Source organism: Aedes albopictus, chromosome 2, assembly GCF_035046485.1.
Source record: "Aedes albopictus strain Foshan chromosome 2, AalbF5, whole genome shotgun sequence".
NCBI classification, from domain to species: domain Eukaryota; kingdom Metazoa; phylum Arthropoda; class Insecta; order Diptera; family Culicidae; genus Aedes; species Aedes albopictus.
This window is the reverse complement of record NC_085137.1, coordinates 180929960-181074138: the sequence shown is the minus strand read 5'-3', so window position 1 is coordinate 181074138 and position 144179 is coordinate 180929960. Positions and strand designations below refer to the sequence as shown.

Sequence of the window (144179 nt, the reverse complement as noted above, 5' to 3'; positions counted from 1 at the left end):
GAAAACAGATGTACTCTCGGTATTTGTGTCTTACCCCTAGGTCTAGGGGCAAGACACTGTGCAATTCTGAGCAACTCTGAGAAATGCTGAGTAACTATTTTGATCGAAATCCATTCAGAAACGTTTCTAAGAAGTGGGAAATCAAGCAAGATTACTCGATTTATCAGCCAACACTTCGGGAACACCGGTGAGATTCAAAACAGTCCAAAGAAATGCTGAACAACACATAGATATAAAAAAATACTCTCGCTATATCTGTCTTATCCTAGGTTTTACAGTAGACGTTCGGTCGGTGCAAACGGTTTAACTACAATGCTTTTTAAGTGCAAGTCCGGTAAGTGCAACAAATTTGCAATTATCGCACCGCCAAACGTCAAAATGGTGCGCCATGTTAGCCCAAATGAACAGTTGGATCGCGTTCACGGTTATTTTACGTCGATTGACAATTTGTTGACATCTGTCAGTCGTTGCAGTTATCGAATTTTATTCACTAAGTTAAACGTAAACATGTTGCAGTTATCGAACGACTACTGTACTTTCAACCCGTAAAGTCAACTTTTTAGAGTCTATACATGATTTTCTAGCAATGACATATGGATTATTTTGATTATCCTGACAGGTTCACGTCATCCACATACAACTGGAGTGAAATGTGGTGCTGATTTGAATAGTCGGTTGCATTAAGCTGGGAACACAGTGATTTTTCTGTTGTAGAAGATACGACATTCACATTTCATAGTCTTCTGCGTTGTTTCAAATGAGTTAAATGTATTAACATGCGTGTTCGTCTTGTAAATCTTACAAAGAACACTAAACACATTGAATAATGTGTGGAAATTATCGTTTCTCAATTGCATGGATTTATCTTCGTGCGACAAAGTCCTCTTCCGCACGTAAATAACAAAGTGAGCAAAGCCTGAAATGTCCCGAAAGTGCGTAAACAAATAGGGTATGTGTTCCATCAGTAATCTTACGCTCCTATATTCATCCTATTCGAAAACAAGCGATTATGGCACCGATTGATTCCGTTCTTTTTGTTTTCATGGGTGCTCACTCCTAACAAAAAATACAAAAAATAAGAAACAAAACAAACAATGCTTCAATCTTTTGTTTTTCGTAGGATGAAAATGGGAGCCACATGCTTAATAAGGGAACCAGTACCCTACGATGGCGCTACACCGAAGGTTATGACTTCAAGAACTATTGTTTACTTCAGGGGGTTGGGTTCGATGTCGATTATCATGTCGAAATAGAGAACATAAGGCAATCCATGACGACATATCGCGATGGGGGTGACAGCTGAAATTGTAAACACAGTGTACGTGCCGCTTACCAAATTTTCGTCGAGTGTTCTCAGTTTCCTTTGTGTTCCACTGTCACCCCGATCGACGAATGTCAAAAATACATGGTAAACAAAGTAATCGCATCGCATCTGTCTCATGGATTGCCTTATTGGGTTGGGTTACATATAAGTAAGGTTATTCGTTATTTTGACAGTTAAACTACATGGGTTTCGCAAATGTTTCCGTTTTACATGCACGGTAAAAAAGAACAATCTAAAATAGGGGGGCTTTAAGCTAGGGGCAAGACACAAGGATAATGAACTAAAAATAACACATTTCAAACGATAACCAATGAAAACGTTGATAAATAAGTAAATTTGCTAACTTGATCCATTAGTCTTCGTTTGAATCCAGAAATGACATAATTTTATATTAAATGTATAATTTCTTGGGTGATCCCATTTCAAGTTAATATACACTGAGGCAAAAATTTCTTAAGAAATTCATTACAGCGGTCTTATGAAAAATCTCAAAAGAAAGTTCTTATGAAACGTTGATCCCGAAAAGCCAAGCTTTTTATTGCACTCCAACCGTTCCAACATTCAAAGCGTCGATGGGCGTGTGAGTAAAGCACGCGTTCTCCGATCTCGACGTCCCTGGTTCGATTCCAGGTTGCGATTTTGTTTTATATTGCGCATAAATATTTCATAACATGTCTTATGAAACGATATCATAAGAATTTCTTATGGAAATCAAAACATTTTCTTATGTCGAAATTTCATAAGACAAACTTATGCCCTTCATAAGATCAGTTTTCTCAGTGTATGACTTATAATCCCAAAAAAACATACTTGCGTTATTTCCATGTTTAAATCTACTTATTCGATGTTTTGATAAGCACAACATCAGTTATCACATCGCCTTTTGCATCCACTAGACAATGGAAATAATTATGTTATAAGTACCGAAGGTCTACATTGTTGTTCAATGTAGCAGATCGAAGTAAATCCGACACTAAACAAATCCTAAAACAATTAAATTTATTTTACGACGCCATTCCGTATAGCTCTCTAATCATCTTAAGTGCCCGCCAATAATTATGTTTATAGGCAGTACATATTGGTATTTAAAAACGCATAAATAATTTCTCAAGCTCCAAGCCTCGCACCCCTAACAATCCTGAACGAATCGATCCGAATCGGGTGCGTGATATTTCACGCTAATTGAAACTAACCGAAAAACGACAGATAAAATTTTTACAACGCCCATCAAATTAAAACCCGAAAAGGAAACGCCCCTCGCGACCGCAGCATGCTATGATCTATAATGGGCCACTTCCCTCTCGAATCCAAGAGCATGAATCACATCGTCGTACGGACCATATGAATGTGATGCTTTGGAATGCCTCTATCCGGGGGTCTAGCAGTAGTGTCGCGAAAAAGCCTCCAGCTGCGGTAGTTAAGCATACACACATTTTATAACACCAACTGACCCCCTCGACTAGCTGATAGCTGATGGCGCGACAAACTCCCAAAGCGATTTGACAGGTAACAACCTTTTAATCGCGAGCGCCCATCATCAAGTTGTCTCGCCGCGCCGTGTGTCTGTGGCGAGACCAGCGAGACGATCTCGCGGAACCAAGGCCTACTTGCATAAATGCCTCTATTTGGTAGTCCGTTGCCATGCTGGACTCAGTCCGATGCAAAAAAAAAACAAAACGCCTCCTTTTATGGATAAGCTTGCTTGGATTGAAACATTGTGTATGGCAGAGAAAAAAACTTGTACCCCTAAATGGAGATTCCATAAATAATGCTCTCATGGAAGAGGGACCTGATTTTTTTTTTCAAGCGAATTGAGAAGGAATGTTGATGCTCGATTTTGCATCGCATCGATGGAAGAACGCTTCACCCAGAGAGAGGACGCTTGCAATCAGGATCAGCTTAAACTATTATTATCACTGGCACATCAAACGGCGGCGATAAACAAGTTTATTTATAACGGCATCCTTTGCCAACATCAGATCTACTATGCGCCTACTGCGTATCATGTATCTGCAACAGTCTATTTTTACGAGAGAAATGGGATTGATATTTATAAAAAAAAACCTCTCGACCATGTTTATTTATAGGCCGACATTTGTTTTACGCAATATGGAGTGTCTATCACCGCATGATGCGTTGTCATAAATACCTTTCTTACTCTCTGTTATTCGTATACTATAATAATTGTGATTTTAACTTGACATTATTGAATTGGCAACACTTTCGAAAACTGTCAAACAAAGTTTGCCTTGAAAATCGGCAACCCTGCTCGAAATGACGCAACAATGCAAGTGCAGCCATTTTACGAGGTGCATAAATCATTGCTCAATAGTTTAAGCCAAGCTGCCACCAGGGAACGCCCAATTCTTGACAGAGCACATTCAAAGAAATGCTATGTTAACGAATCCGGCCAGGCCAGGCCATAATCCGCTCACAGAAAACCACAACCACTAGCCATGAAAGTGATTCATGCACCATTCACGCCGAAGAGTGCATAGTCGCGCGCACGCGGTGACTGCAGTTTTTAACGCCCTCCCTCACACCGAAATTTTTGAAATGCTTCCAGCACGCCAAAAATCAGCAAAAGAAATTGCTGAATTTCAGCAACATTTTTGCTGAATTTCAGCACAACTTTGCTGATCAACTGTCAAAATTGCTGGATGGTTCAGCAAGTTGAAAAATAATTGCTGATACTCAGTAATTTGTATTGCTGAATGCAATCAGCACGCCAAAAATCAGCAAAGTTTGCTGATTACCAGCAAAAATATTTTGCAGTGCTCCCTTCTAGAAGGGGGTACATATAAAAACTTCAATTGTCTTTAGGGGAGATCGGGGTAATGCGCGCCACTCTTAGGAATTTCTCGATTTTAGTCAAGAAACGTATGAAAATATCCGTACTAGTGGCCAGCACACCTATGTTCTATATATTTTCTTTCATTTACTAGAATTAGAAATGGTTCGATTTACCCTAACGACCCCCTATTAAACCGATTCCCCCATACAGACCTTGCACCACATACCGACCGCCCCCTAACCCGCGTCATCATCGCTCGGAGCCGTCTGAGGCGAAAAAGGCGCAGAAAGAGGAGCCACAATTCTAATGATTGCTTTTATAAGAAATTTACTTATTAATTATTAATGCATACGCTTCCGGTTTACATCATTCGTCACGGGTTTGCGGTTCGATACCTCTCCTCCATCATTGTTTGACAGCCGGCTGGCAGGGCAGGCAGGGCGCAGGGGTGGGCAATTGCTACACCACAGCTATAGAGCTGGCAACACCATTGCCGTCCGTTGTAATATTTTGAAACACTGTTCTCCATCGTCACCGCCTTCTGCGTCATCTGCCGGCCGAGCCGGCAGCCAAGCTGACTAATCGCTGAGTAATTTCAATTTCCAGGCAAGTGAGCCTCCCCTCGACCTCCGATGGAATGCCCGACTGACTGTGGCTGCGAGGTTCAGCGTACCCATCGGCCGGCGGCCGCCTCTGCAGCAGAGTGATCACATTATTTAGTTTAGTTTAGTTTAGTTTATTTCGCACATGATTCGGCCCATAACCCCGTGCGCGCACAAGGCAGTCGTAGTCGCGAGCGTAGGCGTTCGACGCGATTTACCCATTGCGACCGGAAGCGAAACTCGTTTGAACCCAGTCGTCGTCGCGGCGTCCCACCGCGCTCCAGTCGTTTAGGGTCTTTGACTGCGAACACGCGAAACCGGAAAAGTAGGCGTTGACAAGTGATTATTGTGTTTGTGTGTCTTAGAAGTGTCTCGAAACAGAAGCAGTTTGCCATGGAATTGTGAGAGGTACTGGACATAAACCTCAACCTTCGTTCAACACCTTGCGGACAAGCTGAGATCATCATCGACTTCTTCAACAGTTCAAATGTCACATGTCTATTGTACTTCATCAGGTGCTCTGGTTGTTTTCGATACCCGGCACATGTTGGAGTACACTTAATGTGCTGACAGTATTACCATCACAAAGCAGTGCGAAGATGAGCCAAGTCTGGGAACACTGGCGTAGTTAGTGGATATCTGGATTAGTTGAAAATTTGTATTATTTACGAAACTACTACATACAGTGCGCGAAATAAGTATAAAGACAGAGCCGTTTTCCATACAAAATAATCCTCTTTGTCTAGTGATTCGATTGTTATGGAATTTTGTCTGCAACCTTAAAATAACTAGAATTTTGGCTAAAAATATAAATCATCATCCATGAAAACGTTTTTATCGACTTTTCAGATTCAAATAAATATAAAGACACTTATTTCCATATAAAAATGTGTCTTTATATTTATTTGAATCTGAAAAGTCAATATAAACGTTTTCATGGATGATGATTTATATTTTTAGTCAAAATTCTAGTTGTTTTAAGGTTGCAGACAAAATTCCATAACCATCGAATCGCTAGAAAAAGAGATTTTGATCCCTAAACATGATTATTTTGTATGGAAAACGGCTCTGTCTTTATACTTATTTCTCGCACTGTGCTAATTGAATGATCAGTGGTAGTGAGGATTCTTGGTGGTGCAGAGGGCCGAATTGAAGATCTCCATCGTGGGAGATTGCCCGTCAGGATCAATGGGGCTACGTCAAGTTTCCGTCGACTTTCCTTATTTCTTTGTTGAGTAGGCTGCGGCTTATTTTTTAACCTTCCAGGACGCGCGCCATCAAGCAACCGAAACTGCACCGCGCTCGCGCTGTATACGGAAAGCGAGGTTTTTTGGTAGTGTTGTACTTTTTACAACAGCGCGCGCGCTGAAGGGTTAAAAGTTGTTGAAACCTGGAATTCGTAAGCTCTTTTGAATTCTTTTGAATTCAAATGGAAACCTCTGAGTTTGAGCCAAAAATATTGAGATTTAGAGGTGGCGCAGTCGCCTCAAAGTTGAATTTTAGAGTAATAAAAAGGTGTTTTCACTTCAAGTGTCACAACTTTTTCAATTTTCAACCGATTTTTAATCTTTTTTTTAATCTCTCACAAAATAAATTTTGAATAAACATGTAGAACATTAAATTTTTCAAAAGTCAGGCAAAATATGAGTTTTTAAAGATTTTATTTTTTTTTTCTTTTCACAAAAAAATAAACTTTAGAACCCGATAACTTTTGAACCGCTTGACCAATTTCAAATCTTTCAAATCTTTTGTAGATTTTCCAAAGTTTCCAGGTACAACTTTTCAAAAATAAGCAGTGCTGAAAATTTCATTTCGTCATATCTAAATTCATTCTCCTACAGCTAATTTTGGAAGCTGAACCTGAGAATATGGTATATGAAAAACTTGTGCGGCTAGACCAGTTCTGCAAGAAAGTCACGGAAAAACCACTATTTTTCGAATATTTAAGGTAAATGCCCTGATAAAAAATATCATAAAAATACGATAAATTTTATTGTTACAACACCATTTTTTCGAAAAATATTCACCATTAAACGTATTGTAATTTGCACGGCACACTCACCATCACACCTATTGTTCTATACCATTCGGCGAATGGTAAATGGCACTTTTACAATAAAAAATGATGGTCGTTATGTATCTTAACCATAAAATTTTAAGAAAATTTCCATATACTTTTTCGCGTTTTTATGAGACATTTTTAGGGCAATTTTCAAAAGAAAACAATATATCTTAATGTTTTTTTATTGTTCTTACAATACAAATACAATTAATTGAATGGAGTCAAATGAATCGTTGTTATTTAGTAACTTTAAATTATTATAGAACTATTGAAAAACAAACGAATCAATTAGTCACTAATAAAGCTAATGTTCACTTATTGTACGAACTATATGGGCTTGATTTCTATTGTAAAAAGTAACAATATATCTACATACTATGTGTTTTATTGTGAACAATAAAACCAGTCATATGTTAATAATATTTACCATGTAATGAATGGTAATTTTTTATCCGGGTGTGACGGACTACCTTCGAAAAATGCCAATGATATTTACGGTGAATATCATTTGGCATTTTTCAAAGGTAGTCCGTGACATTTACATTAAATATTCGAAAAATAGAGGTTTTTCCGTGACTTTCTTGCAGAATTGGTCTAGCCGCACAAGTTTTTCATATACCATATTCTCAGTTTCAGCTTCTAGAAGGAGCTGTAGGTGGTTGAATTTAGATATGACGAAATGAAATTTTCAGCACTGAAAATAAGCCGCAGCCTATTTTTGAGACTGGGTCCACAAGAACCTTTGGGCCTGCCTCTGCTGCGATTTTCTTCTGGATTCCAACCAAATGCGTACTTGTTGATTTCGTTCCCACATTTCTGTCACTGTATTCTGTCGGTACGTGACAAATTAGCGAGACCCGTGACCCAAGATTGGTGTGGCAACACCACTATATTGATGATAGGTACTGGTGCATGAGCATGAGCATGAGCATGAGCATGAGCATAGATGACCGCACAATTCGTAGTTGCTACTCCGTGATTGACCAGAGCAATCGAAATTGCACAAGGAACCAATGAATAGGGCTTGGGACTAGCTTACTATTCTCAATGTACACAGGTCGAGAGCTCTCAACTTTAATAAGGTCAATAACGGCGCCGGCCACGTCCTTACGGTCATCGAGGATGGAAGGGAATGTTAGTAAGACAAACGTTGTTATAAAGACCGCGAATCGCTGCATCCCCACGTTTGTCTCAGGAAGGATTTTTTTGTTAGTAGGGTAAGGTACATTGTCAGTCCGGGAGTCACCTATGGTTGGTGATATGATTTGACAATGGATCAATATACACAAACCGCCGTTAACAACCGACCACTTTTCGACGCAAGAACTAGCCAAAAAGAAAATTCTATCGCGCGTCTCCACTCCACTAGGGAGCAGAAACCTTTAGTCTATTCCACACAGAAATACACTGAACGCGACTCACTTGTCGGCGCCCGGATTTTTTCTCGACCGGCGATCCCGAAGTAACATTTTTCACTCTTTTGTGTAAATGCAAAAAATGAAAGAAAATATGTATTATCAACTAAAAGTGTATTGGAAACTAGCGCCGAAGGGAAGCGAAAAATTCGGAACCGACTCGAACCACGGCGCGCGCACACTCGTCCCGTCTTCGGAGCCCCGCAGAGGGAAGAGGAAAAAAAAATCGCAAAAATCTAGCAAAGCGAGCGCGCGAAACTTTGCTGCTGCCGAACTCTTGATGATAGGTACTGGTACAATAGACTAATTTCAAGACCTGAATGTACCGAAGAAAACCATTCAAATGTGTGTGTCTATCTGAATTAACGAGATTTTTAGCATTAGACTAGTTCATTCAATGCCGTGTATTTTTCCACGTAATTTGTCATTTGTGTAAGTCGCGACCATGACGCCGCTGCTGGTACTTGACATAGCCCATCCGAAAAACACTTGCACTTCTTCTTTGCACATTTAGTTCTTGGGAAATTCACGTGGTTCGTCATCACAGATTGGGAGCGAGTGAATTCTGCAAAACCACTATTCTGTTGATAGTGCTCCATGAGATGTCCGATCCAAAAAAAAAAGAAATCGCATGACTCAGCAGCGCCCAACTACTCCTGGGGAGAATTTGAGAATCACTTTCAAATAACTACGTTTGGGACGTTGCGTTACAAAGACGGCATAGAGGACACCAATATTATAGCAAGATTAGATAGCAGGTATCAGGTTTCAGCAGGTCGGCTCCAGAGGCACGTTCTCCTTCATTTGGGAAATTTGTGCCATCGCCATGAACACGACCTAAGGGGGAAGGAGGGAAAAACGGAGATGGAACTGGGAAAAGGACGGACTGGGAATAGGATCGTAAGACACATAAGCGTACTACAAGGGTCTCCAGTTAGCCTAGTGGTTAGGGCTGTGGATCGCCAATCCGGAGATGACGGGTTCGGTTCCCGTTCCAGTCAGGAAAATTTTCTCGACTCCCTGGGCATAGTGTATCATTGTACTTGCCACACAATGTACAATTTCATACAATGGCAGGCAAAGAAAGCCCTTCAATTAATAACTGTGGAAGTGCTCTAAGAACACTAAGTTGAAGAGAGGCAGGCCAAGTTCAAATGCGAACGTCGAGCCATAAAGAAGAAGGAGAAGAATGTGTTCACGCAGCGTCCTGAAAAGGGCACTGTAATAACGCATAAAGCGAAAAGAGAGCCTATAGCACTTTACTACAGCGGGTCAAGAACAACAGAACGTCCTGAAAATTCAGGTTTCTGAAGTTAGTTTCACTCAATAAATGTTTACCGAAAACTCGGAAACGCAGCTGCACTAAAACTGGACAATTACATATTAAATGATACGAAGTTCCATAATCGGATTCAAAGCTAATATATATACCATATATACAAATGAATCAGCTTGCTAAATATTCGTCATGTAATAACTGAGTCGGCAGTGGCCAGTCAATGCTTTGACCAGCATGCTGCAATTCGGCTTGGCCAGATTTGTTAGATACTGCGCCACTCCTGGATATGGCTCAGTACAATACGATTTTGTTTGGCGACATGACTCCAAACTAATTCAATATTGTTTGTGCTTAGTGGCAGCCCAGGTGTCAATCTGAAGCTTAACCCAACATTTCGATATCGGAACAGCTGGCTTAGGGCCAATGGAGTCATGTGATGCTCCAGTGCGAACTTACTCATCATCCATTTCATTTCCAGCGATGGAAGAATGGCCAGGTACCCATACAAATTGACAGCGTTTGCTGAATTCAGCTCCTCGATTTGAGCGCGACAAGCGATAACTATCTTCGACCTAGAGTTGGCCGAAACATGTGCTTTAATAGCAGCGTGGCTATCTGAACAAAAGTATATTACTTAGCCCATTACGTGCTGCTGAAGTGTCGATTGAATTCCGTATATAAGAGAAAAGATTTCGGCCTGAAAAACGGTGCAGTGTCTACCAAGTGAGTAAGACTGATACAGCCTTAGCTTACGAGAATAAACACCAGCACCTGCTCGACCTTCGAGAAGGGAGCCATAAGTGTAACATACGATGCCGTCTGAAGTGTTTCTCCCCAGCTATCCAGATGTCCACTCCTCCCGGGAAGGGAATTTCGTGGAAATTGATCTAAATGGAAAATTATAAACAATTGTAATATCACATGGAGCAAGGACAACTTTGTCATAATCCATCAAAAGTGGAAACAACGATGTATGTGTTGATCTGCGGTTCACAGGAGTTTCCTCTAGTAAACCGAGTACCGATAGGCGGAAAGTGCAAGAAAGTGCTGCTTGTTTGAGATAAATTTGTAGTGAGGTAACATCAAAGAGAACTTCGAGCGCTGCCGTGGGAGTTGAAGAGAACGATCCAGACATCGCCATTAAGGCGAAACTGGAAGCATTTTCTCATTATTTTGGTTTTTGATTTTTTTATTAAATAACGAAGCAATATCTTCAAAATCGGTTTTCGTACACATGTAGAGCATGGATCAAGGTATCTTCTGAATTTTTTGTGGTGGAAAAAGTTTTCCATTTTTGCAAAAACCATTTTTTTGTGAAATTTTATTCAAAAATAATTTCTGCAAAAACGAAAAACATTTTCCACTACGAAAAAAAAAATCAGGAGATACCTTGATCCATACTCTACGTGTGTACGAAAACCGATTATGAAAATATTGCTTCGTTATTTTATAAAAAATCAAAAACCAAAAAGTGAGGAAATGGATCCAGTTTCGCCTTAAGCACGTCCTTTGGAGATGGTCTAATTTTGATTGGATCCTTCTCACTTCGCCCTTTTGCCACCACATAAGACATCCATAGGCCAATATTGGACGAACAACAGTTGTTTAAATCCATTTGATATACTTGGGTTTAAGACCCCAAGTTGCACCGCCGGCATTGCCCGAAGTCCATACAAGTTTTCTTGATTCTGAACTCAACATGAGGTGTCCAGAAAAGCATGGAATCAAGAATAACTCCAACGTACTTTACCTGATCAGTCACATTGATTTCAGAATCTAAGAGACGCAACGGTCGAACGCCATTACGGTCTCGTCGTTCCGTAAAAAGAATCGCCTGTGCTGATGCACATACCGACTAACAATGATAGGTAGTCGTCGGAAAAACCAATAACAGGAAACCCGCTATTATTGAGTACCCTCAATAGAGTATCTGCTACAGAACAGCTGTACACAGCACAGCTGTAACAGCAGAATTAGCTGAATAACAGTTTCTTAAGCTAAAGTTTGCTCAAGAATGGTTTGTTCCACTTTTGTACAACAAAAATGTTTGTTGGGAAGACTCCCCCTTGGGGGCATCCACGAACACTCAATTACCCAATTTCCCAATCGCTGTCGAGAAGAGATGTCGGTTTTTGAGCATTTGGTAAATCCAAATGGAAATCCAAATTGGAGATATATTATGACTCCGTGCGGCTTCTAATATGCCATCGAAAGGCACGTTGTCAAAAGCATGGAGGGTGCAAGATTGCTTTCTCAATATCGTAAACAACTTTGTGTAAAAGAGTCACAGTGGACTTTCCAGATTGGTAAGCATGTTGGTTCACATGAAGAGGCACGTAGGCCAGATAAACATCACGGATGAGATGATCGATAATGCGTTCTAAGCATTTCAAAAGAAAAAATGGTCAAACTCTTTGCGTTTTCATACTACGCTCGACCCACTTTCGGAATAAACTTCACAGTATTATTCCGTCAGGATGTGGGAATATCCCTTTCGTGACGAACCAGCACAATTGTGCTGTTGAGCAATAAAAGTTTTGCGTAATTTTTTCAACTGTTTAGTCTTTGGTTTACTTGATGTAATTTGTTTTATATGTTGAGCCATTGCATATACTTGCACGTGTGCAAACAAACTTTTGTTTATGTTGTGTGTGAGATTTACCACAACAAGTTAAACAAAAAGTATACAAAAAATGTAAAACATGAAAAAGTTTTATCTGTCGTAAATTTATAATTTTTGATTTATCTAGGTGGACAAAGCTAGGAATCGAAAGTTAAAGAGTAGTTCTTGCAAATGTCAAAGAAAAAGTGTTGATATATTAAAAAAATCTGAGAGTTTTGAAGATCCAAATTTGGGCAATTTGTATGGAAATTTCAGTTTTTTGCTCTCCGTCCCGAAAGGGATATACCCTGTAGCAAAACTGCAATCAAGTAGTTTTTTCAAACATGTTTGAAATAAACAAATCCCTTCTGAAGCAAAATAGGATATACCCATCTGCCCCAGGAGATTTGAAAGAAGCAAAGCTATTCAGTGCCCACTCAATCGATTCTATAGCTATGATACTCCGAGCCGAAGCTAGTGAATCATAACTACCAGAAAAGACATCAGGTTCATGGAAGATGTTATATCCCCACATCCGGGGAAATATGGGCTATTATAATTCCAGAACTTCCTCATCAGAGGAAGTGAAGTCGCCATTTGGCATACGAAGTTTGTTCACTCGAAAATCCTTAGATTCTACAAGGATTTTGTTCACCGGCTGACTTCACTAAAACTGGAAACATTTGTACAAAGGTTTTTCCAGTCTGATCGTACCAGATCGGAGAGCTTTCTGGTAAGCCTTACGAGCTGACCTGGAAGTCACCGATCCAGCCGAACGTCGCCTGTTGCTTCCTGAGCTTGGCCAGATCAGATTTCAACCTCGTAGGCTACACACACCGTAGAGGGCAAGCTTCTTCAAAATCTTCCACAATGAAAAACGTTGTAGTATCAACGGCATCATCTAAAGCACTTGGAGTTCAATCAGATCTAAATCTTTCTGATCCGAATTCGAGCTGCTCAGTAGATCTTAGACATTGGCCATTTAGAATCCGGCACGGACAAAATCACGTGTATCTCAGGGATGGAATAACAAACATAAAAGGTGATATTATTAAATTAAATTTATTTCTATTTTTCATACATTTTCTCACTTTTTTAGTGCTAACCTACTTAAAAATCTGCACAACGGTGGAACATTTCAGCGTCAACCCCTTCGGCATGTTAGTCCAACAATAACCTATATGTAATAGGATTCCGAGGATTGCGAAATAGGGGCAATTCAGTGAATTGAGAAGACGCAAATTTTGAGTGTATTCTCGTTGGTACTAGCCTATGATCAGTCTGCTGTAAAAAAAATGATGATTGTGAGCATTGAGAGCGCCACAAGAAAATATGACATGCGTCCGGATTCTGAGTGAACACTGCTTTAGAAGCAGCAGCTGTACCTACGGTAGTTACAGCAGTTAACAAAATGTGTTGGTAATGTGTAAAATTTATGTTTGTTTTAGTAAAGAAAAGTACGGAGGCCGTTATATGATTGTAACCGCGAGTGCAAAGCAGAGTAATAAGCAACGTAATTGCAAAACAACTTTTTCAGTACCCGTTTCTGGTTCTAGCGATGAGGATATTTTACATGAGTTATCTAATTGTATAATGTAGAGATGCGAGAGAAAGTACATACACGGTCAGAAAGTTCACTCATTCCTGAAATAAAGTGCGACTAAAGCCTGTATCCGCAATAATCGGGACACAAAAATATGACTGTAGCTCTGCAATGAATCAGTGAAATTGGCCAAATAATTGACTGAGAACTCTTTGGTGTATGTTTATTATTTGTGCGAAATTTCATCAAAATCGATGCATTACTTTTAACTATAGATGAAAAACAAACAGACGTGGTTTTAAGCATTTTGTACAAACATGACCAATTTTCATTCGCATAATAGATGATTCTTTTAAGCTACAGTTTCAAGTTCTATGATGATAATTAGGAAATTTCGTTAGCAGTTATGATACTTATTGATACACTTTCTTGCAAAATTTCATTAACTTTGATCAATTGGTTTGAAAGCTACTGCTGTTGATAAGTGTGAGTGTTAGGGAAAATTTTTCGTGTTTTTCATGTGCGATGTTTGCCTATTCATAACTTTTGAATTTCTCTGCTAATTTTCATGAAATTTTGACAGAAGATACCTGAATATGTGTATATTTTGCCTGCAAAATTTTAAAATTATTGGTATAGTACTTTCAATAGTACAATCAAAACAATGAAGGGTGCTGACTAATTGCTTTCGGAGGGACTAAAATCATGTTCAGTCCCAATACATGTTTCGACTACAAAATTGTTGATAGTGCATCGATTTTTTTTGAAATTTTGCCTATGCAACAAATGTATATTGAGACGTTTGTGTTCAAAATTTCAGCCATTTCCATTGCAAAATTCAAAAGTTACAGCGCTAACATGCAAAACTAGGGGCTGTACAAAATTCATTGGCGCACATTCTACTCTTTCATTGCTACAACAAAAAGTACAACTCCGATTCACATGAAATTTTGTAGGTGAAATGAACACATCTTAAGATGTTATTAGGCCAAATTTGAGCAATTTTAATGTATATATTGCAGAGTTATAGCTGTATTTCTGTGTCCCGATTATTGCGGATACAGGCTTTACTCAAAAAATGAATAATTTTAATTTCCAGCACTAGCGCTGGCCTAAGTGTTACAATCATGTCAATTCAAGACGTATAATATTCTTGACACGCTCAAGTTGGCAAAAGAGTTGGCCAGAAGAGGGAATTCAGACTAACAATTGGAAAGTTCAGCGCACACCAGCTGACGAACGAAAACGGCCAATGACTAATTGATTTCGCCTCTAAGAACATGGCCATACGTAGCACCTATTTCCAGCACTGCCTCCCTAATCGTTACACCTGGAGATCACCATAGCAAAGGGAATCCCAAATCGACCACGTCCTGATTGATATATGGCACATCTCCGACATTATCGACGTCAGGACCTATCGTGGCGCTAACATCGACTCTGACCACTACCTAAGTGATGGTTAAATGCGCCAAAAACCCTCCGTGATCAACAATGTACCGACAGCCGCCTCACTATAATCTGAAGCGACTGAAGCAAAGGTATGTCGCCAGCGCATACCCGCAGAATCTCGAGGCAGCGTTGCCGGACGAGGATGAGTTCAACGAAGCACCTCTCGAGGACTGACGGAGTACCATAAAAGCAGCCATCAGCAGCGCAGCGGAAACCAACGTTGGGTTCCAGGAGAAAAAGCGCCACCTGGAAGATGCGGAATGTGAACAAATGGAACTGCTGTGCCTTTCACAAGAAACATGGAAGTTGTACCAGAAGCGCTCAACGCATCCCGCAAAGGAGCCCGAAATGTGCAAAGATAAGGACTTGACAGACGAACGTGAGGTGATCGAAAGCTGGTAGTAGCACTACGACGAACACCTGAGTGGTGCGCAGAACGCAGATATGGAGCTTCAAGGTAGCGGGAGAAATAACTACGTCAGTAAAGCAGAGAGCAACAACGAGCCAACACCCACTTTGAGGGAAGTTGAGGAAGCTATCCAGCAGCTGAAGAACAATAATAATGACAGGCCCTAATGAGTTTGTGAATTGAATGAGTCAAAAAAAAATAAAATCGGTGAAAAATTGACGGAGATATTATCATTTCAGTTTCGTGGATGCCCGGGTACCCTGCCGGCATTCTACGGGTGTTTTTTTTTTTGCTGTCCACACTACGGTTAATCAGGAGATTCCCTGATTTTTCCTGATTTTTCTGTAAAAATTTAGAGAAAAAAAACAGGCATTTTGTAATTCAGTGAATATATTTTTGAAAGTAAAAGAAAACTATTTTTGAAACTACCATAGTATTGTAGACGCCAAGCTTGACAATCCACGTCAAAAGCCTGAAACTCTTGTTATTTCAATTAGATTTCCGATTAAGGAACAATAACACATCCAACCATACATTCTGCCAAAACAATCCAAAACAATGTCAAATTCATTTTGATTCAAATATGATTAATTTTACCGTAATTTTTTTCTACGTGAAGAATTAGGAGGTAAGGGACGGACTAGAGGTTGAACCCGCTAGACCACCAAGGCCGTCATAAAAAAGAGGGCAAAGATGATGATGGCATTAACCACAAGCTGTCCAAATAATTCAATCAAAAGTTTCAAACGAATCGAGTTCACCCATTTTCTCTCAAGTCAGCAGTCAAGTCACTGCTCGTGACCGTATAGACATAAGAATCAAACCCGATTTTATGGAAACAGAAAAACAGCAGCTAATAACGCCTAACCGTAAAGAGTAAAGAGCCGAAACCAAATGGCTGTAATGGAACGGTGTTTTTAAACCATCATAAAAACGGTGTAAAACTTGCGCGACTTATCTCACACTCGCACCGGACGGACGGGGCGGTAGGCCTGAGAAAAAATAAACATTCAACTATGCATAACGAGATCTCAAGAGAATTAACGATCATCGCAAATCATAACTGGTTGTCTAATTTATTGTAAAATCCGAAACGCCTTCCAATTTGGTCGGTTGCCTTTGCTACGGTGGTAGCATAAAACTATACCAACACCGAAATGTGCCAAAAGTTTGATTGCTGTGAACTATGTTGTTTTACGATTCGTATCTAATTTAACAGATCTGTGAACTCTGGCTCCAGAAAACTAGGCTTTCGATGGGGCTTTAGTAGAAACTGACAGTTTATGCAACATTGATTGGCTATGGGGATATACAGTTGGACCTATATATCAGATACGAAGAAGCCGAAGTTGTTGGACAAGATCATTCTGAGGGATTTTGGATTCGAAATCTGATCATAAGTTTTGTTTTCATGTGCTTATAGGATATAAGGCTATTTTGAGTGGGGTGGCATAATGTAAGGAACTAATTTCCAAAGATGGTCAAGATCCTCCATGAACTTCCGCCAGTAAAGGCCTTAAGATCTACAAGAATAATCGAGAGATAGTTATTGCATTACTGATCCGGTGCAACATCCTACAGGTCCATGAAGTATTGCTCTGCAAGAAATTAAGTTCCAAAGGTGTTCTAGGTCCTCGTGAGTGAAGGTCGTAGTATCGACAAGGATAACCAATAACTTTTTCAGAAGATCAAAGTAAACATGGAGTAATGTAATAACAAACCATTAATCACGCTTGTAGATCTCAAGGTCTACATTCGCGAGAGTACTTGGAGGAACTAGAACATCTTTGAAAGTCAGTACTCTACGAGACTATCTCCTATGGATCTGTAGGGTGTTGCACTGTTGCATCGTATCAGTAATATAATAACAACCCATTGATCACGCCTGAGTGTAGAATTAGCAACTAGTTAAAATACACAAAAATAAAAACAAAAAAAAACCATTGATCACGCATGTATAACAAGAACGTTTTGAATCCCTACTAAAACTGCCTGAAACGTTTATGAAATGCCTTGAATTCCTCTGAAATTCCCTAACGTGAATTTTAACTAAAATGCTAATTCCACACTTAATACCTCTAAGACCTTCCAGAATCCCCCAACAGGCCTTCTTAAACCGCCACGGGCACATGTAACGCACATAAAAAACTCTGCAACCCCGAAAACTCCGAACAGGCTTCCGCAATCCGCAGAATTTTCCTGACATATGTACTTCCGAAAACTCCCTGAAACCTGTTCGGACCCCCTGAAACCCCATCGGATTCCTTGAAATCCCTTAGAACCCCCTGTAACGCACTTGATGCCCTCTTAGTCCGACAAAAACGCCATTGTAACGCCTCTGAACAACTTGCTGAAAATTCTCTGAAACTTCATGCGATACCACCCAAACCCATAAGAAACCCCTTTGGCCCCATGTAACATCAAGGTTAAGAATGTAATTCCAACAGACTCCAACCAGCCTCGGGCTCCTCGAAACTACACCTTTAGATAAAGGTAGTAATTTAGTTGAAATATCGACGTGATCGCTGAAGGATTCAGACTCCTCTTCCATAACATATAAGTGAAAGTTATTACGAGTTGTACGGGTTCTTATGTGAATTGTAGCAGCATGTTTTGTTTTTTATTTGCCTCGCCAATTAATTTTCTCACACAGTACTATTTTTCTCACCGTTTTTTTTTTTCAAAAAAAAAATCGATAATATGACCCATCAATTAAGATATTCAAATTTAAGGAGATGAACACTGACTGTTTTTGCTCGGTAATTTCACAACACCAGGCACACTTGCATCATTTCGATACCAAATGCATCAGGTCAGTGAATACCCGTACGTACGTTGTTGCCTTTCTTTGGTATTTACGCAGTTGGTATCTTTTTTTTTGTGATGAATTTGCAACCTCCATTTACGGTTCTGTGTGGTCGGTCGGTCGCGGTGACTGACACGGATGACTTCATCCAGGCTGGTATATTATCGTCCAAAAGTCGATGTTGCGAGGAAGGTAGGTACCTACGCTGCTGCTGCTGCTGCTGATGCGCACTTATTTTGTTATTTTTTGTTAACCTTCCGTAACTCGCGCAGTTGACTACCTGCGTCAGCACCACGCTAATGCTTAGTACAAAAAGCGAGATTTTTTCAACGTGTTGTACAAAATACAACAGCGCGATCACTCGAGGGTTAAGCGAAACTGGCTGCTGACCTACCTAAAGACGGCAAAGTGAAAGCGCATTAAATGGAATGACTGAGATGATGGTATTTGAGGAATTTTTGCGCGTTGTGCATTTTGACTGTCGCGGTTTGTCCTAGATTTTTGAGATATAAAAAACGATCAAAATATTACCTTTGCTTAGCTTAGATCTTAGCTTTTTTTCTTCTAAGCCATAGGGGGGGGAATCTGCTCAACAGACACTCGACCAGGAGGTCCGGGTCGTGTGGGGCTAACGCCGTCTTCTACAACAAAAGTAAAAGCCAGAACTACTCTCTCCTTGATCCACTAAACAGCATTCCTATAGCGCCAAACCCTTCGTCTCTGGGGCAGCAGGGACGGATGTCCTGGGACCTGACGCACCCCCCGCTTGCGAGTCAGCCGCGTAGTTGCCGGCTAAGAATAGGACTACTAAACCCAATTCAAGGTGTCAAGCGACCCGTGCCGAGGAATGAGTGATCGAGGGGGTGAAAAAGATGCTCGATCTTTAACGGAGCCTGTGGGGTACCTGGGCACCCCCCACAGTAAGCTGTCCCTTACCGCGTTAATGCAGAGCTCTGGCGTGGTGGACATTCTTTCTCGTGCAACTCGTGGGAATAAGTATGAGCAAAAATTCAAAAAATAACATAGGTGGAAGTAGTGGTGCGATCAACCCCTTCGCAAGAAGCGGGTTGATGAGGTCTCCGACAAGGAGAAGCGAGGAGTCAGGTGCTGGAAGCTGCTTACGTACCCAAGTAACCAGTAAGCATTTAAAATAGCATTCCTTCAGCATTATAGTACCCTTTACGACAAGGCGTTTAATGCTAATTAGCCGTATATGCGCCTATAGTGCTACCTCACAGCAGGTTTTGGCAAAATAACGGGCTGTCTTAGTGCTATCCCTTCAGGAACGTCGTGACGAAATGTCAAAGAAGCGTAACGCCTCGTCGAGCAAAAAAAAAATAACAATAATAGATTGACGTCTGCTTCTTGTTCTCTCAGCCTGCTTCCCTGCTTCATCATCCTTCCATATTCCAGCCGGTGCTAGGCAGGCTTGACAGAAACTCCCTCGCGAGAAAATGAGGAAGCGATTTTGGCGATTTTCTGAGGAGTGAAAATAAAACTCAAAAATCACAACGCAAATCCTCAACAGCACCGAGCGCGAGCTTGCCGCGCAGCGAGGAGTTCGTCCAACACTCATAATTGCTTGTTGTGTTTCTCACGTCCACTCACACTCAAAAAGCTCTCGCGAGTTCCACTCCCATACAAAGAAAGACTCTCGAGGCGAAAATCGCAATCAAAAACCCGAAATAATCATCGGCTCTTTTTTCGTTCCCCTCTTCCTCGCTCAGTTTTTATTGCCTCTCTGTTTGGGGTTCGTTCGCTCCCTCGCGACGAGGCAAAAGCAAAACACCGCTCTAGAGCATGTTGCAAAACTCTTTTGATTTCGAGGAGGATTATCAAGCCTGGTGCTAGGTGGTACTTTTTTGCTGATTTTTGTAGTGATGTAGGTTTGAACTTACGATCCGGAGATTGATGAATCATATATGCTTCTGATTCTGTTGCTCCTGATCCACGATGCTAAAGCTGTTCCGGTGGCGTGCGTTAATTTAATCGCCAATATAAAGAATGATTTGATAACAGCTTCAGATTTAACATCCAAAACTTATTTTCACTGAGATATTTCATTATGGTAGAGCAATACGATCCCTTCTTTTAAATATCTGTGAAATATGATTGTTTCTTGCCTCTTTCAAACAATCCTATGATCCTTTGTGGAGTTTAGGTCACCGTCGAATCTTATATATTACGATTGTTGACTATTTTCGGTGAAAACACACACTAAAACTCGATTATACATAACGTTTCGGCCTACTCAACTTCAGCCATCATCAGATATTTTATGCATGAATCGATCACCACCAGTGTGGTTGCAACCACACTGGTGGTGATCGATTCATGCATAAAATATCTGATGATGGCTGAAGTTGAGTAGGCCGAAACGTTATGTATAATCGAGTTTTAGTGTGTGTTTTCACCGAAAATAGTCAACAATCGTAATATATAATCCTATGATCCACCAAAGCATCCACCTATTCGGCACACATTTTCCAACGAAATGATAAATTATTGGTGATTTTTTGATGGACAAGTTCCCAATCCAATCCAACTGCAGTAAGGTTTTCTTTGGTGCTTTTGAATGAGTAGGGGAAAATGAAGGAACAATTAAGATGCACAAATTTGTAAACAGAAGTATAGGCTCTGTAAGAGAGAGACAATATGTGTTGCCAAATGCGTAACATATCTCCCAACCTTTTTGCTCCTAGCATTTAAAGAGCAGTTGAAAAGCATTCTGATTGCTCCCAAGTGAAAACATTTCAAGCAGTTGAAATGCTAATTAACAACCACAAGCTTTTGAGCAGCACAGCTTATGCTAACTCAAGGCAGTTATGCATTCGAACTGCTTATGTAGGGCAGCAAGCAGTTTAAATGCATAATACGGGCTGATACACGGCTTATTCAAATGCTTAGTGGTTACCTGGGTAGCTCAAGCGTAGGAGCTCCTGTCCACTCCACGGCAAGCCAGCCGGTGGAGATCATGGACGGAGCGTGGCTGCTGAGGGCCATCAGCCAAGAAGTAGGAAAAGGACGGCCCGCATTAGAGGTTGCTGAGCACCAGCTTGGCAAAATCATCGACTTCGCGACAACTAAGTCGAATATAAGCAAGGACCTGAAAACGGCCTTGCTTAGACTTAGAGTGTCTGTCGATGAGGGCAAGCAGGAGCACGCGGTCGCGTTGCTGGCTGCTGCAGCGGCGGAACCCGCAAAGGAGAATGTGTCGAAGTTTACACAAACGGAGGCCTTCTCCTTCGCAGGTAGTCCGAGGAGTGTGGAAGCGAATGCTCGTGACAAACGTGACAAGCATTCGCAGAAGCGGGCGAGGCAGCCGTCAGGTGAGGAGCTGTCTGGCGGCGCCCGCAAGGCCAGGCGTATAATAGCCCCGAAAGCCGGTGGTAACGCCGGAAAGTCGGACCCCAGCCAGGGTTCCCGGAAAGCTGGGAAGGGTGGGCCTGAAAAGGCTGGACCGTCCCGGAATGATGGGAACAAGGGGTTGCGACCAATGGTGGGCCCTCAGCAGCCACAGAGCAGGGCGATCCAAGGGGGGACCTCACTTGGACGAAAGAAGAGCGGAAGAGGAAGAAAAAGGCGAATCCGCAGGTAGAAGTGCAGGACGCCAAGCCAAGGCGTAGGAGGGCAGGTGCCAGGCGCGAGAAAGGCGACGCTATCGTCATCAAGACGGAACAGTCCAAGTACTCGGACGTCTTGAAGACGATGCGAAGCGACGCCAAGCTTGAGGGTCTTGGAGCCGACGTACGCAGTATTAGACGTACTCGTACGGGCGAGATGATCCTGGAGCTGAAGCGCCAGAAGGAACACAAGGGCGCCACCTACAAAAGGCTGGCAGAAGAGGTCCTTGGTGAAGGTGTGCAGGTGAGGGCTCTGACACATGAGGCGACTCTGAAGGTCAAAGACATTGACGAGATCACCGAAGTGGAAGAGCTCGTCACGGCACTGCGGCAACAGTGCGATGTGCAGGTGGCCGCCGCAGCCGTTAAGCTACGGAGAGGGCCAGCAGGGACACAGATAGCATTGGTTCAGCTACCTGTGGCGGATGTTAAAAAGTCCGTTAAAGTAGGGAGTATAAAGGTGGGCTGGTGTGTATGTCACCTGACATTCCACGAGCCACCTGAGGTTTGCTTCAGGTGTCTGGAACCAGGACACAAGTCGTGGGACTGCAAAGGCCCCGACAGGCGCAAACTGTGTAGGCGATGCGGCGCTGAAGGTCATAAGGCCCAAAGCTGCACGAGTGCGCCCATCTGCATGATATGTACCGAGAAAACCTCGAAAAACAGACATCCGATGGGTGGTCCAGGGTGCCCGGCCTTTAAGAAAGCCGCAGTGAACAACAAATCACAGTGCAGGTAACGCAGCTGAACCTGAACCACTGTGATGCGGCTCAGCAACTGCTTTGTCAGGCGGTTTCTGAGTGGGAGACAGATATCGCCATCATTTCGGACCCATACCGAGTACCCGCCGGCAACGGCAACTGGGCCTCGGATGGGACCAGGAAAATGACGGCGATATGGACGACGGGTAAATACCCCGTGCAGGAGTTGGTGTCTACTACCTACGAGGGCTTCGTGGTCGCAAAAGTAAACGGGGTCTTCTTCTGTAGCTGTTATGCGCCTCCGCGGTGGCCGATCGAGCGGTTCACGCAAATGCTGGACCGCCTAACGACCGTGCTAACAGGGCGAAGGCCGGTGGTAATAGCGGGTGACTTTAATGCCTGGGCTGTGGAATGGGGAAGCCGTATCATGAACCAGCGGGGTCAGATCCTGCTAGAAACACTGGCCATCTTAGATGTCGACTTGGCTAACGTCGGTACCAAGAGTATTTATAGTCGAAATGGAGCGGAGTCAATTATTGACGTGACCTTTTGTAGTCCTGGCCTAACAAGTAGTCCGAACTGGAGAGTAGATGATGGCTACACTCACAGCGACCACCTGGCGATTCGCTACAGTATCGACTACAACAACAGCAGACAGCGGATAGAAGAAGAGGCGGCTAGGCCAAGGCCAAGCCCTCGTAGGTGGAAGACATCATACTTCGACGAAGAGGTATTTAGGGAAGCGCTCCGCCGTGAGCGAAACTTAATCGGTTTAGACGGCGACGAGCTGGTAGCGGTGCTCTCACGTGCGTGTGATGCGACCATGCCTAGGCGAGTCCACCCTAGAAATGGGAGGCCACCGGCTTACTGGTGGACCGACGCGATTGCGGACCTGCGCCGCGCCTGCCTACGGGCTAGGCGGCGGATGCAGCGAGCACGATCAGAGGAAGAGCGAAACGAACGGCGGGTGGTGTTCGCCGCTGCAAAAGCCGCGCTCAAGACCGAGATAAGAGCAAGCAAAAAGGCCTGCTTTGAGGGTCTCTGTCAGAGTGCCAATACGAACCCGTGGGGTGACGCCTACAGGATCGTTATGGCCAAGACGAGAGGTGTGATGGCTCCTACAGAGCAATCTCCAGAGATGTTGGAGGGGATCATTGGAGGACTTTTTCCGCGTCATGATCCTAGTCCTTGGCCTCCTTTCGTAGGACAGCCGGGGACTGGCCCTATCAGCTACACCAGAAGAAGTTGTTGACAGTGGAGCCTCCACCTGCCCCGGCCCCTACAGGGAACCCCTTTCCAACCATGGGCTCGGAATCAACCCAGTAGACCAACGCCACTACATCAACGCAACAAGGACTTCGTCTCCGCGGCCACTTAATCGCTGTAAGGGTCTATCTCGACCGCAGGGCACCGGTATGACCTACAAAGCCGACTCCGAACCCCTGGACCACCTCTTGTACCGCATCCGAACTAGCCATTTCCGAGTCCACGCGCCACCTCCTCTGAAGCTCCCACACGATGTAAGTGACAGCCGTTGAAACGGAATTCCAGCCAAGCTCATCCCTACACATCCTCTGGTGGACAAGATTGTCTGGAGTTGTGTCCTTCCCGCATGTGGCAAGCATGCGGTCACGCATTGTGCGAAAACGCGGGCACACGAACAAAACGTGTTCCGCCGTTTACTCTAAACGATGTAGAGATGCTGTGGTACACCGCAGCGCTATTGGACATCATCCGGGACAGTGCCGCAATAGCTGTGGAGTAGGGTGCCAATGGAACGTATGGGAAAAATTTGACCATCGAATTTCAAAAACGGGTAGTGCTCAAAAGTTTCGTCTCCTCAAAAAAAGTCCCTATGCAAAATTTCAGCTCAATCGGACTTCGCTAAGGGGTGGCCCAAAGCGGTCAAAGTTTGGCTGTTTTGAAACACGAAAAATATCCCAAGGTAGGGATACATGAAAATTACGAAATCGAAAATTTTTTTTGATGCCAAATGCCTTAAAAGTGCATGAAACGTCGAGATCTGGTGTTATCTCAAAAATTTATTTTGGAAAAAAATTGACTTTTTGGACTTAGAAAATTTTTGAGTTGGGGGAGTGAAATTAATTTGAAATGGAGGAATTGAATTTAGTTGCTGAAATATTCATAGCAATAGTACTGGAACATGTCTTATATCATCGATGGCAACTGCTAGCATATTATATATCATATATCGTTAGGGTGGTTCACTTATTTTGCATTAGGGTGACCCTTTTTGTAGAAAAATTTAAAAAATAAGATAATAGTATTAAAAAATCTCTTATAAAACTGTAAGTCATTTTCAATGTTGAATATATATAATATTTCATTAGGGTGGCTCATTTATTTTTAATAAGGGTGGTTCTTTGAGATGGAAATTAAGAACAAAAAAATATTTCCCGAAAATTTACCACTCATATTTTTGTATAGTTTAATATCATGATCCTTTATTGGCATGTAACACTTTGTTAAGATATTCCTAGAGCAACATGTTGAAAGGACGCAACAACCATTGCAAATTTCTGCTTCTCCTGTCCCTCCCGGGCGTATCCCCAATTGTTCATGAAATATTTTAATTTCTTTTTTAAATTTTGAATCTGTTTATTTTTTTGGTGCTTCACTTATTTTGCATAAGGGTGCTCCTTTTTGTAGAAAAATAAATAATAAAAAAAAACGATAATAGTATTTGTATTTGAATTGTATTTTCCGTTAGGGTTGTTTATTTTTCTTGGAAATTAAGATCAAAAAATACTTCCAGAAAATTCAACCAGGTAATATTTTTCGTATAGCTTCAAGCCATGATTTCCTACAAATCTTTCGGTGACTTATCTATAATGAGATATTCTCTAATTATTATCTCTCCTCTCGTTCTATTTCATTAATCACAAAGTGATTAAAACCTATTTCTATCTACAGAATTAAATATTGTGGTACGGACCAGTGCTGAAAAATTCAATTCGTCATATCTAAATTCAATCACCTACAGCTCATTTTAGAAGCTGAACCAGAGAATATGGTATATGAAAAACTTGTGCGGCTAGACCAGTTCTGCAAGAAAGTCACGGAAAAAACGATATTTTTCGAGTATTTGAGGTAAATGTCACGGACTACCTTCGAAAAATGCAAATGATATTCACGGTGAATATCATTTGGCATTTTTCAAAGGTAGGCCGTGACATTTACCTTAAATATTCAAAAAATAGCTGTTTTTCCGTGACTTTCTTGCAGAACTGGTCTAGCCGCACAAGTTTTTCATATACCATGTTCTTAAGTTCAGCTTCTAAAATGAGCTGTAGGTGATTGAATTTAGATATGACGAAATGAAATTTTCAGCACTGGTACGGACTACTAAAGAGATTAATTTACTAGAGAGGTTCATCTCATTGTAAGATTTTGAAAAGTTTTGTGAGACTAAATTCAAAAATTCGACTAAACATTTATTCAGCTGTTTCTATGAGGAAAAAGAGTTTGGTTTGAAAAGTAAACTGTTTTTTGTTTTTTCATTAATGCGGTATTTGCAGATATAATTTACTTTTGCAATGGTCATGACCAAGCATGTTCGTACTGAGCGGATGAAATTTATGCTCGCAGTTCCGCAAGGAGCGTTAAAATTCACCCGAGTGAAATTCTCTCCGTGTGCTCAGTGTGGTACTGCGGTGCGGTTTTTTGACAGTTCGAAAAGACATTTAAATTATTTCAACATCCATCTATCAGTTAAGATAGGAATATTTAATAAATACGATGATTTCGGTAGTGCAAATCAATAGAGCATAATTTTCATACGCTCAGTGCGAACAAGCCTGGTCGTAGTAAAAGGGACGTTACGAACGAGTGGGAACGGTTTTGTGATATTTACTAAATTCATGCTGATAGGTTTTTGGTACATTACATCGAATATATGTTCTTAAATTACATCTGATTTTTTTGAACTTTTATTTCCATTTTCTTTTTTGCTATTCCTCTGCGTAATATCAGTTTCCAACAAGCATTCCGGAAGAGAGAGAGCACATAACACAGCGAAACAAAAATTAAATTTTGGTCTGTCTCAAACGCAAACTTAGGTTAAACGAAATATATGGCATAAATCGTTAGTTTAGATGTTATTCGACGAATTTACACTTGCTTTAAAACATAATTTCCATACTTAATGGATTGCAGTAAAAAAAGCCCAAAATCACATATTTTGCCGTATAAATTGAGGTATAGCTCAAAATCCTGACGTGCTAGAGCAAATCTGAGCCCGGATTCGGATTCAGCGACCCAAAAACTGTCAGAGACACATAAGTTTGCTTTTGAGACAGACCAAAATTTATTTTTTTTTTAATAAGTTCGCTTCTAAGAAAAAAAAATGTTTCGCTGTGCAATAATTCTTTTGTGTGCTGACTGCCTTGTACAAATGAGTGCAGTTCAAGTGTAGAAATGTCGTTTGATTCGATTATGGATTTACCAGACACACTTTTTGATTATATGATATCAAAATATGGCTGAAAAGATGTTGCGATTACTATCCAAAAACTGCAGATGTTTCAAGAACCTTTTATGTACTGCTTTGGCAACTTCTTCGTTAACAGCCTTGTAGATTTTGAGCGATCCTATCAAACATGTTTGTGCCTATGAACTTCAGACATTACGTATGTCGAACATACCATTTCGGTTGGTTATCCGAAAAACATCAAAATTCGAGGAGATGAACCAGCCATAGGCTGAAAATCTCGATAATAAAGATATATAAAAAAAATCAACATTCGAGTTGATTTTATCAAATTGAGGTCATTGTTTACAGAAATTGCAGCACACGAAGACAGAAACCAGTTTTTCAATATATTTTTACAATGAATACGATAAATCGTGCTAACTTTTGTTAAGCTGGCTCAGGTAACGCAAAAGTGTGTCGGTAAAGGAACATTTTTAGTGAATAAATATTTTTTCCCATCTATCTCGTATTATGGAAAGCAGTGATCTTCCTTTCTTTTGTCATCGTGTGTTTAATTCCAACGAATGTTTTTGTATGTTTTTGTATCACGTTAGAGTTTAGGTTCACTCACCACTTCGGTATGCTATATGGTAATCTTGTAGCTAAGGTATATTTTGTTTAGATAGATAGAAAGCAACCTACTGTTGTTCTTTCTCCAGCAACGTAACTGTATTTTCGGAAATGAAGCTGCCCAAGACCAAGAATCTTTTTAGAAAAGATAAACAGGAAACTTTTGTTGCACATCATCATCGCCTATCAAGCTGTCATAATTTGGATACGTTTAAAATCAGTTTATTATTCCTTATTTTAAACCATAATAACAATCTGGACCAACATTTGTGTTGCGGAACAACCATTGCAAACGCTTACTTTTCTCGTCCATCCTGGGCGTATCTCAATATTTTATGCAAACTTTTCCCATTAACATATAGAGGAGAGTCAGCTCTATCTGTTACTGGTAAAAGAATCCAGGGACATGAGAAGCAGAAATTGGCAATGGTAGTTACGCCCTTTTCACATGTTGGTCTAGGAATATCTTAACAAAGTGTTACATGCCAATAAAGGATCATGATTTTAAACTATACAAAAATATGAGTGGTATATTTTCTGGAAATATTTTTTTGTTCTTAATTTTCATCTCAACAGAACCACCCTAATTAAAAATAAATGAGCCACTCTAATGAAATATTACATATATTCAACATTGAAAATGACTTTCAGTTTTCTAAGAGATTTTTTAATACTATTATCTTATTTTTTAAATTTTTCTACAAAAAGGGTCACCCTAATGCAAAATAAGTGAACCACCCTAACGATATATGATATATAATATGCTAGCAGTTGCCAACGATGATATAAGACATGTTCCAGTACTATTGCTATGAATATTTCAGCCACTAAATTCAATTCCTCCATTAATTCAAATTAATTTCACTCCCCCAACTCAAAAGTCCAAAAAGTCAATTTTTTTCCAAAAAAAATTTTTTGAGATAACACCAGATCTCGACGTTTCATGCACTTTTAAGGCATTTGGCATCAAAAAAAAATTTTCGATTTCGTAATTTTCATGTATCCCTACCTTGGGGTATTTTTCGTTTTTCAAAACAGCCAAACTTTGACCGCTTTGGGCCACCCCTTAGCGAAGTCCGATTGAGCTGAAATTTTGCATGGGGACTTTTTTTGAGGAGACGAAACTTTTGAGCACTACCCGTTTTTGAAATTCGAAAATTCGATTTTCATTGGCACCCTACTGTGGAGGCTCTTTTACAGGCATAAATCGACGTGGCTACCAAAGGTAAGCTTATCGTCGATCATCACGCCCAAGTGTTTGACGGAGCGCTTTGACATGATAGTGCACTCTCCTACACTGATCTCCGTCTGCTGCTCCGACTTCCGGTTGTTAACAACCGTCACCTCTGTCTTGTGGTGAGCCAGCTCCAGTTTTCTGGACCGCATTCACGCCTTCACAACCTTGATCGAGTGGTTGGTAGTCAACTTCACCTCCTCAATCGTTTCACCGTAGACTTTGAGCGTAATTTCGTCGGCAAATCCGACAATCTCCACTCCCACTGGGTACTCTAACCTCAACACCTCGTCGTACATGACATTCTTCCATAACACCGGACCCAGCACTTCCGACCCACCTCCGTGTCGTAAACTAGTACGCGATTCTGAAAGTAGCTTTCGAGAATCTTGTACAAGTACTCCGGTATTCCCAGACGCAAGAGCCATCGGCAATAGCAGACCAGCTGGCGCTATTAAACGCATTCCTTACATCCAGAGTCACTACCGCGCAGAAGCGAATTCCCCTCCTCTTAGGCTCGAGTGCTTTCTCGGCGGTTTTTGTAACCGACAAGATAGCGTCTACGGTAGACCTCCCCTTCCGGAAGCCATACTGGTTGCTCGAAAGACCATTTACGCCCTCATTGAACCTCAACATTCTATTGAGGATGATCTTTTCGAGCACCTTCCCCGCCGTGTCTATCAAGCATATTGGTCTATATGCCGACGGGTCTCCGGGTGGTTTCCCCGCCTTTGGCAATAGTACCACGCTCTGCCTCTTCCAAGCTTCTGGGAAAACTCCCTCTTCCAGGCATTTCTGCATAGCAGACCTGAACATCTCGGGAGCCTCTGCAATAGCTACTTTTAAGGCCAGGTTCGGAACTCCGTCCGGACCTGGGGCCTTACCTACGCTAAGGGATTTAGCTATCCCCGCAAGTTACACATCGATGACCCTCTCCTCATCGCCAGCCCCAGTCCCCGGCTGTCCTACGAAAGGAGGCCAAGGACTAGGATCATGACGCGGAAAAAGTCCTCCAATGATCCCGTCCAACATCTCTGGAGATTGCTCTGTAGCAGCCATCACACCTCTGGTCTTGGCCATAACGATCCTGTAGGCGTCGTATTGGCACTCTGACAGAGACCCTCAAAGCAGGCCTTTTTGCTTGCTCTTATCTCGGTCTTAAGCGCGGCTTTTGCAGCGGCGAACACCACCCGCCGTTCGTTTCGCTCTTCCTCTGATCGTGCTTGCTGCATACGCCGCCTAGCCCAGATGTCTGTTGTTCGAGGATTTCCCGGTACAGACCATGCAGATGGGCGGACTCGTGCAGCTTTGGGCCGTATGACCTTCAGCGCCGCATCGCCTGCACAGTTTGCGCCTGTCGGGGCTTTTGCAGTCCCACGACTTGTGTCCAGTGTTTACCATTGCTCATGTGTACATAAATATGACAGCGAGCCTCCCACCAAATAGTCTCCCAGCTCTTAAAAATCACAGTGTGCTGCGCTGCTAGGAGGCTCACGAAAATCTGGTGGGTGTAAGCTAGGCACATGGCTCCCGGGGAGCTCGTCTCATGCGCTGCGTGAGCTGTTGGTATCTAAGGTGAAAAACAACTTCTTGGTAACGAAGAACCTCAACAACTTTTTTTCCACACTCAGCACAAGTGTCTGGTTGGTCTATGCGATACGACTAGGGACTCTCAATGCAAAGGTTAAGGTTTCAATTCTCGTTCGTTTAGGAAGTTTTTGTCGTGAAAATTTCTAATTTAATCAGCTCATGAGACGAAGCTCATGAGACACATCTTGAGAAAAATGAGGCGCACAATTTTCAGTCTCAAAATGTACTGTGCTCCTGGGAGCTCTCTTGTAATGTGGCTCCCGTACATGGGACTACAGGACGTGTACATCAACTCTGCTTGTGTCCTGGTTCCAGGCACCTGAAGCAAACCTCTGGTGGCTCGTGGAATGTCAGGTGACATACACACCAGCCCATCTTTATGCTCCCTACTTTAATGGACTTTTTAACGTCCGCCACAGGTAGCTGAACCAATGCTATCTGTGTCCCTGCTTGCCCTTCAGTAGCTTAACGGCTGCGGCGGCCACCTGCACATCGCACTGTTGCCGCAGTGCCGTGACGAGCTCTTCCACTTCGGTGATCTCATCAATGTCCTTGACCTTCAGAGTCGCCTCATGTTTCAGAGCCCTCATTTGCACACCCTCACCAAGGACCTCTTCTGCCAGCCTCTTATAGGCGTGCTCTTGTGCTCCTTCTGGAGCTTCAGCTCCAGGATCATCTCGCCCGTACGAATACGTCTAATACTGCGTACGTCGGCTCCAAGACCCTCAAGCTTGGCGTCACTTCGCATCGTCTTCAAGACGTCCGAGTACTTGGACTGTTCCGTCTTGATGACGATCGCGTCGCCTTTCTCGTGCCTGGCACCTGCCCTCCTACGCCTTGGCTTGGCGTCCTGCGCTACTACCTGCGGATTCGCCTTCTTCTTCCTCTTCCGCTCTACTTTCGTCCAAGGGGGGTCCCCCCCTTGGATCGCCCTGCTCTGTGGCTGTTGAGGGCCCACCAGCGGTCGCAACCCCTTGTTCCCATCGTTCCGGAACGGGCCAGCCTTTTCAGGCTCACCCTTCCCAGCTTTCCGGGAACCGTGGCAGGGGTCCGACCTTCCGGCATTATTACCGACTTTCGGGATAATGATTCGCCTGGCCTTGCGGGCACCGCCAGACAGCTCCTCGCCTGACGGTTGCCTCGCCCTTTTCTGCGATTGCTTGCCCCGTTTGTCGCGAGCAGTCGTTTCCGCCTTATTCGGTCTTCCTGCGAAGGAGAAGGCCTCCGTTTGGGTAAACTTCGGCACTTTCTCAATTGTAGGCTCTGCTGCTGCAGCAGTCAGCAACGCGAGTGCCGCGTGCTCCTGCTTGGCATCATCGATCGACACCCTAAGTCGAAGCAAGGCCGTTTTTAGGTCCTTATGTTTTAGGCTTATGTTCGACTTAGTGGACGCAAAGTCGATGATTTTGCCAAGCTGCTGCTCAGCTACCTCTATTGCGGACCGACCTTTGGATTCTTGGTTGACGGCCCTCAACAACCACGCTCCGTCCAAACCCTCCACCGGCTGGCTTGCCGGGAAGTGGACTGGAGCGCCCACGCTTGAGCTGCGTACGCAACTCCCAGCGCCTATCTCCTCACTTCTCCTTGTCGGAGCATCAACCCGCTTCTTGCGAAGGGGTTGATCCCACGACTACTTCCACCTGAATTTTGATTAATGTTTTTAGTTGATTTCATGATTAAATCCCACGAGTTGCACGGGAAAGAAGGTCCACCACGCCAGAGCCCTGCATTAATGCGGTAAGGGACAGCTTACTGTGGGGGGTGCCCAGGAACCGCACAGGCTCCGTTAAAGATCGAGCATCTTTTTCACCCCCTCGATCACTCATTCCTCGGCACGTGTCACTTGACGGCTTGAATTGGGGTTAGTAGTCCTATTCTTAGCCGGCGACTACGCGGCTGACTCGCAAGCGGGGGGGTTCGTCAGGCACCAGGACTATAGTCCCTGCTGCCCTGGATTTATGTATGAACGCGCAACAACGTACCAGATGCTCGCCATCCACCAGGTGTTGTAGAAATGCCGCCCACACATCATTTGTTCATCGATTTTCAATCGCCGTATCGATCGATCTATCGAGAACAGCTATGGCAGGATAGCCAAAGTCTACGCTCCATACAAATTTCAAAATTTTTGTATGGACAATAGTCTACGAGGGGGGAAGGGGGGGTCTGAGATGGCCAAATTTTGGTCCACCCCGAATTTCTATCGACGGTGATGAAATTGAGGCGGTTGAAGAATTCGTGCACTTGGGCTCACTGGTGACCGCCGCGACAACAACACCAGCAGAGATATTCAGAGACGCATTGTGGCAGGAAATCGAGCTTACTTTTGACCCCGCCGAACTCTACGATCGAACAAAGTTCGCCGTCACACGAAGTTAACTATCTACAAAACGTTGATTAGACCGGTAGTCGTCATCCCCCTCCAAGAATCTGGACTACCGACTGCTGCCCCGAAGTTTATCGTCTTTGACACTAAAAAGTGTTCGAAAAAATCAATCAATTCATACATATTGGATAAAAATCGTTTCACCGGAGGGATTTCTGTTCCTGGTCGAATTACAGTGAACTAGCTCAATATCACATCTATGTAATTTCAGAAAATCCAAGTAATTTCAACCGCTTTCGCAGCTCAGGCTCAATACCGAGGTGATAAAACTGTTCCCGTATTCTTGTCACCGTGTGTCACTGAACTGGATCTACAAACTTGACCACGCATTCAATTGAAAACTACGCGAAAAAAAAACTGGAGAGAACGAGAAGATAAACTAATTCGCCAACGTAGGCGCGAGTTGATTATCCCGTCGTCCGTCCGTTCGTCTGTACCTATAGGTAGTTGTCGCCGTGGCACAGCCCCAGTCCAAATCAAAACCGTCGCTGGTTTATGAGTGCTGTTTGGTGCTTAAAGAGCGAAATAAGTTTCAAGAAAAAAATCAGAGGTACGGTGGTAGCCACTCACGAAACGGCGGCGACGCAAAAACTGGTTACCATATTTGCGGTCAGAGCCGCGCGCGCACGGACTTCTCGGTCAATGTCCGGCACAGCACAAGGTAGCGCGCAGTTTTACGTGGATAAGAACACAGGAGAGCATGAGTGAGTATGGATATCACACTGCATATACTCTACCTATATTGAATGGTCAACCGGCAATGTGGTGCTGTGTCCGTCCGGTTGGTCCCACGATGGACACATTCTCCGGAAAGGTGGCCACAAATCGTAGTTCACGGTAATTGAATATCAAGGACGTAGTATCATAACATCAGAGACGTTGCAAAATAGAGTTGTTCTACAGAATTTTACAAGAAGTTCACCATCAATATCCACTAGAAGTTCTACGTTAATGTTATATGCACCATTCGAGTGTTCTCCGAGATTATCAGCGTCAGGACCTATCGTCCTATCTAGAGCGACTAAAGAAGAATCTCGAGGTAACGTGGACCTCGGACGGACGAGGGTGGCTCCTCTGGAGGACTGCTGGAGTGCAGTCAAAGCAGCCATCAACAACGCAGTCGAGCGCATTATCGGGTACGTGGAATGATGTAAACGTATTCGTGGGAAGTTACCAAGCTGGTTTCATCGACGGCCGCTCGAAAACGGATCAGATCGTACAGTAAGTCCTCCAGAAATGCCGTGAATACCAGGTCTCATCGTACCGCCTATTCATCAACTTCAAGGCGACATTTGACAGTGTCGACCCAACAGAGCTATGGCAAATCAGCTTTGCCGGCAAGTTTACCAGATTAATAGCAACGCTAAATGGTGTACAAAACTGCGTAATGATATCGGGTGAACTCTCGACGATGACTCCGACCATCCGACTTTACAGCCAACTATAGACGAGTGCACCGATGAACTGAATTCATCGCGGTCCGAGAATTTTGACACTACAGCGGGGTCGCTTCCAATCAGAAGTGAAAGATTTCCAATCAGAATATAACAATTCTGATTGGGAACGACCCCGCTGTAGTGTCAAAATTCTCGGACCGCGATGAATTCAGTTCATCGGTGCACTCGTCTATTCACAATCAAGAAGGTGTAATGCGATGAGTCGAGCTCAGCGAATTGAATGTGTAAATACCACCATTCATCTTACTTGAGCAACTCACTTGATTTGAACGAAGTTGACTATGTTGAACTGTTTCATTCAAGTCAAACAAAATCATCTCACTTGAATTGTAGTCATCTGTCAAACGAGATGAATTCAACTCAGTTTGCTCACGCGCTGCACGAGTTGAACAGCCCCTAAAATGTGGGGGGCCGGGGCTGTTACTCAGCTGTCAAAAGGTGATTTCAAAAAATCTCTTTGAAATTGATTTTAGGTACCAAAATAAAGTTCTAAAAATCTGAAAAAAATCATAGTGGCTCAGAAAAAGGTGCTCTTTCGTATAAAATCAAAAAATCGATACATGTTTCTTAATTTAAAACCCCAATTGGCTTTTTTAGCGGTGTTAAGAAATTCCATGTTCTGAATCTGCATGTCAAACTGAGCCGAAATCCAATTTTTCATGAATTTTGGTGCCCGGGAATCTATTTAAAATGAGTTTGTAATTTGTATAGGAGCGATTTGACGAATCACCCCTTGTCACATTTTGTACTGGGTGCAGCAGCTGCCCGGCTGTCAAAAGGCGATATAAAAAAAAACTCTTTGTAATTGATTTTAGGTATCAAAATAAAGTTCTAAAAATCTGAAAAAAAAAATCACAGTGAATCAGAAAAAGGTGTTTTTCGTATAAAATCAAAAAAAAAACAATACATTCTTCTAAATTTAGAAACCGCGAATTATTCTGTGGACTTACATAAGTTAAAATATTGCTATTTTCTATAGCCTAATCGACGGAGTTCATTTTTCTGAGTATAACGTGATTTGATTGCGTTCCAGTTCCTTTGTTTTGATGATTAAATAAACAAAACAGTTTTATTTTCCACGAATAGAATGACAGTTCGCCCCGAACAAAAACTTGAAAATGAATTTTGAAAGTATAGTTCCCGACCACCAAAAATAAAGAAATTTTGGATTTCGACTAATTTTAGGACGGAGATTACGATTATGAAATAATCTGGATACCCTTAAAGAACCCAATTTACTTATGAAAAACAAAACCCACGATAATGTTCAATAGAGCATGACTCTTTTTAATCGACTTTTGACCAACAAAGGTATTATTGTGAGCCGGCGAGTGACTTGAACTGCTATGGTGATGTGATTTCCATAAGTGTTAAGTGAAACATTTTCCTCTCTTCCGGCGTCTTCCTTCGCAGTAGTGTCGCCGCTGTAAGACACAAAAAGACCGGTTTTATGGTTGGTCCTTATTGAACAGTGGTTTCCAAACAGTGCACAGTGGTCCACGAATCAGATTTACGAAAAAAGATGCATTCAACGCCTTCAAATGAGTTTTTAGGCAAATATGGTCTTCTACAAAGTTGTCCCTAATAATAAGGCCCTCTTTAAAATGTGCATGAAAATTAGGGTGGTCCATATTTTCAAAGAAATTGGGAACCAAACTTTTTTATTTACAAGAATAACTGTATACATTCTTCGGGATAGTTGTAGATCTTTCAATTTTGAGCAACTTTGCTGAAGATTTTTTTTATGTAGCTTTAAAATTGGCCGACCTAGAGGTATTTTTCTGAATAAGCTTAGGGTGGCTCAAGAAAAATCGGTTTTCTAGCGTTAACTTTCTCAGTTTTGATTTTTCATCAAAGTCGCACAAGAAACACTTGTAGAGCATTTGAAGACGCGTCGTTTCGTGCCCTGAGGTGGTCGTTGGTCTTTGGTTATAGGCGTTTTTCTTAAAAAATCATAGTTTTTAAAAAGGATTTATGATGGATTGGGGCAAACATTAAAAATATCTTTTGCCCGCATTCAAAAGAAGAAATGCTGTTATAAAACATATCAAAAAATTAGAGGTGTGTTATTTTTGTAACTAAAGTGAAAAATACTTGAAAAGTGCCATTTTTTTGAGAATCATCAATATCTTTTGAAAGGAATGACGTAGCAACATTCTCAGCGCACGAAAATGCACGTTTTTAGAAGCTCTAAAAGTGGTTCTTAGGCGACTTTGACGAGAAATTTGAAACAAAAAAGTATTTTTCACTTGAGTTACAAGATTAACACCCCTCTATTTTTTTGATATGTTTTATAACAACATTTCTTCTTTTGAATGCGGGCAAAAGTTATTTTTTATGTTTGCCCCAACCCGTCATAACACTATTTAAAAAACTATGATTTTTTAAGAAAAACGTCTGTAACTTTTGAACCAAAAGAGATAACTACCATCTTAGCGCACGAAACGACGCGTCTTCAAATGTTCTACAAGTGTTTCTTGGGCGACTTTGATGAAAAATCGAAAATGAAAAAGTTAACGCCAGAAAACCGGTTTCTCTTGAACCACCTGTGGAGAAGTGCACTAGGTAAACAGTAAGTGGTTTAAATTATAGGACATTATCATAAAGTGGGCTTGATAAAAATTCAAGAAAAGCGCCCAATATTAACTGAATGAAAACAATGTTTGCCGCCGCTTCGCTGCACGAAAATAATGTTGAAGGAACGTGCAGCGAAGCGGCGGGAAACATTGTTTTCGTTCAGTTAATATTGGGCGCTTTTCTTGAATATTTATCAAGCCCACTTTATGATAATGTCCTATAATTTAAACCATTTATTGTTTACCTACTGCACTTCTCCACACCACCCTAAGCTTATTCAGAAAAATACCTCTAGATCGGTCAAGCTACATAAAAAGTGCCTTCAGCAAACTCGCTCAAAATTGATAGATCTACAACTATCCCGAAGAATGTGTATAGTTATTCTTGCAAAAAAAAAGTTTGGTTCCCAATTTCTTTGAAAATATGGACCACCCTAATTTTCAAGTATATTGAAAAGAGGGCCTTATTTTTAGGAGCAACTTTGTAGAAGACCATATTAATCTAGAAAATCATTTGAAAGCGCTGAATGCATATGTCCTCGTAAATCTAGTTCGTGGACCATTGTGCAGTGATCAGTGAATCAAAATTCAACCATCGCGCAACAATAACGACAATGTCGCAACCTGAATTTGTTGCAACATTCTTCCCAATGCGACATAGGTTTGTCCCAACTTGAACAGAATAGGACAAAGATCGTGCACCACGAGTATAGAGATTTTTAAGGCTTGCAATATGATTTTCGAGTGGTAATTTCGATTCGGTAAACGCTGCAATGCTGCTGAAGATGTATCATCAAAAAGTTTCGATTTTGGGTTGGTAATAATTGATTATTCACGAGTTGAAAAGTACGCAACAAATTCAGGTTCTGTTTTGTCTGCAACAAAATTTTTCGAGATCATGTCATTATCGGTTACCAGTTGGGATAAAGAGTTATCGCCGCGTCTTCTGTGTTGCTTGTTTTGTGCCTCTTTTGTCTGACAATTCTCTTCACTGGCAGTGATTAACCCGCAAAATCAGTTCCAAGGGTCTACACTACCCGCCATAAATATGAAATCGCATCGTCTAGTATTGCAACACCCCAATTGGGTTCTTTAGGGGTATCCGGGTTAATTCATAATCGGATTCTCCGCCCAAAAAATAGTCAAAATCTAAAATTTCATAATTTTTGCAGTCCGGGAACTTTTTTTAAAATGCATTTAAAGTTTGTATGAGGATTTTTTTTGTTCGGGTCAAACTGTCATTTTATCGATTGAACTGTCATTCTATCCACGAAAATTAAAACTGTTTTATTAATTTTACCATCAAAACAAAGCTATTGGAATCCAATAAAATCACGTTATACTCAGAAAAGTGACCTCTTTCAATTAGGCTATAAAAAATAGCAATATTTCATTCACTAAACAACCCAATTGAATATTAAAGCACCTCAAGAAAGTTTGGCATCACCTTAAGACTTCATCATTTTCTAAACTGTATCTCATAAACAGTATCTCTGCATAGTTTAGACCTTCAGCAAAGTAGACCAGAAGATTTTTGGCTATCAAATGGTGGTAAGTTTAATGCGTAATTCCGCCGCTATGTGGCGCCAGTGTGCATTTAAAACAAAGTATTTTGGCATGGTTTATTTCATGATTCTGACCACCTAGAAAGTTCGTGTCTTCAGCAAAGTTGATCAGAAGGTCTATGTCTATCAAATGGTGGTAAGTGTCGTGTTCTGAAACGGCTTAGTAAATAGAAGAACCCTAACCGAAATGTATCTATACTTTCAATAGAAACCTACGTATTGTATTATAGCCTATTGTACTGAATTGAAAATAAATATCGGCTGGTTCAGTAGACGAGTGAGAAGTTGACTATGGCGTATCGAATAGTTTACTTGTGTTTTATTCCCCCTTTAAGGTACATATGCCTGGATTTTACAGTAAGTTTAGTGCGTAATTCCGCCGCTATGTGGCGCCAGTGTGCATTCAAAATGAAGTATTTTGACATGGTTTATCTCATGATTAGACCACCTAGAAAGTTCGTGTCTTCAGCAATGTTGATCAGACGGTCTATAGCTATTAAATGGTGGTAAGGTTAGTGCGTAACTTTTGATATTCTTTCGGGGATTTCTCCTGATATACTGTCGAGGATTTCTCCAGAAATTCCTTCGTGGTTTCCTCCTGAAATTTCTTCGGGGATTCCTCCTAGAGTTCCTTCGGAGATTTCTTCTGGACTACCTATGGGGTTTCCTCTTGGAATTCATTCGGGGTTTTCTCTTGAAAATCCGTCGATTATTTCGCTTGGAAATCCTTTGGAGATTCCTCCCACAATTCCTTCAGGGGTTCTCCTTGGATTTCTGCAGGGATTTCTCCTGTAATTTCTTCGGATTTTGTTTTCTTGAAATTCCTTCAGGAAATTCTCCTGGAATTCCGTCGGGTATTCTTTCTGGATTTCCTTCAGCGATTCCTTCGGAGATTCAGATTTCGAAGTTTTCGTTTGGAATTCCTTTGAGGATTCCTCCTAGGATTCCTTTGAGGATTTCTCCTGGAATTATTTCGGGAATCGCTCCTGGAGTTCTTTCGGAAATTCCTGCTGAACTTTCTTCAATGATTCCTCCTGAAATTTCTTCGGGGATTCCTCCTGATATTCCGTCGGGGATTCCTCCTGAAATTTCTACGGGAACTCCTCCTGCAATTACTTCGGAGATTCCTCCTGGATTTCCTTCGGAGTATCCTCTTGGAATTCTCGTTATGACTCCTCTTCGAATTTCTACGGAGATTCCTCCGGAAATTTCTCATGGAATTCCTCCGGGGATTCCACATACAATTCCTTCGGGGATTCCACCTAGAATTCCTTCGGGGTTTCCTACTGGAATTGCTTGAAGAATTTCTTCTGGAATTCATTCGGGGATTCCTCTTGGAATTCCTTCAGTGAATCCTCCGAGAATTCCCTCACGAATTTCTCCTGGAACTCTTTCAGAGATACCCTCTGGATATTTTTAGTTGATCCCTTCTAGAGACCCTTTGGGGATTCCTCCTCTAATTCCCTTGGAAATTCCCACAGGAATTCTTTTGGGGAGTCCTGCTGGAATTTCTTTGTGCATAATTTCTGGAATTCGTTTGGGATTCACACAGGACTTTTTTTCGGAATTTTCTCTTGAAATTTCTGCTGGGATTCCTCCTGAAATGCCTTTGAGGATTGCCCCTTAAATTCCTTCGAAGATTCCTTTTCAGTTTCATCCAGGGGTTCCTTATGGAATTTCTGCTGGACTTCCTTCAAAGTTTCCTCATGAAATTTCGTCGGGGATTCCTCCTTAAATTTATACGGTAACTCCTCCTGGAATAACTTTGGAATTTCCTCTTGGAATTCCTGTTCTTCTTCTTCTTATTCTTTTTCTTTTATGGCTCTACGTCCCCACTGGGACTTGGCCTGCCTCGCTTCAACTTAGTGTTCTTTGAGCACTTCCACAGTTATTAATTGAAGGGCTTTCTTTGCCTGCCACTGCATGAATTTGTATATTGTGAAGCAAGTACAATGATACACTATGCCCAGGGAGTCGAAAAAATTTTCCCGACCGGAACGGGAATCGAACCCGCCGTCTCCGGATTGGCGATCCAGAGCCTTAACCACTAGGCTAACTGGAGAACCCTGTGGTGATTCCTATTTTATTTTTTTTCGGAGATATCTCCTGGAATTCTTCAAATTCTCCATGAAATTCCTACTGGAATTCCTTTGGGGTTTTCTTCTCGAATATATTCGGTGATTTCTCCAAGAATTTCTTTGGAAATTCCTTCTAGAATTCGTGGATTCTTCCTAGAGTTCATCCGAGGATTCCTTCTTAAATTTCTTCGGGGATTCCTCTTGGAATTCCTTCGGGGTTCCCTCTTTAAAAACCTTTGAGGATTCCGCTCTACCGGATTTTTTTCGGTGACTCCTCCTGGGATTTCTGCAGAAATTTCTCCTGTAATTTCTTGGGAGATTCCTTCTAGACTTCCTTCGGTGATTCTTTCTGGAATTCCTGCGGGAATTCCTCTTAAAATTTCTTCGGGGATTCTTCCTAGAATTCCTTCGGGAATTCCTCTTAAAATTCTCTCAGGGATTTCTCATGTAATTCCTCCAGAAATACTCCTAAGGTATTTTTCGTTGATTCCTCTTAGAAATCCTTTGGGGATTCTTTTTCGAATTCTTTTGGAAACTCCCACCAGAATTCTTTTGATGATTCTTCCTGAAAATTCTTTCGGGATTTCTCCTGGATAGTTTTCGTTGATGCCTCCTATAAATCCTTGCTTAAAGGATTCCTTCTCAAACTCCTTTAGAAACTTCCGCTGGAATTCCTTCGGGGATTCCTGCTTTCAATTCCTTAGGATTTCTTCTTGAATTCTTCTTGAAATTCATCGAAATTTTCAATCATGGATTCCTCTGACAGATTCTTGAACCACCAGAGATTTCTAAAGAAGCTCCTTCAGGGTTTCATACAGCAGTTCCTGCAGAGATAAGCCCAGGATTTTCTTAATGGATTTCCTCAGGAGTTTCTTTTAAGATTCCTCCTGGCATTCTTGCAATGCTGAATCATATTTTTGGTATAGTGACCTTTACACAACGAATGTTTGAGTGCTTCAAATGAAAAGGGCAGAACGTAAGATTCAGTTGAAAAGAAAAGTCAAAACAGATCCGTCACAAACAATGGAGGATGGTGCTTTTATTGCTTGATGATGAATTCGATAGACAATGCTTTCTCGCAGGGAAAATAAAACAGTCCGTGGATTGCCGGATCACTCGTTCAGCTAACAGATGTTAGTCCATTGAAAATATAAATGCATTGCCCGACCGACTGTGGCAAAATCGAGAATTAACGGGTAGAGAACACAACGTAATTCATGGAAAATCTCTCAGCACAAAAAGAAACGATACGAATGATTGATTGCGTACCGAATCAACATTAGTGTAAATAGAGATAAGTGACATTTCAACACACGAACACTAGTGCAAATTTTTCCTCACACAAAAGTGCACGCCGATTGAAAGGCTACTCAGATTGCATATGCAAATATTACCCAATCGATTTGGGTAAAACGGGTAAATAATGATAAAACTAACGTCCGGGGCAAGAGTGCAAATATTTTCCTCGCAGTTTCACAACTACGTCTACAAAAAAGGCACGCATACATTTTAACGTGATTACCTCTATGGGCCTTTTCATTTGACGTCTTAAATCAGCTGATTGTTCGGGCGTTTGACAGTTCTTCTATGAAGATGACACGTTCTTGTTAGCAGCTGTTGTTCAAGCTTTGTAAACAAATGCATGCACGGATCTGTCACATGAAAAGGCCTATAGGAGACGCCTATACCTATAGCATGGAGTAACGGTAGTGACATTAGGGGCCCAATTTCATTTGATCAGCACATTTTGGGGCCGTTTTAACAAAAGATATGTTGACAACAATGCCTGTCAGTGGGTTGGTGTAAATAGTGCGATCTTATTATCAAATTTGCTAGCTTCTGAATGCTCGAAACAAAAACTGTAGCAGAATCGATATTGTATTGCCTTCATGTGCAATGGAATAATGCAACATGAACTACACTAAGGATATGGGTAATGTCACAATAGGTCTAATCACTGGTCGCAGCGATGGATCTGAACAGGACTAAGAAAAGGTTTTCATTCAATCGTAATAGTTTATGTCATCAATGATCATGAAATAGCTCAAACTATAAATTCTAGACTTCTAGAGCGTAATGATAACTTGTTTGCTTTGCCAATGTAACATTATGGTCAAATTTTGGTCACGCCGATTCACCCCGCCGCCGCCGAGAGCTGCCACCGGCGTGACGCCGATTACGCCGCCGCCGCCGGTCAAAAATGGGTAACACGCCGCTGCCGAGCAAAATATAGTCGGCGCACAGGTCTAGGTGGTCAAAATCAAGAGATAAACTACGCCAAAGTACATTGTTTTATATGCACACAAGCGCCACATAGCGGCGGAATTACGCACTAAACTAGCAACCATTTCATAGCCATATACCTTCTGAGCAACTTTGCTGGAAACACGAACTTTCTAGGTGATCAGAATCATGAGATAAACCATGTCAAAGTACTTAATTGTAAATGAACACTGGCGCAACATAGTGGCGAAATTACGTATCAAACATTCCACCATTTGAGGGTCATAAACCTGCTGAACAACTTTGCTGAAGGTTTGAAGTTTGCAGAGGATACGGTTTTTGAGATATAGTTTAGTAAATCATAAGGTTTTCAGGTGATGCCAAACTTTTCGAGGTGTTGCAATAATAGACGATGCGATTCCATATTTATGGCGCATAGTGTATATAATGGGGCACGTTCGGTGTAGTACTAGAATTGTAGTAATGAGCTGAATTTCAGTATGGTGAGAAGGTCAATTCTCCGTTTCTGCAATGAAATGGTGTAAAAATCGTGGGTATCATGATTCCTTGCCTAATTTGATGCTGTTTGAGCAAAACTTTGGATCACTATGTTGTTTATGTTGCAAGAAATGGAGAAAACAACAACACTGTTGCCCAAAGTTTTGCTCAAACATCATCAAATTAGGCAAGGAATCATAATACCCACGATTTTTACACCATTTCATTGCAGAAACGGAGAATTGACCTTCTCACCATACTAAAATTCAGCTCATTACTACAAATCTAGTACTTCACCGATCTGTCCTATTCAGCCGGTAAATGCGCAGCGATTCAGCAAGAGCATGCTAAGGATTATCAGGATCTGTTTCCCGGTGCGATACAGGACTGCAAAATCTGAAGTCGACACGGAGCGGTGGCAGCGTAGAAGAGCAGTGAACGGCCATCAAGAATGCCTTCATTGAAACTAGTGAGAATATCCCGGGTGAGCTACGCTCTCAGCGAAAAGAGTAGATAATTACTGATGCAATCTGTCGGAAGACTAAGGAGCGCAGAGTAGATGAACTAAGACCGCGATAGAACGGGCAAAAATCAGAGCAGCCAAATACGAGTCCCGTCAACGGTATTCGGCTCTAGGAAAGGAAGCTGCGTATTGTTCTCGTATTTCTGTGCAAAGTCATAAATCGGATTCAGAAGATGATAGACGCAACTCTTCTACGACTGCAGGCAGCATTCCGTGCGGGAAGATCATGTGTATAGCGTCACGCTCCGTATCACCCTGTAGGGTAAAAGCACTAGATTTCGCCCCATTAAAGCATTGAACTATTCAAATTATTGAGTATCAACATATATTTCTGATAATATCTATGTGTCTTTGGTGATTCTTGCTAATTATCGTTGAATCATTAAAATCACAATTTTCAATATTGATTTGTGATTTATTTTTCGCCCCCCAAAATTCAATCTTCGCCCCACCTCCGCTCTAATTTTCGCCCCCTACAGTTTCCCATAAGTTATCCTCAATTCGATCATGGCTATCCTTAAAATTTTATTGAATACGAATTATCCCAGCAAGCTTAGTAGTGTCTTCTGCGTTTTTGAGTTACCCAAAGCAAGCTCCAGTCTAGAAAATCAAGAAAAAATGATTTTCCTGTATGCATATTATTCGCCTCCTTGAATTTAAATTAACTGAATGAAACAATACATACATAGATCAATAGATAGATTTTGAAGTAGAAAACATGGCCAACTAAAAATTACGTATTAATGGGGTACGCACACAAATTACGTCACGCTTTGTGGGGTGAAGTGGGTGGCCTGTTGACGTCCCATGCAAAAAATTAGAATGGAAGGGATGATCTTGAAATGTTTTTTTTTGCATTACATAACTTAAGGGGAACATCCATAAATTACGTCACGTAAAAATATCTATTAGGGCTACTTTTTTTGAAATCATACACTAGAAATAACAATATTTGCGAATTCAACTGATCTCGCACAGCTGCTGACTGTACAGCAAACTCACTGAGATAATAGAAAAAAGTGACGTTTGTAAGCTGATTCTCAGAAAAAAAAACAATTGCTGAATCTGAATAACAAACTGTCAAAGTTGCTGAGGGATCGGTAATATTGTTTTTACTTAGTGCTTGGTTGTGTGAATCTTGGCGAAAGTTTAAAAAATGCTGGGATTTTGTGAATCTAAAATGAGTGTGCCTAACAAATCTGGCGTTCTATTTGAATAAGTCCAATCTGCATAAGAATCACAGCAAACTTACGACTTATTTAACTCAAACGCCGAAAATATTCTTATAAATAAATTACGTCAAGAAGATTTTCTAGTTTGAAGTACCTACATGGATTTCAAGCGATTAACATTGACCGATTAACTACCACAGGAGTCTGTAATCTTTCATAGCTGTTGCAAATACTGTTGAATGGAAGTTACATTTAATTACTAGCCAAAGCGAAAGATGCCAGCCCCGTAAAATTTTCCAACGCCTAAAATTAAACACTTTTTTTAAATTCAGAAAGTTTGAACAATAGAGTGTTAATGATAAACCCTCGTGAGTAAAAGAGGCGCGAAATTTATCACTGATTGTTCAAACCATGCAAAGTCTTTCAAAATCAATTCCATTTTCTCTCCCATTTTTTGCATTTCTTCTCAACATAGTTTTGAACAAATTTAGAAAAGTTTGACTTTTGGATTTTTTATATTGAACAAAAAGGTCACTTACATCTAGACTCCTCATTTATTTAATTGGTTGTGTTAATCACCGTTAACTGATATTTATCATTTTTATTGATATTTTTCGGTGAGCCAAAGAAAACACGCAGTTTTCTGCCTGTTTGTCCGATATACACCTTACCGTCATTGGTTCCACACGGTACGGAGTACACCACATTTTTCTGCGACCCTGGTGGAATGGGGTCTTTTAATTTGGTGAAAATCTCGTCCTTTATTTTGTTTTTTGCCTTAACTGCCAAAGTTAACCCATTATTCTTGAGAATTTTATTAAGTTTCTCACTTAAGTGTGGGATGTAAGGTGTGGAAACATACTTTGTTTCCTCCACCTCTCTCCCATCTTCCAGTCTATTGTAATGCTTATGCACTCTTTGCTTTAGGACATTCACAATGAACCATTCCGGATAATTATTGCATTTTAATATCCTTTTAATCATGTCTATTGCTTGTGGACGGTTTTCCGCATCCGTGAGTTTGATCGCTCTATCCGCCAGAGCGATCGCTGTGTTGCGTTTGTGCGTGAAAGGACTCTCGGAGTTGTAATCCAAATAACGCCCGTTTTCTTGTTTTGGCAGCCAAGTTTTCTCCACACGTCCGTTGTTTTGGAACAGCATCATGTCCAAAAACTTAAGACGTCCATCCTCCTCATATTCCACCGTGAACTGTAATCTGTCATGGAAACCGTTGAACACCTCGAGAATTTTGTCCACGTGCTCCTTACGTGCGATACAGAAACAGTCGTCAACATACCGTCTGTACACCACCATACTGATTCGATGTCCCTCCAACTTACGTATGCTTTCCTGCTCTAACGACAACGGTGATCCCATCGGCACTCCGAAAGTTTGTGACGAATATCACAACCACGACGTACCCCACCAGATAGTGGTACGTGATCGCCCAGCAGAATAGGAGGTGAAAGTTGCTGCGGTGATCTGAATGTGAGTTGTGATGGGAAAAAAGTTAATTGTGCTTAATGTTATATTGGGTTTCTCATCAATGTTTAGACTACTGTGATAATTTGAGAATCCACTGAATCATCATTTCCCCGCGAAATTTCACACTAATCAAACTTATTTTGTTTACCTGTCGTGCACCCGACGCCACTATCATGAACTCAACCGAACTTGTGCATGCCAGCCGCTGCGAAGTCGTGTGCGAAATTCGACTGTGATGATAATGAATTTCGGCCGAGTCTAAATGGGTGCAAATGTCGCAATATGTTAATAGTCCATTTTACGAGCCGATTTTATGAATGAATTTTGACAGGAGGTAGCGTCCAATAACCCGTGAAAATCAATATCATCATCAACATTGTTGTCACTTCGTAAAATGGCTCATTGTTAAAATTGTGTATCTTTTTCAAATAAATTTTAGTGTCTGAGGATGGCTGAAAGAAAAGAGTAGGCCGAAACGTCACACAGATAAAAAGCGTATTTTCTTTGGCTCACCGTAAAATATCAATAAAAATGATAAATAAATCCTCATTTATTTATTCGATTCGGTAAATTTGCTTCATTCGAACCAAAAATTAACGTCGCTTATACAAAATAGTAAACTATCCTCAAAAATAGATTGTGCTGGCATTCCCTTATAGAACACGACGGTTTGGAATGTATGTGCCACGAACAGCCCGGAAAATCGCCCGTTTTTGCCTTCACAGTCAAATGTGTCAAAAGTGACAGATTGGCACATGCTGTTCTGGATGGCTCGCTCGCATTCCATTTTCGCTCTCTTCCTTGATTGCAACGATGACAGCAAGACGTCGCATAAAAAACGAAGTAGTTTGTATGATAGCAAGGAGGCTCAATTTGACGAGGATCGTTGAAAATTACATTCAAACTTGAGTGTCGAATCGACCTTCGAATTCAGTGGCCAAAAAAACACAGAACACACTCATGAAATAGATCAGAATGACCACGTTTGCACAAATGGTACATTTTGCCCCACTTTCCCCTATCTCACAAAGATCAACTTCACCTCATCCGTTATCCCCACACCCGATTTCAGTACGAGAAAGGGAGGGGCGAAAACTGAAACACACAATACAAATTAGAACGGGACAAGGGATTTCGCCAGGGGCGAAAATTAGAAACTTAAAATGTTGTGCTCTAATTTTCGCCACCTATAAAAATAGCTAAAAATTGATAAGTTTTATCAATTTATTGCAGATTTCGCCCCAAATTGGACTATCACACTATTTTTGGTACCCCTAAAAAGTGTGATAAAAGTGCACAGTTACATCGGATCGTCTCGACGTCTTCGGTGCACTTATTCATAGATTTACAAGGAATAAGTGCACCAAAGACTTCAACTCGATCCGACGTGGTCCTGCGCTGGAATCACACTTTGAAGGTATGTGCACACTATTGTGTCAGTCAAATTTGGGGTGAAGTCAGCAATAGCTGAATAAATAATCTGCTGCGTATTCCTTAGACTCGTATGATAATCAATGTTCATTATTTTGAATTGGAAGAGTTGATTTTGTATGTCTTCCCAGGTTCTGATTATCACTACTGTTTGCATTGCGTTGAAAAAACATGCATCATTGCCATGACTATTTCACAATCGCTAATTCGATAGTTTAACTTATTGGTTTTGTGGAATATCATTAGTACACAAGATTGATTTTTATATGCTCTCTCAGATACGTTGAAAAGCAAACAACAATCTACCTAATTATTCACAATAACTACGAATGTTTTATTAGGGGGGCGAAAATTAGGGAGGGGGCGAAGACTAGTGCATTTACCCTAATAGGTCAACAAATTCCAAGAGTCTCTTTATCTGACATTCATTGCCAACGAGCTATCGATCATCTGAACCATGAAAATCTGTGGTCATGTCTGTGGTAGTCGCTAGTGTGCAGCAAAGATGTATACAATCACCGCTACTGTTTCACATCATAATCGACGAGATCATAGTGAGGAGCGATTGACCGTGTACTGAATCGTGGGCTACTTTGGCAGCCCATCACTGTGGAGCATTTGAACGACTTCGATTATGTTGCCCTACTAGCCTAACACCTCAGCCAAACTCTCCTTCGCGGCGAGTCCAAGTATCAACATTAGCAAGACCAAATCAACACAGCCAACTCCATCAACTTTACAGAAGCTGTGCAAGCAATGGAGCAGGTCGAAAACTTTCAATATCAACCAAATAGCGTGAAACGGCGATACCAAGATCGACATAGGAGCACGAATCATGGTCGGAAATATATAAAGATTCAATCAGATGAGTCAACGCATCAAAATTCAAATTTTAAATTCAAACGTGAAATCAGTGAAACGCAGAGACCACACAGAAGCTTTATAACTAGATCTCGAATGCGACGGTGTCATCAGAAACCGATCGACAGAAATTCAAAACCGTAAATGGACACTCTACGAAAGAGTGGAGACGAAATCGGCAAGCAAGTGCTGGATTGAAATCCGAATGGACATCGCAGCAGAGGCATGCCCAGGGGGTCGTGGCGACGAAGCCTCAACAAGCAAATCAAGGTAGTCGATAGGAGCCTGACCTGGGACCAGGTCAAGGCTAAAGCGAGTAGCCGTCCATGAGTGAGGGTGAGTGAGAGATTCAGGGTCTGTTCGTAATGGTAGTTTTCTGTGCTAAGGATATTGGTAGATCTTAGTGCACACTTATTTTGGAGCCCCTTGTTCGGCAGCATCATTTTTAGCAATTTTGCACGGTTTCCCAAAATATTGCAACAATGATTGGAAACCCCTCTCAGAGAACTTAGTGTGAGTTGAGTAGTAATAACGTGGAAGCGACAACCAATCATCAGTCCTTCAGGGCATGAATCGAGACTCGATCGACTACGAACAAGTCGTTGGCCGGCCGGAAGGCGCACGCGCGAGCGTGCTGCGCGCCAAAAATATGACAAATTCATCACCGACATGGCATGCGTGGAAGAGTCCTCGCAGGTTTGTGCCCCGAAGGCCTGAAGGATGCCACATTGAGACACAAAAAAGATAATTTGTTTTTCTCTCGGTTGGCAGAATGTCGCCGGCCGGTAGCGCAACGCGACATGGCGTTGATTAGCGCAATTCCCGGCGCAACAAGGCGTTATCATTAATTTCAATCGAATTTTTCGAGACAACGATATGAGATTGCGAAGATGTGATAAGTTGCTACTGGCTGAAGAAATGTTTTTAAGGTTGAATTCGTTTATCACCCAAAATGATAGTTTTTAGGATATGTAAAAACATGAAGAGAATGAAATATAAATATTCTACGCCGATCAAAATTGGTAGGTATGTATGCAAATGATTTCACGTTGCATACAATTGAGGCATTTAGCTATACAAAACGTTATCAACGCTGTATAATGACCGAAGTGCCTTATCCTTATGCATTTAGGGCCGAAAAATGGTGAGTTGACAACCCGATGCGGCCAACACAACCCTGGTCCTGGCCACAAGTCACTACCTTATGCTTCCACGAGTCAATCGATGACAAAGACCGCCAGCTAATGGTCATAAGCACCAAAGCAGTTGATACGAGATGAGTTGTGTACTCAGCCTAATCCCAGTTGTCCTTCTGACTTCAGCAAGATTCTGCAAGCTGTCAAGCTGTAACCTTCACAGTACCAGGTGCCACCATCAAAAGTTTAAAAATCTGTAACTTTGTTAAATTTCATCCGATTTTGATGAAAATTTTACAGAAAATCACAAATGAGTTGAATTTTAGACATATGCTATGGAACCATAAAAGTTCACCGTTGTTCCGGATTTAGGCCGGAAAAACCTGGGGTACCCTAGGTACCCAAACAGGGACTTTTTGAGAAAAACACTCGAAAACGTGTTGAAATTCGCAACAAATCAATTAATTTTAAATCTTTATTCTAGCACATCTTTACATGCACGGTTCTGAGTCAGTTGAACATGTTCCGGCCGCGTAGCAGGCTGGAACCGGTTCCGGTAGGGACCCAAAGGGTACACTTTCTGAATTTCACAGAACCACATCGTTCGACGGCTCAAAATTCATGATTTTTCATGTGGATCTCAATAGGCATAGTGCCGATGTCCAGCAAAGGATCTGGCCATTTCCGAATATTCCGGAACCGGTTCCAGCAGGCACCCAAAGGTGACACTTTCTGAATTTCACAGATCCACATCGTCCGACGGCTTAAATTTCATGATTTTTTATGTAGAAACCAATAGCCAGAGTACCAATGATCAAAAAAAGTTTTGGTCACTTCCGGGTGTTCCGGAACCGGATCCGGCAGTCCAAAGAGAACACTTTCTGAATTTCAAAGAAGCACATCGTTCGACGGTTCAAAATTTATGATTTTTCATCTGGATGTCGATAGACATAGTGCCGATGGCCAATAATTGATCTGGCCATTCCGAAATTCCGGATATTCCGGAACCAGTTCCGGTAGGGACCCAAAGAGGACACTTTCTGAGTTTCACAGAGCCACATCGTTCGACGGCTCAAATTTCGTGATGTTTTATCTAGAAGCCAATAGTCATAGCGCCAATGATCAAATATGATTCTGACCACTTCCGGATATTCCGGAACCGGTTTCGGTAGGGTCCCAAAGGGGACATTTTCTGTATTTCACAAAACCACATCGTTCGACGGCTCAAAATTCATGATTATTCATCTTGATGTCACTATACCTGCCAATGACGGACAATAGATTTTGGCACTTCAGAATATTCCGGGATTCCAATAGGAGCCCAAATAGGACACTATCAAAAATTCACGTAATCCCCTCGTTCGGTTAATCAAAATTCATGATTTTTTTTTATCTCGAAGCTAATAGTCGTAGAGCCAATGATCAAAAATTGTTCTGGCCACTTCCGGATGTTCCGGAATCGGTTCCGCTAGGGATCCAAAAAGGACACTTTCAGAATTTTACGAAACCTTATCGTGCAACAGCTCAATATGCATGACTTTTCTTCCATTCATTAGTCATCCTAAGCAGCACATGTGTCACAGAAGAGCCACGCAGCGCAGTTTTTGAAATTGACTTAGTTATAGCAGAAAGTGCCCAAAATAAGATCCTTTATTTGAAGAATCTTAAACCCTATAATGCGAATGTATTTTTGTTTACAATAAATATGACAAATCGTTCAATAATTCGGTAGTTCAACTGTATGGATTATGCTGAAACTGCACCAGGTACTGATAATCAGGTGTCTCGTAACCTCACTTATTACCTGTGCTACGATTCCGTCATTCCGGTGAATTTATGATCAAAACCAAAACGAAAATCATTGAAATCATTTTTTTATATCAATCTAAACCTACTACAGCTCATTTGTTCATAAAATTTCAAAATTAGTACTCGTAGAACAGGTACATCTGAGGTTAGATAATCGCCACTGCTGATAGTATTTTTTATATGTGTTTATGGTTTTAACACATATCGGCCTGAGTCAGCGCAAACGAACTTATACTTTTAGTAAATACTCAACGGATTTGAATATTTTTTCAACAGTTTACTCGTACATATTTCTAGTTTGTGAAAGTGGACAGAGAACGTCGGAATGGTCCCTGTGGCCGGAGTTATTCCGCTGGGTCACTGGGTCAGATTCTTATAAAAATGGTTGTTGTTTTTTTTTTGGTACACAGCGTATTTTCCATATACATTCGCAATTAAATTCACTTTATGTATTTCCATTAAAATTTACTCCTTCACCATCTTACACTGATTATCAACAGTTAGGACCGTTTAGGAGTTATTGGATATGGCCACCGAGTGCTCAATTTCCAGAATTGTGTCTTTTTTTGTGGACGAACCCTTGATTGAAATTATTATTTTTTTGTTTGTTTGTTCCTAGGGATTTTTTTTAGGAATTTTCATGCGTTCTACTAAGTTATTTTTTGCGATGAAATTTACCTACTTCTGTTGTTTTTTCTTATTAGAATAACGCTCTAAGTGGAACAGAGCCTGCATCTCAATATGGAGAAATCCCAAAAAGATTTCCTGGCGGAGTCCTTTGGCAAATCCCTGGAAACACATGAGAAATATTTGAGAAATTTCTTGAGCGATACTAGAACTCCTCCAGATATTGTTGCTGTAATTCCCCATGCAATTATAGATGAGATTCCCACAAAAAAGCATCCTGTGATTCCTGCAGATATTAAAAAAAAATGTCACAACTATCCTCCAGATTTTATTTTAGAATTTTAGAATCTAGCTTATTTAGTGAACTACTTGATAATTAAGTATTCCTGCGGAAATTATTATGGGAAATTTCTGGATTTTTTTTATGATTTTTCTATGGTTTCCTTCAAGAGATCTCCTTGGCATTTCTCCGCGGATTTCTATAAGAATGCCTTCAGTATTTCTTCTAGGGAAGTTCTTTCTGTGATTTTTACAGACATTTTCCAAAAGATTTCAACATTAATTCCGCTTGGAAAATCGCAAGAATGTCTGCCTTTTTCTCCTAAAAATCCTCATGTGGTACCTGCAGAGGTTTTCCCAAGAATTCCTCCAGGAATTCCTCTTAGAGGTTATCCAACAATTCTACTGTACTGTACTGTACTCTACTGTAACTATGAATTCCAATAGAAATTTAGGCTGAGATTTTTTATGGGGATTCCTTCAGAATTTTTCTAAAGCTCCTTCTATGAATATTTCTTCGTATTCTTGCTGGAAATCCCCTTCAGATTCGTTTGAGCTCGGCTAGGTTTCTGACATATTCAGAAGGGGTCAAATCAAATGCTATGCCTATTGATACTCATATGAGAAATTATGAATTTTGAACTGTTGAATGATGAGGTTACGTAAAACTTTGAAAGTGTTCCTTTTGGATCCCTACTGGCACCGGTTCTGGAACATCCGGTAATAGCCAAAACCATGTTGGATCATTGGCTCTACCACTATTAGCTACTAGATGAAAAATCATGAATTTTGGCAACATCGAACGAGAGGCTTATGTGAAATTCCGATAGTGTCCTCTTTAGGTCCCTACCGAAACCGTTCCCGGAATATCCGGAAGTGGCTAGATCCATTGTCCGCAGTCGGCACTGTGCATATTGATAGTCACATGCAAAATCATGAACTTTGAGTCGAACGATGTGGTTCTGTGAAATACAGAAAGTGTATAGCTTTTGGGTCCCTACCGGCACCGGTTCCGGAATATCTGGAAGTGACCAGAACCATTTTTGATCATTGACTTCTAGATAAAAAAAAATCATGAAATTTGAGCCGTCGAACGATGTGGTTCTGTGAAATTCAGAAAGTGTCCCCTTTGGGTCCCTGCCGGAACCGGTTCCGGAATATCCGGAAGTGGCCAGATCCTTTGTCGGACATCGGCACTATGCCTATTGAGATCCACATGGAAAATCATGAATTTTGAGCCGTTGAACGATGTGGCTCTGTGAAATTCAGAACGTGTCTTCTTTGGGTTCTTACCGGAACCGGTTCCGGAATGTCCGGAAGTGGCCAAAACTTTTTTTGATCATTGGCACTATGGCTATTGGCTTCTAGATAGAAAATCATGAAATTTAAGCCGTCGAACGACGTGGATCTGTGAAATTCAGAAAGTGTCCCCTTTGGGTTCTTACCGGAACCGGTTCCGGAATATCCGGAAGTGGCCAAAACTTTTTTTGATCATTGGCACTATGGCTATTGGCTTCTAGATAGAAAATCTTGAAATTTAAGCCGTCGAACGATGTGGATCTGTGAAATTCAGAAAGTGTCCCCTTTGGGTCCCTACCGGAACCGGTTCCGGAATATTCGGAAGTGGCCAGATCCTTTGTCGGACATCAGCACTATGCCTATTGAGATCCACATGGAAAATCATGAATTTTGAGCCGTCGAACGATTTGGTTCTGTGAGATTCAGAAAGTGTTCCCTTTGGGTCCCCACCGGAACCGGTTCCAGCCTGCTACGCGGCCGGAACATGTTCTACTGTCGCAGATTTGTACATGTACAGGTGCGCTTGAATAAAGATTTAAAATTAATTGATTTGTTGCGAATTTCAACACGTTTTCGAGTGTTTTTCTCAAAAAGTCTCTGTTTGGGTACCTAGGGTACACCAGGTTTTTCCGGCCTAAATCCGGAACAACGGTGAACTTTTATGGTTCCATAGCATATGTCTAAAATTCAACTCATTTGTGATTTTCTGTAAAATTTTCATCAAAATCGGATGAAATTTGACAAAGTTACAGATTTTTAAACTTTTGATGGTGGCACCTGGTACTGTGAAGGTTGATCAGCATCCGCGCCAACTAACAATACACCCGATCACACGAAGGATGAGTTGTTGTATGAGAGCCTTAAAAAGGCCTACAGATTGTTCAATACAAGATGGCAAAATAGTCATCGGAGATTCAAATGCGCAGATCGGCAGAAAAAAATTCTTTTGAGCCATCATTCTGTTACCAACGATAATGGTCCGCACCTTGTGACATTCGCTGCTGCTAGAGGGATGGCAATCAGCAGTACCTACTTCGCACGTAAGAATATCCAAAAACACACCTGGGAACACCCGAGTGGTGACACTTGTTCCCAGATAGACCACGTGCTGGTCGACGTGCGACATTTATCGGACGTCATATTCCCGAGGCGAGGTCCTACAGAGGCCGGAACATTGACGCAAGATCATTATCTTGTAGCCGCAAAAATCCGGGCGCGATTATCCAGCGTCACGAGTTCAAGAAACAACAGAACGATGATGTGTTTCAGCATCCAACGCTTGTCAGCCGATGAGATTGCTGCAAAGTACCATCAGAAGCTGAACGAAGAGATAGGAAAGACAGTGCAAGAAGTGATAAGTATCACTCAGCCACGCCAACGTAGGGGTGATCCAAACATGACGTCCATTAGTTTTCGGGATGTTACGAATTGCGTAATCAGCTTACTTAGGTCCCGTAGCTTGCAAACGCAAATACGCTCTACATAAGACGCTGGTTCATGCGGTTGTTCGAAAAGCCTTTCGGAGTTGTTGAGAACAACATGCTGCGGACAGTGGGTTGCAAAACGGTGAGTCGGTAAACGTCCAACATAGCTTTGGTCCTTACAAGTTCCTTCTTCATGCTTCCACGAGTCAAGCAATGACAAAGACCGCCAGCTAAGAGTTGTATGCTTAGCTGGTAGTCCAGCCTGGGCACTGTTGTCCTTCTGATTTCAGCTAGATTGAGGAGGTACCGAGCGTCTGTTCACCATGGAGTTGCGGCTCAAACAGCGGCCTTCCTGGCATCCCAATGGCATCCTGTGTCTGAATATGAAATGCTCCTCCACCGGAAACTATAACTAAGGTGGCAGCCCCACCCAGAGTTGCCAAATATCAGTTATGTCAGTTGACTACTGATTTTGCACCATCGTCACTATCACTGTAGGCCGATCAATATCTAAACGATAGTGACCGGCAACGACTTGATATTGATCCGCACTCCAGAGCACTATCATAGCAACTGAACTGATATGTTTGCGATTTTAGTCAAAACTCAAAATGTTTTGTTACCATCATACGAAACTTTTTATTCTGTGCCACATATTAAAATTTCATCACTTTAAGTGTTTATTTTGATTTTTAAATGAGTTTTAAAGATGGTCTATCAGTGGTATCTACCCGCCATCGCAATCAGTCCAGTTGTGATGGGAAAAGAAAAGTGACGGTGACGCGGCGACTCAACAGAGCACACGCTGACTTGAATCCCAGTCAGCCTATCAAAATCGGCAGTTTGCCTACCATTGATAGTGACAGAGAGCAACTCTGGCCCCACCACGGTGGATAGAGGATCTTACGGTATGCGTGATAATGTCTGCACCATCGTTAAATAACGTTCCAGTTTTACTTGTGAATCTATATATATAAAAATGAGTTTGTGGCTTCTTTGAGGCAACAAAAGTCACGAACGGCCGAACCGATCAGCATGACCCTTGCACGTTTCGATTCGTATTCATGGTGGCTGTGTTTATATGCATAAAAAGTTACGTTAATCAACTCAAAAAGTTGGAAAATTGATAAAGTACTGATTTTTATGAGCTGGGAAGAAAATCAACATGATCGAAATCAAACCAATCTAGAGTGCGCTGCCTAAATGAGCTTAAAAGCTGTCAAACCACCACAAGATTGGCAAGACGGAGTTTGCCGGGACAGCTAGTACAATATATTTGTTTTATTTGCAGGCATTTAAGCTATAACTCATATCATAGTAGGCTGTGAATAAAAAGTGTTGATTTTCTTAGTTTAACACTTGCATAATGACTAAATGGCAACCTAGCTCCTGATTTGTCCACGCGCAAATGTCGAAAAGTATCCGTGGTAGTGTCAAAGTCAAGATTAACAATTTTTTAATTATTTTTTTTTTATTTTGACATTGCCTAATGGTGTAAACATTGACACACAAACAAAAGTTATAGTAACTATTGATTCTGGAATTTGGTACGGATCGATAGTTTTTCGAAAATCGAAAAGAACGGAGGTTGCGTTCGGGCAAATTCAAGACTTTCTTATATGGCACTACTCGTAGCTCCGTGGATACCTTTGGTAATAATGTATGTTTTTTCTCTATGGTCGAAGGATCATAAAGGCCACCGTAATTCTGGAGCTCGATTTGAATAGGTCTTATGTGCTATTGTAGATATAAAATTCGATCAGTTTATTTTAGTCATTGTAGCAATATGACAGCTATTTTGCAAACTTTTAATGATGGAACAGAAAGCCTGTTTTGTGAAGATTTTACTGTATGTATCAACTTTGCTCAATTTCAACGGTTTTCGCTATAATAAGCGAATCCAACTGATCGAATTTTTAATCGACAAAAGCACATACGACCTATTCAAATCGAGCTCCAGAATTTTCCTTTTCGATATGCCATGCCGCTAAGTCGCTGATTTCGCGTTTCTTTGCCATTTTTCTCATTGAGCGCATATAATTCACCCAAAACTTCTTTTTGGTGGCAGCGATAGCCTTTTTAATCCATGTTAACCTTGGACAGACCTTCGGGAATAGTTGCCCTTGCTTTTTTCGGTCTAAAACTGTTTTATGGTTCTCCTGAACACTTTTGAAATGTCTTTTTTAACATTTGCGTGTGGACAAGTCCCGATTACCGCCGCTACCCCTTCATGGTGCAAATTTTAAACTTAAGAAATCGGATTTTTTTTTTTACCCGCAACCTACTGTGATATGAGTTAGAGCTTACGTGCATGCAATAAAAACCAAGACATTGTGTGTACAGGGGATATGGGTACCTTATTTGTACGATGGTGTAAACATTATCACGCATACGGTAGTAGGCTAACAACCTTTCTCGAAACCCAAAAACCGTTACAGAAATGAAGATTACGAACTGATTCAGCGGAAACGAATTTGAAACATATTAACCCTAGCCCACGAGGCATGCCGCATAAAGCTTGAGATCCTAGGACTGAGTGAAGTCCGTTGACCGAACATTGGAGAACACAGATTGGTGTCGGGTCAAATTCTGCTATACTACTTCGACGCATTATCCGTGTCAACACCGAAGCTCCATCAGTGCAGGAGACAGACGCAACTCTCCGACGCCATCAAGCAGTATCCTGTACCGGGCGATCCTGTGTGAACCATATTGCCACGCTCCGTATCATTCTGGAGCAAATCAATGAATTTCAAGAGTCTCTCTACCTAGTGTTCATTGATTACGAAAAAGTGTTTGATCCTCTCAATCACGAAAACATGTGTGAAGCACTCAGGCGCAAGAGTGTTCCTGAGAAAATCATCAGCCTCATTGAAGCACAGTACAGGGCATTTTCGTGCAGAGTACTGCACAACGGTGTCCGATCCCATCCGGATCGTTGCTGGAGTGAGGCAAGGATGTACATTGAAGTTTTTTTTTACGACGGTAATGGTACCGCGTAAAAAAAAATCACGTAATAAAAACCGCGTTATTTCAAAAAACGTCGTAAAAAAACGCGTTATTTAAAAAAAAAACGTCGTAAAAAGAGTAAAAAAAATCAAGTTACGTTGGATGTAATCCTGACTATTTTGCGCGTGTTTTTGAAAAAACTCGTTTTTTACGACGGGTTTTGAAATAATGCGGTTTTTTAACGTTTTTTGAAAACGCTCATGGATCGATTCCAGTCTGCATCATTTTACGATTTTTCTGCTCTTTTCATAAGTTTATCTTATGTAAATAGTTCATAATAAGCATGTTCAATTTTCATAAGATATTCTTATGGCATCCATACTTTACAGTTATGGCTAAATTTCATAAGGTATTTTAATAAATTTCGGTAGTTTACTTCGCTGAGTGTAGTCAACAAGATATCAAAGTAGATAGGTCTAATAATTTTTGGCGTTCTATTTGAATAGTTCGAATCTGCATTGGAATTACAACAAACGAAAGACCTATTCAAACGGAACGCCATATTTGTTTGTGATTAATGACTGTAAGAAAATTATACGTTTTATCAGAATCGCTCTAACCCCCCGCAGAAAAAGCCAATTTGTCCAAATTTGGGTCATTAGACAATTAATCAATGATCAGTGAAAGTTTTCTTAAGATTTAAAACAAAGATCTGCCATCCCTAAAACATGTGAAGAGTTGAACATGTGTTGCAACTGTCTCGTACTTGTGAAAAGTTTGTTTCAAGTAAAAAAAAACAAAACATTTCAATTTAATATTTTACGTTGAAGATTACAAGTGTTGATAATTGCACAAGATGTGCTTAATGCTGCCAAAGCAACTTTTGATGCACCTGTTCTTGCACTTGTCCTCAAACATAAAACTTTCTAATCAAAAAGCTTTCAGCATTGTAAGATTCCTACCCCTCAGTTGAACCTATAAAATGCTGTGAGTTCATCTGACAGCATGTTGTTTGTTTGCGCAAGCTGCCTGACAGATGGTAAATACTGGCATTTTCATTTTGTAAGGCGCTTTATCATGACTCAGTCGCAAAAGAAAAACATCTTCGAGTGTTATTGAACGAAAGAAAAGACAAATCGACTAGCATTTACAGAAACTCGTTTGTCACACCTTATACGGTGACAATAAATCGTAGTTCAGTACGAGATTTAGTTTGTTATTCAACACAGTGCGTGTCGTGTTCGGTCAAAGGCGAAGATCCTCTGGAGAAAGAAAAGTGCTTCCCTGGCTGGTGCGGAAAAGAAAATTTCAGCAGAAGCCCAATTTGCTACCGATTACACTCCATCCAATGGGCAGGTGAAAGCGCACGGTGACGCAAAATCGAAAAACAACGGCGAATTAATTCCACCCCATCATGAAACTGGATCATCTGGCGATATTTCTGGCATTTCTGTATCTGCAATGTTACGTCTGGGCCGACAGGTGAGATTGATTCTGGGAAAATAATGATACGGTGTCATATCGAAAGAAAGGATCTAATTACGCCACGCAAATAGTGGTGCGAAAAATGAATGCAAATTGCGCTGTTTTGACAAAGTGGAATCAAACAACGTTATCTAACATTCTGATGACATTGACAACCGCTATATTGTGAATACATTGTGATGGTTGGCTGTGATCTGGGCTGTGATTGTGCCTCCTTATAGACATTTCAATAAAACCGAATGCGAATAACAAGTAGAGTCGTGCGGAGGACAAATGTTTCAAAACTCAAATGCAAGCGAAATACAGCTGCTTTTGGTTGGATTTACAGGTGTTTTGGATAGGTCATTTCGTACATACTTGCGTACGTCATATAAATGCTGAACGTGTGAAAATTTTGCACGAGCTATGCATCCGATTCCGAAATATCAATGAGTCAATATTTATCTGATCAGTGATAATTGTAGACCCACTCTTGAAAATGGCATGTAAATTTAAATCCACCAAAAGATTCGTTTGAGAAATAAGTTTTTGTACCTTCTATTCCCGCCCTCCAATACTTATTCATTTGAAAAAAATTGGATTCATTTTTGGTTATTTCAGACCCCTCTATCTTCGTAGGCTTTTATCTAATAAACTTTAAAAATCTGTATCCTCCCTCCTTGAAGTATACGTAATGGACAGGCCCTAAGAGCTACGGGAAGTTTTTGTAAACTTATTGTGATTATTTGCATTGGTTTCTCTGTAGATTTCACTGCAAACGTGATATTCTTCGAAGCAATAAATTGAGCTACAAATGACTTCTGACTTCAACATAAGACTATCGTCCAAACGTATATTGAACTGTTACCCATGTAACTTTCTCCCGTTGAGGGTTGATGTGCAGCTAATCTCTATCTTATCTTTCTAATTTCAGCTCATCAGAAGAAGATAGTTCTTCCGACGAAGATCAGAACGAAGCCCTGCTAGTGGAGGACCCGGAGTTCGACCTGCTTATATTCACCCAACGATGGCCCATAACGGCCTGCTACGAATGGCGCGAGAAAAGCCCAGATCACATCTGCGGATTGCCTTCAGCGCAGAATATTTGGACCATCCATGGAATCTGGCCCACCAAGCTAAACACCATAGGGCCCAGCTTTTGCAATAAGACTGCGGTTTTCAACGTCACGGAACTGGATCCCATCGAGAAGCAGCTAGAGCAGTTCTGGATCAACGTGGAGAAGAACAAGCCTTATGATTCTCTGTGGCGGCATGAATGGCTGAAGCACGGAACCTGCGCAGCAGCCGTAATGGTTCAGCTGAACACGGAGGACAAATATTTCGGTCAGGGCCTAACATGGCTACAACAACACTCGATGGCCGATGTGCTTGGAGAGGGAGGAATAAAGCCTGGTCAAAACTATACTGTGCTGGAGATTCGTCAAGTTTTGATAGATCGACTTCAGAAGAACATGGCCATAGAATGCTACCACGACAAGGAAACGAAACAGCAATTTTTAAACGAGATACGCGTGTGCTTCAACAAAAACCTAGAACTGGAAAACTGTGATGGAATATTGTTTGAGGATGTTTTTATCGATCAACCACAAGGCAAAATCATCACGAACTGTAATGTGAACAAGCCCGTATTCTATCCGGCAACGGTACCATTGTCGCGTTACGAGAAGACGCACATGTCTCCATTTGATCTACACACGAAATTTTTAGAAGAGTATAAACGACAGAAAGCAAAGGAAAACAAAAATATGAAAATTTTGGTCAATATCTACAAGCTTATTCAGCTGCTCAAGTGGTCAACGATGTGAAAAATGACGTAAACATTGCACTATCGAACTCGTCTTTCAGCTTGCTTCTATCAAGTTTTCAAGGACAAGGACTCATCATGCCGAACATAATTTCATTTTTATCAATTTTCACATAAATTAGGCTTACCAAATTACAATCAACGACTTTGACGTGTACCTTTAGACTACGAAACACACAACATACTGCTAATTCGGCTAACGAAATAAGCGGACAAGCAACCGTCTGTAAATAGCACCTTTTACAGTTATCGAAATTATCCGGAAACGAAATGACCTGAACCCATGCATAGTGTGATAAAAATACATTTAAACACCACAATCATGAAAGCTTTCTTTCAATTTTATTTAAATAAAAGTGACCAGCAGTGAGCTGAGATTTTTTTTTCTTTTTCATCTTTTAGACAAAACTAATAAACACTTAATTCCAAACCAATCCACTTGTTTTATTTTTATGATCCGCTTCCAACACATGTTCGTAATCTTGTACGACTCGTCCACAAATGCCACCGACGCCCTTTCAAATCACAAATTGACAGCTTCTCTCTCAGGGAGCCTTGGTCACGATTAGTACCGCCGATGGAACCAGCCCGAGCATTTCCAGCGAGTTGTCGTAGTCATCTCCACCGAACACTTTCCGCGGGAAGCTGGTCATCAGTCCGAACGGAGCCGACCCGTCGCCCAGCTTGAGCTGGACGAACAACCGGACGGCGGCCAGTTGCTCTTTGGCGTCGAAGGTTTCCACCAGGGTGCTACCGTCCAGCATGCGGACCTGGATGCGAGCATTGGTGTAGGTTTTCGGCGTGGCCGGTTTGTTCGGTTCCGTTGGGGTTGTGACCACAGGAGCTGGTGCTGCAGCAAGAGGGCTTTCCCTAGAGGGGTGGATTATGGATGGTATTTTGAATTGATGCCGTTAGGTAACAATCGGGAACTTTGGCTCAATTGGGATAAGATTCACAATGACGAGTTGTGTCTGATGTTAAAATATGATGTCTGTGTTAGGGAAAACTGCGAGAGCCGAATTATAAAGAAACATCGAACATATCGTCTTCTTAATGCTAGAACTAGGTAACTCGAAATTTGACGTTTTTGAGTTGAATATACCATTATATCGAGCTTTTTGAGCTCTATAATATATACAAAGACCGATGAAATACGATTATAAACGTCGAAAATATTCACTTTTTTCAAAACTAGGTATCTTAGTGTAGAATACAAGAACTGAGTGCTATAACTAGGTAACTAAGAAATGCATATCTATTTCCAACCGTATAGGTTAAAAGATATCAGATGCTTGGACGTGGAAATATTACTAGTCATTCTTTTGTTAGTAGATTGAAAATCTACTACTGCTTTTCATTTTAGGCCTTATAATATTCGGATTAATAAGATCGGTCTGTGCGATCTAATATACTGTGATGTCGTTTGTGTATAACAGTTGAACTGATCTAAGAAATAATAAATCGTCGTCAGGGCACTTCAGTTCTGGCGCTCAACCTGAAAACACCTATCCGTCTCAGTACCTCAGTACCATACCGAAACTACGCAGTTATTGTAAGTAGTGAGTTGGAAGCTTGAGTTGGAGCACAAAAGCTGGCGGCGAGAAAATAAAAAGTGATCTAGTGCTTACAACGAAACGCGTGTGCAAGTGATTTCATCATTGGTGTTACCGAAGAAGTTATCAAAAAAAGGAAGACTTTGGGTTGAATATTCAACCTACAAAAACTGTTGGTGATATCGCCAGCGTGGAAACATTTTTAGTAACCGACTACGCCATTTTAGTAGCGTCGGTCAATCGGTTTTAGATAAAGGCCATTGTTTAATTGCAGTAGCATACAATACCTTTAAATCTTTTAATAAAACGGCTTGGACTTGAAGACGTTGTGCAGGTTCCAGTGTTAAACTAAGAGTGATTTTCTATTTCCCCAGATTCAACGCACTAGTGCTCAAAGTGACAATCCTATAATTTAGGAATAACACCGTTCTATCAAACGCTTTCCGGGAATCATCACCAACCAAGTGGTCACGTGGTCAGTACCGCTGGGTGATCTGTACCTTCTGATCGGCTGGGACGTGCGTGGTTTGGATCGAGTCGGCCGAGAACTACCGGTCTTAGGAGAACGTACTTCAAGGTTACGACGCCAGGTAGCTGTTCGGCGTTATCAATTCTAGACTGGTCAAGAAAGTCGGCAAAGGCCAGACGCTACGCCATTGGACCATTTGGGTGAGTTCATTTTTCCTTATCCATTGAAAACGAGGGCATAAAAGAAGTATTATTTCATTGTGAATATCTATTGTTTCAACATACCGATTGTTCCAACATACCTATTGTTTCAACATGGCCACTTTAGGTATGACTACTACTATAGAGCCTTACCGTAGGGGAATTTCATTTGCCGTGTGGATGGAGCGACTTGACTTCTTTTTTGAGGATAACGGCATTCAAGAAAATGCACGTAAACCCAATTTTATTACTCTGGGTGGGCCAGTGATCTACAAAGAACTCAAATTATTGTACCCCAATACAAATATCGCCGAAGTGGATTATAAAGAAATGATCGCCAAGCTCAAAACAAGATTGGACAAAACCGAGTCCGACCTAATTCAGCGTTTTAAATTTAATAATCGTGTACAGCAGCCAGACGAGTCCTTAGAAGACTTCGTTTTATCGGTTAAATTACAGGCTGAATTTTGTTCGATTGTACGTCGTTTCCCGGAAAACCATTTCCCGGAAACCCGTTTCCCGGAAAGCCATTTCCCGGAATGTACCATTTCCCGGAAAACCATTTCCCGGAACGTACCATTTCCCGGAAAACCATTTCCCGGAAAACATGTTCAATATCAAAAAACAACATTTCTATTATTTTCATTATTTTGTAAAGATTTTTTTGCATAAAAATAATAAAGTTATGTACTAAATTCAATATGTATTAGTTTTTTATGACGAGAATTATGAATAATTGAAGTCTCTAAATTACGGTATGCCTCAACAGCTAATCGGAGGGACAAGAGCATTACCATTGTCTCTTTTCCAGTTTTTTGATCTTACGAATATCAAAGACTTCTTGTTGAAAGTATAGCAGTATAACTTTAAAGAACAGCCTATGTTTAAAAGAAGGGAAAATATTCGATGAAATAGTTAGCAGTTTGATCTCGATAAACACGAAAGAACGGCATATGCATAAAAGAAGGGAATATATCATATGGAAATATTGCTAGCTTAATGCCAACAACTATTCTTACAGTGTAACTAGAAAGAACAGCCTATGTTTAAAATAAGGGACAGTATTTGATGACAACATGGAGAGGTTAATGGTGACAACTATTTAAAAGATAACTCGGAAGAACAGCCTAGGTGTAAAAGAAGGGAAAATATCGATTGTTTAACATTTCGCCGAAAGCCATTTCGCGGAATTCCTTTTCGCGGTGTAACATTCCGCGTAATGACATTTGGCGGAATTAACCATTTCGCGGAATGCACCGTTTTACGGAAAATCGTTAATATGATACAAAAATTTAACTAATCGAGGGACTACATCATGATAAGATCTAAGATTCAAAACTCAAAATAACAAATGAAATATGGAATGTTTCATATCAACAATTAAATTTTTGTAAGGGTATACTTCGAAAGAACAGCTTATATATGAAAGAAGGAAAATTCTTCAATAATATTAATTTAGCAGTTGTTATTCTAAAAACAGCATATATGCTTATAACGCATATTTTTTTTTATCAAAGAACAGCCTTTGTTGTGAAGAAGGGCTGATATCTGATATCTGATCAATAGCATATCTGTAAAAAACAGCGTATGTTTGATAGGTAGGAAATCCTCTGTTACAAAAATAAGATTTGTTTTGATTTCTGTTATCATCAAAAGAAGGTGAAATCTTCTATAGATAATCGAATTTCATCGCCGCAAACTTAACAACACATACACAGCCTTTGATAAAGAAGACAAATGATGGAACATTTAGCAATTCGGTTGCCAAACTATAATTTTGCTGGAAAGAACAACCTTATTTGAAAGAAGGAAGAATCTCTGATGGAGTTACCAATATGCTTAAAAGTACAATCTATGTGACAACGATTGCTTTCGACCTGATGACGTCTGGCCTAATGGCCTTTGGCATTACGTTCAAAATTCTTGAGAACAGATTACGAATCAAACAAGGAAAATTTTTATCCAGGAAGGTATTAGATTTACAAACAATTAGTATAATCGGAGAGTTAAGGTTAAGCATAGTTAAAGTTAAAGAATTAAAGCAGAGAAAATAATTTGTCATTCTTTTTTTGCCAAATGTAAATTCGACACCAACATTTCAAAAGGGCGTAACTGCTTTTGGAATCATCACCTTCTTTTAAAGCTGTGGATCATGTGTTATGATTTCCATGTTTTTCACAACAAGTACCAGATGGGAAAAACTCTCCTCTTTCCGACAACCACGGTGGTTTGAGTGTAAGGGAGGCAGTACGACCTACAGCTTTGAAAGAAGGTATTACTTCCAAATGCAGTTACGCCCTTTTTAAATGTTGGTGCCGAATTTCTTGATTTTGATTTGACTGACCAAGCCATGCGGAAATTACACTGTTGATTCTTCTATCAAGGATGGAAGAAAATCACTTCAAGCGATAAATGATACAGGATACGAATAATCCAAGATAGCCTTGCTCTTTCAGTAGCATGAAGCCGCCGCCTCACACCGTACTCGTATCACAGAGCAATCAAAGCATCTGTTTGAACAACATGTCATATATACTGTATTCTTACCACCACTAGTATCCCCCAAATGAGTACAATGAATCAGTATACCAAATGCCTCCGCCATGGCAGGACGGCGAAGAATTCGCTCGTGTTTTACTTTCTATTATAATCACAACAGTAGGGTCCATCCCGTTGCACGAACAGCATCTCATGCACGGTTTATCGCGTGATGACCCGTTATCGGATCATGTTACAAGTCATGATAAATTTTATTCATCACAATTTAGGCCCTTTATGCACCCGTAAACCGCATTCATGATTAGAAATAATACCTTCATAAGCATATATTCAAGTTAAAGAAGTAAGAATGCTCCAAAAGTGAATGAAATCGCGAATTTATCATTTCGACTTCATGATAGCGATCGCATCGCGCCCGAACATGCCGAGCGAATCATTCTTCTAGGACCGTAGTTTGTTGTGATGCTTGACGACAAAATGTTATCATTGTTGCTATGATCGCACGATGCCGTTCAACCGCGACACATTCGAAATCTGATCATGATCACTAGATTTCCATCCTTGTCTTCTATCGTTTGCAAAATATTAAATTAGGTGAAATACTATTCCTCGAAATGGTATTCCGCGAAACAGTACATTCCGTCATTCTGCGAAATGGTGTTCGGCGAAAAGGTTCATTCCGGTAAATGTTACACTGCGAAAAAAAATCCGCGAAATGGTTTTCGGTGAAATGGTATACAACCAAAATATCTTATAAAATTGTTAGCAGCTTAATGTCAACAACTATTTTAGCAATTTAACTAGAAGGAACAGCCTATGCTAGAAAGAAGGGAAAATATGTGATGAAAACTTAGCAGTTTGATTTCGGCGGTGGTTTGATGCTGACAACTATTTTAACAAAAAACTCAAATGAATAGTCTTTGAAATAAGGAGAAATTTACTATTTGTGAGAATTACAATAATTGTAAAAATGACGGTCTCTTATGTATTCTGCAGAAAATGATTTTGTGTCCTTATCGATTACTCTTCTTCGAACATCAATACTGTCAAACATTATACAAGTATAATTCACTGCCATTATTTACAGAACACAAACGGAAAATTAATTTCAAATATTTTTTTTTCGGGAAATGGTGCATTCCGGGAAATGGTACATTCCGGGAAATGAATTTCCGGGGAATGGTCCATTCCGGGAAATGGATTTCCGGAAAACGTCTTTCCGGGAAACGGTTTTCCGGGAAATGGTTTTCCGGGAAATGGGGGACAACCTTTTGTTCATTCGGTGACTTTAAGGAGCTGGCGATCAGAGATCGATTAGTAGCCGGGGTAAGGGAAGTAGCATTGCAGCAGAGATTGCTAAATGAAGAAAACCTTACATTAAAAGTGGCTGAAAAAATCATCACCACTTGGGAAATGGCAGGGGCAAATGCCAGAATACCGTCAGTGTACCAGTAGCCGCTCATGACCCAATAGCCGCTCACTGTTGCAAAAATCAAGTTTCCACGCATAAATACCCCCTTTTCGTCGCTGATATTCTTGGACAATATAAATTAAATGAGAGCAAAGCCATTTTATGCAATATTTACCAAATAACATAAATTTTAAAAACAAAACAGTAGAATTTTTGAGCGGCTTTTGGACCCAAAAAAGCTGTAGGAAATTTTATGTGTTCCAATAGCCGCTCACGCAAAAAATACGTGAAAATTGTAAAAACTGTCGATTGTAGTACACAGTGTATTCAATCACTATTGTACACTCCCGCTGAACAGCAAAAAATAATTGTATAAACATAGAGTTGCAAAAATAATTCACTTTTCCGCAAAAGTCTATTTAAAAGATGGCATACTTTTGTCCGTGAGCGGAATTAGGACCACTTTGGTCTCACAAAAATTGTAATAAAATCATACTTTTATGAAAAGTTCTACATAAGTCTTGTTTTGTATCTGATTGTACTTAGATTAAACTAACTTAAAATGCAAAAACATTACAATTTGGCTTACCAGTCATTTAACAGATGATGTTTTTCTGCAAAACTGGCCTTAGATGAGCGGAATCTGGTACCCTGATGGTACTTGGTGTTCCCATTGTTGTGCAAGCCATGAACAAATTGGTGACAACTTTTTCGATGGCAAATCGTGAATGTGAGCAAGTGGCTTCAATGCGAGGCCAGGTTAAAAGCAGGTTAGGCTCAAGGCCCTATAGCCGGAGGTATCAAGACTACAATTCACCTAATAAGGATAGAAGAGTTGGGGAAAATTTCAGGCAGGGCAATTGGAGGAAAAGTCAGGAAAAGAAACGGCCTGATTATTCAGGATACACTTGTGATTTTTGCGGTGCCAAAGGGCATATTGAAAAAAAAAATGCTTCAGACTCAAAAATCTACGACGGGACGCCATTAACCTAGTGGAGTCACACAAGCCTGGACCTAGTACGGATACCCACTTAAATGAGCTGTTAAGCAGGATGACCACCAATGACTCCGACAGTGAAGACGAGAACGACGATAATGACACAGGTGAATTATCTTGTATGTTAGTGTCGTCCATAAATAAATTAAGTGAACCTTGCGTGATAGATTTAACCATTGATCGTAAAACAATTACCATGGAGGTTGATTGCGGTTCGGCCGTTTCCGTAATGAGCAAAAGCCAATACCTTGCTACTTTTAAGAAACCATTGCAAAAATCCACTAAACAGTTAATAGTTGTGAATGGATCTAAATTAAAAATTGAAGGGGAGGTTTCTGTGATGGTTAGATATAATGGTGCGGAGGCAGTACTAAAATTGTTGATTTTAGATTGCTCAAACGAATTTTTTCCTCTTTTTGGTCGGCCATGGTTAGATATTTTTTTCCCAAATTGGAGCCAATATTTTTCTAATGCTTCTGTAATTAACAATATGACGGTGCATAAAAATGCAAACTTAATTGAAGAAATTAGACAAAAATTCAGTGCGGTTTTCAAGAAAGATTTTTCTTCTCCCATTAAGGGTTTTGAGGCTCCAGTTTTCAAAAAGGCATACGACGTACCTTATAGGTTGAGGGATAAAGTTGTCAGTCATTTAGATAAATTGCAGAAAGAAAATGTAATAACACCGGTTGAAACGAGCGAATGGGCTTCGCCAGTAGTGGTGGTGATCAAAAAGAACAATGACATCAGGCTCGTCATTGATTGTAAAGTATCAATTAATAAACTAATTATCCCTCACACTTATCCTCTTCCGAAAGCACAAGATGTATTTGCTGGTTTGGCTGGATGTAAATGTTTTTGCTCGCTGGATTTGGAAGGAGCTTACACTCAATTATCCTTGTCGAAAAAGTCAGAAAAAATTATGGTGATTAACACCCTCAAAGGCCTTTATAGGTATCATAGACTGCCCCAAGGAGCCTCTTCTAGTGCGTCAATATTTCAGCAAGTAATGGAGCAAGTTTTGAGAGGAATTGAGTACGTTTATGTGTATCTTGATGTATATTAGATGATGTTTTAATAGCAGGTAAAGACCTAGAGGATTGTAAAAAGAAACTTATGTTAGTACTTGAAAGACTTTCGCAAGCGAACATCAAGATCAATTGGGAGAAGTGTAAATTTTTTGTTCCTGAGTTGAAATTTTCACGAAAACCTGTCAGCCTATGACCAAAGTTCCCACCGGGGTTGGTTACCCGATCTTCCCTAAGGTTGCTCGTAGTTTCCAGCCGGTACCACGAGGAAGTAGAGATAGGATTTGCTGGGCAGAAGCTTGTGGATCAAAATGGGATCTGTATTGCGCAGCATACCCAGCCTTTACCGTGGAATTCTTACAGGATTTTTTCAATTCTCCTTGTGCGATTTGTTCAGGACTTTCTCCTGGGTTTTTAAGGACTTTTTCCAAGTATACCTTCAGGAGTTCTTCTTGGGATTCCTCCAAGAATTCCTACTCTTTAAAGAATCTCTGCAGGAATTACTCCAGGCATTTCTCCACGATTTCCTTCCCAAATTCCTACAGGAATTCCATCGGAAATTCATCCAAGAATCTCTAAAAGTTACTCTAGGGTTTTTTTTTTCATGAATTCCTCCAGATTTTTTTTTTTTCCAGGAATACAGGATGTCCTCCAGGAATTAATCCAGAAACTTCTCCAGAGATTAATCTAGGGATTCCACCAGAGATTTCGCCAAGAATTTTCCAGAAATTGATCCAGGTATTCCTTCAGACATTTTCCGGGGATTTCTCCGGTAATTCATTCAAGGATTTCTTTCCGTTTCACGGAATTCTCAGGCAATTTCTCTTGTAATTCCTTCAGAAATTTCTCGGTATTTCTTCAAAATTCAATTCAGGGCTTTGTTTAGAGAGATCCTTCCATTTGTATTTCTTCAAAAAAATATTCAGAGGTTGTTTCAGAAATTTCAGGAATCTTTCCATCGTTACCAGAAAGAGAAAAATAATTTCTCAAGGAGTGCCTCCAGAAACACCTGCATTTTTTATTTTATTTTATTTTTTTTTTTGAAATGCTTAAAGGATTTCCAGAAGAATTCCTCCAGCGAATTGTATTGGAATTCTTTTAGACAATTTAAGAGCGATCCATACAGGAGCCAGGCGATTTTCCCAAGAATCCAGGAATACTTTTACAATTTTCTCCTTGCTTTAGGAGTTCATCCACGAATTTGTTCAGAAATCCATCCATGAATTCCTTAACGAATACTTTCTGCATCTCCTGCGAAAGAATTCCTTCAGAAATTCATCCAGCGATTTCAGGAATCTCCTGAGATTTTTTTCCTCATGAGATCCTCTATAGATTTCTTCAGGAACTCCTCGAGAGATGTTTTGAGGGTGTTCCTTCATAAATTCCTACAGGGATTCTTCTATCTAAAAAAAAATGTCAAGAGATTCCTTCACAATTCCCCCCGAGAATGCCTCACCTTCAGTGATTTTTTTGGACTTATCCCAAGATTCTTTTAAGAATTCCAACAAGGATTTCCTTCCAAAACTTGTTGCAGAGATTTCTCCAGAAATTTTTCCAAGAAGTCGCCTAAAAATTTTCTAGTGATTCCTTTGGAAATCTCTTCAGCAGTTTCTTCAAGAATTTACTCAGGGATTCGATCAAGATTTCTTATTGTAATGTTTTATTTGATTAAAACATAAAGAAACGTTTATTTGCGATTATAATGGTTTACATTTTCACCCGCGTTCTCATTCTATCTGAGTCCAACTGTGTTGCCTACTGTCAAAATATAAACCTCACAACGAGGGGTGGCCGGATGAAACTTACATATGTCACACTTATGAAAATTCCTCCAGGGATCTTTCAGGAATTCACTAAAGGAAGATTCTATCGAAATTCTCCCAGGGATTCCTCCCGGAAGTTTTCTGAGGAATACACCAGGAATTGCTCTAGAAATTCATTCAGTAATTTATTTTTGTAAACACTCCAGCGATTCGTTCAGGAATTCCTTTAGATGAATTCAAGGATTTTTCCAAGGATTCCTTTACTTCAGAATTCTCCGGGAATACCTCCAGGTATTCCTCAAGGGATTCTCTGCAAGAATTTCTACGGCGTTTCATCGAAGGTTTCCTCCAGTGATAGTTTCAAGGCTTTCACGAGATTCCTGAGTTGAGTATATGCAGTATAATATACTTAGAAAAAAAAACTGCCTTTAAGGGAATTCCGGCAACGATGTACTTGTAACAACACAACTGAATGTTTATTCTTAGAGAAATACAGATCCAGGACATTCCAAGATTGCTAATAGGCATCCCTAGACGCAATTGAATTTTTGTTATCCTTCGAAAAATGGTAATAGAAAATGTTTCAATGGCCTGTGAAAATATTTTGCACTTACATCAGGCCCACTGAAGGCTTGTGAGTGAATGCTTATATTTGTTTTTAAACATGTATTAAATGAAGTTTCGAACAGGATTGAATGGATGAATTATGTGTGAAATTATGAAACAAAAAATCCAAAGCCCACGTGAGATTTGAACCCTTGTATGCTAGACGAGAACGAGTGCTTTACCAACTCGACACCAACATTTCAAAAGGGCGTAACTGCTTTTGGAATCATCACCTTCTTTTAAAGCTGTGGATCATGTGTTATGATTTCCATGTTTTTCACAACAAGTACCAGATGGGAAAAACTCTGCTCTTTCCGACAACCACGGTGGTTTGAGTGTAAGGGAGGCCGTACGACCTACAGCTTTGAAAGAAGGTATTACTTCCAAATGCAGTTACGCCCTTTTGAAATGTTGGTGCCGAACTAAGCATTCGAGCCAATTGATAGCACGACGTCTGTTGTTACTAGCAAATTCAAATCCATAATAGAGAATTGTCAGTTATGTAATGGTTTCATTCGCACTTACCCAGCTTGCTTCGCCCTCCTGGCGGCCTTATCGGCCTCGATCTGCGCCTTCACCCTGTCGCGGGCCGCCTTCTCCTCCATCTTCTCCCGCCGCCGCTGTTCCATCACTTTCTTCATTTCCTGTTCCTCGAGCTTGCGCTTAGCCTCCAGCATATCCTTGCCGGACTTGATCCGGAGCCGCTCCCGTTCCTGCGCTTCCTTCTTTTCGTTGTCCTCCCGCTCCTGGCGCTTCCGTTTCATCTTCTCCTCCAGCAGTGCCAGCTGCGCTTTCTTCTCCTCTTCGGTCAGCGGTTTCTTCTCTTCGGTAGATTCGGAAAAGCTACTGTGCTGCGTTTTGGCCGCATGGAATTCCACTTCGTCCTGGGATTTGAACAGTTTACCGCACTCGTCGCACTTGAGGGACTTGGCCACCGCAGCCGTTTCTTCAGTGGTGGCAGCCGGAGCCGCATCCGACGATGCCGATCCTTCGGCCGGCGGTTGTTGCTCCACTGCGGAAGTCGATTCGCCACTTGCCGAGGGGATGTCCTCGTCGGCATGCGCCAACAGCCATTCCATGGCTGCTTCCACACCCTTGTTGTTGGTGACCTGAAGGGCCCGTTCGCTGGAAGTGTTCATGTCAGACGAAATCGAATAAAAACCAAAATATACTTACGCCTTCTCCTTGGGAAATCCCATATCCACCAGGGTTTGGATGTCGGACATTGTGCGAACTTTAAATCGACTCTAAACCTCTCTAAACTACTGTGAACAAATCTACCGAAACGGTGGTAATCTGCACAAAACTTTTGATCGGAAGAACCGCTGAGCTGTGTTTTTGCCGTTTCTGCTGCGAAAGGCGACGGCGAGATGACAGGACAGGATGGATGTTGTTGATGACCGGAATAGAGACTTAGGGGTGTCGCAAAGTAATCGACTATTCTAATTTGACGATTAAGTATTTCAATAAGCCATCCCTTATTTTGCAGTTTTTATTGGGGACTACGAAGGTGATGAGCCGGGAAACACTCTTTCTTCCTACGGGGTTTCTTATGGGAGTATGAGTGAAAAAAAAGCAAAAAATCTTCCCTCCTTCACTTTCTCACAGAAAACCGCAAACAAAATCATCACCTTCGTAGTCCCCAATTGCGATTTTTATTCGAATTAAGTTTTGTTGCGTAAACGACCAGCTGGTGGACCGAGAACAAAAGACCTTTATGGTAAACATTCACGGAACTACAAATCAACCCAAATTTAAGTTGTTTTGACGCAATCCCGGTCTTCCGTGGAATAACTCAAATTTGCGTCAAACAGCGAAAGTGGTGAGTGAGTAGTTCTCGTTTGAGAGCGGCAAAAAAATTAACCCACTGGTAAGTTATTTTCACCCAACGGAGGCCTCAAATGACGCAAATTTGGGTTAACTCAAGAAAACCCAAATTTGGCTTCTTCCACGGAAGAGCAGCGGATGCGTCGGTGCTTCTCTCTTTGTTTTCGACAACATTGCGGTGGGGCGAGGGAGAAAACAACCCAACTTTGAGTTAAAACTAAAAGCAGTTTAGCCAAATTTGAGTTTTTAAAACTTATTCTTTGGGTTTTAATATTTTTCCGTGTTGAGACGGCCGGCAAAAACTGTCGTATTATTGCCCATGGGCGAGTTGCAAAAACCCTGCGACTGAGATTGAAAGCGAAATCGAAAGCGAAATATTGTGGATTTAACCAGGGGGAATGACACTTCCTTTTCTAACCGAAATCAAACCGGTCAAACACGTACGTGACCGCATCACCTCACATGCACACGCTAACCTGAAACTACCCATCGACTGGGTCGATTCGACCCGGATTTTCATGTTGTTAGCAGTTGTCATAATCCGGGTAACCCGAAAACCCAGATTCGTTGAATTTGGGTAAAGATCTGGGTAATCGGCACTTTGTCACTTTTCAGCTTGAGAATATGGCAGCGGTCAGGAGAACGCTGAAAACTATGAATGTTTTCGCGAAAAATATGCCGATAAATGACGGGAAAACAGTGGAATTATTCCGGGGAACTGTTTTCCAGCATCAGGTAAGTGAACAGCACATGGAAATTAAGAGCTTTTTATTTAAAATCTAAATTGAAAATAAATTAACAAAATCAAGGCCCCGGAGGAGCTGGGTATCGTTTACCCAGATTTTGCCACCAACATCGGTAACCCAGATTTGAGTAAAGGTGCCTTTACTAAGTTTAGAGTAACTGCAGTTTTGCTCAGTCTGGGTCGCTTTGACACCAATCTGGGTAACTGAGGGTTAGCGTGCAGTGTGACTGAATCCCATTCACGCACAAAATCATGTTGAGGTGAAATTTTGCATCGCCAACAATAGCCAAGCAAAATAATCATTGGAATATTTTGTTTTCAATTTATTTTGGACAGTATAGGAGAAGAAAATGCTGCTCGGAGTGAATTTTGGCTTCAGAATTTATCTCGGATAGCAATACTTTCCTCGTTTTAGGTAACGTAATCAAACGGGCTACAACTGACAGCTCAGTTGGGCTGCACTTGACGTTGCTTTTTTTCCTCTTCGCAAGTCTCGTCTCAGATATAGACTAGTAGAGTTGAATATAATCGGTATTTCCGTATCATAATGGTTTCGGGCGGAAAACGTAAATTTAATATTCGTCGCTCGTTAAAAATCTAACACCTTGTAAACAAGCTCGCTGAACTGTCAGACAAAGTGAGGTTAGATCAGGTGCTTGCAGTACCCTATAATCTCAACACCGTTAAAGGAGCGTCCATAAATTACGTCACGCAAAAATTGTCCATTTCCACCCCCTCTCCCCTATGTCACACTTTTTGTATGAGACCTCTGAATTTTTTGTATGGGTCGACACACTTCGCTGAAGCCCCCCCCCCCCCTTCAAGCGTGAAGTTATTTGTGGAAGCAAATCAAATATTTAGGGTTCATTCAAATATTACCCAGGTAACCACTAAGCATTTGAATAAGCCGTGTATCAGCCCGTATCACGCATTTCAACTGCTTGCTGCCCTACATAAGCAGTTCGAATGCATAGCTGCCTTGAGTTAGCATAAGCTGTGCTGCTCAAAAGCTTTCGGCTGTTAATTAGCATTTCAACTGCTTGAAGTGGTTTCACTTGGGAGCATACAGAATGCTTTTCAACTGCTCTTTAAATGCTAGGAGCAAAAAGGTTGGGAGATATGTTACGCATTTGGCAACACATTTTGTCTCTCTCTTACAGAGCCTATGCTTCTGTTTACAAATTTGTGTATCTTATTTGTTTCTTCATTTTCCGCTACTCATCCAAAAGCACCAAAGAAAACATTACTGCAGCTGGATTGGATTGGGAACTTGTCCTTTAAAAAATCACCAATTATTTATCATTTCGTCGAAAAATATGTGCCGAATAGGTGGATGCTTTGGTGGATCATAGGATTGTTTGAAAGAGGAAAGAAACAATCTCATTCCACAGATATTTAAAAGAAGGGATCGTAATGCTCTACCACAATGAAATATCTCAATGAAAACAAGTTTTGGATGTTGAATCTGAAGCTGTTATCGAATCATTCTTTATATTGGCGATTAAATCAACGCACGCCACCGGGACAGCTTTAGCATCGTGGATCAGGAGCAACAGAATCCGAAGCAGATATGATTAATCAATCTCCGGATCATAAGTTCAAACCTACATCACTACAAAAATCAGCAAAAAAGTACCACCTAGCACCGGCTGGAATATGGAAGGACGATGAAGCGGGGAAGCAGGCTGAGAGAACGAGAAGCAGACGTCAATCTATTTTTGTTTTTTTTGCTCGACGAGGCGTTACGCTTCTTTGACATTTCGTCACGACGTTCCTGAAGGGATAGCACTAAGACAGCCCGTTATTTTGCCAAAACCTGCTGTGAGGTAGCACTATAGGCGCATATACGGCTAATTAGCATTAAACGCCTTGTCGTAAAGGCTACTATAATGCTGAAGGAATGCTATTTTAAATGCTTACTGGTTACTTGGGTACATAACGCAAAATTTGGCAATCCTAGACCCCCTCCCTCCCCCACGTAACAAATTTTGTATGGAAAATTTTGAAACTTTGTATGAAGCGTAACACGAAGCCAGACCCCTCCCTCCCCCCTTTGCGTTACGTAATATTTGAACGAATCCTTATCTCAACATTCTTAACACCGCTAGCCATCATGGTTTCCCATAGCGGAAATCATCATGGTTACGGGTCGCAAGCCCCGGTAAAGTGTGGAACGTTTTGATGGCTGTGATCCCTGACCATCATGTAATCAAAATCCCAGGGATACTCAAGTGACCATACTGTTGGGCTGTGGGGGTTGCGTGTGTGGGGTGCATATATTGACAAGCATTGCTATGGACGAGGGGCGAATCACTAGCGCATTTTCGATTCAGCCTTGCGTATTGACATACGCATTGGCGCATTTTGTTACGCATTAGCGTATTAAGGTACGCATTTCTAAAATTGAACAACACCTGTCAAAACTTTACAGCATGCACTTTTCAACGCATTGATAAAATTATGCGTATTTTTATACGCATTGACAAAAAAAAACTTGCATTTTTCTACGCATTGATAGAAAACACGCATTTTTCTACGCATTGATAGAAAACGCGCATTTTTATGCGCATTGGTGGAAGGCTCGCATTTTTAAACGCATTGATAAATAACACGCATTTTCCTACGCATTGGCGTATTTTTCAACAAATTATGTATTAAAACTCCAAAAAATCGTCATGCATTCCTGTGCATTTTTCAACGCATTGGATATTTTGGCGCATTTTTCAACGCATTACATTTTCAAATGCATTTTTCAACGCATTGGAGCATTTTGTAACGCATTTTCATCAAAACGCATTTTCGATTCAGTTGTTTTGGAAGTGATCCGCCCCTCGGCTATGGATCGTTAGGGCTGAGTAGGAGCGGGGAATGGATCTACGATTGCTTGCGATTATACCTACTGGTATAGTCGTGGTTCAACAGTGGTGGCGCCGATTTTCGCTTATGTTCGGCCTAGGTGGTTTGTTTAGGTGGTGCGGGCAGGTCTGTATGTACTTCGTACGTGCAGTGCGTACGGCTTCAGCATTGTGGTTACTTGAGTAGTGCAGGATAATTGGGTTTGGGACTGAGGGGGTCGTCATTGATTCTGCCGACACCATTGAGTGCTCATTGTTGGCGGTTGTGTTGGTGACGATTTCTTCAGCTTTATAATCTCATTTATACCACGCACAAACTTTGGGAAGAGGGACTGCTTTGTAATGCAAGAGAGGGATTTAAACTCTGCGTTACGGGTTGGGTGAGGTCATGCAGATATAAGCAACCCAGGTGACCGTGCGGCTCGGGCCGTGATACATGAATGAGTGCGGTGTGGGTGAGGTGCGCTGCCCTGTGGGTGCAGGTCAGTCCGGGTTGGAGTGGAAAGAGACCCTTCCTCTACTCTAGGTCGGTTTCGGTTGTAAGGGCGGGGTAGTGTTTGTCTTATTTGTGACGTGTTGTGCGTGATTTGCGGCCCGAGCTGCGTGGTTACTTGGGAAGTATTGTGCTCTGTAATCTATATTTTGGTTTTAAGGTGAAGGTATGGCTGGGCTGTGCCTCGGATTTGTTGGGCGCAGGTCGGGAGAGCTGGAGGCGGATTGTGCTGGAGGGTTTGCTCGATTGGTTATTCACTGGTGGTGGCCAGTCGATCGACTGTTCGCGCAGCCTGTCATTTGGTTCTTGGAATTTGTGCTCTCGAGATTCGGGGCGTTGCTTCATTGTATCTTCGCTTTAATATTGTCGGGCCGCCACCAAACCGGACTTCGCACAATCAAGTCGCGACGCGACCCAACTCGCGACGTTTTTGAATCATGTCAAAAGTAGTGCGCATCTATCCCGTTGTTGTCAGCAACTCAGCGCACTAGATGCGAAACAGTTGCGACACTTGCGAACCAAGAAAATGGCAATTTTTGATTGAATGGCTGTCTTGATTCCAACCGGATAGACAATACTTATATTCCTTGTTTAATTAACTGACTATTATGTACAGGCGCTTAACTCATTCTATTTCATAGATTGCCAGATTTAAGGGTAATGGTTCAATAGGGTGTTAGCAATCAGAGTGGATTAGAACGAGTTAACGCCTACAATACACCAACACTAACACACATACACCAATACTTACACGCACACATGCACCTACAACTAGCTGTAAAAGACCAGTGGGCGGGACAATGGTGCCTACCCAACAGTTGTAGGTGGGGTGTTTGGCTTAGCTACATGACTTGGTCCGGCAAGCCCATAAACATCAATTGGTAGACGTATTGCCTAGTGAAAAGACAACGCAGATGGGCGAAAGCCAGGGGATGCGTTGATAATAGCAGAATAGCAGAATCCTTATCTCAACATTCTTTAGCGGTCTTTAGCGAGAGCGATATTAAATATCGATTTTTTTTAAATGCGTGACATCACTATTTTTAACAAACTCCCCGATTTATGACAGTTTGATGGAAATTACCAGGCCCTTTTGATAATCTTCCCGTTGGCCGTTTGCGTTTTTGCGTGTATCAATAGAATTCTGCAAGGTGACGTCACGAATGAACGTTCGGTTCATTCTCGTTCGTCCCTTCCTTTTCCCTCTCACGCGAATTTTGACATTTTCCGGTGGTTTGTTTTGATTCCCATTCGTTGCCGTTCTTTTCTCTCTCAGAGAGAAAATTGAGGTTAAATTTCGATGCAAAACTCTATTTGTCAACACCAAAATCAAAACAAACGAAACCCAAAAAAATCTCACGGGAAGACCGATAAGAGCGCTACAGGCGCTGATAGTGAAAATCATTAGTGAAAAATCGAAAATAGTTAAGCTACGACAAATAATCAAATCCTTATCTATTAGCCAATGAACGTCACCGCGCCTCAAGCGCGCTCTAGTGAATCGTTTGTGAACGTGAGTCAAATCACATTATGAGTAGTGGTGGTAAACAAGCAAATCTGTGACCGCGATAACCGGAAAGCATCGTCGTCTCGACGGACAACTTACACGGGGACCAGTTTCACAATCGTCGTCCAGTGTTTGGTAAAGTGTGCCCCCCGCAGGCAGGCAACGCAGAAAAAAATGCCTTCTCCGCGTGAACCAGTGGACGCGCTGTACAAACAGCAAGACTTCTACATCGGACTGTCGTTGGCCCTGTCCAGCAGTTTCTTCATCGGTGCCAGCTTCATCATCAAGAAGATCGGCCTGATTCGGTTGTCCCGGGGTGGCTCATCGGTGCGGGCCAGTGCCGGTGGGTTCGGCTACCTCAAGGATTGGATCTGGTGGGCCGGACTGATTTGCAGTAAGTATCTTTAGGTGTTGACGGTGAGAGCGGGGGAGGGGAAGCTTGGAAGGTGGATGAGTCATCATAGTTCAATTAGAGAAGTATTTGGTTAAACAGTGTGTATACATTGCTGAGACTGTGCTGCTGATAAGCCATCTAGTCGAGACGATAATTGAATGTTCTTTCATGCGTCACCTAGGTACAACAATCGTAGGTAAATGGGGTTTCATTAATATGATTGTTTTGACCTATGAATCGATGTTTCACAAAAACGATTCAAGGCCGCTCGCAATCGGTGATCTTCCAGACGATTCTAGAACATTACGTCCGGGTCATTACACTGACTTGAACTTAAACTATTTTTATGTATTAAAGTATTTAATTACCAGTTTACCACCAGGATCTTCAACAGATCCTTGAATGTTCGATACGATAACAAGTTTATAGATATTTATTCTTCGTTAAGAAACTTTCCTTTGTGATTTAAGTATATTTTTCTTTGCTATTCTATAGGTCCTCAGAAAATTAGCTTGAGCCTTAGGGAATTTGATAGACCCTCACTGTCTATGATCGCATAATTGTCCCATATGAATAGGAAACCCAGCAAATATATGGGACTGATATGCGATCATATGCAGCTCAGCAGCGTCGAGTGGTCGTAGCGGACTTGATTAATTTTTCAATGACTTCAGTAGATCATCAGAGAGTTTTGAAGTTTGTCAGGGACTTCGGTATAATCTCCAAAGAACTACAAAAGATCCTTATTTCTCATGAACTACGCTTTACAGGGATATTGAAAATATTCGAAAACTTGGGTAGGTAGATCCTTTCAGCAGTTTCGTTAGGTTGTCATAAAATTCCGACAGATCTTAAGCTAAGTGCTTTTGCAGATTCTCAAGGACTTTGGTTTTTAGCAGAGATATCTCGGCTTTACAGAGCTTGTATCATTTAGCGCTGATGATAAATCTAGCAGACTGTTGTGATGGTCCTTATGATTATCATCTTTTTTTGTTAACTTTCTTCTTTAAACACACCGTCATAAAATTATGTGTGACCATCATTGTATGGTGCACCTGAAAGCACGATAATGCAGTTTAAGTATTTACTGTGAATGCAATATGCGCCCGGCTTAGACAGCCTCAGTCCAGACATGTTCTGCTGACAGCGGCGTTCCCACGAAAGGCGAGCCTTCGTTAACATGACATTCCAGGTATCTACCCTGGTTCGTCCCAAAGTAATATGTGGGACAAAACGATATAAATACACCGATTTGAATAAAGAAAAACACACTTGACCTTTAGCAATCATACGGGTTTTACTTCTTTTGTTGCTAATAGTTGGACCGGGTAAACCGTAATACTCTATTACACCAACAATAAGAGAAACTCCCTAAGTTTGGAAGTCTGTTTAAAAAGTATGAAAGCCAACTACTACACTGTCTTTCCAGGCACTGAAAGAAGTTTGGTAATCTTTGCACAACCACACGATACTTTGCAATAGGGCATTGCATTGTTTTGATTTTGTATGGGATTTTGACGTTTCTTGGCCTTGTTGTTTACAAAATTTCTGTAAGAGTGAAAGAGAAGTGTAATATTCAAGATTTTCGGACTCGGACGACATAGATGCCACAACTATTTCAGTTAACAGTCAAACTAGAACAGAGGTTTATTTGTCTTATTGTGAGTACACAGATGATGGTTGGGTACCACTCACTATCGTTCAAATGTAGTATGTACATTGTACAGTGGTGTACACTACAACTCCTTTACCCTTAAGATTAAAAACATCTATCTCTTTATTCAGAACGTAAAATATACTAAGCTTATTATTCGGAAAGCAAAATCATCTTTGACTTGCAAATATTTACAAAAATATAAATGCATGAACATTGAAACTCTATCTTTTTAAGGTGGTACTAAACAAACAAAAATAACAAAATTATATTGTACATATATTGTTTTGCACTGCACTTCCTCCGTAGCTGGTGAAACCACCCTAGCTGCAGTACAACGGGGACTGAAATAAGTAGAAGTATAATACAGGAGCGCTTACACCAAACGATGATCATTCTGCTGCTATATCGTTGAACATCTAAATCCAGCAAGGTCCTCAAGATTCATCTAGTCTGTTTCCAAATCTTTAATTGACTTTCCACAACATGCATTCTTCATGCAATCAATGCAACAATCACATATGTGATATGGTGACTATAGCCGTGTGAGTTCGTCGTTACCCTTCCATATCTCACTTCTCACTTCTCAGCCAACAGCATTTAGTGCCAAATTGAAACGAAATACTCACTCATTCTAGCTGATCGGTACTGAAACACGGTGAAAGGCCGAAGTACGACACTCATTATTTATTGCACCATGTCGATTCCCATAAGCAAAATGGCACAAAATCTGAGCACACAATGGGCTTTTTGGCAAAAGAATCGTTACTCGAGATTCAAAATGACGTCAAATTCATAAAACTGATTAAAAACAGCGAACACTTACAACAAAATTAAAAAATACGCACACTGTTCGGTTGGAAAAATGAAAATGCTTCGCAAATTCAACCACCTAATCATCCAGGGCAAAAGTTGAAGTGTTGAAATAAAAAACGTCATCCCGCCAAAAACAATCACCAAAAATCTGTGCCGCCGAGTCAAACAAAAATTTACGACACACAATTCACGAGGTGTACACATAATTCTACAAAATTTGCACGCTTTCACAAGATCCTTCCTGAACTGCCACTAGACTACCGGTTCACACTCAACGAAGTACTCCCCGTCACAACTTTCCGGATTCGCAACCTAGCATTGAGACTGAAACATAGGAAGCTGGTCCAATCGGTATTTGTTCGCAACGGCTCGGTTTCGGTGCTCCTGCCCAATCAACCTCGCTACACACAAGTGAAAGACATTGACCATCTCATCGAGCTGACCAGACATGTGGAAGAGGCGAACAACTCTTCGGTGTTCTTCGATGCAGTGGGGCCCGACACATCTTTCGCTTCTACATCCAAAACGCACTAGCAGTTGACGACTACACTTGATACCAAATGTCTAGAACCAACAATTCCAGCCTCCGTATCGGACACCTCAACGTCCGAAGTCTTGAACGCCATATTGATGGTGTCAAAGTTTTGCTGCATCCCTCCCATTACCACTTCTTTGCCGTAACGGAAACCATGCTGCGTCCGTCATCACCCATGGGACCAATTCGGGTCCCTGGATACAACTTTGTTCGTCATTCCCTTCCCACTGGACGTGGAAACAGAGCTAGATCTCACGGCGGCGTCGGGCTATACGTCCAGAAAGGGATCAAAGCAGTCCCAATCATCAGATCTCTTCGTGAACCAGGTGAAGACAACTCTACTCGACTGGAGTACCTCGCAGTACAAAGCAAAATCAACAACCACAACATATGTGTTGTTGTGGTGTACAACCCGACCGGATCCAATCCCCTTTTTGTACAGCATTACGAGAAACTGCTACTTGACCTTCAAGAATTCGATTTCGATAGAATCTATCTGGTCGGTGATTACAACATTAACGTTGCAGCGAACCATCTCAGCGGCAATGCGGAGGCCCTTGCTCGCATTCATTCTTTCTTCAACCTCACCATTCTACCAACCGCCGCAACAAGGATAACCGAACAAAGTGCTACAACCATCGACCTTCTGATTACTGATTCCCCGTCTTCCATCCGTACGTCTAAGACACAGTACGGAAGCTCCATCTCCGACCATGAGGTAGTATACCTGATTGCAGACATCCATGTTCCCTCAGCCGCACCCCAAACGATGAAAGTTCGCAATATGCGCGGAATCGACATCGTTCGATTACAAGCTGACTTCCAAGCAATTGACCTTCAAGACGTCTACGAAACAAACGATGTCAATCGAAAAGTCGAAATAACAACAACAAAATTGCAGTCTCTTCTGGAAACGCATGCCCCGGAAAAAGTTATTCAAGTTCGCGATAAACGCACACCTTGGATAACTCGAGGCATAGAACAAGCTATCGCTGTACGAGATCTCGCGTATGCGCTATACGCCCGCAATCCCAACCGAACCAGAAATAGCAATCAGTGGAGGGAGTACGTACAAGCCCGTGATCGCGCAAAGACTCTGATCACCAACGCCAAGAAGCAATACGCCGACCGAAACTTCTCTGCTGACCTCCCTGCCAAGCAGCTCTGGAGTAATTTGCGTAGGGAGGGAGTACACAACAACGAAAAGAAAGCCACACCATCCAACAATTTCGACGCCCATCATCTCAATCAGTTCTTCACGGAGGGGCATCTAGCACTTCCAAACAGTCGCAATGCAACGGTTCCGGTAACTCAGGAAACAGCTCCCGCCCACGTTCAAGAAGAACTGAATTTTCAACCCACCAGCGTAGAGGAAGTAGCTAGAAGAATGTTCGAGATAAGTTCAAATGCTACTGGAAGCGATCATCTCCCAATCTCCTTCGTGAAAATGCTGAGCCCCTTCATACTTCCACTACTGACACACATATTCAACACCATTATCGCAGAAAAGACCTTTCCGTCTTCCTGGAAAAAAGCTGTTGTAACACCGATTCCAAAATCAGGTAATCCAACAGCCCCTAAAGATTTCCGCCCAATCAGTGTCCTGCCATCGATCTCGAAAATCCTCGAAAAGATTTTGCTTGCGCAGATATCCTATTATCTAGACGTCTCCAATCCACATCTAATGGCCGCACATCAATCCGGTTACAGGCGGGGATATAGCACCACCACCGCACTTACAGAAGTCACTCACAACATCTACCAACATCTCGACAATCAACACTGCACAATAATGGTTTTGGTCGATTTCTCGTTAGCTTTCAACTGCGTTAAGCATCGAATTCTCTTAGACAAACTGAGCCGGGAGTTTGGATTTTCCCCGGCGGCCTGTGACTTGATCTCGTCGTTTTTGAACCAACGAAGGCAAACTGTAAAGCACGGCGACGCCACGTCAGAGGATCTGCCCCTAATCGATGGAACACCCCAAGGATCGTGTTTGAGTGCCATGCTGTTCAGCCTGTTTATTAACAGTCTACCGAGTGTCCTGAAGTGCAAATACCAGCTCTATGCCGATGATCTTCAGATTTACGTTTCTGGCCCTATCAGTCAGGTTGATAGACTGGTAGACATCATCAACCGAGACCTGATATCGATCGAAGCTTGGACCCGGCACAATATGCTCACACCGAACCCTAAGAAAACCCAGGCAATTGTGTTTAGTAGGGAAGGCAATGTCATCCCTCAGAACGATATTGTCTTCTGCGGAGAACCCATTCAGCTTTCCGATAAAGTTACCAATCTGGGTCTTGCTATGGACAAGAGACTATGTTGGACAGACCAAGTCAACGATGTGGTGAAACGGGTCTACAGCACACTGCGGACTTTTCGTCGATTTCAAAGTGTGTTGTCGCTCGCCACCCGAAAAAAACTCGTTCAAGCTGTCATCGTACCACTGTATACGTACTGCGATGTTGTATACTACTCGGGATTGACGGAAGCACTAAAGCAGCAGCTACACCGAAGCTTCAAATCGGCCGTACGCTTTGTTTACGGTCTTCGCCGACGGGATACCACGGAAGAGGTACGCCATACCATTCTGGGAAGGGACCTCCTGGACAACTATAAACTTCGAGTCTGCTGCTTCCTACGACGCGGCTACCTCCGTGAACTACCGCCGTACCTGCTTCAACATCTTCAACCGGGGGCGAACATTAGAGCACGCTCCTTCGTCCTACCACATCATACTACGTCTAGCGGGAAGAGTGTCCTTATCAGCGGAGCATCACTCTGGAATCATCTGCCTTTGGCCCTGAAGCAGAAGCCTACACTAACAGCATTCAAGAGTGGTTTCCATTAATAATATTTTGTTAGATTGTCTAAATTGATAGCTAATAGGTTCTAATTGATTTCCTTCACTAATTACTAATGTCAAATTGTCCGATTCACCTTTCCTTGACCTGAGCAAAAGTTGTAATAACTAACAGGCTGCCGTTTTCTAAATAAATAAATTACAAATTACAAATTAATACAAAAAAATCACTAGTCGGAAAATAACCAAAAACCATCCGACAAAACTAAAAACAAAAACCAGTTCATCCTCGAGCCACTGTAATATTCAAGATTTTCGGACTCGGACGACATAGATGCCACAACTATTTCAGTTAACAGTCAAACTAGAACAGAGGTTTATTTGTCTTATTGTGAGTACACAGATGATGGTTGGGTACCACTCACTATCGTTCAAATGTAGTATGTACATTGTACAGTGGTGTACACTACAAGAAGGAGTGAATTTCATGCAGTGCCCTATAGAGCTTGTAAACAGTGATGTAGCAAGATGCGGAGTGTGCGGTCCGCACCGGGGGGTCCGAATTCAGGGGGCCTCCAAATCAGGGAAGATTTCTAACAATGGTTTGAATAAGGCCGTTATTTACAAATATTTATTTCACTTTTTGTCCCACCACTGTTTGGCTGGTCGAGGGGGGGGGGGGGGGTGGTAAAAATAATAACGCATTTCATCTAAAAAATATTAAAAACTCATCGGATTTGTTAAAGAATTTTTGGAAAGATCCGATATTTTGATAAATATTTTTTTATCTGCCCCCTGAAAATGCAAAATCCAACCAAAAATTTTTGGTTGGAGGAGGGGGGAGGAGACAAAAAATCAAACTAAATTTGTATCAGCCTAAAGTTCTTTAAATAGTGAATCTTTCCTAAGTAGCTTGAAAAATTATTGTAGAAAAAGATTAAATCCTTACTGGAATTTCTTAAAGCATCCTTGAATAAATTGTGGAAGACGACTTCAAAAAATCTCCCTTGGAATCTTTGGGCGATATCCTACAACAATTATCGGAGGAATTTCTAAAGAAATCCCTGCAGGTATAACTAAAAAAAATGCTTGAATAAATTCGTAAGGAATCCTTAAAAGGACTCCCGAGAAAACCCGTTTGAGGCATTGTAAAAAAAAAAACCTTGAAGAGATTCCTAACAAGAATCTTGAAAGAATTCCTAGAAGGAAATTGCTGTAGCGATCATGTGAGAGTGAGGTAGCCCCAAAGGAAGCATTTGTGGAAATGTTTAAGAAACTCTTTTTGGAATTCTCTGGAATACATTTTACTGAATAAATTTCTTTAGAAACGCAACTTTCGAAGGAAATCTTGGAGCGATTGTAAAAAAGACCTAGAAATAATTTCTAGATGAATGATGAATCGTAAAACATACCCAAGAAAGAAATCTTGGAGTTCCTAACTTGGAACAAATGCTTGATGTAATCGTTAGAAAAATTTCTTAGAAGTTTCGTGAAGGAAATCCGGACGAAATTGGTGCTATTGCTCAATCCTGATGAAAACCTTTGAAGAATGCCTAAAGGGTTCATTGAAGAAATTCCGGTAGAATTTCTTGGAGGAATTTCTGTGATAGTACTTGAAATTATGCTTACATTATTTTATTTGAACTTTTGAAGTGTTTCTCGGAAATTTCTTTTGGACCTTTTTTAGTAATTACTCCCTCAGCTATTACTGTGAAAATTTCCTTCGGAAATTTCTTTGGAAATTCCTCAAGATTTTTTTTTTCTGATTTCATTTTGAATTATTTTGATAAAATTTCTTTGGCAATTCTTTCGGAAACTGTCTCAGCTAATGTGTTGATAATTGATTTCGCAATTCCTTCAATTTGTTTGGGAACTCCGTTAGAAGTTTTATTGAGAATTAATGCGGTAATTCTCTTGAGAAACTGTTAGGCATCTCCTCTGGAAACATCTTCAATCAATGTTCAGCAATGGCTTTGTAAACTTCTCAAGTTTTTTCTACGAAAATTTCGTCTGCAACTTCTCGCTGTTTTTTTTTTTTTTTTGCAAATCGTTTGAAAAATCCTCTGATAATTTCTTTGAGAATAACTTCAACACTCTTCTAGAAACTTCTTTGCCAATTCATATCGAAATATAATTAGGTTATTTTAAAAAATGTCTACGACATTACTTCTCGAAATTGCTTTGGAAATTTATCAGACAATTCCTACAGGAATATCTTCAGCAATTTCTTTGCAAGTTTCATCAGTAGTCCCTTTGCTAATATACTTGACAATTATTTTTGTATTTTTTGCAATAGCTCCTCTCGAAATTCATACGGCAGGAATTTCCGTAGTCAATTTGTTTGTAAATTTAGGCGGTAATTTTTAAAAATTTCTCCGGTAATTGCATAGAAAATTCCTTCTGTAATTCCTCTGTATATGTCTGAAGTATTCATTGGAAGAATTAGTGAATCCTTGAAAGGTTTATTGGAGGAATTTCTAAAGCATTACTATCAAAAACACTCAAAGGATCCTCTGGAGGAACTCCTGTAAAATTTCTTGGAGAAATTTGAATGAGAATCTTCGAAAAAATCGTCCAGGAGTAATTGTATAAATACATGAAGAAATTCTTGCATGATAGAATTTTAAATATTAGTTTCACTTTTTGTCCCACCACTTTTTGGCTGGTCGAGACTGAGATAAAAATAATAAAGCATTTAATCTAAAAAAAATGAAAACTCATCGGATTTGTTAAAGAACTTTTAGCAGGACCCGATATTTTGAAAAATATTTTTTATCTGCCCCCTCAAAATGCAAAATCCAGCCAAAAATTTTTGAGTTTCCGAATGAATAATCAATTTTAGAAATTCTAAGAAAACACTTGAATAAATTCTGAACAGATCTTTGGAGAAAATCGCAAGAGAACTTACTGGATGAGCTACTAAAGAAATCTTTGGAAAAAATCGTGGCGGAAAAGTTTGGAAAGAATTACTTAAGGCATCTTTAACTCCTAAACTACCAAGGGTCCAAAAAAAGTCGGAAGTCCAACTTTGACAAGGCATTTCTCGGCCGTTTTTCAACCGATTTCAAAACTTTTTTTTGCGATGGAACCGGACAGGTTCATTTAAAAAAAATATAAAATAGATGCGTCTACCCAAAGTTATTAAGCAAAAGGCACTTCCTAGTTTTTTTGAGAGCGCATTTTTTGCGTATATTGATCAGTAAAACAAAATTTAAAGCGATGACATATGGTTTTTTCGACCCTAAATCATGCGTACAGCTGGAGTGAACATGTTTATGCAAAATTAGTGATTCTTCAGTACACTGATATTTTACCTTACTCAGAAAACTGCTAAAATACCCTATTTTTCACATAAAATAAGCAATAAATCAAAATTCAAAGCGATGACACATAGTTTTTTTGGTCTTAAATTGTTCGTAGGATCGTACTCGACATTTTTGATGAACAATGAAAATGTTCTAATTACACTCTTATATTGTTTTACCCGGAAAACTACGAAAATTCCATACTTTTTACACAAAGTAATCAACAAAACTGAATTTCAAACGAGAACATCTTGTTTTTTAACCTTGAAATGTTCGTAGCAGTTTGGGAGACATACTTGAAGAATAATAGTGATGTTTGCATTACACTCAAATTTTGATTCACTCAAAAATCAACGAAATTACCACATTTTTCACGCAAAGTGGTTAACAAAAATAATGGCTTACAATGCAAAGTAGTTTTTTACCTTTAAATCATTCGTGAAAGCGTACTGGACGTTCTTGATGAGTAATAGTGATGTTTTCATGACACACTTAATTTTTTTTACTCGAAAAGCTACAAAAATACCATAATTTTCATACAAAACTGTCAATAAAACAAAATTTAAAGCCATAACACGTAGTTGTATGGCCTTAAAGTTTCCGTTACAATGTACTGGACCTGTTTTTGATAAAATGTTGATGTTTACGTTACACTTATATTTTGTTTTATAAAAAAATGTACCGTAATACCACAAAAAAGCGAATAAGCCTAAATTTAAATTTGGACTTTGAACTTGAATTTATCGTAGTAGTTTAGTGGATTTATTTGAACAACCCTAGTGAACTTTTTATTACACTCATATTTCATTTCACTCGGAATACTAGGAAAATATCACATTTTTCACACAAAGTAGTCAACAAATAAAAAAAGGCAATGCATTCTGGTTTTGGAACTGGGAAATCTCGGAAAAAAGCTCTGGTATGAAATATTTAGAAAATTCATGGAAGAACTCTGAAAATCTCTAAGAGAAATCTCGGGAGAAACTCCGGATGAAAACCAGCGAAGAAATTCAGGAGAAATATCGGAAAACTCTTTGGCAGAAATTCCAGAAGTAATTGTCGAAAATCTCTAAAAAATATTGAAAACACACGGAAGGAACTATTAATGGGAGCAAATAAAAGAAAAACTCTTTGCATGGAAACTAGGATGGAAACTTGAGAGAACTGGAGAAAGCCAAAAAAACATCGAAAATGCTCCAGAACAAAAAATAAGAGATTCGTGAAAAAATATGATGATATTCTAAATAATTCTTTGATGAATCCTTGGAAAAATTTATCAAGCAATCGCTAGAGGAATTTCTGATGAAAACCCAAAGGAATAATTGACTGAAACATTTCAAAAGTTTTCTAAAAGAATTCCTCGAGAAATAGAACCCCTAAATAAATTCCGCACGCATCCTTGATGTTTTTAAAAATATCCCTGAAGGAATCTCTGGAATATTTTTGAAAGATTTTTGAAAAGAACTCACGACAAAATGTTTTGAAAGAATCATCGAAAGATAGCCTATAATATAAATGCACCTTTTGGGAAATTTCTGAAAAACAAATGTATATAGAAGAGTTTCCGAAGCAATACCGTAAAACGGGGTAGCTTTGATAGTTTTTCAGCAAATTTCCCTAATATTATTCCATGTGTTTTTCCTGATTTAATAATTTTAAAACAAATACTGGCGTCTCAGTTATAATTGCAATGCAAGGATTGGACAGTTTTAATTGTTTTGGGTGATCATATGAGCGAAAATCACATTTTCATTTCGGGGAAACTTTGATAGTGCTCTGAAAAACTTATTAAATGCCAAAAAATATTACAGATTGCAACGCATAGAGTATCAGTATGATGAGAAAAGCCGTATGAAACATGTTAGGGTAATTTATTGTATCAAAACAAGAATAATTTTATAAAATTATAAATAACAAAGTGCACCAGTACTCCACTTGAGTGAAAATCTCAGTGCTTTTAGCTATCAAAAATAATTAGGGTAATTTTCCAATTGTTGCACGGCTAAAAACTCGCCTATTGTTGCACACTCCATGTTATTCTTATGAGGTGTGCAACAATTGGCGAATTTTTAGCCGTGCAAAAATTGGAAAATTACCCTATCTGTGTAAAAATATATATTTTTAAGGTACATCAACATGTGACTATATGCTGAGTTGTTTTTGATTTTTTATAAACAAATTAAGAAAACAACGAGTGTAATTGTTGTTGAGTCACTATTGTTTATCAAACAAGTATAGTACTTTTTTACAATTAATTTCATGGCAAAAAAAAAAACTATAATGCATTGCCTTATATTTTTATTTGTTGACTACTTTGTGTGAAAAATGTGGTATTTTCCTAGTATTCCGAGTGAAATAAAATATGAGTGTAATAAAAAGTTCACCAAGGTTGTTCAAATAAACCCACTAAACTACTACGATAAATTCAAGTTCAAAGTCCAAATTTAAATTTTGGCTTATTCGCTTTTTTGTGGTATTTTGGTACATTTTTTTATAAAACAAAATATAAGTGTAACGTAAACATCAACATTTTATCAAAAACAGGTCCAGTACATTGTAACGGAAAATTTAAGGCCATACAACTACATGTTATGGCTTTAAATTTTGTTTTATTGACAGTTTTGTATGAAAATTATGGTATTTTTGTAGCTTTTCGAGTAAAATAAATTAAGTGTGTCATGAAAACATCACTATTACTCATCAAGAACGTCCAGTACGCTTTCACGAATGATTTAAAGGTAAAAAACTACTTTGCATTGTAAGCCATTATTTTTGTTAGCCACTTTGCGTGAAAAATGTGGTAATTTCGTTGATTTTTGAGTGAATCAAAATTTGAGTGTAATGAAAACATCACTATTATTCTTCAAGTATGTCTCCCAAATTGCTTCGAACATTTCAAGGTTAAAAAACAAGATGTTCTCGTTTGAAATTCAGTTTTGTTGACTACTTTGTGTAAAAAGTATGGAATTTTCGTAGTTTTCCGGGTAAAACAATATAAGAGTGTAATTAGAACATTTTCATTGTTCATCAAAAATGTCGAGTACGATCCTACGAACAATTTAAGACCAAAAAAACTATATGTCATCGCTTTGAATTTTGATTTATTGCTTATTTTATGTGAAAAATAGGGTATTTTAGCAGTTTTCTGAGTAAGGTAAAATATCAGTGTACTGAAAAATCACTAATTTTGCATAAAAATGTTCACTCCAGCTGTACGCATGATTTAGGGTCGAAAAAAACATATGTCATCGCTTTAAATTTTGTTTTACTGATCAATGTGCGCAAAAAATGCGCTTTCAAAAAAACTAGGAAGTGCCTTTTGCTTAATAACTTTGGGTAGACGCATCTATTTTATATTTTTTTAAATGGACGATGATCTTGAAACCTGTCCGGTTCCATCGCAAAAAAAAATTTGGAAATCGGTTTAAAAATGGCCGAGAAATGCCTTGTCAAAGTTGGACTTCCGACTTTTTTTGGACCCTTGGTAGTTCGCGGGAGTTTTTACCCCCTCAGTAGTTTAAGTGTTAAAGGAATTCCTTTAGAATTTTGGATAAAACCTAGGTAGAACTTTTAAAGCGATCCCTCGAAAAATCCCAAAAAGTTATCCTCGGTAGAATCTTTGCGAGGGGCGAATGACCTTCGGGTTAAAGTCCCTCGACAACAAGAATAGAAGAATAGGTAGAATCTATGGAGAAATTTTTAAATTAAAACAAGGATTGTTTTATCCGATTGATGGAACCTTCGCAGGAATTTCTAACAAAATCCTTGAAGAAACTCTAAAATAATCGTTGGATAAATTTCCAAGAGATTTTTTAAAATACTTCTTAAGGAATCCTTGGGAAACTTCCTGTAGATATTCTTGAAACGATTCCTGAAGAATTCTCGATAGATATCCTCTATGAAATCTTAGCATCGTATTTATCACTTAAAGGATGCTTTTAGGTATTCTTAAAGATTTCCTGGAGAAAGTTGCAAAACATTTTTAGGAGGAATTCTTGGAGCAACTTCTGAAGAAATTATTTGATTCGATTAGATAGGGTATTTGTTCCTTTACTATTTAAGCATATACGCTAAGCTTTTTTGATCCCAATTCAGGACCCAAATAAGTGTGCAAAATTTGGGCAGGATCGGTTATGTCTACGTTTTGCGCATCGCGTTTGAAGTTTGTATGGAGTTTTACATGGGAAAGCACCCTTTTTTGCATTTCTCTCATAACAAGCTCGAATTTTTCTGAAACCATGTAACCGATAAAAGGAAAACATTGCCTAGGGTGTCCTGAAAAACTTTGAAGACCGCGAAGTGATCTGATGCTTATGAAAAAAGTTATAGCGTTGGCATTGCTTGCTGAAACAGCATGATTTTGTTGCTATTGTTATTCCTTTACATGTTAAAACATAAACACTTACTTACCTTACCGGTCAGGCTAAGGCCGGGGTGGCCTCTGCTGTACATAGTAGCCGCCTCCATTCCACTCGGTCCATGACTGTTTGCCTCCAGTTCCGCACTCTGCGTAGGGTCCGCAGATCGTCCTCCACTTGGTCGACCCATCTAGCTCGCTGCGCTCCACGTCTTCTTGTACCGGTCGGATGACTCTCGAGAACCATTTTAGTCGGGTTGCTATCCGACATTCTGATGACGTGACTCGCCCACCGTAACCTCCCGATTTTCGCGGTATGGACGATGGTTGGTTCTCCCAGCAGCTGATGCAGCTCGTGGTTCATTCGCCTTCTCCAAGTCCCGTCTTCCATCTGCACTCCGCCATAGATGGTACGCAACACCTTCCGTTCGAAAACTCCAAGGGCGCGTTGGTCCTCTGCACGTAGGGTCCATGTTTCGTGCCCATAGAGGACGACCGGTCTAATCAACGTTTTGTAGATGGTTAACTTCGTGTTACGGCGAACTTTATTCGATCGTAGAGTTCTGCGGAGTCCAAAGTAGGCTCGATTTCCTGCCACAATGCGCCTCTGAATTTCTCTGCTGGTGTCGTTGTCGTCGGTCACCAGTGAGCCCAAGTACACGAATTCTTCAACCGCCTCGATTTCATCACCGTCGATATGAATTCGGGGTGGTGGGCGCGGTGATTCCTCCCTGGAGCCCTTTGCCATCATGTACTTTGTCTTCGACACATTAATGACTAATCCGATTCGCCTGGCTTCACTCTTTAGTCGGATGTACGTTTCCGCCATCATCTCAAATTTACGAGCAATAATATCAATATCATCAGCGAAACCAAGCAGCTGAACGGACTTCGTGAAAATCGTCCCACTCGTGTTTATCCCCGCTCTTCTTATTACACCCTCCAAAGCAATGTTGAACAGCAAGCACGAAAGACCATCACCTTGCCGTAACCCTCTGCGAGATTCGAAGGGACTCGAGAGTGTCCCTGATACTCGAACTACGCACATCACTCGATCCATCGTCGCCTTGATCAACCGTATCAGTTTATCCGGGAATCCGTATTCGTGCATAATCTGCCATAGCTGTTCTCGATCGATTGTATCATACGCCGATTTGAAATCGATGAACAAGTGATGTGTGGGCACGTTGTATTCGCGGCATTTCTGCAACACCTGGCGGATGGCGAACATCTGGTCCGTTGTAGCGCGTTCACCCATAAATCCAGCCTGATATTGCCCCACGAACTCTCTTGCAATCGGTGTTAGACGGCGGCATAAAATTTTAGAGAGTATCTTTTAGGCAGCGCTCAGTAGTGTGATCGCGCGGTAGTTCCCGCAATCCAACTTGTCGCCCTTTTGTAGATGGGACACACGATACCTTCCATCCATTCCTCCGGTAATACTTCCTCCTCCCAAATCTTGGTAATGACCCAGTGTAGTGCTCTCACCAGTGCTTCTCCACCGTATTTTAGAAGCTCGCTTGGTAGTTGATCTGCTCCAGCGGCTTTGTTGTTTTTCAACCGGCCAACCTCCTCCTCAATCTCTTGAAGGTCAGGGGCCGGAAGTCTTTCGTCCTGTGCACATACTCCTAGATCTGTTACCACGCCACCTCCGGTACTTGCAATGTCGCCATTGAGGTGCTCATCGTAATGCTGCCGCCACCTCTCGACCACCTCACGCTCGCTCGTGAGAATATTCCCGTGATTATCTCGGCACATGTCGGCTTGTGGCACAAAGCCTCTGCGCGAGCGGTTCAGCTTCTCGTAGAACTTTCGTGTGTCCTTAGCGCGGTACAGCTCTTCCATCGCTTCGTGATCTCGTTCTTCATGCTGGCGCTTCTTCATCCGGAAGACTGAGTTCTGCCTGTTCCGCGCCTGTTTGTAACGTGCCTCATTCGCTCTCGTACGGTGTTGCAGCATTCTCGCCCATGCTGCATTCTTCTCGTTTTTCAACTGTTCACATTCGCCGTCGTACCAGTCGTTTCTGTGATTCGGAGTCGCGAAGCCTAGTGCTGTAGCCGAGGTACTACCTATGGCGGATCGGATGTCCCTCCAGCCATCTTCAAGTGTAGCTGCGCCAAGCTGCTCTTCCGTTGGTAGGGCCACTGCTAACTGCTGCGCGTAGTCTTGAGCCACTTCTACGTTACGAAGTTGCTCGATGTTGAGCCGCGGCGTTCGACTTCGACGCGTGGTGATAACTGTCGAAAGTTTTGAGCGCATGCATACAGCGACTAAGTAGTGATCCGAATCTATATTCGCACTGCGGTATGTGCGGACATTGGTTATATCCGAGAAGAATTTACCGTCGATTAGAACGTGGTCGATTTGGTTTTCTGTTTGTTGGTCGGGTGATCTCCAGGTGGCTTTGTGGATATCTTTGCGGGGGAAGAAGGTGCTTCGGACTACCATACCACGGGAGGCTGCAAAGTTTACGCATCGCTGGACGTTATCATTCGATATGGTGTGCAGACTGTTTAGCCCGATTTGCCGGTCTGTACATTTCCTCCCTTCCTACCTGCGAGTTCATGTCGCCGACAACGATTTTCACGTCACGCGGCGAGCAACCATCGTATGTTTGCTCTAACTGCACGTAGAACGCTTCTTTCTCGTCATCGGGTCTCCCTTCGTGTGGGCAGTGGACGTTGATGATGCTGTAGTTGAAGAAACGGCCCTTAACTCTCAACATGCACATCTTTGCGTTGATCGGCTGCCACCCGATCACACGTTGTCGCATCTTGCTCAACACTATAAATCCTGTTCCCAGTTCATTAGTGGTGCCACAGCTTTGGTAGAAGGTAGCCGCTCGATGCCCGCTTTTCCACACTTTCTGTCCAGTCCAACAAAGTTCCTGCAACGCCACGATGTCGAAGTTGCGGAGATGTAGTTCGTCGTAGATTATCCTGTCACATCCTGCGAAACCTAGTGACTTGCAATTCCATGTTCCAAGTTTCCAATCGTAGTCCTTATTTCGTCGCGTGGGTCTTTGCCGATTGTATCGAGTCGTATTTTCTCCTATGTTATTCGCAATGGGGATTTTTACGGGTGGCTTATTGGGCCTACGCCAACACTCCTGTCTCGCCGGAGGGCCATCGTGCCAGTTCTGTTTAACGTCCCAACCAACACTGGGACGACCACGCTGATGGGGCTACCACCTTGGATCTAGCTGGGCGTGGTGCAGCGTTTCTTACTCAGCCGCTGGATGCCAGAACAGACGCTGTTTGAGCCGCACCTCCTTGGTGAACAGACACTCGGATCGTACCTCCTCAATCTAGCTGAAGTCAGAAGGACAACAGTGCCCAGGCTGCACTACCAGCTAAGCACACAACTCTTAGCTGGCGGTCTTTGTCATCGCTTGACCCGTGGAAGCATGAGGTAGGAACTTGTGAGGACCAGAGCTATATTAGATGCTCTCCTTATCGACTCACCGTTTTGCAGCCCAAAACATAAACACATGCATGCGATTTGTTGGTTATAACTATTTTCACAAGCATTGGATCGCTTTGCGGTCTTCGACAAAGTTTTTCAGAACATCCTAGGCTATCATTTTACAGTATCGGTTAAAAAGTTTCAGACAAACTTTTTCAACTTATGACAAAAATGCAAAAAAGTATGTTTTCCCATACAAAATCCCATACAAATTTCAATTGCAATGCGCAAAGTGTAGACGCAACCGATCGTGCTCAAATTTTGCACAGATACTCCGAACCCGAAACGGAACCAAAAAAGCTTTGATCTGAGAAAACGGTTCCGATGACCCACGCTAATATACGCCCCCATTTTCATCCTACTCAAAACAAAGGAATAAAGCGTTTATTGTTTTGTACTGTTTTGTTGCACGTCGACCCTACCAGGATACTTCAGAGATTTTTTTAAGCAATTTTCGGAGGAATTTCTGGAGGAATCATAAATAAATTCTGGAGAAATTTTTAAATGAGAAGAATTTTGAATGAGTCTTATCAAAAAACGAAATAGATTATTTAGAAAAGACCCCAGAGGAATGATAGCAAAAATTCCTGAAGGAATCCTTAGCGAAACTTCTGGAGTAGAAGGATGTTAAATAATTCGTTAAATAAAATCCAATGGAAGGATTTTTCGAAAGAATTCCTATAGGTTTTCTTAGATGAACTTCTGTAGGAATCCTTGGAGATTTTTTTTAAATTTATTATCCAATGGATTCTTTGAAAATTTCCTGCAGAAATTCTAGGATGAATCTTATAGTAAAACCTAAGAAAATTCTTTGAAGAACCCTTGCAAAAACTTTTCGAAAAAAAAGTTTAAAAAATATTTCTAATATTCTTACAGAAATATATTTCAGGGATGTCTCATAACGATTCACCAGCGATTTCTTCAGAAGTATCTCCCAAATTCTATTTAGAAATAATCCCAGAGATTTCTTTAAAATTTTCTCAAGAGTTTCCTCCATAAATATTCCCAAGAGTTTCTACATAGCTCCTTCAGTGAATTACTTCTAAAATTGCTCCATTTATAAGATAGTCCATAGAATGCATTACACAAAAATAATTTATTTTAAATCCTCTTTCCAACCTACGAAATTTGTGTATCATTATTATTATTAATATTTATGAACGACACTTTACCACTCCTGTGCCATTTGTCTCCGGAAATTTGTATATGGGTCGTCACACTTTATTGATATCCCCTCTCGCTTCAAGGCGTAAAATAACGTTTCCCCTTCAAAAATATCTCAAAAAATGCTATCCAAAGTATTAAAAAAAATCAATCAGGGATTCTTCGATAAATTTCTCCACGAAATTGGAGCCGGTATTTATTCCTCAAGAGAAGCAGCACAAATGGATACAGCGATTCTTTCAGGAGTACCTCGGAGTATTCTTCTATGTATTTTCTCGGAAATTGTTCCAGGATTTTTTTTCCAAAGATCCCTTCCTGAATTCATCTAGAAATGTTCCCTAGAAACCACTACAGAAACTCCTTTGGAAATTTGTCAATATTTTTTACTATTACCCTTTTCAGAAGTTCAAGCGTTTCTCTAGACATTCTTCCAGGATTAGTATTTAACATTATTAGGATTTAACATAACTCTAGACATTCTTGCAGGATAGGATTAAAAAATACGTTCATGAAAATTCATGAATTTCAAAAAGGTTTTTTTATGCAAATAGTTCCTCTAAATATGTCTTAATAAACTCCAAAAGGATTTCCACCGAAGGTTTCTCAAGCTATTTTCAGGTAATACTTGAAGAATTTATTCAGCAACACCTTCTAGGATTTGTTCGGAAATTTCCCTATGATTCTTTCAGATATTTATCCAGGGATTTTTATCTCCAGAAATTTGTACCGAAATTAGACAGAAGGTATAGGGTGATATTGGGTATTATCGGCAGGTTTGTTCTCTTCGTCATGAGGGATTTTTGTCGACCGAATAGCTTAAAACTTGGTCGTATAATTCAGCTTGGTTGAAAAAGATTTGAAGCCAATAAAAAAAAACACGATGATGTGAACAAAACGGCCGATATTATGTAAGCCTATTCAAAAATTCCTTCAAGAATTCTTTCAGAAGCTCCTCCACGCATTATTTTTGAAACTTCTTCGAGAATTCCTCGACAAATATTTATTTCCAGAAACTCCTTCAGAAGTTCAAGGATTTTTCTATGAATGTCAGCAAGGGATTTCATCAAAAAAATTTCCATGGGTTTTTTTCAGAAATTCATCTAGAGATTTTTCAAAAATTCTTCAGCAATTTTATATTTGAAAATTCTTCCAAAGCCTCCAGGAATCCCTGATAAAAAATTGTCAGGTGTGGCTGAAGAAACTTCTAGAAAATTCACCATCAGCACGATCCTGTAGTTGCTTCAGAAATATCTCCTGGGATTTCTTCAGTGATTTCATCAGCAACTTTTTCAAATATTCACAGGGCTTACAAAAGTACTATTTTTATGTAAAAACTGGAGAACATTTTCAAGAAATCCCTGAATGAATAAAGGAATTCCTGGATATACCTCTAAAGATTCCAATTTTTTTAATTTCCTGAAGAGATTCCTGAACAAAATGAGACGAATGAGATGCTCATGAATTGAAGCCCTTCATAATGTCCGTCGATTTCATCATATTATTAGCTTTATGTGTTAAATTTGTATCCCATATCAACCTTCAGCGAGACACTTTAATTTATATATAGTTTGATGCAAAATTGGAGAACTCCGAACGCTTTTTCACACTTGTGATTTGCGATTTTATCTAAAAATCTTTTGATTAATTTTAGATTCTTTTCATCCATTCCAGTGGGCATCGGCGAGGCGGCCAATTTCGCTGCCTATGCCTTCGCACCGGCTTCCCTGGTGACGCCACTCGGAGCGCTGAGCGTCATCGTAACGGCTGTGCTGGCTTCCAAGTTTCTCAAGGAACGCCTCAATCTACTCGGTAAACTAGGGTGTTTCCTGTGCATCATCGGCTCCACTATCATCGTTATCCATTCGCCTAAGGAGGGCGAAATCGATGACCTAAATCTGCTGCTGGATAAGCTGCAGGATCCGGCTTTCATCACGTACGTGGTGATCATTCTGGCCTTGTCGCTGTTCATCGGATGTTGCTGTGGGCCCCGGTACGGTCACAAGAACGTGATGGTCTACATTCTGCTGTGCTCGGCCATTGGCAGCCTTACGGTCATGTCCTGTAAGGCTCTTGGCCTAGCCTTGAGGGACACCATTTCCGGAAAGTCAAATGATTTCGGAATGTGGCTGCCATATTTCCTGATCATCGTTACGGTGGTGTTCGTTGGTATTCAGGTAAACTACTTGAACAAGGCGTTAGACATCTTCAACACGAGTATCGTAACGCCGATCTACTACGTGATCTTCACCACGCTAGTAATCACGGCGTCGGCCATCCTGTTCAAGGAGTGGGGTCGTATGAAAGCCGAGGACATCATCGGCGACCTGTGCGGATTCTTTGTGGTGATCGTGGCGGTCATACTGTTGAACGCCTTCCGCGAGATGGACATCAGTCTGAACGACGTTAAGGGTATTATGCGACCGAAGCGGGAACTTCTCATGTCACACAAAACACAGTTTGACGATTTCATGACCGCCGAGACGGAGAGCAACGGGTCGCAGAAACACTACGGGACCGGAGACTATCGGAACATTTGATATCAGAAGCGGCCTTGAGCTTTGCGCGGGTGAGTTGTGCGTGTATGAATATGTATTTCTCGACAGCTTTATTACTACTAGGTTTAAATGTTAAGTGAGTTGAATGCAGAATAGAACTACATTGATAATGAAAACAGTGATAGCGTTGTAAGTTATCCGAACAGTCCATTGCCTCTGATAGTGACGAGTACTGGCTACAGCGTTGCTTTATTAATACGCCGAGCGTATACGGAACGGCTGCAGAACGTAGAGGTGGCTCAAGATTACGTGCAGCAGTTAGCAAAGGCCCTACCAACGGAAGAGCAGCTTGGCGCAGCTACACTTGAAGATGACTGGAAGGGCATCCGATCCGCAATTGGTAGTACCTCGGCTGTAGCACTATAGTGTCTATAGGCTTCGCGACTCACAGAAACGACTGGTACGACGGCGAATGTGAACAATTTACAAACGAGAAGCGGTGCATCGGTGCTCTGCGCTTCTGGTGCTGATAACGTTGTTCAGGTGGCGTAAAACCGCTCCGATCAGCGGGTCACGTCTACGAATAAACTGTCTGCGCCGAATATTCCTCAAACGAATCAGCAGCTTCAGCTTGTCGGGAATTTCCTTCTTTTTTGGAGCGATTCTACGCGTAGGGACAGCAGCCTCTTCAGCCGCCTTTACGATCGTGGTGATTTCGCCGATTGCGCCGTCGATTTTCTCTCGAACGGTCCAGGTCGTTGATCCAATCTGCTGTAAGGTCGACTTCCAGATTGATTTTTCGAGCGAATGTGCTCCAGTTCACTTCGTGGTGGGGGCTGGCTCACCGAATCTTCCGGTCCGCTTTAGTGCTTTATGCATCATTGTGACCAGGTGTTGTTCTAGTTTTTCCAGCTGTATTGTAAAGCATGAGCGGTGATCCTTGGCATCCTTGTTAAATTAGGCGACTCGGAATGTTGATCGACCACCGATTGTTGCTGGCAGATGCAGTGGAAAGTTTGCCTTAATACGTATCAATCGTCTCTGACAAACGAGAAAAACTGACTTCACTGATTACCTGTCTCTGAGCCAAATTTGGTATAGAGTCTTCAGTCTCCGATTAGTCGCTTCATGTTTGATGGAGGCTTTCAATCCAATAGGGTTACACAGTCGCTATCCGAATGAAGAGAATAATATTCCGCGTAATATATCACAAATCAAAAGAGGTGCGGTACATTACGTGGAATGGAGATGCTGAATTGGGTACCAGACCAAGTCCCTGCTGGGTGGTGCGAAATAGATGAGCCATAGACAATAGAATCGTCAATGTCGTAGGGCATAGCATGTGACTATTGTCGAAACAACACTATTTTTGATCATTGTCCAACCAAAATCATAAGCGGCGTCCACTTACACTAAGCGCATAACTATGTTAGGGTCAAAATTAGGGTGAAATCAGTGGTAAAATATAATAACACTTTTTAGTTTGTGTAGTTAGTTGAACTAGAGTTAACTTTTTATTGAGACATTTTCTGTAGGTTTATTCTGGATTACAATACATTAGCTGCCCTTCAACTGAATTTTTTTATAACAGTAAATAACATTATTCCTTCTTGATAAAAGATGTATTAACAAAAAAGCATTTTAATGTGGACATAGAATTGCGAAACTATACATCTGATCAGATGTTTTTCCGGTATTAAATTTGGGGTGGAGAGTTGAACACTTATGGAAAATAGTTTTTCAATTTCAGACAAACATCACATGAACACAGCTACTAATGAACCAAACCTTCTCTACTGTCTTCTCATTTGCCGCTTCATATCCTCAATTGAACTTATCTGACACTAGTTAGGACTGTCTGTGGAAGATCCGGGTTTCTAATTCTGGGTAGGACTTGTTAAAACGGGATGCCTGATATGTACTGCGAACAAATGGGCTGGAAGCACTGAGCAATCACAATTACTGTCGTACTAATCATATTAAATGCATGCTTTTCTACTTACATCCCGAACGTCGCCAACCGGCAAAGAGGACATGACAAAAACGCGAGATGGCCCTAACAAAAAGGAAAAGGCGATGAAAATGTTCATCGATGCAACGATATGGAAACAAAATAGGGTCTGGGACCATTTGGGCAGAAGCACCTATTTTGGGCACTTGCTGCTGTAACTCAGTCAATTTCAAACCGATTGACTTCAATTTTGTGCATGGCTAGATACTGTGCCTATCTATCGTGTCTCAAAAATCAAGCCAATCGGTTCAAAATTAACTGAGTTATAACAGCAAGTGCCCAAAATAGGTGCCCCTGCCCAAATGGTCCCAGACCCTAGATGAGAAATTATCGACCAAATCATAATCTATGAACATATCGCTAATGTTCTTTATCATTCTTTCTTTTTCTCGTTTCAGCAACAAAATCGAAACCTCTCTACTATCTCTTCATTTTCAACCTCTTCCCATCCTATTCCCACATCTTCCTATATCCTCTACCCCATCTATTTAATGTATCTGACACTTGTTGGGACTGGTAACGCCAGCGCCTGCCTGTGGAAGATCCCGGTGTGCTAATTCGGTGTAGGACATGTTAACGGGGGAGGCTTAGTAGGTCCACATCTGCCTACAAGCAGATGGGCTGACACTTGTCGGCCTGGGTGTGGATTGAGCAATTACAATTACAATTACAATGTGCTCCAGTTCACTTCGTCGAAGCAGCGGATGGTCTTTCCCGCCGGGGCTACTAGAATCTCAGCGTTGATTGTGAAGGTTACGGACAGGTGGTCCAACGACAGTTCGAAGTGTGTTATCGGCCTTGACATCTGCACCAGGTTGTTGGAGACTTGGTTGGTGATCACCAATTTCCGGGTTAGAAGGCCTCCCTCGCCCAGTAAGAATGCGGGTGGGAATCTCCGGGGTGTGTATGTAGAAGTCCGTGGACTCATACTCTTGGTGCAGGATTCGTCCTGCTTTGTTGGATTTTGTGCAGTATCACATCTTGGGCCGCGCGTTCATATCACCTATGTCGCCCGCGTCGAAGTTTCCAGGTTGGAGTAAGAAATTCCGTTCCTCACCAGAATCGCTACTCCTCACCCACGGGTGGCATCAGAAGAGTCTCGATCCGCTCTCACAATAGTGTAGTTTTGATACATTGAGTTGTTGAGTTGGAGCTAGGTTTCCGTGATCACAGCGATGTCGATTTCGTGGTTCTCAAAGAAGTGGAAAAATTCCTCAACCTTGTTTCAAATAGAACGTGAGTTCCAATTCAAAACCTTGAGTGAGCTAAGATTAGTTATTGTAAACATACTTGATGATGAACTCGCTAACGTCGAGGAATTGCATTGCTTTATATTGGCAATTGAAAGATTGGCGAAAAGCTCATTACCGAGACACATGAACTTCTCAATGGTGAACAAGTTGTTAGACGACCCGGGCTAAGGGTTTCCCTGGACGAATTGAGAATACGAAAGATTCGGTTTCGTGATGCTGCCCAGCAAGTGGCTCAAGTCACCACCTGAGGGCTAGTACAAGCACCGTTGAAACCTTCACTGAGCTATTCCTTGGGTTCAGTCTCGTTCTCCTCTTGGCCTTCAAGAGGTGAACGGTGGCCATTCACCACATTTCACACACTTTAACTCCAGGTGGCAATTTCTAATTCCGCGGCCGAACTGTTGGCATCGAAAGCACTGGACGATGTCGGACTTCTTCTTGGAGTAGCGCCTCCACCAAACGATAACGTTGAACAGCGAGTCTATTTTCTGAAGACGTTTAAAATAAATATTCCGATATTTTTTACTATGTATTTTGAAAAGAAATTTCACTGCATATGTAGAGCTACGCACCATATTCCAGATAATAATGTTCGAACTTATGACTGTCATCGAATGAAAACTTGCAATAATAAGTTAATAGTTCTTGTTAGTTACTATTAGAAGTAATGATATTTCAAATGTTATGACAATTAACGGATCATTATAATGCGTAGTATTTCCTATTAGCTATTTTTTAGTAGTTGTCCAGTTATTAGCGTCGGTTTAAACAGGCCATTTAGATATCTTTCTTGATTTGTTTGCTTCTCAAGAACGCATGTGTTCTACTAAATTTCTTCCATTTTCTTAACGGCACAATGTGGCATCGATCTTGGTCAACCACGGAACGGCAAGCTTCAGTTTGTTACGGTACGTGCTGTCCGACGCGATTGGATTACGCTCCAGATAAACGGTGGCCAATCGTTTGTTAGATGCAAGCACATTCACACAGTTCCAGTCCGCAACAGAGTTGTCGTTCATCTGTGACGGAAGCAAATTTAATCGTTCAAGGAGTTTTTTATATCAATAATAAGAATTTATTAAGATTCACACTCACCCAAAATTCCTCCAAACACTCCAAATGCTCCACGTTCTCGATAGTTTTGATGCGGTTTTTGGCCAGATCCAGCGTGTCCAGCTGCTTATTGTGGTCCAAGTTTTCGATCTTTTCGATACCGTTCTCCGACAGATACAGCTCATTCAGATTGACCAGCTTGTCCAGGTTCTCGATCTTTACGATCCGATTGCTCTGCAAGCTGAGACACTCCAGATTGACCAGGGCGTCCAGGTTTTCGATCTTGGTAATTTTGTTCTTACCCAAGTACAGCTGCGTCAGGTTGGTCAATGTTTCCAAATGTTGGATTTTCTACGAATTGAAAGTTCTAGGTATTATAACTGATAACACAGCGTAACAAAAATTAACTTTTTGTCTGTCTCAAGAGCAAACTTATGTGTCTCCGAAGGATTTTTGGCCGCTGAATCCGAATCCGGGCTCAGATTTGCTCTAACACGTCACAATTTTGAGCTATACCTCAATATATAGGGCAAAATATGCGATTTTGGGCTTTTTTGACTGCAAGCCATTAAGCAAGGAAATATTTTTTTAAGCAATCAAAAGGTTAATTGTTCAATTAACATCTAAATTAACGACTCATGCAAAATATTTCGTTTTACCAAATCGCATTTGATAGTTTTAAGCGATTTATGTTAGGTACGATATTTCCCATACAAGTCATCCTCCAAAAGTTGCATGCAACTTTTCATACTAACATAAAATGCTTAAATCTATCTAATTTGATTAGGTAAAACGAAATATTTTGCATGAGTCGTTAATTTAGATGTTAATTGACCAATTAACCTTTTGATTGCTTAAAAAAATATTTCCTTGCTTAATGGCTTGCAGTCAAAAAAGCCCAAAATCGCATATTTTGCCCTATATATTGAGGTATAGCTCAAAATTGTGACGTGTTAGAGCAAATCTGAGCCCGGATTCGGATTCAGCGGCCCAAAATCCTTCGGAGACAAATAAGTTTGCTCTTGAGACAAAAAAATGTTGCGCTGTGTAAGTGATGAATACGAAACGTTAACTTACCCTTAATTTATTGTCACCTAATTCCAGCATAGTTAAGTTGGTCAAATGTCCGATATTTTCAATAACTGAGATCTTATTTGCACACAAGTACAGTTTGTGTAATTTTACTAAACGATCCAAATTCTCTATTTTATGAATCCGATTGAAGCTAATGTCCAACACCCTAAAAATAATATTGGTTATAATGTGTTTACTCATCAATTTTAGGAAAATTCTTAAAAACTAGTTAGGACAATAAAGCTCCTTGTCCTTAAGAGTAATTGTTGTAGAAAGCTATTAACTACAGCACAGGTGCTTTGGATTTTTGACAAAATCAAAGTATTATTGTATAACTAAAATTGTTGGCCAAATTTCACCGACGAGGGCGGAACAAGGCGGACTTCTCTTGTTTAACCCTTTCCTTCCCACGACTTTGAACGGCTATATCTATGCCAAAAAAGCGTTTCCAAAAAAAGTGGTAGAATAAAAGTTATTGCAAATTGGCTAAATTTTTCGAAATCAATGAAAAAAAATTTGGTTGTAAATCAATATGTTTTTGATTGTTTATCAATAGTTCAACTATTGAAACAAGTAGGTAGTAGTTGGGTTAACCTTATGAGGTTATAATCATATTCTAAAAATTATTGCATCATATTCATCTAATTCCGTTTGTCCGGAGTTCGTCGAAAATCGATGGTGCTCTAGAGCAACCATGGGAAGTAGAGGGTTAAATACCTTAGATGACTTTCAAATTAGTTTGTTTTCCATATACTTTATGTTGATACTATATGATTCAATATTAAGCGACGCAAATTAAGTTTGTATTACGTTAACGCTTTGAAGCCCGAACATTTTCTACGTGTTTCTGTTGTTTTTGTGCTCAACAGCATAAAAAGGGTAGACTATCATGCAGAATATTATTTCTAGACATCATACCCTACTAACAGAAGTAGTTGCATAACAGCTTATGGAGCAAAAGCTTTTGGAAGGCAGCTCTCATAAACTCTTATTCAGCAAAAATGTTAGTTGGGTAGGTCATCCAAACTATTATTATGTTTAAATCCTAAAGTCTACGGGTGTAACGGTAACTTCCTTCAGTATGCAAAGCTACGATTTGTAATCTATCATGTCCAGTAAGTCTTCTGAAAGGTTAATAGACAGTATCAGATCTGTTGGGATATCCTAGTTTGTCCAAACTATTCTTGAGTTTAGGTCCTACAGTATACGGGTGTAATGGTAACTTCTTTCGTTATACAAAGCAACGATTTGTAAATCATCATGTCCAGTAAGTCTTCTGAAAGTTCAATAGACAGTATCAGATAATTCTAAGTCATACAAACTGTTCTTTAGTTTAGCTCCTAAAGTCTACGGGTGTAACGGTAACTTTTTTCATTATACAAAGCTACTATTTGTAATCTATCATGTCCAATAAATCTTCTGAATGTTGAGTGGACATCATAAGACCATCCAAACTATTATAATGTTTAATATCTAGCATCTACAGTAATTGCGTTCTTTAGGGGAATCCGAATTATTTCATAATCGGATTCTCCGCCCAAAAATTAGTCGAAATCCAAAATTTCATAATTTTTGGAGTCCGGGAACTATTTTTAAAATGCATTTAAAGTTTGTATGGGGAAATTTTTTTGTTCGGGTCCAACTGTCACTTTATCGATTGAACTATCATTCTAGCCACGAAAATCAAAACTGTTTTGTTAATTTAACCTTCAAAACAAAGGTATTGGAATTCAATAAAATCACGTTTTACTCAACTAAATGAGCTGTTTCGATTACGCTATAGAAAATAGCAATATTTTATTCATTAAACAACCCAATTTGAAGTTTCTGTTTTGTTGCATAATCTATTATACCCACTGGAGCTCTGGAGAGAGTACAACCAGAGACTACGGCATAACTAAATTATTAAAAAAAATATTGTGTAACATCACTATTTGAAACGAAATCGTCTCATGTCACAATTGTTGTTTTTATCAACTAAATAAGCTCCATAACAGTAAGGAAGCCCAAAATATCCAAAAAATATATAACAACGCTTATTTTTCCTCCAACTACTTTGGTAAGTACAGTGGATTATGTACCACTACTTAACGTAGTGGCAACTGCTATTATCACAAGTGTATACCTGGAGCTTTGGTCTCCGGGGAGTAGTGTTGTTGATCTGGAATATCTCAAAACTATCTTGAAATGACTCATGATATGCCAGGGGAATTACAGATTACAGTTTAAAGTTTATTGTGAGAATAACTACTAACTCCAAGATAGTTTGGCTGACCTGGAACATTCCCATAGTGCTTCTAAATAACATTTGAGATTTCAAGAGCTTCACCGATCTCAGCAGATTAAGCTATGCTATTATTTATGGTGAAAACACATAGTTTTTCTTGTAGATTTGAAGGACTTCATTATAGTACAGTTTGGACGAACCTGAATGTCCCAAAGGTTTGTAATAACCTAGTAGACTTCAGATTACTCCAGTAACTGCGGTTGATTATGCGACGTTACTCAATATAGCAGATACGGCTGTTGTTACGAGTGTAGACCTGAAGTTCTGAACTCGGAGGTAGTTTGGCTGACCTGGAATATCCCTGTAGTGTCTCTAAATGATATTTGAGATTTCAAGAGCTTTGCAGATCCCAACAGATTATGCAATACAGCCAACTTTCGCTCGTTGGTCTACGTTTAGGTGGGCTACGTTTTAACTGGGCGACCGTTAGGTGGGCTATTATAATAGCCCAATTAAAACGAAGGCAAACGACACTTTTTGGCGTGAAACACGATTTGTCGAGGTAGGTAGCCCTGCTTTTCTATTGTTAGAGATCATTTTGACAGCTGAAAACTCAGCCCAGTTAGTGAAAGTCTTTCACTAACTGGGCTAAGAGCTTAGTGCAACGAACGAAAGTTGACTGTACTATTATTTATGGCGAAAACACATAAAGTTATTCTTGTAGATATAAAGGACTTCATTATAGAACAGTTTGGACGATCCTGAATATCCCAAAGGATTGTAATAAGCTAGTAGACTTCATATTACTCCAGTAACTGCGGTTACTCAGTATAACAGATATGGCTCTTGTTACGAGTGTAGACCTGAAGTGCTGAACTCCAAGGTAGTTTGGCTGACCTGGAATATCCCTGTAGTGTAAAGTGACCAGACGTCCCGGATTGTGCGGGACAGTCCCGGATTCAAGCTAGTCGTCCCGTATTGTAAAGTGTCCCGGAAATGTCCCGGATTTCAACAATCGTTATTTCATTTTTTTTTCTTATCAGATATATTTGAATAATCACCCTCATTCTTGTATCCGTTTTCGAACGAATTTTATTCGTTTGAATCCATAGCCCATTTGATTTTGCTGGCGTAAACGGGAATGCTCACGATTTACGTTCGAAAGTGGATTCGATCGAAAACAAGAATGAGGGTGAATATGTCGAACTGTTTCTGTTCTTGTCAAACTTTGAAAAAAATAGTAAAAAATGAAAAAAAGAAATTGTTTGTTCATGTACAACGTGGCTCATTTTTTCTATTTCTTTTAATTTGTTAATTTTAACTGAATGCTAATTCTTCACGCATATTTCTTGGTTCTTGTAAGCTCTCAGCAAGTGCACACCTCTCAGGGAAAATTCTCGAGGGACATTGTTGATTTTTTTTTACTTCACTTGCCACAGTCCCCTCAAAATTTTCTTATGCAAGGTAGTTAGAAATTCCCAAAGGATTTTCCAGGTTTTTAAGGGCGTCTTCGAGAACTCCTCCAGCTTGAAAAGAATTCTCAAGGCTATATTTTTTGGCAGAGATTTTTATGCATTTTTAAAGTTTCTCCAGGATTCCCGTCAACAGTTTCAGGGGATTTTTAGAAATGATTAGGGATTTCTATAGAAGTGACAGTTTTGTCAAAAAAACACTTTCCTAGATTTTCTTCGGAAATTTCTTTGAATGTTTGAACAAGAATTCCCTTGAATTTTTTGGAGATAAATTCCAGGAAAACCAAAAAAAAACATGTTACTTCATTCACAAGAATCTCTAAAATAATAATAATAATAATAATAATAATAATAATAATAATAATAATAATAATAATAATAATAAAAGGATAAACGACTTGGGATCAACATGCACAAATCTCAAAAAGTAAACGTCTGACAACTGACAGTATAATTTTAATTTTGTCCTTGTTCACTTAAAAAACGCTTCAAATAAGAGCTGGCTTTGTTTTTCACGAGATTTGTGTGTTTGAAATCGTGAGTTGGTACGAAAGTCGGCCATGTTGGTATTCTAGCAAGCTTGTTCTTAAAACATCCTTGTAAACTATACAGGGGCTTAATTTTTTAAATATCTTTGTTAATTTTTTGTACACTTTGAATTTATTGTTTCAAATGTATATTCGTTGTTTTCCCTTATAGTATTTGTTTCAATTTGGGGCTTTGTATTGCAGTAATAAATTTGATGAACATGACAATCGAGCTCAGAAAATTTCAGCATTTTACTAAAATTTAACAGTTACTTTATCTTTTATATTTGTTACGCTTGCAACCTGCATTCTGATATTAAGTTTTTTTTTTTGAAAATAGGGTCACTGAACCTTACAATTTGAGTTATGTAAAACTGTGTCCCGCATCAGTGCAAAATATATCTGGTCACTTTACTGTAGTGTCTATAAATGACATTGTAGATGTCAAGAGCTTCATGGATCCCAGTAGGTTATCTGGTTATGCAATGCTATTATTTGTGGCGAAAATACATGAAATTATTTTTGTAGATTTGAAGGACTTTACTATAGGACAGTTTGGAACACCTAGAACATCCCAAAATATAAAACACCTTTCAATATTTTTGACAAAGGTTGAATGAATACATATAAACGTAACCCACATCCAAGTTCAGCTTTTAGATCAACTGGTATGTCAAGTATTTCGTTTTTTTTTCAACTTTCATGGTGTTTAGGATGTTTTAGGTTGTCAATGAAGCCCCAAATACAAATATGCCCATTTTTCCCTTATAGAGAACTCAATTTGCTGCAACTTTGCCGAAGACAGTATTCTGTTTCATCGAATGGGTGAAATTATATACAGCCGTTTCTATGTTGGAGTCATATATGACCCCTTCGGCTCCAAAGGGTTAAGGTGGCCAAATTACCCCGATTTACCCTACTTAGCCAAAAACACGAAAAAGGTAATAGTCACTTACTCAAGGTTAACCAAGTTGTCCAAATTCTCCAGTTTGGTGATTTGATTGTCGTACAGTTCCAATTCCTGCAGCGCGGTCAAGTGATCCATGTTTTCGATTTTCTTGATCAAGTTCCACCGTAGAAACAACCTGTAGGTAGTCGAATGAATATGGGGGCATCCATTTAGTACGTCACGCTAAAAATGAGAATTTTCGACCCCCCCTCCCCCCTTCGTACGGGTTTTTCCTATACTTAATACATTGCTTGTCACATTTCTCAGAACCCCCCTCCTCTCCTCTTCTTGGCGTAACGTCCTCACTGGGACAAAGCCTGCTTCTCAGCTTAGTGTTCTATGAGCACTTCCACAGTTATTAACTGACAGCTTCCTCTGCCAATGACCATTTTGCATGCGTATATCGTGTGGCAGGCACGAAGATACTCTATGCCCAAGGAAGTCAAGGAAATTTCCTTTACGAAAAGATCCTGGACCGACCGGGAATCGAACCCGTCTCCCTCAGCATGGTCATGCTGAATACCCCCGTGCGTTTACCGCCTCGGCTATATGGGCCCCCTCCCCCCTCTAAGCGTGACGTACTTTATGGATGCCCCCTATGATAATTTCCCCTAAATTCACATATTTCATCGTACGTACCTCTCCAGCTTAACCAGCGGTTCTAGACGCTCGATTTTTCCGATCCGACCGTGATTGAGATCCACATCGGTCGCTTCCGGATCGATCGTAATTACGTCCTCCATCTTAACTAGCTGCAAATCCTCCGGTCTGGTTGGTTCTTCCTCGTCCTGGCCATCCTCCTCCGGTGTGTTCGGTCGGTCTTCGACCATTGCAGCGCTAGTTTCGGGCTTGTCTGTAACGTGCCGAGATATAGGAATAGATCATTGTGCGGTGGGCTGGAATGTCATTTTTAGTTGCCGCTTGCAAAATGAAATACTTACTGTCGCTCATTTTTGGTATTTTTTGCGATTTATAATGCTGAATGTAATGAAAAATTCGAGGAATTAAACCGGGATTTCTTTGGCGGACGCTTCACTTGAATGACTTGAATCACTGACTGATGCCGCTTGTTTTTTTTTTACAATAAATAATACGACGAGGGGTGATTCATACACATGAGACTGTCACACAAAAAGGCCAGGTAATAAACGAATTCCACCGGAATAGGGATGCCGTGCAATTAATTATTTTTCTACAATCAAATCAAAAATTAAATTTTATTACATTTGAGCCATTTTACGAAACAACAATTTTATATTGAAATTATTGACGTGTTAGTGCGTGAGTTCCTGTTAAATTTGCATTCATAAATTTGGCTCGTTAACCTTCCGTAACTCGCGCGACTGGCTACCGCACCACGCTTATACTGAGTAGAAAAAGCGAGATTTTTTCAACAAAATACAACAGCGCGATCTCTCGAGGGTTAAATGGACTATTAAAATTTAATAAAAATAAAAAAGCTAGAAAATCCGTTAAAATTTAAATCAAAAAATAAATTTAAAATTTAATCATTCAAGCCCACCGTATTGAGACCGTCCGTCCGGCACCGTCGCCGTCGCCGCGTGCATGACACGTAAACTGAATGCTGTCAAAGCGCTCTGTCAAAATAATACAAAATCGATCTCGCTCGCGGTTCGCGTTTTCCACCGTTTTTCCGTGAAAGTTTCCCATTATTTTCCCAAAAACCACACCGGTGTGGCCCGGGAAAACGTACAGCTCGTTACCGGCAGTATTCGTTTAGGCGCCGCGGACCCGATTCCGGAACCCGACCACGGAAAATGGTTCTGCTTAGCAATGAAGAAGTGAGTATACCAACCTGTCGGTCGGAGCTTTTCTCTTGTGTGACGAAAAGAATTTCTTTTTTTTCGCTTTCTTTGGTTTCAGTTCTTGTCAAGTCTCACACTGCTTGCACGATCGGCCCGGAGCGATTCCTCCTTCACAGTGACCATCAAACGATGTAAGTTCCGAAGGGGTATTATAGGGCGTAGTCAACAGGTACACAAATGGGATCAACTGTCTGGACAAATGGGAAACATACATTTTATTGATCAAACATTACTGAAATAAGATGTAATCTCTACAATTCCCAGTACAATACCGTGTGTTATTCTTGAATTTGGCTACGGGCTTTGGATGCATAGGTATTGTTCATATCATAGGATTGTGCTACTTTTCGCCGAATGTCGTTTCGCTGAAAGCCGTTTTCCTAAAAATGGTATACATTTCATTTTTGTTCGAAGTGATCTTTTACTACACGACGTTCATGATCCTAGGAATTAGATTGTTTAAAGAACAATCCGATCTTCAGCTTCAACCCACCGTGACCAATTCTAGGAGTTTTAAGAAAGGCACCAAACGTTCTAGAGTTTTAAGAAAGGCACCAAATCTTCTGGATTCAAAGCCCAAGATGAACGAGACTTTCCTTCGCTCCCGGGAACATAAAAAAATCCCAGATGGTTCATTTTTTTCGTCTTCTCAGCCAGTTTCCGACTTAGTGATGAGCGTTGTCACAGGACTTCTTCCTTGTGTGTGTGTCACCTCCTTGGCTTCTAAAATGCCCCTCCTTGCGACAATCGTATCTTTTGATGGATAATTTATCCACCGAGGTCGAAAATGTGATTTCTGTTCAACACTGGAACTGTCGTAGTATTGTACCGAAATTAGATGCTGTGGGGTTTCGGTGTATTCGGGTTTGTGGGTAATTAAATAAAATCAACTAGGATTCTCTGCTTGACTTCTATATTGAGATTCTTAACAGAACTTCAGCTCCTATCGATCTATCGATGAGTGCTTCTTTCGATGACAACTCTCGTCTTCCAAGTCAAGTACCTCCTCGAGACCTACTACGATCGCTCCAGATATCACCACATCTCCCTTCCTTTAGGGTGATTGATCGGTTGAAAGCTGTGCAACGTAGTCTTTATATCGCACAGGTTTTTGCATCGGTCTGGATGGCCTTTGTAATGTCGACGTAGGTTGAGGTTCCGATATTCCCGCTGTATTTGATTCTCCCTCCGCATTGTCCAGCTTCTTCACGTGGGCTATGTTGCGCTCGTATGTGTTACCTGAAATAGGATCTATCACCTTAACGCAGTTCCCCCTAAGCATGATTAAAAGGCTTCGTGATAGAGTGTGGTGGCCCAACATGGATAAGGAGGCAAGAAAAGCCGTTAAGGAATGTGAAGGTTGCCGTCTGGTGGGTCGTCCTTCAGTTCCAGAGCCTATGACGCGTCGCTTAATGCCAAGTGAACCGTGGATCGACATAGTGGAGCGACAAAATAGTTCTCTTCTCAAATGCCTCAAAATCAGCCATGCTCTCAATCGAGATTGGAGGGTAGATCTTTCGCAGTATTTAATAATGTACAATACTACACCCCACTCGACGACAGGAAAAACCCCAACCGAGTTGCTCAGTGGAAAAACTATTCGTTCAAAAATTCCATCAATTAATGATCTACAAACTGCGACCGTTGTCCCACATGCCGGATGACATGGCTTCCTTCACTAATTGTAATTCGAAATCGGAATCAATAGCGGTTTTAATCTCAGACACATCGATCGCAATGTATAGTCGGACGTCCGTTAGGTCTATCTCCTCTTCTTCCTCAGACATGGATAGTCTTGATAGAGGATCGGCAATATTTTCCTTACCGGGTTTGTATACGACTCGAAATTTGAACGGTTGCAAACGGAGTACCCAGCGTTCGATACGTCCTGATGGTTGTGATGTTGGTTTGAAAATCATGGTCAAAGGTCGGTGGTCAGTTTCTAATTCAAACTCACGCCCCAGAAGATACAGTTTGAATTTTTCGATACTCCATACGATCGCAAGCGCTTCCTTCTCCGTTTGGCATTGTCGTTGTTCTGTTGGGGAGAGGGACTTACTTGCATATGAAATCACCACCGGCTCGTTACAGGAATCATCGTTGAACTGCACCAGAACTGCCCCCAAGCCTACTGGAGATGCGTCCGCGATTACTCTTGTTCGCTTAGAATTGTCGAAGAAGCCTAATACGGGGACATCACATAGTGCATTTTTAAGTGCATTGAAGGCGCTCTCATGGTGTGACATCCATATGACTTTTGCATCGCCCCTGGTCATTAGCTGTCGTAGTTCGTAGGTTTTGGTGGCTAAGTCTGGAATGAGTCGACCCACGTAGCCGACTAGGCCCAAAAAGCTCCGGATTTCTTCAGCATTCTTTGGCGTCCTGAACTGTTGAATGGCCTTTATTTTCTCCTCATTCGGTGTAATGCCATCTTGGGAGACATTATGACCTAGAAACTTGGTTTCGGTGGTTTTAAACTGACATTTATTCTGGTTCAAAACGACGTTGTGCTCCTCCAGCTTATCGAGCACTGCCTTTAGCGCCTGATCGTGCTCTTCCTCCGTTCTGGCAGCAATGATTATGTCGTCCTGATAGTTGTGGGCCAAAGGGCAATCGCATAACAGTTGCTCGATAATCCGCTGAAAGTGCTCAGATGCACTGCATATCCCAAACATCAGCCTGGTGTACCGAAACATTCCCATATGCGTGATGAATGTTGTTATGTACCGACTTGACTCATCGAGCTCGACTTGGTGGTATGCTTGGTGGTATGCGTCCTTGATATCGAGTTTTGAAAACCACTTGCAACCGTTGAATCTGGCAAAATATGTGCTTAAAACAACTGAATAGATTTAAACGAACTCTTACCTAGTGAGTAAATCATCGAGGGTGGGAATCATATGGTATTCCCTTCTAATCGCAGTGTTAGCCCTCCGCATGTCTACACATAGACGGACGTCTCCGTTATCTTTTATTACCACCACCATAGGGGACACCCATGGGCTCGGTTCGTTGACCTTCTCGATTATCCCCAGCTTCTGAAGTTTGCTCAGTTGCTCCTCAACTTGTTGTTGGAGAGCGATGGGTACCCGTCGAACGCGTTGAGCTACTGGTGTTACTTGATCATCAATATCAATGCGTAACTTTACGCCTGTAAGAAATGATTAACATCATATACCATATTTAAATTATGATTTCATTCAATAACAACATTAACCTTTAATTGTTGGGAATTTTCCCACATTTTCAGTAAGATGTTGAATGCAACCTGAATTGATTACACTCGGTAGACCTATCAAGAGCACACCAAGCTGTTTTGCCGTTTCTCGACCCAACAGATTCTGTTTCCCCTCCTTCACAACGAAGAAGCAAGCGTCAATGAGTTTGCAGGTTGAGGTATCAACGACTGTGATCCTGGCGTTGAAGGTGCACGCGATGTTTAATTGACCATTCTGCGCATAGGCTGACAGGCTCTTGGCCGAGGGTCTGATAACTGCTTCCCTGTTCTTCAGATAAACCCACGTTGCTTCATCGATAATATTGTATCTCGACCCGGAATCTATCATCATTTCAATCAAAACGTTGCCAACTTTGCACCACACCAGTTCGTCATGTAGGAGATGACGACGTGAGGCGCAGCATGCCATGAATAATTTGAATTGAAACGTGTCACCATGGTAACGCGCATGGTGCGCATAGCATTAAGATAGAGAAATAAATTTTCACTTTCAAGTTGTAGCTCATAGAACACACACGTGTTTTATTTCGCTGTCCGATCTACGGCCACTCCATTCCAATAGGTTATGGGCCATTCGGAAGTTCCACTAGTAAAAGTTTTCTTTTTCGGTCGCGAGTAAAGTACCGGAAAACCGGATAGTTTTGTTCGAGGACACGCCGCAATTGGATTTGCCGGTCACCGACGAAATGGAGAAATTCAGCATGGAGAGACTCGGAAGCGACAACTACGAGAGCTGGAGTTTTCAGCTGAAAAGCCTGCTGATGCGCGAGGAATTATGGAGGTACGTTACCAACGACGCACCAGAACCGGTCACGGAAGCGTGGACAAACGGAGACGCCAAGACGCAGGGGACGATTTCGCTGTTCGTCGGAATCACGCAGCAGTCTTTGATCCGTAAGTGCACCACGGCCAAGCAAATCTGGGAGACGCTGAGGGACCACCACCAGAAAACCTCGCTCACATCGAAGGTTTCGATTTTGAAGCGGATTTGTAACCTCACATATTCGGACGGCGACGACATGGAACGCCATTTGCACGAGATGGAGGATTTGTTCCAACGGTTGGCGAATGCCGGGCTGGAATTGGGAGCCACCCTGACGGTTGTGCTCATTCTGCGAAGCCTGCCGGCATCATTCGAAACGCTGACGACCGCATTGGAGAGCCGCCCCGAAGACGAGCTGACGATGGACATAGTGAAAAGGAAGCTGCTGGATGAAGCCCTCAAGCGAAGCGAGAGATCCGGCCGAGGTGAGTCCATTTTGCGCGTCGAAGCCAAATCCATCGTGTGCCACCATTGCAAGCAACCCGGGCACGTGAAGAAAAATTGCCCCACGCTTGGACGAAAAACCGACCCGAAGCAGAAGGACGTCGCTAGGCAACCAAAACCGAAGGCTCGCGTTGCCCAGGGCAACGACGTGGTAGTGATGACGCCGTTCGCGTTCGCTACGCACTCAACGCCTACTGCGATGAAACCAACGAACTGGATCGTCGACTCGGGAGCATCGAGTCACATGTGCACTGCCGGTGGACGCATAAATGTCCCATGTGTAAAAACAGACAATCGAGAAAATCGCGTCCAAAGTTCGAAAAAAGTAAATTGTCTCAACTATGAAGTATAAGTGCTGAATCGTGTTCTAACATCAACTAATTTTTAATTTGAGCACTATTTTTTGTTTTAGAACGATTTTATAGTTCCATATGATTTCTAATGAAACGTGACGCTTATGCGTCCACTTTTAAGAATGTTACAAATCGGCCATGCATTTTTTCAACAATTTTCGGAACAAACTACCTATTTTTATTTCCCGATATGGTAGTACCCCACAATATATGGTCATGGGCTGCAAAAACTCAATATTGCCAAAAATGCACATGGGACAATTATGCTTCCACCGGCAGTGCAGTGACGAAGCGTTCTTCAACCAACTGAAGCCAATCTCGGGAATGTCCGTTGCACTCGCCGACGGCCGCGTGGCCGATGTCGCCGGAAAAGGAACCGGCAATCTCTTCTGCAAGGACGATAAAGGTAAGAAACAAGAAATTATCTTATCAGATGTGCTCCTCGTTCCAGAGTTAGATGCGAATCTCATCTCTGTGGGACAACTGACCGACAAGGGTGCGTTGGTCACGTTCGACGCTAGCAAGTGCGTCATTCAACACAACGGTAGCGTGGCGGGAGTAGCGGCCAAGGGTGGTGGGCTGTACCACCTCAATGTATGCAGTCACGATTCGAAGGCCGCCGCCACCAATCATACGAAAAACTGCTTGCACGACTGGCACCGCAAGCTTGGGCACCGTGACATCGAAGCGATTCAACGGCTGGTACGCGAGGGGCTCGCGACTGGCGTTTGCGTGCGCGATTGTGGTGTCAACGCCGCATGTGAATGCTGTTTAGAAGGCAAACTGGCGAGACTTCCGTTCCCGAAGCAATCTGGTCCGCAATCCACCAAGGTGCTTGATTTGATTCACACCGACATCTGCGGCCCGATGAACACCGTGACGCCAGGAGGAGCTCGATACTTCATGACGATGATCGACGACCACAGTCGGTTCACGGTGGTGTACTTTCTCAAGCGCAAGTCCGACGCCATCGAGATAATCGAAGATTATGCGGAAATGGTGCACAATCGTTTCGGCCGATACCCAACAGTCATCAGGTCCGACCAAGGAGGGGAGTATAAGTCCAAACGCCTTGGACGATTCTACCGCTCAAAAGGGATCTCGCCACAATTCACGACCGCCTACACGCCGCAGCAAAACGGCGTCGCAGAGCGGAAAAACCGAACGTTGGTGGAGATGGGACGCTGTATGCTGCTGGACAGTGAGATGGGATACCGTTACTGGGCCGAGGCGGTCAACACCGCTGCCCATCTGCAAAACATGCTGCCAACGAGATCGACCGAAGTGACACCATACGAGGCGTGGTACGGCAAGAAGCCGGACCTCAACCATTTGCACGTTTTCGGCACCCAAGCGTACGTGCATATTCCGTCGGAGAAAAGGTCGAAACTGCAACCAAAGGCTGTGAAGATGACGCTGGTGGGGTACTCCGACTACCACAAAGCATATCGCTTTATCGATCCATCTAACGACAAGGTGGTGATCAGCCGAGACGCACGTTTTCTGGAGGGAGAGAAGCCACCAAAGCATTCGATCAAACCAACCGATGTCATCGAGATCGAATCGCCGCTTCCGCGTGGCAGCCAGTCCGTCACCGAACCAGACCATCAAGCCGATGATGTCGATGTGGATTCGGATGCGGAATATGAATCTGGTGAAGAATCTTTCCACGAAGAGCCAGTTGTGCCACCCACTCCGGTGCGCATATCGGAACGCACCACGAAGGGAATCCCACCTGCTCGGTTCCGAGAGACAAGTAGTCTGGCGCACAATCTTCCACCTGAGCCAAGAGCGTACGACGAAGCAATCAACGGTCCCGAAAGTGCGCTGTGGAAGGCAGCAATTGAGGAGGAGCTCCAATCGCTCCGTGCAAACCGCACGTGGGAGCTGACAGACCTCCCAGCCGGTCGGAAAGCGATCGGATCCAAATGGATATTCAAGCGCAAGCAGGACGAACACGGCGACGTTGTGCGGTATAAGGCTCGGCTGGTGGCGCAGGGGTTCACCCAGAAGTACGGCACCGATTTCGACGAGGTCTTCGCCCCGGTGGTCAAGCAGGTCACATTTCGAGTTCTGCTGTCGGTCGCTAGCCAGAAGAAGATGATCGTCAAACACGCCGACGTGAAGACGGCGTACCTGCACGGTGTTCTCGGGGAAACCGTGTACATGCGTATGCCGCCGGGTGTAACCACGAGGGACGATGGCAAGGTGTGTTTGCTACGCAAAAGTCTGTACGGGCTGAAACAATCCGCCCGCGTATGGAATCAGACGTTCGATGCCGTCCTAAAGCAGATGGGTTTCGAGCAGTCCAAAAATGATTCGTGCCTCTACGTCCGCCGATCCGGGAAGAAGTGCACCTACTTGGTGGTGTACGTAGACGATCTGGTGATAGCCTGTGAAGAAGAAGCAGAATATGAGCAGATCATTCGAGAGCTGAACCAACATTTTCAAGTGACGTCGCTGGGAGACATCAAGCATTTCCTGGGCATCGAGGTGAACCGATCCAACAACGGAGTGAGCTTGAACCAGGCAACGTACATCCGAAAGTTGTTGGACCGTTTCGGAATGTCGGAAGCAAAGCCATCGAAGTTTCCTCTTGATCCCGGCCACACCCAATCAAAGGAGGAGAATGACGCTGACAAACTGCCGAACAATCATCAATACGCCAGCTTGATTGGTGGTTTATTGTACGTGGCCGTGAACACGCGTCCGGACATAGCAGCCGCTGTGTCCATACTGGGAAGGAAGACCAGTTGCCCAACTCAAGCAGACTGGCTGGAAGCAAAAAGGGTGTTACGATACCTGAAGCACACACTGCACGACGAGTTGGTTCTCGGCGTAGATGGATCACCACTGAAGGTCTTCGTCGACGCCGATTGGGCAGGTGACTCGAGTGATCGGAAGTCAACATCCGGTTACCTGTTCCGTTTCGCTGGTGGGTCGATCAGCTGGAGCTCGAAGAAGCAAACTTGCGTCACACTGAGCAGCACAGAAGCGGAATACGTGGCGCTTGCGGAGTGCCTCCAAGAGTTCCGCTGGGTCCGTCGAATCTTGGATGATTTCGACGTCAAGCTGTCCTCGCCGGTGGTCGTTTTCGAGGATAACCAAGGGGTGATCAAGCAGTCGAATTCGCCCACCATTAGCCGCCGTTCGAAGCACATCGAGACGAAATTTCACTTCGTTCGAGATCTGCTGCAGAATGGGGAAATCGACATCCGCTACTGTCCGACTGATGCGATGGTTGCGGATATGATGACGAAGCCGTTGCAGTCCGTCAAACTGAAGGATTCCTTTTCGGCCAATATCGGAACATGCACAGTTTCCGTGAAGCTGCTGGAGTCCTTCCGTCGAGGAGGAGTGTAGGAGATGACGACGTGAGGCGCAGCATGCCATGAATAATTTGAATTGAAACGTGTCACCATGGTAACGCGCATGGTGCGCATAGCATTAGGTTATTCGAAATAAATTTTCACTTTCAAGTTGTAGCTCATAGAACACACACGTGTTTTATTTCGCTGTCCGATCTACGGCCACTCCATTCCAATACGTCATGATTGTCACTTATCGCATATATGAAAGACTCACATCTCGTTTCGGGATCAGCTGCTTCATCAGGCTTAACTTCGTTCACGGCGTTCACTCGTTGTTTCTTGATCGGTTCGGGATGTCGTGATGAATTTTCCGTGTCAAATTTGCGTTTGCCGACTGGTGTCAGACACATTCTAGCGAAATGTCCGATGATGTTGCAATTACGGCATTGGACGTGCTTAGCTGGGCATTCGTTGGGCTTGTGTGACTTTCCGCATCTAAAACATTCTCCTCGGCGGTACTCCGGCGCATGGAATTTCTTGACTCCGTGGTATCCTGATTCACCGGATGCGCTGGCCTTGTTACCCCTACGATAGTCTGGAACGCTTGAGATTTTATAAACGGGAGTACCAGTGTTGCGATGTGTCTCGATCGTATTTCTTGGGTTATTTCCAGATTGTCCCAGCTCGCGAACTTGCTGCTGAACGGATAGGTGTGAGTTTACGAGTTTCGTCAATTCATCCAAATTGATGGTCGATTTTGTTGCGAAGTAGGCGTCCGAACCGGAAGATAATCACAGTAGTCTGTATGTTACATTGAAAATAAATTTTGTTCATTCCTTCCTACACTGTCAAACCAAACGGTAGTTATACTTTCTACGGCAGTTTCCCATTAGATTTTTCCAAGATTTTCCGGCGGAGGTCGGGAGGGGCCAGCATCACGATTTTGTCAACGACAGCTGCTTCTTTGCTGTCTTACTCAGTCGCACCGAACTGGCACTTGGAGGCTTGAGTTTTTGCCCGTAGAAGAAATTTATCCAGTGTTTCATCTTGCTGTGGACTCAGGGACCAGAAGGAGTACCTTTCGAACGTATCGTGTCTCTTGGGAGCGAAGTATTCATCCAGCTTCTTGATTGTAGTTTCCAAGTCATCTCCAGCGTCACCAGAACATCCGGGTAGGCCTTCATACACCTTTTGTAGCTGCCGGCCTCCAACAGCCAGAAAGATGTCCTTAAGCTTCTTCTTTTTCTTCTTTCCGATAGCGTTGGCAACGTATTCAAATTGTCTCTTATAGTCATACCACTTCTGTCTAATCTCAGACAGAGGAATGGAGTCGCACTCAAAAGGCGGGATCTTCAGCAATTGGTCCTCCATTGATTACGCCTGGAATGTACGTAATAACGATTTGTTTAGTGAATTTGTTTCCACACAGTCTTTAATTTCCGTTGTTATTTCTGGAACAACACGGTATTGGCATTGAATCATTCAAGTATTTTGTTATATTTGTTTTTATTAACAATTTACAATGGGATGTTTTTGCCGTATCCGAAACATAGCTGACACCCGATGTAACCTTATCTTTTTTTCCGATTTTAACATCATCCGTCTTGATCGGTCCGACACGTAAGGAGGGGTGCTTTTAGGGCAGCACTCATTTTACAGAGTCGATTTTCATCCGATGACAGGCATTGGAGCAGTCGCATGTGAGGTGATTATCCGAGATAAAACCCTCAGTGTTGCCTCCACATATCTTTCAACGAGAACTGCGATATCTTGCCAGGATCTCGCCCACATCTATCCGTTATGCCTGAGCCGTGGCTGTTCATTGGATGATTTCAACTCCCATGGTTCAGGCTGGGGGGAACTGTACGATGACAGCCGTTCAACTTTGATATATGACCTCTACGACGACTTTAACATGACAATTTTAAACACCGGAGAAGTTACGCGAGTGGCGCCTCTCAATCTGTTCGAGCTCAATACCGCTGGAGTGCACATGGAGGGTTATCCAGGATCCTCATGGTAGTGATCACCTTCCGATCGTTGTTTCTCTTTCCAATGGAGCATCTATCGACATTTCCTACGACCTCACGAAACACATTGACTGGGGAAAGTACGCAAAGCAATCATCGACGGTGAGCAATCGGTAGAAGTCCTTCCACCGCGAGAAGAGTATCGGTTTCTATCACTATCAGAAGTAATCAGTAGCGCGCTTCAGGCACAACGTCGATCAGTGTCAGGTCCGTCGGTTCGCAGGAAACCTCCCAATCCGTGGTGGGATAGTGAGTGTACAGAGGTCTATCGCGAGAAATCCGCTCCGTTCAAAGTGTTTCGGAAACGCGGTTCGGTCGAAAACTTTAAGCTGTACGCTTCCCTTGAAAGCAAGTTTAGGAACTTGATCAAGGCGAAGAAAAGCGGTAATTGACGTCGAGGGTTTGTCGCGCGAGACATCGATGAGAACTCTTTGGAACGTCGGGAGAAGAATGCGTAACGCTTCGTCGGTTAACGAGGATCGGTGGATTCTTAACACTCTCTTTCCCACGGCAGCACAGGTGATCCACAACTTTGTACTGTTCATACAAATACAGGATAAGTTAGATCATTTCCAATTTTTTGTCAGATGTTTGTATAGGGTATCGCGCCACTTGGGCGGTGGCTTCTATATTCGTCTGTTTCCCACTATAACAATTTTGAACCAATTCACTTGAAATGTTGTACACGGGTAGATACTATACCTATTTCACCGCATTCCAAAAATTGTGTCAATTGGTGCAAATTTGACTGAGTTATAGCGGAAAACAGACGAAAATAGAAGCCACCGCCCAAGTGGCGCGATTCCCTACGTTTAATGAACTATTATGCCAAGTTTGGTTAAAATGTCTCTGCTCGTTTTTGTTCTAGAGCTAAATGATTTAGCGAAAGTCGGTATTTTTTCTGTTTTAATTCAAACAATATTTGAATATTTAATATTTCGAAACATGAACATTATTTTCAACGGAAAAAAATACTAACATGCCCTACAGTATGTATATTAGCAATACCGTTTCATGAACAAGTTTTCATTTTCATTTTTTATTTTGCAGCATTTGGTGGGGCAATGAGAGCGCAAGTCAGTCCAAAGCCGATGATAAGGAGGGGTAATGGCTGAATAGTCTTTGCTAACCACATAAACGCCATGGGATAGGAAAAGGGTATTTTGGTGTGGGATTAGGGTGTTGGTGTAGACTTGACGATATCAATGCTATTCAGATGCAAAATAATTTTAAGGCTCAATAGTGAATCGCATACCTTCCAAAACCAAAAAACAATAATTCACAAAATACCAAGCAAGTCATAGAAAGAAAAAGTGCCCGATTGTTTATTTTGTCAATTATAACAAACGGAAACTTCTACCCTCTCCGACTCGCCAGTCACCCCGGAAAAAATGTCCCTTCAGTTCTGGAAAATATATTATCCCCAATTAAGCCTTTAATCGAATTGTCCGCGTGGTCTTGTAGTACCCCTGCTAGGTAAGAATCAGTCATTGCCATACATATTAAATGCTAGACATGACCCCATGGATAGCATTTGCATATGTAAAAGCTTTGCTGATGTGACTTTCCTATTAGGCAATTCTCTCATCTCATGTTTGTCTTCAAAACCTTATCAAGCTTAGAAAATTGAAGTTGATAAACAATACATTACAAGGTTCGAATTCCCATAGAATGAGATCATTCATTCGCACTACAACACCATAGGAGATAATACCACATTGGCTGATTACAGTACAAATGTGAAAAATCTCCCTTTTCCCCCTATCCGCAACCCGGGGACGCGCCCTGTTGGATTTCGAAAGCCTCGGAGAATATTACAAACCTTCAATGGCATTCCCATACACTAACCCACATTGCCCATTCAGGGGTCTGATTGGGCCTATTACCCTCCCCCAGTTTGTAATATTCTCACCAACTTGGAATTATATTTTCCCGGCACATAAATGACTTCAACAAATGTTCGATATACTATGCAGCGTCATGATCAGTATAACTATATCAGATGATTTGGAGATCTGATTCTTACAGAATTGTTTGCCATTGATTATACATTCAGCTATTCTAATCATTACTGCAAAGGCCATCGACCACATGCCTGAAATCAAAGCTTCCTGGAAGATATAATCCAAGCCCAGGGCAATACCGTTTCATGAACAAGTTGACGATAAAACACTAATTTTATAAACAAACATGTGGATCATCTCATCAGTAATCCATTGGGAACATAGGGCACTGCATGAAATTCTCTCCTTCTCTTTCACTCTTACTGAAATTTTGTAAACAACAAGGCCAAGAAACGTCAAAATTCCATATAAAATCAAAACAATGCAGTGCCCTATAGCGCCATTTTTATCCTTCCTGATCTAACCTGTTCCTTGTTAGCATGTTTGTTTACATCCAAGACATTTGCCATTATTAATAGTGTTTCATGTAAAAATGTAATTGTTTCATATAATGTAATCAAATCTATTTAGCGCCGACAATAAGTCGCAGATTAATCCAGGAGGGTTTATATGGTACGAGGAGAGAAGCCATAGATTCGAAGCGAACCATGTCCGAATACCTAACTACTTATGATAATTGCAAGAAGTCCCACAAGTTTCATTAAGTTTTACAGAAGGGCTAGATAAGAATCTCGAGATAAATTAAAGGTGTAATAGACGATTTATAAATAGTTTTGAAAAAAAAAACATATACAAAAAAAACAAAATTTTTATATGTGCATTTTAGTGCTTCCATCTTCCCAATGGATCACAGGTGATCCACCCCAAAAATTCTTTTTTCATTTCTAACGATATTTTGGAGTAAAACCGCAGAGTAAAACTATACATCTTTTGTTCTGGTGATTTGTTTGGAAACCATTTTATCTATTTTTAAATGTCAAAAAACCTTGTGGGAAAGAAAGGGTTAAGTTCATGTAGGGGTTTAGGGGCATAATGGACACCCTAAGCAAATGAGTACGTTAGGCTGTAAAACAGAGTAAAACTAATCATATTATCAGTTGACTTTCAACTTTAACTTGTTTCCTATGCCTTTCAATCATTTACAGCAGGTAGAATGTCTTTATTGTGAAGAAATAATGAATTGTAAACCGTGTGTTTTTCAGGGCTGGTAGGAAAGGTACGGGGCGAAATGGACACCCCTGCATATTTTATACTAATTCTATGGTTACATCGACCAGTTAAGTAATTTGCCTACGAATATCAATACCACACACTCAAAACAGATTTGCGGGCTCGGCAAAAACGCGCACAGCCGTCTGCTCAGTAAAACTATCAGCTGATATCCCAGCAAAAAGTGACATTTGTTAGCTGACTCTCAGCAAAAAGATTGCCGAAGCTCAGCAATGAACTGTCAAAATTGCTGAGATCTCAGCAAAATTGTTGTTTGCTGATTAGGGAAGATTCATTTATTACGTCCATCGATTTTCGGGAATTCTAGACCCCCCTCCCCCCTCTGTCACGCTATTTCCCTATACCTTATACACGTACTGTCACACTTTCCTAGACCCCCCCCCCCCCCTCCCCCAAATGTTGGACGTAATTTTTGAACGTTCCCTTACTCGGCTGTGCAAATCTCGGCAAAGTAATGGAAAAATGCTGATATCCCGGCAATCTGAATTAAGTGTGCACAGATATAATATTCCATCTTAGATGAGTTTACATAACATCAAAGTTAATTAAATAAACTAGGCTAAAATAATTGGATTGATTTTTTCCAAACTCTATAAAACGCCTAACAGTATGCAATGTGCATGCATCCATTCGTAATTGCCAGTGTTCATTTCGCCCCGAATCGACTACAACATTAAAATTGCTATTTTAAGTAAATTCTGATCAAAAATAAAATACTTCATCCATTGCCAAATCTTCGTATACATGTAGATAAGGTAACAATTCACTTGTTCTTATGGTGTCACACAAACCAACACTCACAATACCTTATTTTATGCTGCTTCGAAATTATAAGAATTTCACCATATGAAAAACATATTTCAATTTCAATGATATTTAGGTTATTGTGGAGCAATATAAATGGTATTTTTGAAAAAAAAAAAGAACAATGACTTGTTCCTTTACACTTATGCATTAAAAGTTTAACATAAAAGTCAACGGTTTCGGTAAAAAAGGGGTGTCCATTTCGCCCCAGGTGTCCATTATGCCCCTAATCCCCCTAACAAACAAAAAAAAAGGAAGGGTGCAACGTAATACATGGTTCGGGGAAATGGGTCATTCGTGGAAAAGTAGCTGTAGCACAACAGTATTTTAGATTCCGCACTTATATAAGAAAAGTTCCACAGATACACCTTAATAACCATTGAAGTTGAAGCTGATAAGTTAATTTGTAAAGCTATATTGCATTTCAAGTTAGCCCAATCTAAGTACAATTACGATGTAGATACGAATCAAAACTTAGCATAGCTTAGTTTAGCCGCAGACAGACGTTCTAGCTCGAACAAATTTATTCAAATTATCTATGTAAATTTTCACTAGCGACACCTAGGCAACCGATTGCCACAGTGCAGTCGCGTGTAGTTGACAGTTTGAGAAACCACGTGCTTCCAGCCGTTTACTTACCACCCAATTCACCACCCACCGAAAAATAAAATCAAAACAAACACTGTCAAAATCATTCCTACATGTGCGTCACATTCACAAAGATTTCCCAATGCGAGTGAAGTTCATCCAAATGCAGTTTTATTCAAGCAAATGTATGTAAAATAAAAGTAATAATGTGTAAAATATTTTACAAGAGTCCTGTGCTAATTTGTGCAAAAGATTATAGACATTAAATAAAAGTCATTTACTCTGCACAAATTATGTGGAAACATTATTAGCGTGCAACACGTGCGGTCTTTTCCCGCCATCCGGCTGGAAGACGACCGTGGTGACAGTTGTTGGAGCAACGCACATGTGGGAAGATTCAAATATTACGTCCATCGTTTTTCGGGATTTCTAGACCCCCCCTCCCCCCTCTGTCACGCACTTTTCCTATACCCAATACACGTACTGTCACACTTTTCTAGACCCCCCCCCCCCTCCCCCAAATGTTGGACGTAATTTTTGAACGTTCCCTGTGAGGCAGCGATTGAATATGAACGTCGCTAACGCCATCTGTTCGCTGATTGCCACTTGGCGATTTGTGGCGGCCATGTTTTTTACACAAGCTGCTGAGTCAAACTTGAACGTCTGTCTGCGGTTTAGCTTAACCTGACTGCATGCCGATGATTGAACAGCGATTCATCCTAAATTAGCATTAGCATTAGCATTAAGCGAGTCGCACAAATTCGTAGGTGGTACAGTCCTAGACCGCTGTTATGAGGGTTGCCTCCTTCCCGTCCGAACCAAAGCACAAAGATTTGGGACTAATCTCTGACTCTTAGACAAGACTGCCGCAATCCTCCAATGGTCGAGCACTGTCCTGGCCACGTCCTTGCGACTGCTGAGGAATGGGAAAGGATGGTTAGTTTTGGACACCTATGAAAAATGTAGACAACTCTACGATCTCTCAGGCCTAAGTGTCACGGGAATTTGGGTGTTGTTAGTGGAAGGGTAAACTCCAAAGGATGCGCTTGGTTAACGTTCAGGCACACCATTGTTAGACTGCGAATCAGTTGTCTGCCCAATTCGTCTTGGTTTCCTCGTCATCTTGTTGGCATTTGGTTGAATTACTAGATTCTTCGGTTGATAATCTAGCTGGCCCGGCAAACTTTGTCTTGCCAAGTTGCGGAAGTTTGACAACTGTTAAGGTCATTGCAGCACCGCACTCTAGATCGGTTTCATTTCGATCATGTTGATTTCCTTCCCAGCTCATGAAAAAACAGTACTATATAAATTTTCCTACTTTTCTAGTTGATTTTCGTAACTTTTTGTACATATAAACACAGCCACCACAAATACAAACCGAACCGTGCAAGAGTCATGCTGATCGGTTCAACCGTTCGTGAGTTTTGTTGCCTCAAAGAAACTTCGAACTCATTTTTATATATATAGATATTAACATCGTACGTCAAATAAGCTACATATTAGTGATACGCTCGCCACAGTTACATATTTTTTTGTAATTTCTCATCGTAATAGGCTGTTTTACCTCACGAAAATCTGACAGGAAAAGGCCTACTTTCCCACACTAAATTATCAGTGCTGTAATGGTTCATTACAGCACTGATTTGCGTTGCGTAATGAACCATTACAGCACTGTTTTCAGTTTTGATCAACTTTTTGATGCTTTCTGGACACAGGTTTGAAAAATTGTGACAATTGCACAGTATAACCTGCTATGATCAGACTTTCTTAAACATGGCTACGAACATCAGTGAGCAGTTTGATGGAAAAGTTTTGTTAAAAACTATCCTCAAGTGGTAATTTTTGAAATTGCAAAAAAACGTTGTACGTTGTACGGCAAGCCTCGTTGGATAAGTGTACAACTCGTGCTGTAAAAATCTTCATTCTGCACCTTGTTGCGTAAACTACTATTAAAATATTATTTATATCGTACGATACATTTACCTGAATCCTGCTGAAATAAAATGTTAATTAGCAGTACATTGAAACACAAATACTACAAAGCACAAGGAAAAGAGCATCAAACTTTGATCTTGGAATATTTAAAAATACGGTAAATATCAAGATCAAAATTTGATTTGGTAGATCTTACACCGCAACGCACCATTCTAAGGTGATCTACCCACGTTACGGGGTAATTGAACAGCGATTCATCCTAAATATATTTAAAATGACTTGCAACAAGAAAACTAGCACTAGCTTTGCACAGCAATTTAATGCATTACAAACATTTATCTCCATTGCTTACAGACGATGGTCACGATCGACCAAAGCCCCGCGAGGGCAACCCACCGCTGCCGAAACCCGCCGAGTACCAGTGTCTGATTAGGGCCCGATCGCGTTCGAAAAAGCTGTCGACCGTTGTTCGGCATGACGAAGTGGCAAAATTTATGGAAACCTACTCGAAAGTGCTAAGGTCCAGCATGGATGGTCTGAAGAAGATCAAGAAGGTGAAAAACAAGGCTAAGGCAGCCCAAGGATAAAAGGAATGGTAATCGCTCCAAACGGTATATTATATTGTTGACTTGCATTTGGGCACTTTGCTTCTCTGGTCGACCTGGCGGGAAATATGGAAATCAACTTCCCTCCGACCAACGGAAAGCTTGCAACATTGTGTAATTTTCACTAGCGTAAGTAAAACCATTTTTTGGAATTCATTAAAACAACTGAAAGGTTTATTGGAATTCGGTGCTGCTATCACTCTTCGGAAACAAATGCCGAACGTCCATCGCTCTATATGTTAAATTTTAGAAGATAGTTTACTTATTATCAATCGAATCTTCCTTCGACTGTTCCCGTTCCATCCGTTTGAGCTCGTTAAGTCGTTCAGCGATTTGTGCGTGGATTACTTGGCGGTGTTTCTTTCCTTCCCCGAGGGCTTCCATCTCAGCCAACCACTCCACGCGTTCGTTGATTTCTTCCAACACTGAATTGAATAATTTCACGATAATTTCATTCCCTAAGGAATAGGTAATGTTCAACCAAAATACTCACATTCCGCTTCCCGATCCGTTTCCGAATAGTCCACCTCGGTATCGCTCGTGCGGCGTAACATCCGTTTCCGACCACTATCTGGAAAGATCTTGCATCCCGCCATTCGCTCCTGCAGTTTCAGTTTGGATTTCTCTACCGGTTCCTTGCCGTCCTTCGGTACGTATTTCTCTACGTCGAACGCACCACTTTCGATTATTGTTGAGAGCGAACGCTTTTTGATGTTCTTCCGGGCAATAGCCACCGGAAGAAAGTTGCTGTATTCCTGTTCAAATTTAGGCTCCTTTGGTGGAGGAAGTGGTTCTCCGGTTCGCAGATGATAGTTGATTTTGTTGCGCTGAAGGATAGTCAATTTGGCTTCCTCCATCAAAACTGAAAAGGGCGGATAAACCGTAACGTTAAGATATCAAAATGCTAAACGAATACCAGGCATTAATCTAAAATTTGTTTGATCTCAGCTCTTGCATTTTTAATCCTACACTATCCTAGAAACGTACAATGAAAGCCGATTGGAATTGCATGCAGCTTCCGCTGAGAACAAACCGGATATATTAGTTCAACATTTTTAACCCTTTCCTTCCTAAGACTGAACAACCTTTTCTATGCCAAGAAAACGTTTCCAACAAAAGTGCTGGCTACGACTTTGGTAAGATATATATCGCGAAATTGAAGCCAGATGGGAAGGCAGGAATAGGAACACTCACTTGCAAATAGTTACACTCAATTGCTATTTTCTCAACACAGAAGCGTGCTATCAAGGAATGATGTATGGAGGACTTTTACCTTGTAATTTGATCTGGAAGTTTCCCGAATTAAGTAAGTTTCGCACATGCAAACCAAAGCCGTGAGAGATCTGTGAAAACAACTCTGCATGAGGTGAATCTAAAATACACTCACCTCGTGGAGAGTAGCTTTCATCCTTTCATAGCTCTGTAACGGCTTCTGTATTACGTGTGCGACCATTATTGTATTCAGAAAACTTTTAGATCAAACTACAAGGTAAATGAACTCTCATTTCATTTATTTAGTTCACATCAAATTCATGATAATACTGAATCAACAATTTGCCGCCAGAATACTCGATTTGCAGCTGCAGCTCTCCATCCTCGGTCACGCCCAACACTCGCCAGATCACGCTCCACCTGGTCCGCCCACCGTGCTCTCTGCGCTCCACGCCTTCTTGTACCAACCGGATGGTTAGCAAACACCAACTTTGCAGGGTTGTTGTCCGGCATTCTTGCAACATGTCCTGCCCACCGTATCCTTCCAGCTTTGGCCACTCTCTGGATACTGTGTTCGCCGTAAAGTGCAGCGAGCTCGTGGTTCATCCTTCTCCGCCACACACCGTTCTCCTGCACACCGCCGAAGATCGTCCTTAGCACCCGTCGCTCGAAAACTCCGAGTACTTGCAGGTCCTCCTCGAGCATCGTCCATGTCTCGTGTCCGTAGAGAACCACCGGTCTTATTAACGTCTTGTACATGGTACATTTGGTGCGGGGGTGAATCTTTTTTGACCGCAGTTTCTTCTGGAGCCCATAGTAGGCACGACTTCCACTGATGATGCGCCTTCGTATTTCACGGCTCACGTTATTGTCAGCCGTTAGCAAGGAACCGAGGTAGACGAATTCTTCTACCACCTCGAAAGTATCCCCGTCTATCGTAACATTGCTGCCCAGGCTTGTCCTGTATCGCTCAGTCCCACCTACCAGCATGTACTTTGTCTTAGCCGCATTCACCACCAGTCCGACCTTTGCTGCTTCACGTTTCAGGCGGGTGTACTGTTCTGCCACCGTTCCAAATGTTCTGGCAATAATATCCATGTCATCCGCAAAGCAGACAAATTGGCTGGATTTCGTGAAGATCGTACCCCGGCTGTTGAGCCCGGCTCGTCGCATAACACCTTCCAGGGCGATGTTGAATAGTAGGCAGGAAAGTCCATCACCTTGTCGTAGTCCCCGTCGAGATTCAAATGAACTGGATAGCTCACCCGAAATCCTTACGCTGTTCTGCACACCGTCCATCGTTGCTCTTATCAGTCTAGTCAGCTTCCCGGGAAAGCTGTTCTCGTCCATAATTTTCCATAGCTCTGTGCGGTCGATACTGTCGTATGCCGCTTTGAAGTCGATGAACAGGTGATGCGTTGGGACCTGGTATTTACGGCATTTCTGGAGGATTTGCCGTAAGGTGAAGATCTGGTCCGTTGTCGACCGGCCGTCGATGAAACCGGCTTGGTAACTTCCCACGAACTCATTTACTTTAGGTGAAAGACGACGGAAGATGATCTGGGATAGCACTTTGTAGGCGGAATTCAAAACGGTGATCGCTCGAAAGTTCTCACACATTAACTTGTCGCCTTTCTTGTGGATGGGACAGATTATCCCTTCCTTCCACTCCTCCGGTAGCTGTTCGGTTTCCCAGATCTTGACTACTAACTGGTGCAGACAGGTGGCCAACTTTTCCGGGCCCATCTTGATGAGTTCTGCTGCGATACCGTCCTTACCAGTCGCTTTGTTGTTTTTGAGCTGGTGGATGGCATCCTTGACTTCCCTCAGCGTGGGAGTTGGTTCGTTCCCGTCCTCTGCTGCACCAACATAGTCATTTCCTCCGCTGCCTTGGTCCTCCGTGCCTACATTCTCTTCGCCATTCAGGTGCTCGTCGAAGTACTGCTTCCACCTTTCGATCACCTCACGTTTGTCCGTCAGGAGGCTCCCTTCCTTATCCCTGCATATTTCGGCTTGCGGCACGTAGCCTTTGCGGGATGCGTTGAGCTTCTGGTAGAACTTGCGTGTTTCCTGTGAACGGCACAGCAGTTCCATTTCCTCGCACTCCGCTTCTTCCAGGCGGCGCTTTTTCTCCCGGAAGAGACGGGTCTGCTGCTTCCGCTTTTGTCTGTATCGCTCCACATTCTGTCGGGTTCCATGCTGCAGCATTACCGCCCGCGCTGCATCCTTCTCCTCCAGAACCGCTCTGCACTCCTCGTCGAACCAATCGTTTCGTCGACTCCGTTCTACGTACCCGATAGTGCTTTAGGCTGCGTTGTTGATGGCTGCTTTCACTGTACTCCAGCAGTCCTCTAGAGGGGCCACATCGAGCACACCCTCGTCCGGCAACGCTGCCTCGAGATTCTGCGCGTATGCGGTGGCGACATCCGGTTGCTTCAGTCGCTCTAGATCGTACCGAGGCGGCCGCTGGTAATGTACATTGTTAATAACGGAGAGTTTTGGGCGCAGTTTAACCATCACCAGGTAGTGATCGGAGTCGATATTAGCACCACGATAGGTCCTGACGTCGATAATGTCGGAGAAGTGCCGTCCATCAATCAGAACGTGGTCGATTTGCGATTCCGTTTGTTGTGGTGATCTCCAGGTGTAACGATACGGGAGGCTGTGCTGGAAGAAGGTGCTACGAATGGCCATGTTCTTGGAGGCGGCGAAATCGATGAGGCGTAGGCCATTTTCGTTCGTCAGCTGGTGGGCGCTGAACTTTCCAATCGTCGGTCTGAATTCCTCCTCCTGGCCTACCTGAGCGTTTAGATCCCCTATGATTATCTTGACGTCGTGGTTTGGGCAGCGGTCGTACTCGCGTTCGAGCTGCGTGTAAAATGCGTCTTTGTCATCATCAGTGCTTCCGGAGTGAGGGTTGTGCACGTTTATTATGCTAATGTTGAAGAATCGGCCCTTGATCCTCAACCTGCACATTCTTTCGTCGATCGGCCACCAACCGATCACGCGCCTCTGCATGTCGCCCATCGCTATAAAAGCTGTTCCCAGCTCACGTGTGTTGCCGCAACTCTGGTAGATTACCTCTAAACGTTCGCACCATAGATCCTGTCCAACACACCTCCTGCAGCGCTACGATTCCGAACCCGCGGTCCTTCAGTATATCGGCGAGTATGCGGGTGCTCCCGATGAAGTTGAGAGATCTGCAGTTCCACGTACCGAGTTTCCAATCGCAAGTCCCTTTTCGTCGCTGTGGTCGTCGCCGTTGGTATCGGTTCGCATTCTTCTCTTGTTGATTTTCCGGTGCTAGTCTTTTTTACGGCTGGCTCGCAGGGCCTGACATCAACCCACTAACCCAGGGAGCTGGGCTTACCTTCCCGGAAGCTACGGGTTCTGCATTGGCATTTCCTCCAACTACAGTGCTAAATAGCTAGGCTCGAGTGCCAGTCTTCGCCGGGGGTGGTGTTTTTAATGGGCGCCCAGGAGATAATATTTTACCTGAGCTTCCAAATGAACTCTATACTCTGTTTTTTTGATAGCATCCCAAAACCAATAATAGCTGAATAACAGCTTATTCAGCTAAAATTTTTGAAATCAAGCATAAGAGCGGTTTATTCTGCCTTTGTACAGCAAAAATGTTTGTTGGGATGATTCTGAGTTGAGAAAATAGCAACTTTCTGCAAGTGAGTGTTCCCATCCTTGTGGATCCCAATTTCATCACCAGGTATTTAGTGCTAGCGTAAAAAGTTGCTTCCGGCTAGAGTTTGGTGAGATATATACAACGAAATCATGACGAGATAGGAATTTAAATTCTCTGAAACTCCCTCCAGCTATTCCTATGGGAATTCCTCACGAGATTCATTCAGCAACTGCTATGTACATACAACTCCTGCATGGTTTGTCCTGGGATTTTCCAAAAATTTATTCGAGAATTTCATTCGATTTTTTTTTCAGATATTCTTCTATAGATTCATTCTGAAATTTCTTCATTGTGGAATGTCTTCAGCAAATCATCAGGGAATTCTTCAAAGGACCTCTCTGAGAATCCCTAATATATTTCTCTGGAAATCCCCATTGACGTAGCTAGGATTTTTTTTCTGGAGGGGGGGGGGGCTGACTTGAGATGATTTTCAAGCGGCATGGATATGTAAATATGCAAATCGGCATTGTAGTTTTGAAGAATCAAAATGACTGTTTTAGATTTGTTCCCAGTTGCGTAAACTATGTGAGTAGGAACAATTCCTCCAGGATTTTTTCCAAAGCTTGCTGCAGTGATTCCATCATGGATTTCCCCAGAGATTCCTGTAAGAATGCATCTAGGGGTTCCACCAGATATTTCTTTGGGGATTTGTCCTGGAATATCTTGAGAGGTTCCTCTAGTGGATGTTCTAGCGCTATTGTCTTCCCTTCGGGAATTTCTCCCGAGATTCTTTAAGGTAGGGTGACGAAGGATATTATCGGCAGGTTTGTTCTCTTCGTCATGGGGTTTTTTTGTGGGCCAAATTCTGAAATTTGGGCATATAACTCAGCTTGGTTGGGAAGGATTTGAGGCCAATTCTGGGACAGGTTTAAAAAAAAACCATGACGAAGAGAACAAAACTGCCGAGAATACGTAAGTTCCCCTATTTCTGCAGGTATTCATTCAGACATTTCTTCACTGAATCCCCCATATTTCTTCTAGAATTCCACTAGAGATCGCTCCAATAATTCCATCTGGAATTGTAAGAAGTATTTCTGCAAGAAATTTGCAGAAATTCTTTTAGAACATTTTACTAGAGATTATTCAAAAATTAATTTCAAGAATTGCTTAACAAATTTTGTACAAAAAATTCTTAAGGAGTCCATACAACTGTTCCTTTAATAATTTGTCTAAAAATTACTGCAGACATGGATTTCTTCAGATGTTTTTTTCCTACAAAATTTCTTCCTGGAATTCGCTAAGACAACTCAACTGTGATTCCCTAAAGAATTCCTGATGGATTTACTTCAGAAATTCCTCCAGGGATTCACTCGGGAATTCCTTCTGCGATTTTTTCAGGAACAACTTCCGGAACTATTTTAAAAATGCCTTCAAGCTCTTTTTTTGGGAAATGTTTAGAGATTCTCTTAGGAGTTCCACTTGGCATAGCTTCTTATTTATTTATTTATTTATTTCGTCAAACATACCGTAGACTACAATTTCACTTAATTATATCACTTAAGAACTATACTCTATTATGTCTCAAAGACTTAAAATATTCTCTTAAATTTGTTCTAGACATCGTTAAACTAATAGATGCACAGTGGTGATTATAAAGGTTCATCATTCGGTTCAAAGGACCAAATTTTGCATAATCTGTTCTATGTTTGTTTAGAGCAAATATATTACGACCTCTCAATAGTCTAGCAGGAGCATAGAAATTTATACATGATAGTAAGTTGGCGGAGTCGATGCGTTGAGATATTAAATCATTTATGAATGAAACCATGGCTAATTCGCGACGCTCTTTCAACGTTTGAATATCTATAAGCATGCATCTAGCCTCATATGAAGGCAGTGGAAATGTTGACCAACCTAACTTGCGTAAGGCATATAGGAGGAACTGCTTTTGTATTGATTCGATTCGATCCACATGTGTTACCATGTAGGGAGACCATACTATGCTACAGTATTCTAGAACTGATCTTACATAAGCGACGTACAATGTTTTAATCGTGTATGGGTCCTGAAAGTTGTAGCTAAAACGCTTAATGAAGCTTAACATATTAGTTGCTTTATGAGTGATAGCGTTATAATGATCGGTGAAAGTTAATTTGGAATCTAAGATTACACCTAAATCTCTAATTCTATTGCACTTTTCAACTTCTTGGTTTCCTAAAGATACAATTAATGGTGGTGTACTATGTTTTCTGCTGTACGTAATTGAATTACATTTTTTCACGTTTAACTGCAGCAGGCTTTTACTACACCATTGGTCAAATATGCGTATTTCACTCAAAAAACATTCTCTGTCTTCTTCATTTTTTATTTCTTTGAAGAGTTTCATATCATCAGCGTATATAAGGATTTTGAGATGTTTTAGAATATACGTGATATCATTTACAAACAATATGAAAAGCAAAGGTCCTAAATGTGAGCCTTGGGGAACTCCTGATGATACGTTGATAGGTTCTGACTTCTTCCCCTCAAATCTTACTATCTGTAATCGGTCAGTTAAGTACGATTCGATCCATTTAAGTAGTCTTGACTCGATTCCCATTTTATCAAGCTTGAAAATCAACATTGGAATGTCAATTCTGTCGAACGCCTTACTGAAATCGGTGTAAAGTGATTCAACATAGTTACCGCTGTCCATTGCACATAAGGTGTAATTAACAAATTCTAACAAGTTTGTTGTAGTCGACCGACCTTTGAAAAATCCATGTTGTGCATTTGTTATTCTTAGTTTGATTTGATTAAACACACATCTATTTATAATAGATTCAAATAGTTTTGGTATGCATGAGATAATGGCAATCCCACGATAATTACGAACATCGGATTTTTTACCAGATTTGTAGATGGGTATGAGGAAAGATTTTTTCCATCCTTTCGGAAACTTTCCAGTTTCAAGTGACATGTTGTAAAGCCAAAATAATGGAGCCGCAAATTCAGTTGCCAGGTTTTTCAGAAGAACCGGTGGAATTCCATCTGGCCCTGGACCTTTGTTTGGATCTAAGTCTTTTAGACCGGTTAAAATATCCTGTAACATGATATGATTGATTCCAATGTTGCTGGTAAAGTCAGGAAAGTGGGAGAAATATTCATAGTCGCGATCGGTATCAGAAAATGTACTATAAGTCTCTTGAAAATAAGCCGCAAAAAGATTGCAAATTTCATCGGAATTTTCTCCTACTTTACCATCTAACGACATTTTTGATGGGAAATTGCTCGACTTCAACTTAGTTTTAGCATAATTGAAGAAGTTCCTGGGACAGGATTTTATTTCATTCTCGGTTTTTCTGTTGTACTCTTCAAGAGCAGTGGATATGGCTAGATTAAGTTGATTGCAAATGCTCAAATACTTTTCAATGTTTTCTTGACTTTTGTGTCGTCGGTATACTTTGTGAGCCTTTTGTTTCCGATTTTTTAAGTTAATAATTTGCCTGTTGAACCAGACTGGATTTTTAGAACCATTATTTCGTCGTTTTCTCCTTAGTGGAACTTCCGAATGAATTGTTTCCGACAAAATGCTATAAAAAGTCTCAACAGCATATTCTACATCTGGATTTCTTAAAACAGATTGCCAATTAGTTCGTTTAAGTTGATGTCTAATATTTTCATAATTGGCTTTACTATAATCATAGACATCCTCATAGTCACAATTATTTGAGTTAACGTTCATATGGATAAAAACAGAATACTCGATAGCGGTATGGAACACCTCGTTTTTCCATAATGGAAGGGGAGCTTCTTCCACACAGAAGTCCTCAAGGATGTTAGTTAATAAAAAGTCTAGATATCGATTTTGCTGATTTTTCACATGATTGATTTGGTTCAAACCTAAACAAGCAGTTTTTTCAAAAATCAACTGTAGCGTTTCATTTTCACCTACAACTGGTAATAAAATACATTCATTTTCAGAATCAGATATGAAATCTACGTCACGTTGATTGAAATCGCCATAAATATGTACTTTGAATTCCGGAGGAAATTGTGAAATAATTTCTTCAGCAGCTTGGAAGAACATTTCATATGTTGATTTACAAGCTTGATCAGGTGGGAAATATACCGAAGCAAAAATATGAGTTTCGCCGGCGATTTGTGCTTTAGCCCAAACTTGTTCAAATTCTTTAAACTTAGTAGAAACCACAAGCTCTGAGTTGAATTTTGAGGAAATTGCTACGAGAACACCGCCACCAGACATTCTTTGGGTAAGAGTTAAATCTCGATCGTCTCTATAAACATTAAAAACTTCTGAGATTCTTGCTGGGGTTTCTTCAGGGACTCCTCCGTTATTTCTTCAGATACTCCTTCTCCATCTATTAGAAATTGATCCTTGGATTTCTTCCTGAGATTTCTCCAGGAAACCCTCAAGGGATCCTCCGGAAATTGCTTCAGGAATTGTTGCAGGATTCCTCTGTGAATTCCTCCAGAGATTCGTATAACACTACAGGGATTTTTCCAGGAGTCTCTAAAAATTCCGCTAGAAAACGCTCTAGGAAATCCTCCAGAAATCGTAATTTCTCTAGAGATTCCACCAGGGATTCTTCCAGGAATTCTTCCTGAAAGTCTCTAAAATCCTCCAGGGATTTCTCGTAGAATTCCTCCAGGGATTGCTCATGGAATTTATGCAGGGATTGCTCCAGGAGTTCCTCTGGAGATTTCTCTAGAATTCCTCTAGGATTTCCTCCAGGTATTCCTCTAGAGATCTTCTTCTTCTTCTGTATGGCTCGACGTCCCCACTGGGACTTGGCCTGCCTTACTTCAACTTAGTGTTCTTTGAGCACTTCCACAGTTATTAATTGAAGGCCTTTCTTTGCCTGCCATTGCATGGATTAGTATATTGTGAAGCAAGCACAATGATACACTATGCCCAGGGAGTCGAGAAAATTTTCCCGACCGGAACGGGAAACGAACCCGCCGTCTCCGGAATGGCGATCCATAGCCTTAATCAATAGCCTTAACCACTAGGCTAACTGGAGGATTTCTCTAGAGATACCTCAGGGAATTCATCTAGATTCCACCAGAAAATCCTCCAGAAATTCCTCCAGGGATTTCTCTAGGGATTCCTCCAGGAGTTTCTCTGGAGATTCCTCGAGGAATTTCTCTAGAGACTCCTCCGGAAATTCCTACAACAATTTATCCAGGAATTTCTCCAGGGATTCCTTGAGAATGTCTTTCAAGAATTTCTTTAGTAATTCCACTAGGATATTTTCCAGGGATTCTCATACAGGGTTTCCTCCAGGAATTTATTCAAGAATTTCTCCTCCAGAGATTCCTCCAGAAATTATTTCACGGATTCCTCCAGAAAATCCACCAGGAATGTACCAGGAATTCCTTGAAGGATTCTTCGAAATATTCTTCCAGAAATTCCTCCGATGATTCCGCCAGTAATACAACCAGATATTCCTCCAAGAACTCCGACAGAAAGTCCTCTGGGAATTCCTCTAGGATTTTTTTTCAAAAATTTCTTCAGGGATTCTTCCCAGAATTCATCTAGAGATTTCTCCAGAATTTCATTCATGGATTCCTTCAAGAATTCTTCAAAGGATAGTTCCACAGAAGTCCCCCAAGAGTTCCTCTAGGGATTTCTCCAGGAATTCCTCCTGGAATTTCGCCAGGAATTTGTCCAGAACTTGTTCCAGGCTTTCCTTCTGAAGTTTATCCATAAATTGCATCAGGGATTCCTCCAGAAATTCGTCCGGGAATTTTTCGAAGAATTCCCCAGGGATTCTTCCAAGAATTTCTCCAGAATTTTTTCTAAGGATTCCTCCCGGAATTCTTCAAGAGCTTTCTTCAGAAATTTCTCCAGGGATTCTTCTCAGAATTCCTCTAGGGAATCCTTCAGGAGTTCATCCCGGGATTCCTTCAGAATTTCTCCCAGGGTTTGCTCCAAGAATTTCTGCAATAAGTTGTCCAGGAATTTTTCCTGGAATTCTTCCAGGGACTCCTCCAAGTATTCCTGCAATTCGTTCAAGGATTCCTCCAGAAATTTGTCTATGAATTCCTCTCAGGATTCTTCAAGGGATTTCTTCATAATTTTTTCCAAGGATTTCTCCTAGATTTGCTCTAAGGATTCCTCCAGGAATTCGTCCAGGCATTCCTCAAGGTATACTTTCAGAAATTACTCCAAGCATTCCTGCAGGGTTTACTCCAGACATACACTCCCGATCAAAAGTTTGGGGTCACCCCCTCAAAAACATCATCAAAATATCATCAAATCACTTTTCCATGTTTTACGAAAGTGATCCCAGACTTTTGGCTGATACATCATATTGAGGGGTGACCCCAAACTTTTGGTCGATGTCATGAAGAGTTAATTTACTTAATAACTTTTTTTCTGGATTTTTTAGCTAAGTTCTGTAAAAAAGCAGTTGAAAGCTAATAGAAAATGGGTTATATTACCACTCTCATCTTAAAATTTGGTCGACCCAATTTCCAGCGACACTGCCGTAAGTTTATATTCATTTTTTAGAAAATTTGGCAACTTTGGGTTAAGTTTACATACAAATTTTTTGAAAGTTTCTTTTAAATCATGTTTAAAGTTTCTTTGACTTTTTATCTTTTGAATGAAACCTAGGGTTTTAAAATCGGGTGCAAATTGGCGGAGATATGGGCCTAAAAAAATGACATGTTTTTGAGGGGGTGACCTAAAATATTTGATCGGGAGTGTATCTGCAGGAATTCCTTTAGGGATTGCTCTGGGAATTCTTTCAGGGATTGTTGCAGAAGTTCCTGTAGTGATTTCTTCAGAAATTCCTCTCTATCTTTCATTTTCGGGATCAGACATTTAAAAAATCCGTTCATTATCTTTTCCAGGTATTCACCCAAGGTTTTTTTTTGAATTACTTGAAGGATTTCTAGATAATATCGCTAATTGCACAGCCGAATACAGAAAAATCAGAACAAGAGTTTTATACATCGTCGTAAGGAGGAAATGTTTCCGAACATTTCAAATATGTGGATGTGGTCTCAGAAGCGATATTTGTATCATGACTTACACTATAAACGGTCATATATCTTTAGAAATGTCTAAAAAAATGTTTGTTGCCCTACATTTTGGACACATAACGATTGGGTGCTGTATTGAAATGAATTGGCATCTACCAACTGGTTCAGAGTTGTTACACTGCAAATAATATAAATATTCTTCCGAAGCAGTGCCAAATTCACAAGGTTTGATTCGGCGTATTCGGTGATCCACTACACTCCGTCCATAAAAGAAGTGGACTCTGATTGAAGAAAATCTTCAAACCCCAGTAGCAGCGTCTTTTGAGCTAAACTTTAGGCGCAACTGATAAAATTCTGAAAAGTTAGTGTCGCATGACACTGTGCAAAAGATCAATAACGGCGTCAACCGAAAAGTACGCGCATTTGGATATAACACAACAAATTGATTAAATTTAAAATGATGTATCTTTGTAAGTCGATAGGCCGTTTCACTTGTTTTCCACTTGTTTCTTTAGCTGTTAGTACACAGGGTCAAATATTTGTCCAAAAAGAAACCAATAATGTTCAAACATCTTGTTTGATTCGATCTAATTTTGAGTAGTGCCAAACTGATGCTGTTTCTTGAGTTCTTTCCTTGGCAAATATTTGACCCTCTGTACTTCAGGCCTTCAAATCACACCACATAGTTGTTGGCATTTTTTTTTGTGCACATTCTTCAGTAGTAGATGTACGACCAATAACTATGGGAATACAAATATGTTATTCAACCATTTTTGAGTAATTTTCCATTTATCCGCAAATATCATCAGTTTTTCTAAAACTTACCCTTAATCAAATCCTGGGTTTCTTTGGTGTACTTCGTTTTGGGGGCATGGAAGAGCCCTCCCTTGGCGACTCGCGAGCTTGGCCAATCCATTGCAACTGAACGGTGATCCCTGCAGGAAGCCGTCGAAATATCACGCGAGGTGCTCAAACGGATTGCGTTGTTCATGTGAGTCCTGCCTGAAACTTAAGAGGCAATATGTGTGTAAAAGTATCCGTAACACTATCAAGGACATGTAGTCACCTACCTGTGAGGTTCCGGTAAACTGCGCAACCAGCGGGGATTGGCTCTGGCTGAAGGTACTCTGTTGATGTCGATATTGAAATTGCTACACTGGTCCGAACGTTTTTTACGAGCACCATTAAAGTTCAAATGCAATCTTTCATCTGGCAAAAAAAAAAACAACGAGCTACCTTCTACCGTTTGTACTATTTGTAATATATATGTCCTATGCATAGATAGAATTACCTTCGCCGGTAAATTGCACAATTGAAAGTTATTGTTCTTGCTCCGGTACCTCCAGTTGGGAAAAGTTGGCTTGCAGAGAAAGCGAAGCGAACAGCATAATTGAAAACGTTTCCCTTGGCAACCGACAGGTTGCGTCGCGCCACATACGCGACCTTGTTTGCGTTGCCATCACCAAAACGGTGAGTGAAACATAGTCACGGTCGCACGCTATCCAATCGTTGTTGGACTTCAGCGCCTTTGTCCTAGAGCTAAATATCCCTAATAGAAAAAAAAAATCAAACTATTCATCCTACATCACCATGAATTTTCTGCCTATATACCTAATTACTTCTGTATGTAATTACATTACATACAACAAACCTCATCGTGCATTTTTGGAATGATTCAACCAAGGATTCAACTGTAGTTTTTGATAACTATGGGAGTTTTTCGGCATGCAGTCACGCGAGTCACGCTTTTCCGTGCCTGGGAGCCCAAAAACTCTTTATTGTGCACGTTTTCCTAATAAAACTTTAGTATTGACACTACAATATATTAGTGCGTAATAATACAAAATCTGGATTTAGTCAAAGATGTCCGATTTAGTGTAATAGGTAATTTTCTATTGTAAAATAACAATCACAATCAATTTTCTAAGAGAACCCAAGTAAAATGTTTAAAGCTCTATGGTCTGAAACATGTGGGTTTACCTGTTCTAGCTGCAATTTCTATTATTTTTTTCTATAGTGTTGTATTGAATTTCATTCGGGGATGCACAGAAAAAGGTGCATCAAGCTACAGAACTACCAATCATCCAAAACTGCCATCCAACTTGCAGGGCTTTGTGTCTGTATGGGGGTCATTCATGAATCACGTGGCGTTTTGTAGGTGGAATAAG

At 41.3% G+C, this 144179-nt stretch overlaps 6 protein-coding genes and 1 long non-coding RNA gene across 9 annotated transcripts; 4 read left to right on the top strand and 3 right to left on the bottom strand.

Annotated features, from left to right (window-relative positions):
- The first annotated feature begins 7302 nt into the window (after window positions 1–7302).
- On the top strand, window positions 7303–8669 carry LOC134286180 (uncharacterized). Its single transcript, XR_009996859.1, has 2 exons — window positions 7303–7684; window positions 8485–8669. It is a non-coding gene; the product is annotated as an uncharacterized LOC134286180 (long non-coding RNA).
- A 9542-nt stretch (window positions 8670–18211) lies between these two features.
- LOC109409270 (ribonuclease Oy) lies at window positions 18212–61999 on the top strand. Of its 2 annotated transcripts, none has more exons than XM_062850810.1 (2): window positions 18212–18480; window positions 60675–61999. In XM_062850810.1, the coding sequence occupies exons 1-2, from the start codon at window positions 18467–18469 to the stop codon at window positions 61564–61566; spliced, it is 906 nt and encodes a 301-aa protein (XP_062706794.1). In that variant the 5' UTR covers window positions 18212–18466; the 3' UTR covers window positions 61567–61999. The 2 variants fall into 2 exon arrangements, with proteins under 2 accessions (XP_062706794.1, XP_019538236.3); XM_019682691.3 differs by lacking the exon at window positions 18212–18480 and adding an exon at window positions 59328–59758.
- LOC134287816 (UBX domain-containing protein 1-like) lies at window positions 61933–73472 on the bottom strand. Its single transcript, XM_062850809.1, has 3 exons — window positions 73268–73472; window positions 72617–73216; window positions 61933–62435 (listed from the first exon to the last, which is right to left on the bottom strand). The coding sequence occupies exons 1-3, from the start codon at window positions 73315–73317 to the stop codon at window positions 62111–62113; spliced, it is 975 nt and encodes a 324-aa protein (XP_062706793.1). The 5' UTR covers window positions 73318–73472; the 3' UTR covers window positions 61933–62110.
- Window positions 73473–79353: 5881 nt separating this feature from the next.
- On the top strand, window positions 79354–100683 carry LOC109419584 (magnesium transporter NIPA2). Its single transcript, XM_062850811.1, has 2 exons — window positions 79354–79912; window positions 99689–100683. Exons 1-2 carry the CDS (start codon window positions 79693–79695, stop codon window positions 100552–100554), a joined length of 1086 nt encoding a protein of 361 aa, XP_062706795.1. The 5' UTR covers window positions 79354–79692; the 3' UTR covers window positions 100555–100683.
- A 3728-nt stretch (window positions 100684–104411) lies between these two features.
- On the bottom strand, window positions 104412–112177 carry LOC109409267 (protein phosphatase 1 regulatory subunit 7). Of its 2 annotated transcripts, none has more exons than XM_019682687.3 (6): window positions 112020–112177; window positions 111718–111931; window positions 111086–111214; window positions 105907–106069; window positions 104872–105180; window positions 104412–104795 (listed from the first exon to the last, which is right to left on the bottom strand). In XM_019682687.3, exons 1-6 carry the CDS (start codon window positions 112027–112029, stop codon window positions 104622–104624), a joined length of 999 nt encoding a protein of 332 aa, XP_019538232.3. In that variant the 5' UTR covers window positions 112030–112177; the 3' UTR covers window positions 104412–104621. The 2 variants fall into 2 exon arrangements, with proteins under 2 accessions (XP_019538232.3, XP_062703735.1); XM_062847751.1 differs by having other exon boundaries at window positions 112016–112135.
- A 471-nt stretch (window positions 112178–112648) lies between these two features.
- LOC109419587 (signal recognition particle 14 kDa protein) lies at window positions 112649–130352 on the top strand. Its single transcript, XM_029859021.2, has 3 exons — window positions 112649–112880; window positions 112963–113035; window positions 129919–130352. The coding sequence occupies exons 1-3, from the start codon at window positions 112857–112859 to the stop codon at window positions 130149–130151; spliced, it is 330 nt and encodes a 109-aa protein (XP_029714881.1). The 5' UTR covers window positions 112649–112856; the 3' UTR covers window positions 130152–130352.
- On the bottom strand, window positions 130322–143062 carry LOC109409265 (UPF0193 protein EVG1 homolog). The gene is made up of 3 exons (XM_062850813.1): window positions 142837–143062; window positions 130663–131031; window positions 130322–130594 (listed from the first exon to the last, which is right to left on the bottom strand). Exons 1-3 carry the CDS (start codon window positions 143000–143002, stop codon window positions 130428–130430), a joined length of 702 nt encoding a protein of 233 aa, XP_062706797.1. The 5' UTR covers window positions 143003–143062; the 3' UTR covers window positions 130322–130427.
- Window positions 143063–144179: the final 1117 nt, after the last annotated feature.

Bases quoted from the DNA above. Each gene is read 5' to 3' on its own strand.
- LOC109419587 (XM_029859021.2), top strand. From the start codon at position 112,857: ATGGTTCTGCTTAGCAATGAAGAA. The intron at 112,881-112,962 runs GTGAGTATACCA...CTTTGGTTTCAG, and splicing joins TTCTGCTTAGCAATGAAGAA to TTCTTGTCAAGTCTCACACT. The intron at 113,036-129,918 runs GTAAGTTCCGAA...CATTGCTTACAG, and splicing joins CACAGTGACCATCAAACGAT to ACGATGGTCACGATCGACCA.
- LOC109409267 (XM_019682687.3), bottom strand. The intron at 105,181-105,906 runs GTAAGTTAACGT...TTCAATTCGTAG, and splicing joins TAGGTGACAATAAATTAAGG to AAAATCCAACATTTGGAAAC. The intron at 104,796-104,871 runs GTGAGTGTGAAT...CTTCCGTCACAG, and splicing joins AGTGTTTGGAGGAATTTTGG to ATGAACGACAACTCTGTTGC.
- LOC109409270 (XM_019682691.3), top strand. From the start codon at position 59,691: ATGAAACTGGATCATCTGGCGATATTTCTGGCATTTCTGTATCTGCAA. The intron at 59,759-60,674 runs GTGAGATTGATT...TTCTAATTTCAG, and splicing joins TGTTACGTCTGGGCCGACAG to CTCATCAGAAGAAGATAGTT.
- LOC109419584 (XM_062850811.1), top strand. From the start codon at position 79,693: ATGCCTTCTCCGCGTGAACCAGTGGACGCGCTGTACAAACAGCAAGAC. The intron at 79,913-99,688 runs GTAAGTATCTTT...CATCCATTCCAG, and splicing joins GTGGGCCGGACTGATTTGCA to TGGGCATCGGCGAGGCGGCC.
- LOC109409265 (XM_062850813.1), bottom strand. From the start codon at position 143,002: ATGAACAACGCAATCCGTTTGAGCACCTCGCGTGATATTTCGACGGCT. The intron at 131,032-142,836 runs GTAAGTTTTAGA...CGCCCTTTTCAG, and splicing joins AACCCAGGATTTGATTAAGG to TTTTGATGGAGGAAGCCAAA. The intron at 130,595-130,662 runs GTGAGTATTTTG...TATTCAATTCAG, and splicing joins AACGGATCGGGAAGCGGAAT to TGTTGGAAGAAATCAACGAA.
- LOC134287816 (XM_062850809.1), bottom strand. From the start codon at position 73,317: ATGTCCGACATCCAAACCCTGGTGGATATGGGATTTCCCAAGGAGAAG. The intron at 73,217-73,267 runs GTAAGTATATTT...GAACACTTCCAG, and splicing joins GGATTTCCCAAGGAGAAGGC to CGAACGGGCCCTTCAGGTCA. The intron at 62,436-72,616 runs GTAAGTGCGAAT...CCACCCCTCTAG, and splicing joins AGGAGGGCGAAGCAAGCTGG to GGAAAGCCCTCTTGCTGCAG.